The 121,896-nt window shown below is 36.1% G+C and overlaps 2 protein-coding genes across 2 annotated transcripts; one reads left to right on the top strand and one right to left on the bottom strand.

Moving 5' to 3' along the window:
• Positions 1 to 6,077: 6,077 nt before the first annotated feature.
• LOC137407823 (uncharacterized) lies at positions 6,078 to 107,643 on the bottom strand. Its single transcript, XM_068094203.1, has 18 exons — positions 107,578 to 107,643; positions 107,074 to 107,199; positions 61,328 to 61,478; positions 53,580 to 53,786; positions 51,712 to 51,806; positions 41,992 to 42,086; positions 39,732 to 39,982; positions 35,044 to 35,157; positions 25,579 to 25,822; positions 22,912 to 23,025; positions 20,989 to 21,194; positions 19,425 to 19,753; positions 17,821 to 17,958; positions 15,398 to 15,608; positions 14,832 to 15,082; positions 12,579 to 13,042; positions 7,670 to 7,843; positions 6,078 to 6,808 (listed from the first exon to the last, which is right to left on the bottom strand). The coding sequence occupies exons 1-18, from the start codon at positions 107,641 to 107,643 to the stop codon at positions 6,565 to 6,567; spliced, it is 3,480 nt and encodes a 1,159-aa protein (XP_067950304.1). The 3' UTR covers positions 6,078 to 6,564.
• Positions 107,644 to 115,451: 7,808 nt separating this feature from the next.
• On the top strand, positions 115,452 to 121,151 carry LOC137407822 (uncharacterized). The gene has a single exon (XM_068094202.1). It carries the CDS (start codon positions 115,452 to 115,454, stop codon positions 121,149 to 121,151), a length of 5,700 nt encoding a protein of 1,899 aa, XP_067950303.1.
• The last annotated feature ends 745 nt before the right edge of the window (positions 121,152 to 121,896 follow it).

Below are 121,896 nucleotides of genomic sequence, written 5' to 3'. Positions count from 1 at the left end.
ATGACTCTAATTTACCAAAGAAAATTCAAAAAAAATATTATAGCTAGGTAAAACGGCAGATAAGCTATGAAACGATGATTGGAGATAGCAAAGAATTATCATTTTATTAATTAGTATATGTATTTATGACTATAAAAATATTACATTTACTAAAGTATAGAAGACGCTAAGTTAATTTACCTCCATTCTGTCTTCTTCTGCAGCAAAACGCTGCTGACGCCTGTCAGCTTTGGCCATAGGCTGTCTACTCTAATCTTTTACTAAAAGTTGCTCAGATAATTCTGAGTAGTGGTCGCTCGAACTTGAAGCCATTTTAAAACTATGTTTAACTTAGTAATTGTTGAAACGCGTTGAATTAGTAACGATGAGAATGAATTCTCTAACGATGAGAATCTTCGAGATCACAGACAACGCGTTTTACGAGTGATAACATTTATTACGGCCTATATAAAAATTTCGCTCGCATGATTGGCTAACGAATCGACCTCATATTTATTGCTCGTGGTTTCGTTTCAGATACCTTGCTTGTGACGTCACGAAATAGGCACCCGCTGGAACGTGAGCTTTTTAAAAGAGGGCCTCATTCAAACGCATATATCTCTGGACAGGGTTGGTCTACAAAGACAAAAATGGCATCAAATTGTAGCTGATGTTTTAGCCTTTTATGGGTCCTAATTTCATTTTTGACGCAACTACATCTTTAACAACAAGGCAAAACAAATACAATATATAGGCCAAAATAGCTTGGAAGCTGCTAAGTAAAGATTACGCAGTACCACACTGCCAGCCGTGACACTCCAAACCTCCCCTTGTGTCACTCCTACTCTACCTGCACGTTTTCCCAGAAAACACCGTCGTGCCAGACTACACCAGTAAGTTTACTCACGAGTCACCAAGAATCAGACAGACTTTTATGATCCTCAAAGCGTAACACAACTCACGAAGAGCGCAAGAGTCACGAGCTGAGCGAACGGAGCTCTGATTTACAATGCCAACATGGCCGATTCTGCTCGTCCGGTGGTGTATGCCTACGAACTAGTGCTGGGCACGAGTACTTTTTGGTCAACGGGTTTAGACCCGCCCCCTTCTGTTCGGGTTTTTCGAGTATCGGGTAGGTAGTAGTGCTAAGCTCGGATATTTCTTTGCCTACAGGTTTTTCGAGTATCGGGTTTGTTGATATGGATTTTATGTTTAAATTTTCTAAACAGATATATTTTCAAATTTACAAAGCAATTATATTTCTTTTCAATTTATTTATCATTTTCCACAGTTTTTATCGACTGACATTCGTACTCACAGCGTTAACAGGCGGATTGTTAAACAGTCAAGATAGTCTGGGCCACAGGGAATTTTCGTTTCAACAGGTGGCAGAAGATAGGGTCTATGGTAGCTTAAAACTTAAGCATGTTCTATGGACCTCTCTGACCTTTTGTAGATGGTGCTCCAAATCTCATAAAAAACTTTTCATTATCGGCTTTTTCCGTTAGTAAGGCTTGTTGGCTTAGTAAAACTTGGTTATAATTAATTATGTAATCCATAATAGCTAGCTGTGGTAATAAATTTAAACAGAGTTATTAAATTTTCACTGCTACGATCGCGAAACTGATGGCAGTTTCTAACAAGGCGATAGCGGAAACGGACTAAGGACCTATGTGTTATCGTCGAAAGCAAACACGCGCTGTATTAAAAAAGGCATAGATTTGTTTACGAAGCCGATTTGGCTAATTGCGCAAATAAAATTTGATGTAAGTATTGCTACTCACCTTTTAATGACAAGTAATCACTGCTTGACTACAATATCTCCGGTAGGTACAGTAAATAAAGTATGAGATGCTTTATTCTATCTATTAAATTAAAGACTCGTTATACCCCATTGTCGTGCCTCCTTAGCAAAAATGACCCAGAAATGCCCTGTGGGCCCAGACTAAAAGCGCAAGGTGCAATAGACCGAGTTTTTGTTCACACTACCCCACGAATCCGTGTACCAAAACCCGAACTCGAAAGTCAAAACCCGAACCCGAAGGACCGGAATAACCGAAATCTCTATTACCCGATACTCGAGAAAAAATAAACCTGCGAGTTCAACGAGTATTACTACCCGTACCACGAACCCTTCCGAGCGACCATCGGGCACCGCGTGACTACTAACTCACAAGAACCACCGTTGTAAACCGACTTTGACCATCACGCGTTTTTCAAAGTTTGTCGAAATATTACGTAAAACGTATCTAGTAAGCCATTAGGAGCGATTTCACGACGATTTGGCATGATTTTAGCCGTCACGCGTTGTCACGCAAGTTTGGGTAAATTTTTTGACCCAACCAAAAACCATCAAAATATCATCTAAGAGTGTTTTAGAAAGATTTGATGTCATTTTGAAGTATTTTAACTCATCACGCGTTTTACTAAAACGGCAACCCGTTTAGTAAAACGTGTGCGAAACGGTCGCCGTTTTACTATATCGGTAGCCGCATAGTATAACGCGTGACGATTTACAAGCTAATACAGGTCGAAATTTTTGTCAGGCATGCGTGAATATGACTCCTGACGATGTAGAATACATTTGTAAATATTTTAAAGTTGTTTTAAACCGACTTTGACCATCACGCGTTTTTCAAAGTTTGTCGAAATATTACGTAAAACGCATCCAGTAAGCCATTAGGAGCGATTTCACGATGATTTGGCATGATTTTAGCCGTCACGCGTTGTCACGCAATTTTGGGTAAATTTTTTGACCCAACCAAAAACCATCAAAATATCATCTAAGAGTGTTTTAGAAAGATTTGATGTCATTTTGAAGTATTTTAACTCATCACGCGTTTTACTAAAACGGCAACCCGTTTAATAAAACGTGTGCGAAACGGTCGCCGTTTTACTATATCGGTAGCCGCATCGTATAGCGCGTAACGATTTACAAGCTAATACAGGTCGAAATTTTTGTCAGGCATGCGTGAATATGACTCCTGACGATGTAGAATACATTTGTAAATGTTTTAAAGTTGTTTTAAACCGACTTTGACCATCACGCGTTTTTCAAAGTTTGTCGAAATATTACGTAAAACGCATCCAGTAAGCCATTAGGAGCGATTTCACGACGATTTGGCATGATTTTAGCCGTCACGCGTTGTCACGCAATTTTGGGTAAATTTTTTGACCCAACCAAAAACCATCAAAATATCATCTAAGAGTGTTTTAGAAAGATTTGATGTCATTTTGAAGTATTTTAACTCATCACGCGTTTTACTAAAACGGCAACCCGTTTAATAAAACGTGTGCGAAACGGTCGCCGTTTTACTATATCGGTAGCCGCATCGTATAGCGCGTGACGATTTACAAGCTAATACAGGTCGAAATTTTTGTCAGGCATGCGTGAATATGACTCCTGACGATGTAGAATACATTTGTAAATATTTTAAAGTTGTTTTAAACCGACTTTGACCATCACGCGTTTTTCAAAGTTTGTCGAAATATTACGTAAAACGCATCCAGTAAGCCATTAGGAGCGATTTCACGACGATTTGGCATGATTTTAGCCGTCACGCGTTGTCACGCAATTTTTGGTCAAATTTTTGACCCAACCAAAAACCATCAAAATATCATCTAGGAGTGTTTTAGAAAGATTTGATGTCATTTTGAAGTATTTTAACTCATCACGCGTTTTACTAAAACGGCAACCCGTTTAGTAAAACGTGTGCGAAACGGTCGCCGTTTTACTATATCGGTAGCCGCATAGTATAACGCGTGACGATTTACAAGCTAATACAGGTCGAAGTTTTTGTCAGGCATGCGTGAATATGACTCCTGACGATGTAGACTACATTTGTAAGTTTTTTAAAGTCGTTTTAAACCGACTTTGACCATCACGCGTTTTTCAAAGTTTGTCGAAATATTACGTAAAACGCATCCAGTAAGCCACAGGGAGCGATTTCACGACGATTTGGCATGATTTTAGCCGTCACGCGTTGTCACGCAATTTTTGGTCAAATTTTTGACCCAACCAAAAACCATCAAAATATCATCTAGGAGTGTTTTAGAAAGATTTGATGTCATTTTGAAGTGTTTTAAATCATCATGCGTTTTACTAAAACGGCAACCCGTTTAGTAAAACGTGTGCGAAACGGTTGCCGTTTTTACTATAACGTAGCCGTCATCGTACTAAACGGTCGCCGTTTTTTACTAAAACGGTAGTAAAACGCGTGACGGTTGAATATTTTCAGGCTAATACAGGTCGAATTTTTTTCTAAGCACGGTAAATATGTCTCCTGACTATGTAGAATCAATTTTTAAGTGTTTCTAAACAATTTTAATACATTTTGATCAAATTTTTTTCTCAAAAAATTTTTTGGTCAGTCGAGATATTACGTAGAATGCATCCGGTTAGCCATTGGGAACGATTTTATGACGATTTTGGACGATTTTAGCCATCACGCGTTGTCACGAAAATTTTTTGACCCTACTGAAAACCATCAAAATATCATCTATGAGTGTTCTAGAATGCTTCTACGTTATTTATAAGTGTTTTTGACCATCACGCCTCGTCACGCGTCACGCGTTTTACTAAACCCGTAGCTAACTCGATCAAAACCAGAAATTTAATAAACCTTACTCGTAGACTCCAAATTTTAAGCCACAGTCATGTAGTCTTATGGAGGTTTGTCACCTTGTCAATTAACAAGGTAGGAACCCAGGGCTACGGTTATTAAACCGTTCAATGAAGCGTGACTCTGTAACAGACGGCTCGAAATTAGTTGAACTGTAGGTCGAAGAGAAGAAAACTCATTGAAGATGAAAAGAAGACATGAACTGCAGCAAAAGATTAGTTGTACATTTCTAATTTACAGTTTCTCATCTTCCGTATTGAAAGGTTACAAACTCAGGTTTTGCTAGTAAACCGTTCAGCAAAGCATGCATCTATCTAGCGGGTGGCTCAAATTTGTTTGACTTGTTGGTACAAAAGAAAATAACTCTAAGTAACAGGAAATGCAAAAAAACTTGGTTGTCAAGTTTTAGTTCGAGTTTGCCTCATGCAGTATGTCATCCGCCTGCTAATGTTTGAGAACTGAGTCTTTATGTTGCTAAAAAATTCGTTCATGATTGACAGTATAAAATATGCAGCTTAAATTTTTGCTTCTGCTCACCAAAAAAGGCGCTCTATGCCTCTATGGAGTCCAAAATGCAATTACAACATATGAACTTATGAGCTTATCTTCCATTTGATGGGTGCATCTAAATACCTGTATATCTAAATACCATAAAGATGCATCATTTTTTTCGTTTTTTCAACTGTTGTAAATTTAGATTAATACAAAACATTCTATTATAAGTATATACATTCTAATATATATATGGTAGTCTCTAATTATGTGTAAATACAAGATCTTCCACATATTTTCTAGAAGCTAAACTCATTCCACACTTACCACCAACTAAAACCTTTACTAAATATTGCACCATACAAGAAAAAGTGTTTTCACAATGGGCAATGGCAAGACAAGGAGAATAACAAGAAATAATAACGCCATAACAAAATCAGGAGCAAACAACTCTTTGTTGCTAAGGAAAATAGGCATAACCACCTTATCGTACATGTATATTATATAGAGGTGAATATAAAATATGCAGCTTAAAGCTTTGCTTCTGCTCACCAAAAAAGACACTCTATGCCTCTATGGAGTCCAAAATGCAATGACAACTTACAAACAATGCATCTTCAATTTTGATGGGTGCACTCGAGTATGTATTATTTTACAATCCGAATCAGATATTAAAAATAGTTGTATTTCTATCAACTAATGAGTGGTAGATACATCCTGAAACTTATTAGTCCTCGTTACACATACTAGCTCTCAAAACAATCTACACATGAGTGTATATACATCGCATTAATGTGCATTTAAATCAATTGTTGGCTTTTTAATCGATAGATAAAGTATCCATTGCCACATACATTAAATTTCTCTGTCAGTGACTGATACATCTTCAGTTTGGTAGAACAAGAGCATAAGTAACAATATGCCTTAGAGTTAAAAGCTCTCCGGTCATTAAATCTTGCTTGCATGTATATTTATTTCAGCTGTTTATATGCGCCAATTATTTTCATGCTCCTAACAACTCCATGACGCATTTCAAAAAACCATATTCAGAACTATTTGATCACAGTGGAAAATACAATAGCCTTGCTAAAAATTCTTATTAAAACATCAAAAAATATAAGATTTTGGTTTGAGCATCGAGATTCAAATAGACATTAATCGTCATGGTTGCCCAGAGCTTGAAAAACTTAAAAAAGCTTTCTTGATACTTGTTATCATACCTGGCTTGAGTTAGTCATTATCAAAACAGGTGAAAACTTATTAATTAGGATTGCAATAGAAAGAAAAAGCTTCACAACTCCCTCTTTCTTAAACCAGGAATCAAATACACCGAAATGGTTCAGATATGGAGTTTCACGGCTTGTCAATATTTCAGAACTTGAAACTTGAATTGAGTGTTGCATTTTCTCAATTTCTTTGACTGTAGCCTTCAAATCCTATAGTTTTTGTTTATTGTTGCACTAGAATAACCTTAGCTTGCTCTATCTCGTGGGTACTTCCTGTTCAACACGGTGAAGCTGTTGTCAGGTTTGCGAAATCTGCCATGTGCACCGGCTGCGTGGACCATGCAAAGTCGCACGGGGGAGTTGAGCAGGTTCTCTCCATTTGAGATCGCTGAGTGACCACGGAGGCTTATCTCCTCTTGGTTCACCTCGGCTAGCAGTTGAGGATGATGGGCGACTATGTATGTGGGGCGTGAAGTGGCCACGTCTGACCTGAAACAGAAGCATCGGTAATACAACGTTAGACTTGGAACTCTAAAACTTTGTGCATCAAATAAAATAGTCAACTTGCTGAACAAGGTGACTGTACTGGAAACATGGTCACAAAGATCCCAGACATCAAAGCAATAGATTAGAGACACTATCAATTAGACTATCAGTAACATTGTTCTAATAATAAAAAATCCTACTATGTTATTTGTGTGTCTGTTGCTTCGTTTAAACATCATGTGTTTCAACATTTTTCGGCCGATATCATTCAAACTTTACAAGCATATGTTTCGTGACTTCTGCCAGGTGGCTAAAAATGCTCGGTTTCTAAACTTTATCAGGTTCTTGAAGACCAGCCACTTAGACACCCTCCTGTAGACTATCTGATTGAGAATCAAAGAAATTTTGAGAATCGGCGAGTTTCCTACTAGTTTACTATAAAACTCCTTTTGGTTTTAGGCAAAACCAGCTGTAGTGAATGGTACAAAGTTTTACAACTAGATCACTCAATTTAATCTAAATGCTGTCAATTACCCTCAGTCAAATACCATAGAAATGCATCTTTTTTTTTCAACTGTTGTAAATTTAGATTAATGCAAAACATTCTATTATAAGTATATACATTCTAATATATATATGGTAGTCTCTAATTATGTGTAAATACAAAATCTTCCACATGTTTTCTAGAAGCTAAACTCATTCCACACTTACCACCATCTAACGTTTTTCCTAAATATTGCACAAAAAAGGAAAAAGTTCTATTCACAATGGGCAATGGCAAGACAAGGAGAATAAACAGAAATGTCGCTATAACAAAATCAGGAGCAGACAACTCTTTGTTGCTAAGGAAGATGGCATAACCACCTTATTGTATATAGAGGTGGAAGCAATGGAGTTTTTGGTCTGTAATCTTTTAGTTCGCGAAGGATCTGCTCGGGAGTTTTCCACCCCCCGTGGATTGGATGCGACGCGGCTGGTGATTGAGAATTGGAAACCGTGACTTGATTGGCTGGTGGTGTTGGTGTTTGAGTTGTTCTTCTACAAGAACATAATTGATGGATCTGCAATTGGAATACAACATCATTCTTAATTAAACCTAATAGAGCCGTTATTAAAACTTTTTGTAAACGCAAATCAGTGAAACAAAAGAAGCATTTTCAATAAGAATGTCTAACTGCAAATCAAACATCCAAGAAGGTTATTATATTAAAGTTGCCACAATTGCTTACTGCTGTTCCTTTAGCAGGATAAAAAAATGGTGTCTTCAAAATCTTTAAAACAGCAAATCGTTTTTATCAAAACAAATCTGGACAAAAACAAATGATATCATAATAACAAAGAGAATGGTGAAAGCAGAACTGAGATGAAGGCGAGATCAAAGATTATAATTTAAATAGAAAGGAATCTTACTAAACACTGCATGAATGTATTTATCAACTTAAACCAGCTCAAACATAAAAAAACTTTATACTAATATTTAGCAGAAATGAAGTATGAAGCATAAACTTATAAAACTGTAATGAAAGGTGGCAATAATACAAAGAATTGTCTCCTCATGATAAACGGAAGATTCAAGAAAGAGATTCTTGAAACAAAGCTAGGATATAGATTGACACTGAGTCTAAAATAATCACATATCCTAGCTTAGTTAAACTCGACAAAGTGTGGTCTGAGTGCAAGATATTAGTCCTAGTTTCAACCTTGATTCGAAATCATGTACTAGCAGCTAGTACATGATTACGAATCACTTTCGCTTAAGTTTCGTATCCAATCAGTTAGTTTAATTTGGTTTAAGCAAGTTTATTTTATTGACAACCATGTTTCATCTTGGTTTTAAAACTTTTTTTATTAAAGATATGCACTAGTGCTTAGGCTTGTGTATTTCTAAAAACCAAATATTGTGTAATACATGTAGATATACTCCAAAAAGACATCCATAAAATGATGAATTTTGGCACTGGGCTAACTTTTGAAAAAATGGCTTATAGTGAAATATTTTTAGGTGATTGCACATAGCCAGCCAGAGAGAATCGACAAGTAGTTACGTGTTTTTTTTTGTACATTAGTAAGTGAAAAATATGAAATTAATTTAAGAATTACAATCATATATAATCTTTCTCTTTAATTCGAAGTGCATTGTGAGATGGGCTGCGTTGTTTAGTTACATTATTACATAATATAATGTAATATAAAGTGAATTTGAATTATTGACTGAAATTTTGCTCAAATAGTAGTGACTTTGAGTACACAGAAAAAACAGTTGCTATGCAGAAATCAGTGACTGACAACTCCTTTGTTGCTAACCTTATTTTTGACCAGGTTGCAACAATCTTTTTATAACCGCAATTGAAGACATAATGTTGTTGCACTCAGACTACATGCAATGTGAGAGAGAAACTGACAACCACTAGATATACCACCTTGGTCATGAGACGCATTCTGGAAAAAAGAGACACACTCATTACTAGACGATAGAGACGAATATTTCTAGTAGGTACATGACAGAATCACTGACAAGCAGGTTGTTACAAAAGTCATCGCAAGACATGTTACAGATGAAATGATAACATCTATAATAGCTAACAGGCAACGCGTATAGTTTGTGGCTGTTCTTTGTGTCGAGATATACACATATTGCACATATAAAAATACACATAATTTATCTGAACACTATTTATATACTCTCTACTGTATGTGTTGGTATAAAACTGTACCTAGAGTAGCACTAAATACAACCAAATTCTTTCTTAGTAGTAAATACTAACTGATAAGATGCTACATATTCAAGCAGATATACACCTTAGTTTGTAGAAGAACATTCTAGCAATAACCTAGTCTCTGTAATGACTCATAGCTTATTATTTGTGTCAATATTTAGAAGGGCTCTATCAAAGGCTGTTCCAATTAAATTAGCGTTCAGTATTTATGACAAATGAAAATGTTTTCTTTGTCAAACAACCATTTGGTATCTTGCCCCTAACTGCAAACACAGTTAAAAAGACAGTATCATATCACGAAATGAATGCATCTTAACTGCATATATGAGAGGAATCAAGCTATGTTAACAGCATGATTTCGCTCTGCAAACATCCTGATCATACCCTATACACAATTCTATTTTAAACTCATAGTTTAAAATAGAATTGCGTTTCCTAAATGTCAGCACAAACTTTTTTTTATAATAAAATTTGCTACATAACTTATCAAATCTGATTTTCAAAAATTTTTTTTAAAGTAAAAACAGCAGATTATTTTAGACTAACTAGTAATTAAATATTTTGTAAGTAAACACATTTTAGAACTGTTAAATCTTTGAACACGGTTGGTCACACTCTTACAGCAAACATTAAACAGTAGAGTAGAATATTAAGGGAACACAGACTATCTTCTGTAGGATTCTAGAAAAAAAAGACAATCTTGACAAATCAACCACTACAAAGCATATCTACATTCTACACAAAAAACAAACTAAAACATAGATATTTTACAGGATAAATCCAGTTCAAGGTTTAATGAAATTTGATTTCTTTGTTAATATCTATGGAAGATGTCCTTGACACTTCCTGAAGAAACCAAATTTCTTGGAACACATGCTACAAATTGATCTCGGCTAGCTATTAGACCAAATGCACATACACGCACACTGCTGTACTGCTAATGTTAGTCTCTACACATACACACACGCACACATCTCTTACTTTTAGCTGAGATCAATCGCAGCAGCCGTAGAGAAGCTGACCTACATAACAAGCAAACAGTTGGTGAATACACACCGTTGTTAGCAGGAATTTTAGACAGCCTTTAGTTGATAGAATAGGATATTAGTCACTTCACACGTTACGCTTTTAAATTCCACTTCACACTTGCTAAGAAGAAAGAAAGCGCATCCGAGTAATTTCTTCAACTGTCAAGAAAAGACAACTTCAAAATGCAAACTTTTTTATTGGTTGAATCTACGCTTAAACATTCTTGTACTGTTTGTTGAATTCCATATTTATTTGTAAATGTTTGACCAGTGTACGTATAGGCAAAACCTTGCCAAAAAAGTTATCGAGTGGCCCACACAGGACATTAGTGATAATTGTTTTATAAACATTTAGCATTCAGGGACAGACTTGCACCACACTAGGAACAAATAGGTGACCCAATCAACAACTGACTTTCCTATATAATATAAAAAATAATAATTCTCAAAAAAGAACTGTTTAAAATTACCAATCTACAATTGATTTTATTGTCTTTTTTATCATTTATTCTAAGCTAGTAACCTAATGTAAGAGTATACAGCCGGACATGCTATCTGTCATTATAATTATGTAACTATGCGTAGCCGTGTCAGATGTATGATGTTGTATGTAACCTTATTAACTAAGAATATTTTGAGAAACAGAAGATAAACTCCATTGCTCATTCAAATACAAAAATAATCCAAAAAAGTTTGCAACTTTCTGATCAAACATCTTTGTTACTAATAACATAATTTAAAAAAAATACACAACTTTTGCAAAATATCCGAGATTCTTTCTTGCTAACCTGTTACACAGACAAACCTTCTGCTTTCCGATTAAAAATCTTACAGTTCTTAATAAACTATTGCACTATTTATTTTTTGAAAGTTTCTATAACTTTTACATCAGGATAGTCTAGAAAGTGATTAGGTTTGACATTTAAATATTACTACACAAACTACAAGCTTGGATTTTAATAAAACTACTTCCAATTACTACCAGCCACCACTATTATTAACAAAGTTAGGCAGAACGAATATCTTTATGAAAATCAACTAAACTTAGCTCTACATCTAGCAGTCAGATCTATTGTTAGAAATACTTTTCTCTCTAGCAAATGATATCTCTATTTACATACATGTGCAGCTAAAGAATAGTTTTAACTACGTAAAACAATGACGGCTTTTATACAAATAACTCTATTATTTTCTAGACCATATCTATGTGACACACGAACAGGTCTACAACAGGGAGCATCTCACCGATCAGCCATTTCTCTTCTCTTCCATCGTGGCATCACGAACATTGTTCTTATAAAACAGTTATGAATAAACCTGTACATGCAACTATGCAAAATTTTAAGCAAAATTGAGGCATTAGTATTTATATGAGTTGTCTAATTGTTGTAACAAGAGAGTATAATTCCATAGACAATAGTGCAACGTTCTGTTAGAAGCTATCTGCATTCTTTACACTGCATTTTAATTTACAAATTTTTTTTTTATACTATTTTTGTTATATTGCACCCAAATCAGAAATAAATTAAATATGTGATAATAATAATAAGCATTAAATTATAAAGGCAATTGATGTGATTTAAAAAAAGATTGCATAATTTTTAAAATTCATCTCATATAACTTTGAGGATAAAACTTGGTGAGAAAATATATAGAGAAAACTACCTTTATTTTGAAAACTACATTCAACATTACCATCATTTTTATTGCAGACCATTATGATAGCAAAGCACCTGCCTTAACCTGTCTCAAGCCTTATCTTGCAAAATTTTAAATGTTTACAAAATAACCGATTTTAGCTGATTGCACTGCTTTGTTGTAAGACTTTTTTTATTACCGTTCCCGTTTTGGTTGCTGCTTATAACAAGTACAGTACATATATATTCAACATATTCCACTGAAGATATAGAATGGCATCTAGTTTAAAATACTATTTCTACTCACGTCAGGTATAAGTAGCCAGATACAAGCAGACATTAATTGCTATAGCAAGGTAACTATTGATGAAGTCTTTGAAAGTTCACTCACCTTGCACGAGCTGATATTTGCTGCGGTCCTACTGGAGCAGTATTTAGAATGGGCTTGTGATACGTGCTACTGCTGTCTGTCACATGATCATCTGCTTGGTCTTGCACAGGTTTAGGACTATCACTGTCTGTCTCTATATCGCTGGTTAAATTAGCATTAGCGGAATTGTTAGTAGAGGTTGCGGGAGCATTAGTGCTGTTGGAGTTGTCTTCTTCTGAACAGAGAACTCCGATATACTTTGAATCTACTCTGCTTATGCGTGGCTTTCTTCTGGAGTTGGCAGCTATGCTGCCAAGATTTGCTATGTTGTTTTTTATATAATTAGTACCTGTAATAGGGGCACTGCTTTGTTTGGCACCATTAGAGTTTGCTGTTGAGTTGTTTACGAGACGGGCCTGCGACGCCTCCAACTCGGTCTTGGTTGATTTGATAGGAGTTCTGTTTATATAGCCCCAGCTTTGGTCCTGAAAAATTTTTGGCAATCTTTATACTCAGAGCTTAAAATTAATTCTTAATATGATTTGAATACGCTAAAAGCAGTAAAATATGTGTAAAGAAACAATAACACAAAACAGATACCTTTGATGTGTAGTAACAATGAAACCTGAAACACAAAAAACATCTACTTGTGATCAAGCTGGAAAATAAAACTGTATGCAAGAAATGTATTTTTGAGCTGCCAGCAGATGTGCTGTTTCTACAGAGACCCGTATGACATCAACTCAGGTTTGCTAAAAAGCTCAATCAGCGTTTAAACTAGAGTAGCGTGAGGAATGGAGCAGTTAATCAACGGAGAAGGAAAATAAAAGCAAAGTATTTTTCAAAATTATTCCACATTCTCTTAATATAAGTAGAGCAGTTTTTCAATAATATAGAACCAACCCTTTTATTTACGTTTTAAAGAACATGTTTTTATCTTTATGATCATTCAGAAATGCTTGCCCCGACCTTTAACCTTTAAAAGTTAGCAAGCCACATCTATACGGAGCTACTTATCAGCAAGCACTTCAAAATGGACTGTAGGAGATAAAAGGTGAAGAGTTGCTGTTGATAGCATTATCTTCTCTTATATAATCTTAGGAACAACAAAATGCATCTCTGACTAGTCGTATTTAAGTCAGCCAGTTCACCTTCAAGTCTTATACTAAGATCAGATTATCATATGAACTTTTAAAGATGTGATGATATCAAATCCAAGTAGATTTTATCAGAAAGTATAAATATTTTTCAATCATTTAAGATATTGATTGTGGTTTTAGGTCATCTGACTGCCAGGATATTTAAAGATTAAAATTGACAAAACTTGATTGCAGTTAAAATGCTCAGAAGAAAAAGACATGCCTCGTCTTACCCAAAACGATGCTGATAGTTGCGCTTCTCGTTGTCCCTCTTGTTATTGATATTGGCTATTGCGTTCAAGTTTGCAGTGTTACGCGTCTCTATTGACATATATTTAATTGTGTATTTGCTTTTGATTGTTGGAATAAAACTTCAAATATAGCCTCAGATATATTTCTATGGATGTCTCAAGTCGGTTAAAATGTCATAAGTCAGTTAAAATTTTTCCTGTTATTTTCTCCAAATGGTGTGTAAACATGAATACTCAATACTGAAGATGGGCTAAAGGAGAGATGAGTATTTATCATTTATAAACAGAAAGTGCAACTATTGTAATTATTTTGGGGTCTTTTCTTCTGATCATTTTAACTACAATCAAATTTGGACGACTTTAATCTTTAAATATCCTGGCAGTCAGATGACCTAAAACCACAATCAATATCTTAAATGATTGAAAAATATTTATACTTTCTGATAAAATCTGCTATAATTTGATGTGATCCCATCATTGAAAAGCGGCTTTTGATCTGACTGTCATTGATAAACATTCCTGTAGTTGGTATGCCAAAGTATTTGTTTCATTTATTACCCAACAAGAGCTGTAACATCAAGGAAAGTGAATACCTCTCAGCAGGTAATGCGTACTCATGCCTTATACCACTGCTACATGTCAAAACTGAACTGTTTGTAAGTGTTTAACATACATCCAGAAGTATGACCTCTACTATGGTTAAACTGTTTTATTTAAATGAGAAATTATTTTAAAGACCAAACGCTACAAAACAGTTTATGGGTTGACATGGTTACTTGCTTTACCACAAATTGTAAACAAAACAAACCGCTAACAACTTCTCCAAATCCATGATCTTTAGATCTAGATGATGATGATCTCCATGATCTAGATGGTTGACTTACCTTAGCTGGAGATAAACTACGTCTTGCTGCTTGACTACGGTTGGGAGATTGGCTAGCCTTAGCGGATGGCACTTGAGAAGTCGAGCTTGGGCTAGTTGAGGAGGAAGAAGAGAATGTAGACTGAGGGTCAGAAGTCTGTTGATTGCTAGGTTTGGGACTACCATTGTAGATAATTTGAAAGGTTCTTTGGTTTTGAAGAGGCAGCAATGGCTGATTTCTTTTACTTTTTTCAAAGCATTCCAAAGCCAAATCTGTCAAATTAGTTACACTGTATATCAGTGAATTACAGTGTATATGAGCGTATATGAGCATATTTGAGTGTATACTACAGGTTTACAACACACACATACAGTACAGGTATACAACACACATACACTACAGGTATATAACACACACATACAGTACAGGTATATAACACACATACAGTACAGGTATAAAACACACATACACTACAGGTATATAACACACATACAGTACAGGTATACAACACACATACACTACAGGTATATAACACACATACAGTACAGGTATATAACACACATACACTACAGGTATATAACACTCACCTACTGTACAGCTGACTATCGGAGGTAGGATCTGTTTGAGAACTTCACAGTTTGTATGTAAGGCTGGGTTCACATTGATCTCTATTAGCCAAACTTTCATATTATCATCAACCATGAAGTCAAGGCCATAGATGTCGAAAAGACCAAGACGGCTTTGTAGCTTGTGTTTTACACTGTTGAAACAGTACTTCATAATACCTTTCATCTGTTTCTATTGAGAGTAGAAAACGGATGATATAGTTTTACTGAACTGAAGCTATGTTACTTTGAAGTGATCGCTATTTCTACCTCAATGGTTCTATCTCCCTCTACTATGAAGGTTGCTGCTCCCTGCAACCTAATGTGTATGAACTTGGGCTACCATGTCTTTTTATTTCTTGTGTTGACAAAGGCTCTGGTTTTTAACATGTTCTTTGAAAGGTTCACTTTAACTCGGCCATCAATATGCTAACTATTTTAACACAAAGCACAATCTATAATAGCCTATCTGTAACGCTTCTCTATGTGGTTCTCTCTTTTAGATGCAAGAAAGCTGCTAACCTACCTACAATTTGTCTGTCGTAGATTTCTAAATGAATATGCATTGGGAAGCCAAAAAATATCTCTACTAATTGATATCTATTACTTGCAATTAACCTGCGATGATATTATAGCCTGTGCCTTACTTTGCAATTTGTTGGAGCTTTCAATGTTTTATTTCATTCTAAATTTGAAAACTTATGTTATTTTATATCTATGTTTAACAATGTTGCATAAAAGCTCATCGCACTCATTGATATGTTTGCTACAGTTTGCAGCCAAAACTGGTTTTTTATGTGCAATAAAAGAGGAGTTATGAGAGTCGATCCATTGTAAGCCGAGTTAAAATAAATGCAAGGATGCTATCGAATAATATGCTATAAATCTGAAAATTTTTAAGTTATATAATAATAATCCATCAAACGCTGCAAATACACATATATTCAAAAACAAGTGACATAAACCAACCATACTTATAATACATGCGGAAACAAAAGTTAACATTTTTGAAACAAAAATATTTGCATCGTTTTATCGGTCAGTTGCATTCTGATTGTTGCTTTCGATTGAACCAGTTTCGACATCTTCTGGCTGTTTTATACCTACTACAATGGCTTCTGATTTCAAATCTTCTTCTGCACTGCTGAACTAGTCGATATTAGGGCACAAGCATTTTTTTGAGCAGAGCAAAACATTTATACGTTTGCATTTCGTACAAATAATGATGAACTTTTAGCTCCATGGGCACTAAACACAACTTTTAGCCTAACACTAGTCGCTCATTTATCATCGTAAATGTAAACCGTTTTTCACAAACATCGAAGTATCCATCCACGTTAAACAAGGACTTCTATTAGCCTGATACAGTTACTGATTATTTTTATGCTTTCAAAGTTTTAACGAAAAAGCCGAAAAGCCTCTGAGTTGGAAAACGGACATCCAGGCGAACAGCAACCATGAAAGAGTTGATCATTAATGATGTAACCGAGTCATTATTAGTACAATTTTGTGGACACTTTTCTACTTATCTCTTGCTAGTATGGGTTCATAAAGATCAAAAAATGTCAAAGTGGTGGCCAACTGGAGGTTGCGTTCAATTAAAGGGTGGTGCTGTATTTTTCAACCTTTCTTCTATAGTGGCGCTCAGATAGAGGTGGCATTCAACTAAAGGTGGCATTTAATTAGAGGTTTTATGGTAATTTAAAAGCGTGTCACCTTTACAAAGGTTAGTAGTTACGGATCACATGTATATTTCATGCACCAGTTTCACTATACAAAGCAAGTCGTGAAACAAGACAAATTGGTAGGCAGAGGTTGGACTTCATTTCAAAGTTTGAATATCTAGCAGCCTCCAAATAATGTATACAGTAAGGACAGTAACATTATTTTTGGTTTGACTATTTCAAGTGTAAATGTTTGAAAGTGGAAATTTTTTTGATGGTTTTGAAGCCATAGCCATGAATCTAGGAATTGTTACATATTTTATGGTTCAAAGAGACTGAGGCTTGCTAAAAAGGCGCTTTCTACTGTTTGGGAAAGTCTTTTGGTATTCAAAACGATCTCGATGAGCCAAAGTATTTATACATGCTCAAGTCACCTTGTTATATTCCACACGAAAGCATTCACAATTTTTTGTACTCGGCATTGGTAGATAACAGAAGGAATCTATTTATTTGTTAAGCCACCAACCAAAATAAAATATAAATTTGATTCAGCTGCAGGCAGACAAAAAGTTCTAACATTGCCGGCTGCCGTAATGATAATTTTATGCTATTTTTAATACTCTAACAATAGTTTCGTCAAAAAGTATTTCCATGTACATAATTAATCTGTTACATTATATGAAATTTGTATAGGTTTTCACCAAGATTAAACCAAATGTTTCTTTGTCAAGCACAGCTTACCTCGAGGTGGTTGAGGACCCAGTCAGCTTCTATTCCTTTTTCTTCCTGTAGAGTGTTCATATATTCATTGAACTTTTCCATGGACCAGACTGTGTCCTCCTTCATCTCCTTGTACTGCTCGCAGTGTTTCTGCACGTACTGCATAGATATAAATATCAAGCATAGAGATGATTGACTGCATAAAATATATTATACAAAGGAGTTGCAGCCACTTATATAAATAACAGAAAATCATACATTGTTTAGGTATTATTTGCTGGATTTTGATTTTAAATCAATGGTTAACATTATTTTACTGTTTTGAAACTTTTTAATAATTGAATTTATTAATTTTAATTGTTATTACACTAGCTGAATGCCCGGCATTGCGCGGCTAATTTGAGTAAACTAGTATTGCTAAACTTACTAATAAGAGCCGTGAGAGCAAGCATAAAATGACAATGGGCCACAACACAGTGCGGTACGCATATTTTTACCCACATAGCGACGTATATCGCCCAATGAACCCAGCGATCTTGCGTAGCTCAATGGTTTAGCATATTGTCTGGGAGATTGGAGGTTCCGGGATCAAATCTTCTGCGATACGAATTCTTCAGTCCAAGATTTTAATAGCTATAGCCTGGACAGGCAGACATTCGAACAGATAATAAACTTTGAGACATATAGATGTTTGTTTGTCTTTTCAAAGCCACGGTTGGACTTTAATAAAAAAATAGTGCATCACGTGAGATTTAAACTCACACACTCGGCTTAACAGCAAGGCACTCTACCATTTGCATTACTTTACCACCTCATTGCATTTCAGAATAATTGTGTACATAACTATTACACACGGTGATCTCTCACAGCGCACTAGACTGCCAGTGTATTAGTTTGCTATAATGAATAATGGTAGTTTTAAAAGAATGACCCAAAATACTGTAAAGATTAAAAACAGTTATGAGCGCTAGAAGAGTGGGACACCATGCAGCACAGCTTCACAGGTTATTCATGTAAAGTTTGCTGATGAATTATTTAATATCAGCAATACTAGAGAATCTCTTACTTTCTCATCCATAGTGTAAGTATAGAGTTTGTCTTACTCAGCAAGGGAATACATGAAAACTTTCCTATTTACAGCGGAGTGATAGATTTTAACACTGAAGAATAATCTAGCACATAGAGGCAGGTCCCCTGATCCTAGACTATGTTAATAACATTCCATCAACAGTGAAAGTACTTAGGATAGCACAACTCCTTTTGAACTAAATATCATATTGAAGCTCAAAGCTTGGAGAACTCATAGGAAAAACAAATCAAATAGAGTTAATATCTTTTCCCACTCTTTTAAAAATGTTTTGGAGAGAACTGGAGAAACATAATGATAGCAGTAAACGAGTCTGATAGACTGCATATATTTGTTATGAATAGAAAACAAATAGGTTTAGTGTAAAGCTGTTGTTGCGGAGGAGAAGCTTTATAGTTTTGTCCATTTTTAATCTTTCATTAGTAAGAATTTCAATCAGTGTGACATTAGAAACTGATGCTGCACTAAATACTATCATAGATTTTAGCCTGGCTATGCTGATATTCCCCATCACACTTCATTCATAATGAATTCTCACCTGGTTGGTGAGATGAGCGGACAACTCCAGACTATCAAGATTATACTCTTCGCAGGTGACCCTCACATAGCCCTTGTGATAGAGTACGATGTACGGCATGGTGCTGGGAATAACCATGTATGCCCGAATATCAAACTTCTTCTTTTCAAGGAGCAGAGGCTTCGCTATGTAGCGTTGGACAATGAGGGGCATAAGAGGTTTCGTTCTTCTCGTCTGCTTCCTCTCTTCGCGATCTTTCAGCATCTTATCGACTTGCTCTTGCGAGCGCACAAGGAAAATGCCTTTACCTTGGTTCAATCCAGTTGGTTTGCATATCCAGATCTCGCCATCTGCAATCAACAAAATATCATCTTTCAAATACCAACCGGAGAAAGTAAAAACTATCTTCGTGAACAGGCTACATGCTCCCCGTTTAGCTCCACTTCATTGAAACGTAACCTGTAGTGGAAAATCTCTGCATCAATCCAATAGCGTGTTTGTTTGTTTGCTGTGTCTTGCGCTTTTAATGATTAATTCACACAAAATTTCAGTAAATTTGATCAGAAAGTATCAGTATTCTTCTATCATTTGCTCTTGTTTTTGATGTTTGAGGTGATCTGACTGCCAAGATGTTTTAAGAGTAGTACTGACCAAACTTAACCGCGGTTAAAACGCTCAAATCAAGCAAAAGCAGAACTTGATCAAGCTATCAAGTTTTGTCGATTTTAATCTTGAAGCATCCTGGCAAACATAAAAACAATCGCAATTGGTAGAAAAAAACAAATACTTTCTGATAGAATCTACTAGAATTTTGTGTAAGTTCATGTTTAAGCCATGGTTACAGTTTCAGATAAAATATCATTTACTATAAGCTAGATTCGAACTTGCCACATTAGGTTTGATAGACCGACAATTCCACTAGCGCCATACGAGCGTATTATAAGGACTGAGAGCCACAGTGCAGCTAGTTCCTAGATCGGTGTCCAAGACACGCGCTCAATGTGATAGGAACTTAGGTTCTAAGGACGAGAAGGGGACGTAATAGCAATGCCCTAACAAAAGTTTTTTAAACCTCCTAACTTCATTGTATTTCAATATCTATGGAAACACTGAAATAATTTTATAATAGGTTGAAAGCTTTAATGTCAATTATTTTCAAATTAAAACTTTCAAGATAGCGACATGTTTAGAACATGTTTAAAGTATTCTCAATTACTTGGAAATCTTGTCCCTACATTATAAAGTCTTACTTTTTTTAAAGTTACCGAAACTATGTTTTTATTTTGAACTCTCAAGCTACTGTCTTAGGTTGTAACAGTCAGCTGTCTGTTTTTATTGCATGATAGACTCGCACTCTACCAGCTACGCCACTCGACCAACATCGGCTTTCCTGAATAATTGTATACATAGTTAATACACCTGATGAAATCTCCCGGCACACTAGACTGCCAGGGCACTAGTACAAATAATAAAAATAATGTTAATAATAAGTAATAACAACTTTAATAACTCTTTATTATTCAGAAATCTCCAGAGCAATCCTTGACATTGCAAACAGAATGACAGATCGAAGAGCGCCAATTACCTTTGTATATCTCTAGAAAGGTTTCTCTATCCTTTAGATTGTCTATTCTGTAGGTTTCTGGAACAAAATCTGTCATCTTAATCCTCACCCTGTCTCCCTTGAGAGCGGCCAGCACCCTGCTGTATTCACTCAGGCTATTGAATAGCCCAAGCTTATTTGTCAATAGGCTGCAATTGGGAATTCTATTTACCAGCTGCTCGCCGTCCCTGTAATTTCATAAATGAAAATTAAGAACCTAGGCTAAAGTAGGTGGTTTTAACAACTCCTAAACTTCAATTTTGGAACTATCAAAAAGCTGAAAAACTGTATTATGGTGTGAGAACAGAACATTACATTACTATGAGAAAAAAAGCACACCATTGCAATGACGAGAGAGCACTACATTGCTGTTAGAAGATAGCACTGCATTGCTATGAGAAGAGTACACTGGATTGCTATAAAAAGAGAGCACTACAATGCTGTTAGAAGAGAGCACTACATTGCTATGAGAAGAGAGCACTAGATTACTATGAGCAGAGAGCACTACATTGCTATGAGATGAGTGTACTACATTGCTATGAGATGAGTGCACTACTTTGCTATGAGATGAGTGCACTACATTGCTATGAGAAGAGAGCACTACATTGCTATGAGAAGAGAACACTATACTGCTATGAGATGAGTGCACTACATTGCTATGAGATGAGTACACTACATTGCTACGAGATGAGTGCACTACATTGCTATGAGAAGAGAGCACTAGATTACTACGAGAAAAGAGCACTACATTGCTATGAGATGAGTGCACTACATTACTATGAGAAGAGTACACTACATTGCTATGAGAAGAGAACACTATACTGCTATGAGATGAGTGCACTACATTGCTATGAGATGAGTACACTACATTGCTACGAGATGAGTGCACTACATTGCTATGAGAAGAGAGCACTAGATTACTATGAGAAGAGAGCACTACATTGCTATGAGAAGAGAGCACTACATTACTATGAGAAGAGTACACTAGATTGCTATGAGAAGAGAGCACTACAATGCTATGATAAGAGAGCACTACACTGCTATGAGATGAGTGCACTACATTGCTGTGAGATGAGTGCACTACATTGCTATGAGATGAGTGCACTACATTACTATGAGATGAGTACACTACATTGCTATGAGATGAGTGCACTACATTGCTATGAGAAGAGAACACGATATTGCTAGGAGAAGAGAGCACTACATTGGTATGAGAAGAGAGCACTACATTACTATGAGAAGAGAGCACTACATTACTATGAGAAGAGAGCACTACATTGCTATGAGAAGAGAGCACTACATTACTATGAGAAGAGAGCACTACACTGCTATGAGATGAGTGTACTACATTGCTATGAGATGAGTGCACTACATTGCTATGAGATGAGTACACTACATTGCTATGAGATGAGTGCACTACATTGCTATGAGAAGAGAGCACTACATTGCCATGAGAAGAGAACACTATATTGCTATGAAATGAGTGCACTACATTGCTATGAGAAAAGAGCACTACATTGCTATGAGATGAGTGCACTACATTGCTATGAGCTGAGTGCACTACATTGCTATGTGATGAGTGCACTACATTGCTATGAGAAGAAAGCATTACATTACTATAAGAAAAGAGCATTAAATTGCTATGAGAGGAGAGCATTAAATTGCTATGAGAAGAGTGCATTACATTGCTTTGAGAGGAGAGCATTAAATTGCTATGAGAAGAGTGCATTACATTGCTTTGATAGAGGAGCACTTACAGCTGAGTGTTGCTGATAATAACAGATAATATTGGATAAGTAATTGCTCTAAGATGTGAATCTGTTCTGAATGTCCTGCTACCTTCTGTATAACATGGTAAGTCATACAGGTGTTAGACTGTAATTACATCTATGTGAGGATTCTTACTTGAAAGCACCAAAGTTGACTTGATTATTTACTTCCAACCATTTTAACTTCCAGTTATAATTGTGTTTGTCCGCAATCTTCTTCCAACCGAGAGAGCTGAGGTGAGCATCCACTCTGGAATATACATTAGAAATCATTACTGAAGCAAAGAGTATGATGTAGCATTGCTAAAAAACTCCTGAAAAACACTTCTAAAAAAATTCAGCAAGTATTGAAAAATCTAGATCAGAAAATAAGCAAACGCTTTATTAAAAAGTGAATTAATATTTTGCTGAGAGTTTACACTATATAATGAAATATTATGTATACTAGATATATATCGCATGATTACATTTTTATTTTTGTATCAAAAGATAAATTGCAATGAGCTTCAGTTTGAAAACTGCTGATATAAAATGCTGAAGGTAATATGGTATCTTTATAGTTTAGCTTGAAAATTATTTAAAAAAACTATATACAGAAATACTTTATTTACAGTAAAAAGGTCACTCATTGTACTTGACGCCGGTGTTTTGACACAACTATACACATGTATAGTGGCCAAATAAAAGGCTACATGTAACTGTACAGTCCTACAAGCTTGCATTATCAAATCACTGTGCATAGACTTATGAAATCCCCTTCTTATGATATTTCAGATACTAATATGGATGGAAACTAACTCAAGGCTGTATAACATTCACTGCGTTTTCATGCTTTGACAGGGTTAGGAGTTGTCCACTGTTGACGATTCAAAGTTGCACTATATAGACCTTCCAAGATTTGCGAAGTGTCGATGTACTCTCACAGCGAGTGCCTTAGCACAAATTCAGCGAAGCAAAATGGTGTCGAAAGTATTCAAATTTTACCGTTTCTATGATTCGAGTGGAAACAACTCCGAAACCATTTGAAGCATGGAAACTCATTAATAATCTCAAGCTTGAATAGAGTGTTATCTAGAGAATTTTGAAAACTCTGTAAAAACAAAGAAGATGTGAAAGGATCTCACTTTTTCACTTTTTTTCTACTTTTAAGATTGATTGCATATCAGGTGAAACATCATTACTGCACAGGCTACTGAATGTCGCCGTTGATGCATGAAAACAGTGGAGTACAAATTATAGGCTAGCAGCAGAATGAATGTTAAATATTTATTCCTTCAATAAGAAATGCAGAACCAGAACCCTAGCAACAAGACCAAGTCAAGAGATCACAAAAATGGCGCTCAACACATTTTTTCTCAGTTTCAGAATTAGTGTGCCCAACAATGCCAACCCTACAAGCATTATTGCTAGAATTAGTAAGCCCAACAATACCAACCCTACAAGTATTATCGCAAGAATTAGTATGCCCAACAATACCAACCCTACAAGTATTATCGCTAGAATTAGTGTGCCCAACAATACCAACCCTACAAGTATTATCACTAGAATTAGTGTGCCCAACAGTACCAACCCTACAAGTATTATCACTAGAATTAGTATGCCCAACAATACCAACCCTACAAGTATTATCACTAGAATTAGTATGCCCAACAGTACCAACCCTACAAGTATTATCCCTAGAATTAGTATGCCCAACAATACCAACCCTACAAGTATTATCGCTAGAATTAGTGTGCCCAACAATACCAACCCTACAAGTATTATCGCTGTCAAATGCAACTCTATTGAGTTTGAAATCACTAGTTATAACTAAAGAGTTTGCTAATTATTAAACAACGTAGGACAAGAAATGTAGGCAATTTTTTATAGTTTGCCTACATTTCTAAGAGCTTTACAGCTAATGTGCTCAAATTTATCTATATTTGATAACGCGAGGAGACTGTATTCCATTTACTAATACTCACAATGGTTGTTGAACCCAACACTATCATTTTTTAACATTGTTAAAAAACATCTGTAACTTCAAGCAATGATTAACCAAATGTATAGATTAGCAGATAATGCACTATAAATAAATAAAAATATTACTATTTGGTCAGATCCAACTTTTGTTATCATATTGTGCTGAACTCATGGAGTGGCTGGAAACATAGGTGAAAAGGTCGTAACTTCAAATTTTGCTGCCCAAACTGTTTGATACCCGTCAAACTTGATATAAACTAAGAAGGTACAAAAAGATGAACTCACACAAAATTTTAGTATATTTTATTTGAAAGTATTGCTATTTTTCTATCATTTGCGATTTTTTTTATGTCTGAGGCATTTTAACCGTGATCAAGATTTTGTAAATTTTAATATTGAAACATGTTAACAGTCAGATCACCTCAAACAGAAAACAAATGCAAATGACAACAAAATATTGATACTTTCTGATAAAATTTACTAAAATTCGGTGTTAGTTCATCTCAAGTGCCAGCTTGTAATTACTCTATCTCTAAAATGCTTTTTTTAGCGTTTTAGATTTTTGCCAGTTCATGGACAAGAAAATACAGTAAAAACAGCGTGTTTAAAGTGTATATTGTAAGCATAACAAAGTAGACCAAATATATGGATACTCTAGATACTGTATACTAAGGAGTTAGAGGTAGAATGTAAAGAGGAGTAGACCATACATATGGATACTCTAGATACTGTATACTAAGGAGTTAGAGGTAGAATGTAAAGAGGAGTAGACCATACATATGGATACTCTAGATACTGTATACCAAGGAGTTAGAGGTAGAATGTAAAGAGGTTTACTTACATATGGCCACCATTAGCACCGCATATTTGATAAGTAGCCATGCCAGATGGTTGACTTAAATCTTTTAGCCGTGCATTTCTCTCTGCCCTCGCCCTTCTTCTAGCCTTATATTTAGAGCTAGGCCTTTGAGTCTGGTCTAGAGACTCTGTAATATATACTTTGTAGAAGGAGTCAGTGAAAGCCAACTCAGATGTGGCAAAACTCACATCGATATGAATAATGTCACTGAACTGGTGGCCTGCATCTGCTCATGAAATGTTTATGAAGGTTTACTATGGAACATGTTTGATAGAAATCCACTCACGGCACAAGCAAGTTAGGCAACTTATTTGTTTGACCCAATTAGTGTCTGTAGAAGTCTTATTATCAGGTAAAATGATAAACTTAAACATTTGGTTCCTAATTGTAAGCAAATGTCAAAGATATAGACACATAGGACCACCCATAATAGTGAGTACAGAAAGCACCTGAATGGGTAGTCAAACACAGGCGTTAGAACACTCTTGCTATAAAAAAGCGATCACTAAATGTCCAAGAGACAGTGTTCTTCAGCTATTGTGTTTTGGGTTTTGAATCTATGGTAATGACTTCTGTTTCTATAGAAATTGTGGCATTTCAAGATTAAGAATTGGGCAACCTGTGCAATCAGATAATACACTGTCAAACCTCTACGTGTGATGTTAAGTGATGTGGAGAGCCGCTTTGTATCTCAAAACCTTCATATGTTGAGTCAAATATTCCTATTAGAATATATTATAGTTGGTTTAATTTGTTTCATAGCTCCTGAGGCTATTACAACTCCTTAATGATTTCTTCATATCCATTGCAATTACACATGGGGTATAAATAAAACATGAGGTATTATAGAATTATACATAAAAATAAATGCAAACAAAATTTAAATATAAAAAAATAAACTAATAAAGTAAGAATTATTTTTATGTGCGCAACAATAACTATTCATTTTTATTGTCACTGTAGAATAACAGTTTAGACTCAGTGACGCTTAGGTTTGGAGATAGAAGTGACGGGATCCTTTGTTCTGCCTTAGACTAAGAGAAATTTAAGCTAAATTAGTTTGCATATTATTTATTACTTATGTTTTTTAACATTATGTTTTTTTAACACTGACTTTTAAATTTTTACTAGCCTTTTTACTTTTACCCTGTTACTTTGAGAAACCCGTGAGCATTTTAAATTACTTACAGTGTAAATTTAGATGTCAGCTAAAGTCAATGCTAGTGTATTTGGATGTTGAGGTGAGTGTAAGTAAAGGTTTAATAGTATGCATGTATTTACCATGTTCATGTGAGTGGTGGTCTCTAAAACAAGCATGCGTGTCACACCGCATTTGTACTAACTAACTTATTGAATATTTACTAAAGCCTGGGATCTATAAATATATGGCCCTAGTTTAGAAGGATCAGATTTTACTTATAACAAAGCCTTCAAAGGATTAAATGTTTATGCGCATTAGTACCCTGGCAGTTTGGTGTTCCGTGAGAGATTGTCAGGTGCACTAACTATATGTACAATTATTTTGGAATGCCAGTGTGGTGGATTGGCGCAGCTATTGGAGGGTCAGTGCACCATGCAAAATGTCGTGAGTTTGAACCTCACATGGAGCAAATCTTTTTTCTATTTTTCAAGTGTTTCTATAAACAGACAGATGGAAACAGCTCTTATTATAGTAAAGATTATTTTTGATTATTGTTATACTATTTTTAATTACTTTTAAAATAAACAAAGTTAAAAACAATATACAGTTTCTATAGCTATTTCAGAGTTTAGATATTTTAAAGAACTCTGGCTCTGGGAGGCATAATAAATGTAACCAAACACTCATCACCAAAATTCTAGTTATCTGATTAGTAGTTAGTGTCAGCAAGAAAGAATTATTCAGCAAAAACTTATATCTCTAACAAATGACACATAAATGCGTGCTTTCTGCAAGCCTTTAATTATTGTAACGATAACTATGTTACTTCTCTGACCTTGACATTCACCGACAGGTATATGCGTCTGCAAGAATAGGTAGTCTTACTGAATGCAACTTTTTACCAAATCCGTAAAATAATAGAAATAAAGCAATACAAGAAGAGCGCACGCACATAATAAAAAATAACTTCATACATCAACAAAATATAAAAGATACTAAAGGAGTACGTCTCTGCCAATGGTTAATTACAAACAGTACAATTGCTTTTAGAAAATTCGTGAAAAGTTTTTAAATTCCTATTTGATAATTTTGGTAACATTTTCATCAAAAACTTACAAGCATGTCACTTCATTGTCATTATAATTTCTAAAAACCAGATTAAGAGTTGTCTTCTCTTTTGCTATACAAATAAAGTAAGAAACAAGTAGACAGTTTTTTGTATTGTGTTCACAGAATGTCTGCTGCTTAAACTGTAAAAATTATTTAGTTCAAATGAGCAATGAGCAGGTGGTGATCTCTCCTATTATAGGCAAACTAGATGAATGCCCGGCTTTGTCCGGGTAACAAATGTTGAGATTTACATATATACAGTAGATGTAGTTCTCAAATATTATTCTTGTGATAGATTCGAAAGCTGTCTTTATGTGGGCATCTTGAAGATCATTTTAAAATTAATGGGAAGAGTTATGTCTAAATGAGAAATGTACCTACATCTATTATTGTCACACTACCTCCCACAACCAAAAGTAAACCAATAAACTGCACTAACTTGAAACCATGTTCATTCTATAAAAGTGAGTTACAATTGAACAGTTTAGCAATTCATCTAAAGCGAATGTTATATCGGTGTTCTCGGTTCATTGGAAAAGCATTTTTTTAGGTTTGACAGCACGGAAAACCTGGTTAAAGAAGATATCACTCGTAGCAACTCTAACTTGGTTATTGCAGTTGTCTCTACATGTCTCACCATGCAAGTTGGTGCAACAGCTAAATGTGCTCAAGCGCACTCGAGGGAATTGCTTTTTAAGTAATTTTTATCAGGCAGTCTCCTTAGCAAATAATTGAGTAGTAGTACTCCCTACTAGCTGTTCATGCATTTATTGTTATTCTACTGATAACCTGCAACTACTAGCAGACGATATCCCGCATAATCTGATAAAACAAATAATGATCCAAACCTTTCTGTCATACTACAGGAATAGTGTATTATAAGATTCAAGCAGCCAATGAACACATTCCTTGTTAACGATGTTACTATGGCGTTTTAGTAGAGGTTTGGACACACACGCTCAAACTGTACGACGGTGTGTGATCTACAGTATGACTTTATGAATGTACTCAATGCTAGTATACCAGCCGCATCACACATACATGTAATAGAGGACAGATGAACTATAACGAAGCGGCAGATATTATGTTTAATGCAAAAAGAACATCACCAGACAAAGATAACGTGAAATTTCACAAACACTAGTTCATCTGAAGCCGCAATCAAAAGGCACACACACAGAGCAAAAGTAAAAGGTCCTAGGGGAACTCCTTACTTATTTCTTAACGGCAGTGCTGCAACATTTTAGTAGAGGATCGAAACCACACAATCTGTGCAATCGCCGTGATCTATGACTTCATGGATGCAGTGAATCCAATCATGCAAACACATTCTGAACAATGTAATCGAGGCCAAATGAACAATATAAGGAAGAAGACTTTCAAGTTGAAGGGAAAACATCAGTCTAAGATAAAGTGAAAATTTCACAAACACTAGTTACCCTGTGACTCCTAGCAAAATGCAAACACACAGAGCAAAAGTAAAAGGTCTTCAGGTGACCCCTTATTAATCCTTTCCGATTTTGCTATCTACCTAGTACATATAGGGCTAGTAGATTAAGTTGCCTGTCAGATCAGAGACACAACACAATACAATACACCTCTATTACTTACCATCTGTCGGCCCGAGATATAGCTACACTTGCTGGCTCGTGCTTAATGTTAGCGCAGTGCTGCTAGGCAACTATTGACTATCATTGCGGGTAAGCAGTCAATGATGCCAATGGACTTTTTCATAGTGCACCGCTACAACGCTTGCCTTATGAAAGCGCTCCTTTTATTGTTCACTTATATAAAGTTGTTCTATTGTTTGGAGCGATACCGCATGAAAGGAGCAGTGGTTTATTTCAATGGATGACCGAGGGAAATTACATGCCATGTAGTTTCATTAATGTTCTAAAAAGAAACATAAATATTTATTCCCTAATCAGCTGCGTAAGGCGAAGTTGAGAAACTTACCGAGTGATGTATACATGGATGACTAGCGTGTACACAATGCAGCTGAGTTGAATATATCAAATGAAAACACTAAATATAGCACAGCCGCATCTGAAGGCCACCAGTTAAGAATTAGATGCTGAGAAACAAACTCCTTTTACTCCGGCCTTTCAAACAAATGCATTATAGTATTTGCTGTAAGTGGAAAACAGTTTTCATAACCAGGCTGATCTGTTGTCATGCTATCCAATAAGAATCAGCATCGGAAGTTGTTCCTGTATGTGATTGGCTGTTTGGAAAGCATCCTGGAGATATCTATTTTCTAATCAGATTTTCAACACTACAAGGACGTTGTTTTGTTTAAAGAGGAATATTACTAGTGTGATGACAGTATAGCTGGTCAAATAATCTGCTGACGAATCAAGGAATGATCCGGATAGCAAAAGTTACAGACAATGCAACTTATTTCATCCTTGTACCTTCATAAACAAATTTTTGTTAGATAGCCTGTAATCCTTGCAGAATCTTTGCATCGTCTTTAGAGCAGGTGCTCTAAATTGTGTTACAAAAAGATAACAGATATGATATTATGGATACAAAATAAACCTTATACATTTGTCTTAAAATACAAAAACTGTGTTTTCCTTTTAGAGTGGTATAATGAATAGTAAATTACTAAAGGTTGTTGTGTTGTTAACCATTGCATATTCCTGTAGTTTACATAAAATCGCTATATACTGAAATTGCACAAATCTACTTAGAATCCATCTTGTGACCTAGTTTGAGGGTCTATAATTTTAAGTGTAATAAAACAGACTATGGCATAGTTTGTGGCCAAATGGGCCCTATGCCATGAGATTTGACTGAGAAACAGTTGTCAATACACTGGGATCATCTGATTGGATCAAATTTTTAGCAGGTGTCAATGCAATTCATATGTACGGATACAAGCTCATACCTGCATGGCCTTGTGTAGATATTGGTATGCTGACACAACCTCCTAGTATTTCAGTTTAGAGAGATCTCATATGTCCAAAGGAAAATATTACCACAAGGTTACGATGTCGTAAGAAGTTTTCCTATTGCCCCCCACCTAACATTTTCAGGCAAAACTTCAATTGTTACGATTTTTAGAGATTAATGCCAAATTCCAAAGGATATTTGTGTAAGCAACTACTAGTAGGCATCAAAAAGACAAACTGTACATAAGATAAAGAGCTGAAATAGAGGTAAAATAACACGAGCAACTATTTCTAGGCTTGATAACCAACAACCAGAGATAAATATACAATTCAGTTGTAATTTCATTCCTTACAGACTGCCACATCTACAAACAATTTAATGGATAGTCTCTAAATAAATTTTGATGCCTTGAAAAATGTACCTCACTTGCTTTTATTCTATATTTTATTATTTTACATATGATCTAACACTGTATTATCTTGTACCATGTTATATACTGTACTGTAGTATATAATACTACGCTTTATTATGTTGTATAGTGTATGATATTACATCATGTTATATTGTATAATATAATATTGTATTAGCATTATTGTATTATTTATAATTGCTTTACATGCATCTTATACCAAATTCATTATATATTTGTTTTTATTTAGTATCTAAAGCATTGTAAAGACTACATGTAAGCGAAACAATACTTATGCACAAAAATACAATGAGACAAGGTGTTGACATTGCATCATTCCGCAAAAATCAATCCATATATTTCTCAAAGTTTATTATCGTTGTATATATCCAGCTATAGCTATTGAAATTTGAAATCTTGGAATAAAGAATCTGTACTGTTGAAAATTTGATCTCGACCCCTCCCATTCACCGGTTCGACACCATACCACTTCGGCCACAAGATTGATAGATTCACCTGATGATATATGTCACTATATGGGAGCAAATACACTAAGGCTTTGCTTACTACGCAAGGGGATGGCATGACGTCACGGAAAGGGGTAGCTCTTATTAATAAGCTTACTCAAATGGATCCATTGGCATTGCGCCAGGCTAATAGCAAGTGGCAGGCAACTCTCATTACCTCTCATTGTTTATAAGCTGATTTTTAATACTCGGTCATTGCCGGGTTGCACAGCTAGTAACTAATGAAAATCAAACTTGTCGAGAAGCAATGCTAGCTGAACTAAGCCTTAAACAGGCACAAAGAGAAAAAAGCAATGACTTGTCTCCCCTGTTACCAATCAGAAAGCTGCCGGCCTGTTGAGTATCGAGCTGACCTGGTGATACAAAATCTGATATGGTGATTTGTAAAGTTTAAACCTGTATCTGGCAGATATGAGCATGTAAATAACACCCCTCTATGCTGTACCACCCCTGGATGCAAACTTTCGCTATTGTGTTAATCCAGTCACCGATGTAGAAGAATACTCCCTACAAACATTCAGACCAGAGCAACCCAACAGCCTCGTTTCAACTTGAAGGCGCCAATCAAATCAAATATATGCTGCTAAACGAACATGCATAGCCATGATTAATTAATCAAGTCAATAACTGTTATTTATGGGTATATATATAAACATTATATATTTACAAATTTTATATATAATACAGCAAACATGGAGCACATACCTGACCGCAGAGCTGCCATAACATACAATATGTAGCCACATAATATCTGTAGTCATTTTTTCTGGTGTGATTTACCCAAACTTGCTCAGCATGATACTGTACACGTCTCAGAGACTCAACGAGTTTCCTAATCTGACAGCCTATCTCTGTTGTATGTACACGTCTCAGAGACTCAACGAGTGTACAAATCTGACAGCCTATCTCTGATGTATGTACACGTCTCAGAGACTCAACGAGTTTCCTAATCTGACAGCCTATCTCTGATGTATGTACACGTCTCAGAGACTCAACGAGTGTACAAATCTGACAGCCTATCTCTGATGTATGTACACGTCTCAGAGACTCAACGAGTTTCCTAATCTGACAGCCTATCTCTGATGTATGTACACGTCTCAGAGACTCAACGAGTGTACAAATCTGACAGCCTATCTCTGATGTATGTACACGTCTCAGAGACTCAACGAGTGTACAAATCTGACAGCATATCTCTGATGTATGTACACGTCTCAGAGACTCAACGAGTGTACAAATCTGACAGCATATCTCTGTTGTATGTACACGTCTCAGAGACTCAACGAGTTTCCAAATCTGGCAGCATATCTCTGATGTATGTACACGTCTCAGAGACTCAACGAGTTTCCAAATCTGACAGCCTATCTCTGATGTATGTACACGTCTCAGAGACTCAACGAGTGTACAAATCTGACAGCCTATCTCTGATGTATGTACACGTCTCAGAGACTCAACGAGTGTACAAATCTGACAGCATATCTCTGATGTATGTACACGTCTCAGAGACTCAACAAGCGTACAAATCTGACAGCCTATCTCTGATGTATGTACACGTCTCAGAGACTCAACAAGTGTACAAATCTGACAGCCTATCTCTGATGTATGTACACGCCTCAGAGACTCAACAAGTGTACAAATCTGACAGCCTATCTCTGATGTATGTACACGCCTCAGAGACTCAACAAGTGTACAAATCTGACAGCCTATCTCTGTTGCATGTACACGTCTCAGAGACTCAATTAATGTACACATCTGACAGCATATCTATTATGTATGTACACGTCTCAGAGACTCAACGAGTGTACAAATCTGGCAGCATATCTCTGATGTATGTACACATCTCAGAGACTCAACAAGTGTACAAATCTGACAGCCTATCTCTGATGTATGTACACGCCTCAGAGACTCAACAAGTGTACAAATCTGACAGCCTATCTCTGTTGTATGTACACGTCTCAGAGACTCAATTAATGTACACATCTGACAGCATATCTATTATGTATGTACACATCCCAGAGACTCAACGAGTGTACAAATCTGACAGCATATCTCTGATTTATTTCTCTACTTGCAACACTTATCTAGGTAAACACCTGTTGCTTGGAAAGTTCTGATTGTTAAAAAGTGTGAGTGAACTGTATTACCTCCTGCATAAGATACCAGCTTGTATGCATTTATTTGTGACTGGAAGAAGACAACTCCACAATGGCATGTATAATGCGCGTTGTTATAAATTGCGTGTGAAGTAGCAACAGAGCTTTAAAATAAAGCCAATAAGCTATCCGATCGAAAAGTAGGACGATCGAAAAGTAGGACGGAACAAGTAGGCGGAAAACCCCTACAGCTTGTTTCATTTAAAAAAGATTTGCATACAAGCTTACAAACTGCCTGCTCACAACCACAGTGGTTATTGCAACTAAACTCCACAAGTTTAGTTCTGATAGAAAATTGAACACTGAAAAACTCAAAAGCTCCAGTTCTACTTAAAAAGTGGTTTTACTATGACTTCCAGATGAACTATATAGTCGTTCAGTTGAGCTTAAATGAAAAAGCAAACACCTTCTTTTCCTCAGAAAAAATACTGGGTGGAATGATGAGGTGTCCCAAACAAAGGAAGGGTACAAAATTCTAATATTATTATAGTATTCTTTCAACTCATCTCATAAGCTTTGGTTATAAAGTTTTGTGCCAAGCTACAAAATGAATTGCTCTAAGATTAATATAATCTTACTTTGACTATGAATTTTATGTAATCTATATTGTGATAAGAGCCGTGTTCATTTATGTCTGAAGCAACAGTTGGTTGTTGGAAAAAAGACTGCACCGCATGGGATTTGAACTCACAACATTTGGTTTCCACATCTGGCACACTACCACCTGTACTAATCATCACCTACCAGGATTGTAGAATAATTGTGCACATACTTATTTCCAGTGCTTTATTGACACACCTGATGATCTCTCATAGCACACTAGACTGCCAGTTGTGATGGTGTTACAAACAGGAATAGATTTGGCCAATACAGGTATTTCCCAATTATTACATCACTGAATCTACATGTATATACGACTTGCAGCTTGTAAATGGTGAGCTGCAGACAGAAAATAGCTTTCACACGTTGCAGCTACAGTTCGTCGAGCTCAGCTCAGACCAATAATTAGATCCATTAACATAAAAGTATACTAAAAATAAGTCGTGAAGTGAATAATAAAAAATCAATCAAAAAATGTTTTCTATCACAATGCAGTTTCGTAACCAGTCTAAAGGCACAGCTCAGAGTACATCTGTCAAAAGGTCAACATATATTACTGTTTATATCAATAGATGTGTCAATGAAGGAAAGCATAATATAAACTCAGGCTCTAAGACTTGCCTTCCAGTCTTTTACCCTTGGTACAACTTCCTGTCTCTCCTGCGTCTGCATGTCCAGAGTTTTGACTGCAACTGGGAATTTTTTCAGCAATATTATTCTTGACCTCTACAACAAATTATGAATATTAACTTTCAAAATACTCTAGAAATGCAATCATTAGCTGATACCAAAACGATGTGACCTTGAGAGATGCCGCACTAGATTTAGAACAAGGACAATAAATAAGGTTATTGCTGAAGGACCTGATTTCCAAATGATCAACTTGTACAAGATGAAAGTTTTTAGAGCTGTAGTTTCATAACTTTGTACCTATTAAAAATATCTAAATTTAATTTAAGAAACAATCTTTACTACAACAAGAGCCTGTCTGTCTGTCCGAAACCATGCTTAGAGCGTTATAAAAATAATGCATCCCACCCCTAATTGAATTCAAATATTTGGTTTGGTGGACCAGTGCACTAACTGCTGTAACTTGTGGAACAATTGTGCCCATAGTTATTACCCCTGATGATCTCTCACAGCATCAAGGAATGTACTAGTATAATATAACGTATAAGCAGTATTGATATTATCTTTAATACTAGATTTAGGTGCGGGCACTACTTTAACGAGATTGGTAACTTGTAGGGCTGTCAACATTGTCAGGAAATCATATTCTCTCCTCATTAGAATATGAGGAACACTTCAACTTGAACGCAATAGTCAATGTCATAACGAGAGCGCCAAGCAGGAAGTGCGACTACTGACGTCATTTCTGGGTAACTGTAACTTGTAACTGCGAGTATTGTCAATTTTGAGGTGATCTGATTGCCAGGATGTTTCTCAATTAAATTCGATAAAACCTGTTTGCCATTAAAACGCTCAGAAGAATGACATACATGTGAAATGACATCACTAGTCGTTATTGTTGCTATAGTTGATATCACTAGTTGTTATTGTTGCTATAGTTGATATCACTAGTTGTTATTGTTGCTATAGTTGATACCACTAGTTGTTATTGTTGCTATAGTTGATATCACTAGTTGTTATTGTTGCTATAGTTGATACCACTAGCTGTTATTGTTGCTATAGTTGATATCACTAGTCGTTATTGTTGCTATAGTTGATATCACTAGTCGTTATTGTTGCTATAGTTGATATCACTAGTTGTTATTGTTGCTATAGTTGATATCACTAGTCGTTATTGTTGCTATAGTTGATATCACTAGTTGTTATTGTTGCTATAGTTGATATCACTAGTCGTTATTGTTGCTATAGTTGATATCGGCAATTGAAGCGTTAGGTGAAGTTGAAGCGTTAGGCGTTTCTATTCTGTCCGGTCTCTTCGCTATTATAGACATCATAATCGCGCTTCGATTGATCTTAGCGTTTTAATCGCGATCAGGTTTTATCGATTTCAAACATCCTGACAGTCAGATCACCTCAAACAAAAACAATCGCAAATGATAAAAACTGCCGATACTTTTTGATAACGTCTACAAATATTCTGTGTAAGTTCATCATTAAGCAGGGCAATTACAACAAGATGTACTTCAGACCTCCATGCAGAGAAAGCTCTTTAATAAGAATATCAAACAGCTTTAGGTATCGTTGACTTTACTATAGATGTGACATTTTTATTTACTGGCAGCAGCTCATAGGTTAAATTGCTGCCTATCGTTTCAAGCTCTAGCAGTTACAATCATCTCTGATACTGAAGGAGAGAAATGTGTATGTATTACGGTGTCTACAGATGTAATACTTGGCAAGAGCTAGTATAGTCAATGCCATTGTTTTAGTTACCAGTTTAGCTTAGCGAGGCAGCATATCGTCAGCAGTAGCAGATCATCAGGGACTACATTGTTTGCTCAATCAGGAAGCAAATATGTACACGTGAATGTGAGCTGTAACCACCTCAGAAGGTGGGGAGATTACAAATGCTGAGATGGTGAAATGTAGAGGCAGAGAAATATGAAGAGAAATGAAGAGCTCCCATTAGACTTACAATTTTTTTTTGCTTTTGTCTAGGAAAGAACAGTATAGAGCGTTGAACCCATTGGTTTATGGCAATGTGATAGACGATAGAAGGCATCGTACTTGTGTTGAAGAGCTGGATGGACAATATAACAACGTAAATATTTGCACAAACACTGCCGGCTGTTATCACTAACTGTTTGAGTTCCATGATAGAGAATTAAATGAGTGACATCTCAGTTGGTGATAGTAATTTGGAAACAATAATACTTGCAAATCTGAAATGGATTCCAAGGTCTTTATCAAGCCAAGCCAACTGGCATCGATCAATCTATTTGGCACACTATACATCGTTGAGCTGCACCATAGCGTGAAGCAATGGATATGTTTACGCTATTATAGTGTAATGAGCTATAGTGTTTACACTATCATAATGCATTGGCTATACAATGTAATTTATGTTTGTAGCCACAGTTCGTGGGATCATAGTAGTGCTCTATTTGTAGGAAAACAGGTCATGTTGACCTAAACAGTTTGTACTCCAATGTGTCTACAGCTGCCAGTGATGATAGAGCAGCTCTTCATAGTTTCCTGAGCTTGTGAAAGACAGTAGAAAAACAAATACTGCGGGTCATTTTTAAGCGGTGAAAATAAGAAGATGTGTAAAACTGATAAAATGGAGTCGTTATTTTTAGAAATGTCTGAGTGAATTATGAAGACCTTGAAATGATCATTATTACTAATACTTTAATGAAGGGGTTTAAACCTTTTCTAATATTCCCATAGTAGAAGTACTAAGAAAACTAAATCTCTCGCTAGCACAGTCATAGATCTGTCTGTATATGATTGAAGAGCAGCTGTTGATGGGGCGCAGGCTTATTATCATTAGGTTATTGGTTCAAGCAACCCTTGTCGAGGAGGTGGTGTGAGGAAAAGCATCCAACCAGTGTTTTCGTGGTATTCCAGCTCAAAGTCTGTAGACATTCTCAAAAAAAATTGGCTGTTTCCCAGGAGTACCAGACTATAAGCAGCACGTGAGTATACGGTCATCAAATAGGACCAGACTGTATAGGTGAGAAAATACGACAGATGGTTAACTTGGCCACAACCTCGTTCTCTCTTGCAGTCAGTCGAGGCAACTAAGATGGTCTATGGTTATGACTTGCATATGATGACATTTGATATTTAATCTATAGAGCTGTACTCAAATGTTGAAGAGATTTCTGGCTTTTCTGGATTTCTGGCAACAGGAAGGAAGTGCTATCCAGTGGGTAAGAACAGGTCAAGAAAATGCTAGCAGTTCAATTCTGTTGCAGTGGCTGGCTGATAGATGGGTTTGTTTATCCTCCCCTCTAGATGCTGCCACTGTGCATCACTCGTAAAATGCAGTGTACACAGGTGTTGTTTCTGGTTCTGTACGGGTGCCCAGTTCACCCTCCCATTTGTATGGGAGTTGACAGTTTAGTCACCGTCGACCCAACCCATGCACAGGTGATACCAGATATATGTATTATCAGTTGGAAGTTCATACAGCCTGACCACAAACTAAGCTCTCTGTATGTGCTCTCGTGTGTAGATGTACAAAAAATATTTTTGATTAGAGATATGCACTGAGCAATTACTGAAACCTGTGTTACCAGAAACTATACAAGCCATTTCCAATGATACGCAATCAACATAACAATTACTTTATTGCGTAGAAGAATATTCAGAACCAAATAACTGCATTTTTAGCACTTGCCAAAAACATGTCTATTATGGCAGAGGGTCAGCTTTGTAGCCTACAATCAACAAGCGATGATGAAGATCTCTGGCCAAGCCTTCTACGATGCATTGCAAAGGTGCATGCAAGCTCTCTGTCTACAAGACCTCTACAGCTTGATGTTTGCATACCATGATGCACTCTCAATAATCACCGAGTTATCATGAATCATATACCGATACGACAAGTACACAATTAGAATCTACACATTATACTTGCATAGCACATATGCATACCCCATATACACTATATCCCATACACATACTCTATATGCATACCCTACACGTATATCCCATACACATACCCTATATGCATACCCCATATATATCCCATACACATACCCTATATGCATATTCATACACACACCCCACATGTATTGAGAACTCAGAAGCACACCACTAAGTTACTAACTATAGACTCTCACTCCCAAGAGCTGAGTGAAAGGCTATACTTGTAATTGAGAAAGATTCACTCCTAAGAGCTGAGTGAAAGGCTATACTTGTAATTAAGAAAGAAGGTTAGTAGAAATGGGTGATATGATACAAATAGTTAGTCTCCACCTGAAGGAATGCCATCATTTTTATAATCACTGTGTTTCCAAACTTCAATTGGTTTCGGAGTTGCTTCCACTGCGAATCATAGAAGCGGTAAAATCGACATGCATTTGACGCCATTTTGTTTTGCTAAATTTGTGCGAAGTCATTCGCTGTAAAGAAGTGAGACTACTTTCGCAAGTTTTGTTTAGAGATATGCATCATGCATCTTGGAAAGACCTATATACGTAGTGCAACTCCAAACTGTTGAAACAGTAGGAAGCGAATTATTCAGCAGCGGGCAACTCTGAACCCATGGCAACAAAATGAATGTGAGACTTCGCCATAAAACAATCAGACAGAACTAAGTTATTATTATCGCAAACTTCAGGTAATGAAAGTGTATTTTACACAGGCTTAGCCTTAGTTACCTGCATCCTCTGGAAGAAAATAAACAAAAGAATCTTCACTCTTTCCAGGAACTTTGAGAGGAGAGGTTGAGGAGTCGCAGATACATGTAGATTCACACGAGCACACAACTTCCTCAGTTTCCGAATCACTTGCGTTCTCATCTTTGATGCTGCCCGAGGAGTCGTGGTCGCTGAGGTCAGCTGAGTAGAATATCGATTTTTCTCCGGGTCGAAACTTGCTGGGCAATCGCCATTTGTGCTCAGAGCAGTGACTATGATACAAATAATCAATAAATCGTGAGAAAGAGGAGAATCAGTAAGAATGGCTATGAAGCGATTTTTGTTAAAAAATGATATAAGTTATAATTTGATTATTTAGTTGAAAAAAAACATGCTGGAACACTGGGCACTGAGAAGAACGTGTTACGTGTAAAACAGAAAGTATTGATGTCAGTCAAAATAAAACTAGAGAACAAGGCATGAAAAAGTGTTGAAAACGATCAATATTAGTAAATAGGATTAAAGCTGACATTTAGTATGCCCTCTAATAATTTTAAAGGTTGTTGTTTGCTATTGGATGAATGTGTCAATATGTATTTCAGATAGTTATTTTTGCAGTGGTTATTTCCACAGTGGATTGGATATGACTGCTATCAAGTCAAAGGTATACAGTAATTTTACCGAAGTACTGAAAAGTAATCGTTTCTTTTTTGCCGATTTTACCGGACTCTGACATTTTGGACACTTATAATAAGTACTTTGGTGCTCCAACTGATGTCCAAAGCAGTGAAAGTAAAGAAAATGACGATAATATTTTTCTAACGATTCTTATAAGATTATTACAATATTTAATTGTAAGAATAATTATTCGATTTTGTAAGATTTAGTTATAAGAATAATCATTCGAATTTACAAGATCAAAGTATATAGTGACCGATGATGTGCAATATGTTACTGTTATTATTTTTTTAAAGATTTTGTTGATGATACTGCGGCTGTGCCCAATATCGCGGTACTGCCAAGCCGTTTTTAATATCTGCAAAATTAAGTAATAGGCCTACATTTTCTTATAGATATACATATATTTCTATGACAACCAGCTAAAATTCGTTTAGATTTTTAAATTCAGCATAAGTTTTTAGATATAAATACAGAAATCTAGATAAATATCACAACTTCTTGGTATTGGTTGCTATGACCAATGATGTACAGCCCCCCAGCCTGTGTATATTACCCAGCAGCTTGCCATTTTACTTCTAATATTGCATTTCTCCTATTGCAGGGAAAGATATAAACATATAATCTTTTCCTTTCATTATTGATGTTTGTTGTACATAATAACACCCAGTACAGTACAGCTACCATTGCAGCTCTCCTATTGCACTGCAGTGCCATTGGACTGCTAATATTGCATTTCTCAACCATCAGTACCCTTTCTTTTTCCATTATCACTTTGGTCGTGGGCTGTATGACAGGGGAATTTCTAGTAATTTAAAGGTTGTTGTTTGCTATTGGATGAATGTGTTAATATGTATTTCAGATAGTTAATTTTGCAGTGGTTATTTCCACAGAGGATTGGATATGACGGCTATCAAGTTAAAGGTGTACTGTAATTTTAACATCTTAACGTTTTAACAATACGATCATAAGCTTAAGCCGAAATGAGTGAACTCTATGAGTGAACTCCATGAGTGAACTCCATGAGTGAACTTTATGAGTGATTGCTATGAGCGGCTTTTATGAACAAACTCTTTGGGTGAACTCCATGTGCGAACTCTATGGGTGAGCTCTTTAGGCAAACTTTATGGCCGAATGCTATGAACGAACTATAAATTATGGGCACACTCTATGGGCAAACTCAAAAGGCGAACTGTATGACTGACCTATAAGGCAGTCATTGTTAATATTACTACTGCTTTACATTGTAATTATCACAAATTCTGGTGTCTAAAAGAAGACAACTTCTATTTTTGAGTTGAGATTCAAGGAAATCTCTAAAAAATGAGGATGTTTTTTTTACAAATCAAAACTAAAGGCCGGGACACTAAAGCCTCTATTTAATAGCAGCCGGCAGCCTTAAAAAAAGTTGAGTCATACCAGTTTTGGTTACATTATTTCAACTGTCGATATGTAAAAGATCTATAAATGTGTTAAAGGTGGCATTATATCTGTTAATGCTTGTACTATAGAAATATGAGAAAATATCTAGACTTTTGTATAAGAACTATGATGGTGACCGTTGAGAAAAAAACTTTCCCATTTCTACATTGAAGAAACCAACCTTTCACAAACACCAATCAACCATGTGTCTATAGACTTGAATATATATGTCGGAGTGTGATAACTCTTGGCTTCAAACATATAGCTGTCATGTACCTACAATGTGGAAATATAAAAACTGCTATGAGGTGGTAATAAAGGCCAATTTACAGTTTCTATATAATTATAGCTTAATATACTGGATTGAAGTGGCGACAATACACATATATATAATACTTATATATATATATGCTTAGATATATAATGCTTATATATATATAATACTTTCTGTAAAACCTTTGATTGAATGCCATGGCACTCTATTTTTTAAACCTTCCTCTATAGTGGCGGTCAAATAGAGGTGACATTCAAATAGAGGCTAGCGCTGTATTTTTGAAATGGCTCATCAAAATTTTTAGAAGATAAATTTAATCCTTTTACGGGTGAAGCGAATGTCGCTTATATTTTACCCTCTTCTTCCGTGGAGCAATATTAAACCTTTTGGATGCAATAAATCTGCTAGCTTATCTCCAACTTGGCAAAGATATCTTAATAAATAATTATGAAATGAGAAACCAAGAAATAGCTCTACCAGTTGATGTATAGTACTTGCAATTAATCTGTGGTAATATTATAGCCTGCGTCTTACTTTGCAATTTGTCAGAGCTTTCAACTTTTATTTCATTTTAAATTTGAAAATATTTTTTTATTTTATATCTATATTTACCAATGTTGTATAAAAGCTCATTGCACTTATTGACATGTTTGCTACAGTTTGCAGCCAAAACTAGCTTTTTATGTGCAATAGAAAAGGAGTTACGAGCGTCGATCAATTGTAAGATCAGATTAATGCAATGATGCTATCAAATAATATGCTACAAACCTGCCAATTTATAAGTTATATAATGAAAATCTATCAAATGCTATAAAGGTATATTCATACTTATATATTCATACCATACTTATATTACATGCAGAAACAAAAATTAATGTTTTTAAAACAAAAATATTAGCATCGTTTGCTCGGATAGCTGCGTTCTGATTGTTGCTTTTGATGGAACGAACATCTTCTGGTTGTCCAATACCTTCCAAAATGTTTTCTGACCTCAACTCTTCTGCACTACATAACTAGTCGATATTAGCATTCAACAATTTTTTTGGCAGAGCAAAACTTTTACGCGCTGCATTTAGCACAAAGGCAACACGTAAAAGTTTTGCTCGCTAATTGCAACCTTTGTACTATCGCAAATGTAAACCGCTTTATAAACATGGACTTCGAAGTATCAAGACCACGTTAAACAAAGAACTACTATTAGCTTGAAACAGTTATTAATTACTTCTATTGTGTTGCTTTCAAAGTTCCAACAAAAAACAAGCAAAAAGCTTTGGAGTTGGATAGTCAGAGAATTGATTGTTATTGATGTAAACGATTCATTATTAATACGATTTTGTGAACACTTTTTTACTGATCTCTTGATATTATAGGTTCATAAAGATCAAGATTGTCAAAGTGGCGTTCAAATGAAGGTGGCGTTCAAATAAAGGGTGGTGCTCTATTTTTCAACCGTTCTCTCATAGTGGCGGTCAATGGAGGTGGCGGTCAATTGGAGGTTGCGTTCAATTAGTGGTTTTACAGTATATATATATAAATATATATATATGTATATATATATGTATATATATATATCTTATATCTATTTATATATTTCTCAAAGTAAGTCTGTGTGTATGTCGTATGTCTGTCTGCATTCCAGCTATAGCTATTATTAGAATAACTGCAGCTGGACAACAATGTTGATGCAATGTCATGAAGTACCGTCATTAGAAGCCTAGCAGCTTACTGCAATTTTCCATTGGCAATGTGCCAGGCTAACAGCTTGAAAGTTACAGTTGTTTGACAAAGTTTTAAAACCTTTACAGTTGTTTTCAATTTTCTCTTAATTTATTTAAACTACACAAAACACTTCTCTCATGATATGTAGTTTGTAAGTTAGAATAGTAAATGTTGTTATATGTTAAATACAAATCAATTTTCTGTCCAGACTTTTTTATTACCCGGGCAACGCCGGGTAGTACAGCTAGTATGAGTATGTATTGTCAACGCTTCAATCTATATATGTATATTAATCTGTATGTCTGTATATAATCTTCAACCAGCATGTACATATATATATATTTATATATATCTACTAGCCGAATTCTCGAAGTTGCATGGGTATTAAAGAACATCTTATAAACAGTGGCAGGTATTGTAGTTGCTTGCAATCTGCCATTAGCCTGGCACACTGTCAGTGACTAAGTTTAGTAAGCTAGTATTTGTTTTGCTAAACTTACTAATAAGAGCCGTGAGAGCAAGCTTTAGTGACATTGCGTAACGCAGAGTGCTCTGCGTATTTTAACCGACATAACGACTCATAACACCTAATGAATCTATTGCATCTCGCGCAGCTTAATTAGGCCTAGTTAGGTTATCGACTAATGAACGGGAGGTTCTGAGATCAAACCCAGCACAAAGCTAATTTTTCATTCTTAGATTTTAATAGTTATAGCTGAATAGACTGAATGATGGCAGGCTTTGAGATTTATATACATAGATATATAAATGTATAAAGAAAACTGCTGGTTCCCTCTACACTCAAAAAGAATAAATACACTGAGTGTATCAATATATATATTTGCCCTATATATATATACAAGTAAATACATGAAATCAAAGTGTGTGCATACAAATAACAACATACAGAGAGACTGCTGCTATCTCTGCCTTTTCCTTCTCATCAAGCTCCTTATATAGCCAGCTTGTGCGGTAGGCTTCGCTTTCTTCCGCAGTTTTCGGCTTGCTGGTCTTTTATTTGCCAGCTTGGTGTGCCAAGCTGGCTCACCTACGACTGAGTTTTTTGCTGAGAGGATGAGACTTGGTTTGACCGTGGCGTTGGTCGTAAGATCAGTTTGGCAGCCGGCCCTGATCTCGGCGCTCTACCGTTACACTCTTCCCACAGTGAAGGCCCTGGGGGCTGTCCACTCAGTGCTGGGAGGTGAGAGTAGCTGAGACCAGAGCTGGTGCTGTTGCGCCCCAAACTCGAGACGCTGGACTTCTGACTCGGTGAAGGCTAGATCAGTTCATTTCAGTTGCCGGGTCCGTACCAGGCCAGCAGTACTGAGGGCCAGAGCCTGCCAGTTGTGACTGTTTTCTATTAACTGGTAGGCTTTTTTCTGCCACGGGTAGAAAGGCTTGTCAGCTGTAGGTGCTCTGAGGAGGCAACTCAACTTTTGGTGTAGAACTTGACCCATGTCGAAAACTCTTACACTCTGTTCTTCCGTCTGGCTGAAGCTGCCCCAGCCAGTCCTGTGTCATTTTCCTCTTGGGGGCAGGCTCAGGCGATCTAGGCTGGCTCAGTCGTACAGAGACAACTTGCAACATTCAAACTCTGCCAACCTCAGGCAGCGCTTGAATTTCGGCAACGCTCTTCTCTTTGGGTGGCCTCCTTTGGGTACGCCCTCGCCCACAATGGTTAAATTGTCTCTCGGCTTTTTAGGAATAGTGGTCAGTAACAGTCAGAGTAGTGGTAAACGACTTCATAGGGTGGTTGTTCGGCTATCCTCTAGCTCAAGAAATGTTTGCCATTTAGTCATGTCTACTAGGTACACCACACTTCTACATTCGGCGTTCACACATGCTCTTCAATGTGACATGACCTGGTCATGGAAAACATGCTGCCACTGGCAAGGACACACGTAGATGACAAAGTGTTGGACAACATGCTGCTGGTTCCTTCCTAGTGGTGATGTTGCACAGGCCACAAGTGCTGGGCTCCTGTAATGTTTCAGTCACCTGCTCTCACATGTCGCCACTGATACAGCACTCTGTAGGAATAATTTCCTTCCTCTGCTCGGCAAGTAGCTTCTTTAACCATATGTGTAGCTTCTGAGTTGGTGTTTTGGCAGAAGCTGGTGACACAACAGGCTCAGTCTCTGATAAACAAAAGATCTGAGTTGGCTTGGCCAACTCAGCTCTCTACTTCCTTTACCCAGTTGAGATGTTTGTGGAACTTGATGGGTGTCTTGGTTGTCTCACTCGACTGGCTGCTCGTCATCTCTATGAAGGAGATGATCTGAGCAGGTCTCGGTTGATCAGTCACAGACAGAGTGTCAACCAGGTAAGACTTGACATGAGCGCTTCTGTGTGAAACAGATTCACCGACGGAGACAGCCTTGCCAAAACACTTTTCTTCGGGGTTACTGGGGGTCTCACCACCTCATCCGAGCTAGCCGAGCCTTTGCTCTCACACATAAATGTGGACTCCTCATCTGAGCTTAATAAGCCTGCTAAATGCTGCCCCTCTCTTGTCTCCCTAAACTTTATCAGGCTAAGCATGTCCACACAAGAATTAACAGTTGCAAAACAGTTACTGCTTTGCCTGATTGAGCCATATTGACAAAATCGTTGGAAAGTGTGTCGGTAGTTGTGGCTGTAATAGGAAGAACACTGTGTCTCTGAAAGAGGACTTGTGGCTCTAGGTGCTCTTTGCTCTGAGCTCAAGGACTGGGGCGGCGAGAGACTCACGGGCCAGCTGATTCTTCCAGAACATTGCATTCCTGTTCTTCCAGCTGCCTTTAGAGTTTTTTTAGTCGGGCTCCGAGTTCTTGGCTAAACTCCAGTTTGGTGGTCACCTCAGCACTTCATTTTACCAATTCTAACTTGGCATTTAGCTCGGTTTGAGTCTCTTGGCTATTGGTCTTGGCCACTTTTATGTTTGAGCCTCTCCAAGGTTCCATAGTAGCTGATGCTTGTCCTAGCTCTCCAAGCAAACATTCAAAGACTTAGCCGGCTTTCGCTCTGCACAGAAGACTGGCCTTGGTACTCTATCAGACAAGTTTGATTAGGCTAAGCCTTATTGATCTGGTATGGCTCCACAAACTTGGCCTAAAGCTTCAGGGCGTCTTCCCTCTTTCTTCTTTTGTTCAGGAGTCACAACCAAGTCTCCTGGTGCATACAATAGAGGTTCTTCTTGGTTTTCCTGCCAGATGACTATCTGCTTCTCTTGGAAGGTTGTGTCCACTTCCTCCAGCTGCTTTAATATCTCTGTCACATACTTGTGAGAGGGCTTGGCCTCTGCAGGCAGTCCGCAGGCAGGCAAGTGCAGTGTGCCTTAGTACACTCTCCTCAGCTGAAGTAGCAACCTGTCCCACTGCTTTTAACCTCAGGTCAGTAGCATCGCTTGCAGGGAGTTGCCGAGCAGCCTGTTATTGCACTTGACTACTTCGTTAGCTTGCGGCTGATAGGGCATTGTGTGAGTCTTTTCCACCTGCCAGAGTTGACACACTTGGTCAACAGCTGACTTATGAACTGTGCTCCCTGATCACTGTGAATCTGCTCCGGTAAATCTATGTAATGGAACACCGGTTGATCCAGCACACTTGCCACCACTGAAGGCGTAGCCTTTGGGAGAGCCAGGGCATCTTGCCATCTCTTGAAGTGGTCTGTGAGCACCAAAATCCACTTGTTTTCTTTTAGTGTTTCCGGCCTCGGTCCCACTAGGTCCACAGCCACCTTTTGTTAGGGGTACCTAACATAGAGCTATGCCTACCATTGGCTGTCTTAATGCCACTGTCCTCACTGCCTGGCAGACCTTACAGCACTTGATCAGTCTCCTCATCATGGCTGTCATCCCGGGCCAATACCAGATCAGTCGTAGCAGGCTGATCATCTTACTCACAACAAAGAAAGCAAGAGTGTGAGTCTGTCAAATAGTTGCTTTCTTGATAACTAGTGGACAGATCGTATACCATTGAGCCTGGCCATAAAAAGATGTTTGGGCCTCTAATGCCCTATTTGGTCTTAGCCTGAGAAACAGCCAGATTTTGTGTAGCTGCCAGAGTTTCTGTCTTCCCACTCCATCTGATCTCGCATTAGTTTTGCTGCTTGAGCGATGACATGGTACATGATGGTCATTGGTTCTTGACCAGCAGCTTGAGCCAGGTTCTTGACCAGCAACTGTCGGGGTCCCGCGAGTTTTTACCCAAGCCTTGCCCCAAAACTTCAAAGTGACCTTGGTTGGCCAGAAGCTGGCTCCCCAGCTAACGTGGCAGCAAATGAGCTCATAGGCTTGTGCACAATCTTGGCAACTCTTGGCATGGCTAATGAGCTTCCCTAAAGTCCCTCTGACGAGATCGAGCTCTCCATAGCAAACTCTGTGTGAGTCAGTCCGCCATCTCTCAACTTCATGAGCTTGCATGGCTAGTAGTCCTCTCAGGTCTGTCGACTGAGCCAACAGCATTCTCATGGCAGTGTTTGGCTGTTTTAGCAAGTACTGAAACTTGGCTAGGATCTCTCGCCACCTGGCCACCTGCTTTGTAGACTCCTTCCGCCGGGATAGCCATTGCCGGGCAATGGCTGGGCCAAAAATGCTTCATGGCCTTTATCACAGCAAGCAGCTCTCTCTGGGTTACAAAGTAGTTCCTCTCAGCAGGCGCCAGGGTCTTGCTGAAGAACACGATCACCTTTTCGGTCCCTTCCTGTACTTGTGAAAGCACAGCACCCACTACACAGCCGCTGACATCCATGTTCAGAATATACGTTTGGCTCCGATCAGGGTAGCCCAGTACAGGGACCAAGGAGAGATGCTCTGTCAGCTCCTCGAAGGCCGTCTACTCTTCTTTGCTCAAGTCCACTATTCACTTTTGCCAGTCCGTCAGTGTAAAAGCCTTACTGTGGTAGCAAAGTTGGGTATGTACCATCGCCAACTCCCTGAGCCCTTTAAAGGTCAACCATTCTCAAATCGCCCGCGTCTTCTCTGGGTCAGTAAACACATTCTCCGCACTGACCACATTGCCTAGGTACTGTATTTGTGATTGGGACAGCTCGCTTTTAGAGGGATTCAGCCCAGCTTTTTTCAGATGCTGAAACATTTCCTCTAACCACTGAAGATGGGTGTAGATGGGTGTCAAATCAGAGGCAATGATGATGCTGATGTCATCTAAGTATAACGACAACCTTTTTCAACACAAGCCATGCAGCACACGCTTCATCAGTCTCGGGAAGGTGGCTGACGCAGACGCAAGACCAAAGGGCAAAACCTTACCACCGGGTAGCCAACGCCGACTTCTACTGTGCATCGGTGTTCAAGGGTACTTTCCAGTGGCCACTGACCAGGTCCAGTGTGTTAAAGTACTTGCTGCCAAACAATGCATTGAGGCTGTCATTGATCAAGAGACAGCTTGGTTTTGCTTGGGGACAGCATTCAACCCCCGGCAGTTGACACAGAACTGCCCCTTGCCATTCCTGGACCAACACCGCCGAAAAGCTTCAGGTGCATTTAGTGGTTTGATGAGTCTCTTGCTCAGCAGCTCCTAAACTTGATGCTCGGTCCCCTCCTTCAGTGAGATGGAAAGCTCCACCTCAGAGGTTTGTCCTACATCTCCATTGCCGGTACTGAGTGTGCCCTGATAAGTGTCAGCAACCGTGCTAGCCGCTCAGCCTGCCCAGGCTTTGTGCTGTTCTACCGTGCTGCTGCAAACAGGCCCTCTAGGTGGGCTAGCGCCCCTACATTTGGCGTATTTACACTCGGAGGTGTGGCACTCGAGTCGGAGAGGGGTGGTTCATCATTCACCTGGTGGTCCTCCAGTGCTTCTGTCTGCACTCCTAGTGCATATGGTGTTCATCCTGCTTTTGAGAGTGCTCACCGACCGTCAGAGGGCAGCATTGCCGTGAGAAATTACGATGTGTCACCATTCTAAGCATAATTATTCCAAACCAAAAGTGGCTGCATGACTTAGTGGTAGTCTGCTTGGCTTCACATCCATGCATCCTAACATATGGGTTCAATTACCTTGAGGTGCATCTTTTTAACGCACAACAGAAGACGGGACATGGTTCTTATTATAGTAAGGATTAAAATATTAGCTTAAGTTACTCAAATTCATCAGGTAAAGAAACTTAGTCGATGGCTGCTACATTACCTGTCACTGTTTATAAGCTATTTTAAATCTTGAGCAAATGTGCATCATTAGAAGTAACAAATGTTTTTTAATAAATAATCTGTTTTAGCTGCCTCGAACTTTCAAATATTTGAATAATGCATTGGTCAGACATGCACAGGAATAAAATACTACCTTCATTTAACAGTTAGAATGGTAAATGGTTTTATTTTGATTAAAAATTAATTTTCTCGGCAAAAGCTTTTTTATCACAGGTGCAACACGGGCATTCAGCCAGATTTATATAATATATATACTGTATATATATACTGTATATACATACTGTAAATATATACTGTATATATAGCTATAGCTGCCATCCCTTTGCAAACTACTGGATTTCAACCTGCTATCAACTTCTAGCCAGATTTTAAAGCTTATAGGTAAAACTTACCAAAGTATTTCATAATAAAACTTGAAACTTGCGAGTAGAATTTATACGAACTGAATTTGTAAATAAACTACATAGGAAAGTCTATATAGTCAGATAATTTGAGCAACAAGCAAACATGGGCTATACGTAATATTTTGCAATAAAGGTCATGAGAATGATTTAATAGTACAAATATTCTCATGTCTTCTGATACATACAGAGGTTGAATTATGAATAGCATTCACATATTAAACCATAACTGTCACGAACAACTTTTATTGTATTTACTAGGTGAATCAGACACGCTGATTCCGATTTTGTACTCAAAATAAAGATTAGTCCACTAACTTTCAGAGTAATGAAGGCTTTTTTACAGCGTTTTAATATCGGTCTTGAAAACAACACCATCGGCATAACAAGCTCCGCCCATAAATACGAGACGTAACCTAGCTTTTCAGTAACAGAAGTTACGTAGGGATGTTTAAACCGATTTAGAATAATAGATATGGGTGTTTTAAAATCCATTAATATCTAAATTTAGCCTTAAAAATAATATGAGTCTTTTCTGAAAGGTAGATAAGCTATTTAGCATTGCATATTTAAAAAAGCACTATAACAACGCTAGCTTGTGATAAAACCGCGCTTTTTGAGCTCATTTTCCTCGGCGTCCAGCCCATTTAAACATCATGTAACACGCTACGAGCAATTTTAAATAGTTTATATACCTTTCATAAAAATCTGAAATTATTTTACAGGCTGGATTTAGATAATAATGGGTTTTAAGACACCCATCTCTATTATTCTAAATCGGACCAAACATTCCTAACTTCCGTTCCTAAAAAAGCTAGGTTTCGTCACATATTTATGGGCGGAGCTTGTAATGCCGATTGTGTTGTTTTCGAAACGGATATTGAAACGCTTTAAAAAAGCCTAAATGACTTTGAAGGTTAGTGGACTAATCTTTATTTTGAGTACAAAATCGGAATTAGCGTGTCTGATTTACCTAGGAACAACGATAAAAGTTGTTCGTGACAGTTATGGTTTAAGACTGTACATAGTGTACAGATATTGAGATTGTACGTGGTGTACATAGGTTGAGATATTGTATACAGTGTATGAAGGTTGAGACTGTATGTAATGTACAAATTTTGAGATTGTTCATGGTGTACAGAGGTTGAGACTGTATGTGGAACACAGAGAGTGAAACTGTGCATGATGTACAGACGTTAAGACTATACATGGTACACAGAGTTTAAGATCGTATATAATGTACAGAAGCAGAGTTTGTAAATGGAATGTAAAGGTTCAGCTCATGAACATTGCACAGAGACTGATTGTAATGCTGTCAGGTTAGAGTAAGGAGGTATATAGCTTGTGGAAAGGGTATATTACCTGAACTTTACCCCGCTGCCATCGGGCACCTATTGTCTTATCTCCCTCGCCGAGCCACACCTCCACATGCACCATGTTATGTTTCTGTCTCTTTGCTGTAAATTAACAAGCTAATATAGATGATGAAAAGCAAAATCCGTAAAGTTAAGCCTACATTTCACACACAGCATTTCAGCAGCAAGCTTTGCTCTAGTCACTCTACCTCCTACAGCGGTATTGTAGCCTTCATTCCTAGACTACCTCCTACAGCGGTATTGTAGCCTTCATTCCTAGACTACCTCCTACAGTGATATTGTAGCCTTCATTCCTAGACTACCTCCTACAGCGGTATTGTAGCCTTCATTCCTAGACTACCTCCTACAGCGGTATTATAGCCTTCATTCCTAGACTACCTCCTACAGCGGTATTGTAGCCTTCATTCCTAGACTACCTCCTACAGCGGTATTGTAGCCTTCATTCCTAGACTCTCAATATTCAGATGGAAAGCTTAGAGCTCAGTGTTATATTGAAACATCAGGATCTAATTCAACCACTTTGGAGTACTTATAGATATTTTTCCTTATATTGAGTCTAACCTACACGTATAATACAACTGTAAATATTGAGGCTTCTGACAATAGACAATAGCTGTCACAAGCTCTTTATATGCTGAGTAAGTCAGATTAAAGGCTGAAGAATTGCTAATTCATTATAGAACATGATTATCATAAAATACCTTTTTTTCTCCTTTATAAGTTTGACCTTTCTCTTTAAAAAACAATTTTATCACACTTGTAATTAGTTTTGTTATAAAGCGTTTTTAGCGAAGTCCATGCTGAAAAACCCACATTTGTGTCTAAAACTAAAGCCTGGTCTTCTTCTAAAAGAGAATTACAGTGTTAGAGTTACCAGATGTTTACGTCAGTACAAAGGTCAACTAACTAAATCATTATCGGACGATTTTTCCTTTAAAAAATCGGAGACTTCATATATGCTCTACAAATCTGTGATTGATAATAGCATTAGTATCTTATCCTACCACATTAGCAAATAAATTGTAAGTTCTTATGACACAGATATAAATATCTAACGCGTTTTTATTCTGCCAAATTGTTATTATTATTATTCATACCTGAGCTAAGTAGATGATATATACAGTTAATCATTCTTTTGTTTTAATTGAAATTCCCAAATAATACATTTTAATTTTTATTTACAGTAATGAAAATAATTACTACCATTTACAGGCTTAGAATTTAAACCTACACTTACATTAACTTGCAGAATGAAAATTCCATGAATTCAAATGCATTTCCTTTTTCACAAATCTGAACATACAAATGCATATATATTAATTAATGTAATGATATTTTTTGGATTGGGTTAATTTCTAGTAAGATTTGGTGGAAAGGTATATTGATCATCAAATGTATTTAAAATTGGGGTTTGTCTCCCACACACAGCAAGCAGCAAGCTTTACAGTACAGCAACTCAGCATCTCTACAAATTAGTTACATCATCACTCAATATGGAGAGCAAAAAGAAACATTTTGAGCCATAGTTTGTACGAATAATGAGAAGCCAGACTATGAACTTGGGCTATTGAGTAAAAAAATTAAATTTTTATGTGAGCGGCAAAATATGGAAGGATGGAAGTTCTCCGTGAAGTTCTCAGTGACTCAAGGCAATAGAAAAAAAGCCTTTTTCTTGACTCATAACAGTTGGAGAGTGCAGGCTAGTGTCAAAAACAAAGAACAGTTGGTGCAAAAAACCGATCTAAACTACGCAGGTGATATGGTGTGATCATAAAATTCTTGCCATTGTGGCTAACCTGATATCCTGTAAAATGATAAAATACGTACATACGCAGAGTGTTCAAAATGACTAACATTTGGTATTGTAGTATGTTGCCGCTATGAAAACCAAGTCTCCTGGCTGCATCTTTTCCTTGGATTGGACAGTAATAGGAAGGGTATCATACTGATAGGCCTGGTTCCATGGACCAAACTCGAAGCCAAACTCTCCTTGAAGGTCTCTCATTACTTGTCTGATCAAACCACAGCAATCCAAAAACATAGGACTATGGTACTCAGACTCTAAAAGAAAATAGTGACAGCTAGCAAGAGTTATCATGGTAGTAAAGCTGTTACAGAGATTATTGCTATATAAGTTATAACACCTACTTGCTTCAAAAGAAAACAGTTGCCTTCTCTTTATAAAGGAGAAGACAATTACAAAAACTTTGAAAAAAGTTTTCGTTGTAATAATTAACTTTATCAAAGTAAATGTTGCCATGAAAGAAGTAGGCAAAGTTGAAAATTACGGTTGTCTCAGAATTAACGTGCTAAAAATAACATCTACAAAAATATGCAGTCTGATGATGAGCTTTATGATGATATATATACGGTATGTATGTATGTATGTATGTATGTATGTATGTATGTATGTATGTATGTATGTATGTATGTATGTATGTATGTATGTATGTATGTATGTATGAATGTTTATTGACATTGTAAACCATTAACAAAGTGATGTTTTTCATTGCATGCTAAATCAAAAAATGAAAAGACAGTATGAAGAATTAATTAAGTATGTTGAACAAGTGTTTTAAAAGTCGATAATCTATTAGTATTTCGGAAGAGTCAGGATTGTAGGTTGTAGTAACAGAAATTTCATAAACTGAAACATGCAATGGTAGATGTAGTATGACATGGAACGGAAAGCAATGTTTGTCATATATGAATGTGGAATTATAAAAACAGATATAGGCATAGTTTATACAGGAATTCGAAACCTGTAACACAAATGCAGAAATGAGCAAGTTTTGGATAAGGCAAAACGTTCAGAGATTTTGCGACGTGATTGGTTGAAGTGTGGTGGGCTGGAATATATTAGATATTTGAATGATTATTTGGTAATTGCTGAGCAATAACTTACAGTTTTTATTTATCTAGCCAGTAGTGGAAGGCAATATTTATAAAAAAAATAAAACAATATTTGTTTTACATATTATGATATGAAACATAATTCATATCATTGCACCGACCGAGTAAATACTAGAGTGTACTTTAGGCATCACTGAACATTTTAACAATGCTGCCAAGAGAGTCAGTTTAGTGTTTGTCTGCTTGTTGGAAATACAGCTCAACGGGCCTTACATAAGGCTAGCTATCCCGCATTAACGAATATGAACTTTGCACCACAAACAGAAACTGCCAGACTGTCAGGCAGTTCTTTTTATTCTCAGTGAGCCAAATCATCCTCTCCAGGTCATTATAGTATTGGCTTCGATCTGGCCTGCTGACTTACAGACATCTTCCAACATGCCAAGATATATAATCAGAGAATTTTACTATTTTCACGTTTTTTATTCCATTAGACTTTGGTTAGGGCAAAATTGCCATATTCATTTCTTTTTTCTATCTTGGACTCAATTCGAAATACATCACAGATGTCTACATCCAATCTCCTTACCGCATGAACTCACACAAAGTCATATAAAACCGACACAAATGTTCAAATAAACCTACATGTAGCTATATAGTGAAAACAGAGCGACCAGAACAACTTTTTATTTCCAAATAAACTGAAAATAAAGAATTCAATATTTTGTACTTGGTTATTGTTTACAGTCATTTAATATAATATAAACAGATTAGTTATGACCTAGGCTGAGTTTCACAATGTTGAATATTATAATGGCAAGATAACATGGGATGTAATTAGCATAAGTAAAATAGCCTTACATTCTTTAGTAGCATACTCCTAAAAGTCTTTGAGTTGGTCAAAGGAGCGCCTAAACTTTGATCAGCCGTAACAGCTCATCACCAAATAATTGTAGACTAACATGTTTGCTGGTTGATTAAATAGGTATTCAATAAGTACATTACTCAAGATTAGAAAAATGATGTCAGCTTCATGATTGTTTTCCGCGAACGGGTAGACTTTGCCTTGTAGTATTACGTTAGTAGTAAACATATTGTATACTGTGAGATATTACTACAAAAGGCAATAAAATTATCTTTGATTTAGCGTTCAAAATGACTCATCATTCATTATCTGTACAAGGAAAAGCCGACCTGGCCACCATTGCACCTATGATGAAAGCTTATAAGGCTTGAGAGGTACTTGATCAACAGTGTTTGATCTAGTGATATTACCATAATTCTAGAGTACTCTATTGCATATTCATCACCGTGTCAAATGAGTAGCACCTTTTGATTTTCACATTTTTGGTTCTATGCAATTGAACATTTCATTAATCTCTTCTCTCCTTCCACTTAATTTTCTCTGTTGTTCAGTGTTTCTATCAGCCTTCTGCTTTTACTAAATCAAGGTTATTTATTCGACTTCCACATATAACCATTGTTATACTAGTTGCTTTGAATATATAGTCTGACTCATAGATGTATGTCTGTATAACTTTTTATTGGCATTAGTAATCATCGACAAAATTATGTCTATCATTACATGCCTAAAGACAGAAAAATGGAAGTCAGAAACCAAGAATTATTGAGTGAGTTGAACAGAAGAGTTTTAAAATTTGATAATCTAATAGTGTTGTGGAAGAGTCAGGGTAGTGAATTGAATGTCGTAGTAACAGAAAGTTCATAAACTGTAACATATGACGGTGGATGTAGTATGTTGGTGTCACGGAATAGAAATACCATGTTTCCATGATGCGCAGTGCTTTGGATTTGCGCTATCTCCGAATCATGGAAACGGCGTCTTCGCACTGAAATCACTGCGCACTGATCAGTGCGAAGCCAGTGCAAATTCGCAGCAAGGAAACAACGACTGCGCAGTGGCTGCGCATAGCTCTCATGCCGTGGAGACGGATTCTTCGAGGGCCATAAACTAGTACAAAGGGTGTCCTGCTAATCTTGTTTTTTTACTATTCTTCCGATCTTCTTTCACCTAAATTTAATTATGGTCTGCATTCACAAGGATGATGAGGTGATTACTTTCCTGGACTTTGTTATCGATGCCAACACTTTTCGAAAAATAGGTGGCAAGTCCTAAATTAACGTTTAAATAATATATTACTTAAAAATACTTATTAAAATATATTACTATGTAAAAAGTGTGTTAAGGTTTGTAAAACCTTGTGAATGTGTATTGTAAATAAAAGTATAATGACGACAGAATCATAAAAAGACCGTTTATGACGTTTGGTATCCGTGATCGATTCTATTTCTCCATCAGGCGATTTGATTTATACAATTTCTCTTCTCTGGCTAATTTGTGGTATTTGCTGAAAACCACTGCGCAGCATGGAAACGTACAATCCCCTCGACTTCGGAGGGGGCTGCTTCGCAGTAATGCGCACCATGGAAACATAGTGAAAATGATGTTTGTCATACACGTATGTGTGGAAGGATAAATATAAATATTCTGGGCATAGTTTGCACAGGATTTTGAAAACTATAATACAAATGCAGAAAAGAACAAGTTTGGAATAAGGCAATATGTTCAAAGATGTTGCTAGGTAATGGGTAGAAGTATGGTGAGCTGGAATATGTGATCTGTAGTACACAAGTCTTACTTGAGATTACTGTAAGAGAAATATTAGAATAGATTTCTCTGTTACTAGCATTCAGAGTAATATAGCTTTTTAGCAATTGCATCGATAAGTTCATCGGTTTGATTGAGATCGGCCATATGAGTGATTTTAAAAGTGACTCGTTGCATTTTTATTTTAAAGAGTAATTAAATATTAGTTATTAGCTAGATATTCTAGCCAATAAGTCTACTATCTACTTTTAAGTTAAAACTGTGAGTAGACTCTAAACTACACTCTTGTCAACATCTCCTGAGTCCTTCATATGTAGCACTCATACCAACATCCCGGAGTCCTTTATATGTAGCACTCATACTAACATCCCGGAGTTCTCCGTATGTAGCACTCATGCCAACATCCCGGAGTCCTCCGTATGTAACTTACAATCATGCACCCCTACGTCGAGGGAATCCGCAAGCACTCTGAGATTACATGTGAACATAAATTTATACAACGAAGCACATTCGGTCAATAACCCCTTCTGAGTAAATGTCTCCAGCAGTACATCAACAACATAATTACAGTGAAGTTTTAATAAACATAATAATAACACGAGATCCTTTAACTTGGCCAACACAACTTGTTTATAGAACTCTGACACTCTTAATGCGACCTCAATTGATATGGTGTGTTGACACAGAGTAGCACTAAATAGTGGATCCGGATTCAGGACATTCTAAGAGAAGAAGTAGAAAATAGAGCCTGAAGAGATAGCTGATCTTATCCAAGTAGATCTAGATGAAATGGCTATAATGAAATGGTCATTTATTTTCAAGTAACTCACTTCCCCAAACGCTATGGTTCAGTGTGCAACAACTTGTCAACTATGAATTTTTAACACAGACATTACTTAGATACCGGTAAGAAGATATGATTGATTCCATAGCGATAGGGTAAAGTTTATGATGTCACATCTTTTATCAAATTGTCTGAGTAAGGCTAATGTCATTGAACTAAAAACAGTTTCATTATTCACAAACATCTGTTGACAAACTGGTCGCCCATGTGATAGCTATGCATGAATGTGTCAAAAAAATAGTCTGGTACTGGACGCGATGGAAACTAGAATTCTGGCTTCTACCAAAGCAAACAGAAAACTTAGTGATACAAAACGAACTAGAATACTGACCTTATTACCAAAGCAAACAGAAAACATAGTGATACAAAACGAACTAGAATACTGACCTTATTACCAAAGCAAACAGAAAACTTAGTGATACAAAACGAACTAGAATACTGACCTTATTACCAAAGAAACAGAAAACATAGTGATACAAAACGAACTAGAATACTGACCTTATTACCAAAGAAACAGAAAACTTAGTGATACAAAACGAACTAGAATACTGACCTTATTACCAAAGAAACAGAAAACTTAGTGATACAAAACGAACTAGAATACTGACCTTATTACCAAAGCAAACAGAAAACATAGTGATACAAAACGAACTAGAATACTGACCTTATTACCAAAGCAAACAGAAAACTTAGTGATACAAAACGAACTAGAATACTGACCTTATTATCAAAGAAACAGAAAACTTAGTGATACAAAACGAACTAGAATACTGACCTTATTACCAAAGCAAACAGAAAACTTAGTGATACAAAACGAACTAGAATACTGACCTTATTACCAAAAAAGACAGAAAACTTAGTGATACAAAACTACATATTTGAAATCAGAATGGTTCGCAAATGTCGGCGTAGTCGTTAAAAAGTTCGTCGCCAGTTCACCAACCAGCAGGGTCAGTTATCAAAATTTATTTGACATTTTATTGTGTCAAATCTTCTCCCATATTCATCTCTCATATCATCTACTTTGTCGACAGACCAAAAGTCTGTCGACAAACTGGTCAGGTAGAGATAGCAATACATAGATAGGTCGAGAAAACGGTCTGGTACTGTACATGATGGAAACTAGAATACTGATCTCGTTTCCAAAAAGACAGAAAATAGAGTGATACAAAATGAACTAAAACACTGACCTTATTACCAAAGGAAACAGAAAACATAGTGATACAAAACGAACTAGAATACTGACCTCATTACCAAAGAAAACAGAAAACATAGTGATACAAAACGAACTAGAATACTGACCTTATTACCAAAGCAAACAGAAAACATAGTGATACAAAACGAACTAGAATACTGACCTTATTACCAAAGAAACAGAAAACATAGTGATACAAAATGAACTAGAATACTGACCTCATTATCAAAGAAGACAGAAAACATAGTGATACAAAACGAACTAGAGCGCTGACCTCATTATTAAAGAAGACAGAAAACATAGTGATAGAAAACGAACTAGAATACTGACCTTATTACCAAAAAAGACAGAAGACATAGTGACATGGAAAACATACAACTTGAAACCACTGACCTAAATTACCACAAATAACAGAACCATGAAAACGAATTGCCATTTGCATGCCAGTGCAACGTGTTGATGTGCGATTTGACAAGGGTTTTATAGAGCGAATGAGTTTTTTTAAGTAAGAATGCTGAAACAGCCTTTCTCGTTTTTCTGTTTTTAGTAAATGTGAAACAAACAGTCACATCTTTGTTTACAAATATACTTTGCTCTAAAACTTTTTTCTATGTTGAAATCATCATATCATAGCCGAGATTTGTTTGCTTGGTTTTACAGCCCAAACACCTATTACATCGCCCTAATAAATACTGCAGATAACATGCTATTAAAGTGAACTCGTACTATAAAAAAGCTTTGTGAAAAAACTAAATAAAAAAGCTAAATTATAAGTAAAAATTTAATTAACAAAGTAATAATAGATAAAAATGTTGGGTAAGTCTGCAGAAGGCTTTGAGGCAGCGGTTTGTCATAAAATGTGTAGTTTAACTTATCAACTTATTTACTTACTTAATTCAGACTAGGTAAAATTTAAACTAACTTACCTTGTTTGTGTTATTTTTAGATATTTCCCATTTTATTTATAACTTCCAATGATCCCCTCACTTTCCCTCAAAAAGCTGTCATGCTTTAAGTGGCTTTTAATGTTGCATTTTGAAAATTAATTTGAATCTAGAGTGACCTAAATTAATTTGATTTTGAGGTGACCTGACTGCCAGGATGTTTCAAGATTAAAATCGATAAAACTTGAATGCAGTTAAAATACTCAGATAAAACAAAATGACGTCTATAGTTGCAAAGAGACCAACAGAATAGAGACGCATAACGCTGCTATTTAAACGCAACAGCCAATACCAACTATTGCACCAATAACAGCCAGTGACATCATTTCGCACATATTTTCTTCTGAGCATTTTAACTGCAATGAAGTTTTGTCAATTTTAATCTTGAAACATCCTGACAGTTATAAAACCTCAAACATCGAAAAATATCGCTAATAATAGATAAATACTGGTCTTTTCTGATAAAATCTACTATTTTTGTATATGATCATAGTTGGAGCGTGAAAAAGTGAAGCGGAATATAGCTGTTCAAACAAGCTCCACCTAGCTTTAAGCTTAAAACGACGGCAAAACGGAAATCTTTTTTATATTCTTAGAAAACTGTGGTGAAATAAAAATGGCCTTCTGCGGTCAAACATTATCTGCAACAAAATCTTATACCACACGGCAACCAACAAAAGCTTTAAGTAATTAATCATACCACTCTGGTAGGCGTTGTTAACCTCATTTCATTACTTGGCAAAATCATTGCTAGACGCATTCTTAAAGTCCATAAACTATTTTGTTCATCTTTTTTAAGCTCAACTGGTTGACAACTGAACTAAAAAAACTGATTCAGCAACTGCCCTTACGTTTATCAAACAAATAAGTGCATAATGTATAGCTTTACAAATTTAAAAAATCAACTAATCAGGCAAAAAGAACAACACAGCAAATAGAATACTTACATGAGAAAAATACTTAAAACCTCAGCCAGGTTACCTGCCACAGTGTAAGTTACCTGCCACAGTGTAAGTTACCTGCCACAGTGTAAGTTACCTGCCACAGTGTAAGTTACTTACCACAGTGTAAGTTACCTGCCACAATGTAAGTTACCTGCCACAGTGTAAGTTATCTGCCACAATGTAAGTTACTTACCATTTTCATTCCAGTACCTTTTGGCATAGGGAACTCCAAAGTACTTTTTGCATTGATCGACAAACTTTTCTCGCAATTCTTGAATGCGAACAGAGTTTTTTTTTCCTTTTATTTCTGCATTTTTCAGTTTTTGTTGGTGACGGATAGACTCCTATAAACAGAGTTTGATTGATCGGATGAAGTTAGTTTTTAAATTGCATCGTCTCTATAAAATAATCGAGGAAACAAACAAATTTGTGCAGACTGAATGTACGTGCTGAACATGAGCAGACAAAAAAGTAAGTATAGAATGGAAGACATTGGTGACAAAGGAAGTGATGCAGGTACAATAGCTGGACACTAGCACTGTATGCTATATCAATACTATGTCATTGCGTGTCTGTCTGTTACTCTGGGTAAAGGCTACGCGTTTCCTTGTTCTTGGCTGATTTCATTCAGACTACGCGGGGAGCTCCCATGCCTTCCGGCAAGTGGCTAAAGATATTTGGTTTCAAAACTTCGACTAGTCTCTGAGATCCAGATAGTCTGCCTCTTGAACACTCACCGGCAGACTATCTGGTTTAAAATGATAGTAACCATAGGCAGCGGCATACTGCTAATTTTTTATCAACACTGATGTCAAAAGTTAAATAGTAGTAAGCATTGATCGATGTTATTTAGAAACACTTGTATATAATGGTTCGAAGTTTTTTTATTTCTCATTTGCAACACTATAGGCAACCTGAGCTCTGGTCCCAAAAGGTGACATGTTTCTGATCTAATAAATACCTAAGTTCACACAACAGCATCTGAAATGAGACAGCAACCACCACAGCCCTCTGAATCCAGCTAAAAGCTGTTTATTAAGCAATATATGCTTTAAGAAATGGCGCATTCTTTCTCAATATATAAAACACTCCTATGCACATAGCCTTTTATTGTTTTACTACTCAAGGACAACTGCGACTTTTGTCAGACAAAACGCACCGCATTTAAGCTTCTGTCACACCTGAAAAATCTTCTTTGTTGCAACACAGTTTGAGTGACCTACATTATTAGTGACCTCCATTGCAATAACCAACGGTCTCATGAGCCCATGTTCTGACTGAAATAATCCCTTGTGTTTATAAGGGTATTAGACTCTCTGATGTACAGTTAGAAAATAACAATACAGTTATTTATCCAAGCTCCCTGGACAGTATTCATATAATGATGTTTTAAGTTTTTGGAACCAAGCAAGGCTAATATGATAAAGCTATGTATATCAACATTAAAATGCATGACAACCACACTCATAATGAAAATGCATGCCAGCTATATTCGTACAATGAACATGCATGCTAGCTATATTTAAAAAATGAAAATGCATGCTAACTACACTCATAGTGAAAACGCATGCCGGCTATGCTTATATAATGAAAGTGTCCATTATTGATGCTTCAATTGATCAACTTAAAAAAATTAGCATTTGATGTTCCTATCACTGACTGCAACGAAATATAATTTTGAGCGTGGCCATTCTTTCTAGGATGATGGAATAATTAAATTATGCTTAAAAAGATTTTGCAATATATTTGTGTAGGCAGAGCTTGCGGTGATGACCTGAGGGTGACATGTGTTTAACCCCCTCAATAGCGTTATTTTCAAAGGATAATAGCTAAGGAAGAACTTGTGTTGTCTGAGTAATGGGTGTCTGCAGAAACTCAATGTTAATATTGTGAGCCAAAGTGCATTTTTTGATAACATGCGGTTCGCTTGCGGTTTTGTTATTTAATTAAACTGCGTGTTTTTCATGAAAGGCAACTACGGATATATTTCTGCTCTAAAGGTTCATTTCTAGTTTCATCTGTTAAGTACTAACCGTTTTGTAACTAATATGGAGAACAGGCAGAACAGCTACCTTTGATTTAATTCCATCTTATTCATAAGGATATAATTATGTGTTTATATTAGTTCTAGGAGTTGAAATACTGCCTAAAGAGCATTCAGCAGTAGAAACGGTATTCCGTAGTGCAGCACTCTCACTATAATCATGAATAGGTGTGTAGTGAACTGAAGCTAAGCTGTTCTTCTGCATTACTAATTCTGAGTTAGTACAATTGACAGATACAGCGTGATTCACCATCGGAGTGACCCGCCATCCAACTTGTCTAATTGCCATTATTATTTTAAATATCTATTTGATCGCCATTTTGCGTATCAAGTCTATTACTTAGAAATCCATTCGACTTGTACAGCAACCAGTCTAATCCTCATTTCTGATTCCTTTGTACACACATATCTCTGTTAGAAACCTCACAGCAGAGAATTTTATTTAGTTTAGCAAAGAGAAGACAACTCCATAAACAATCATACTAATAGTGGAAAGCTTTTACAAGAATCTCTATCATGCTGTTAAACTCACTTATGATATTTCAACTAATTTGAGTGTATCGAAGTCATTAAACAGATATGACTCATTTCCCACAACATATTTTAGCAGGAAAACGTTAAAAGGAAAACACTATTCTCCTTTCAGTATGAAAGACCACTTTTAACAGAAATTCCAAGTTTTATGAGTTTTAATTTTAACACATTTAACTCTTGATCATTAATATGACTATGAGAGAAAAATCAAAAATTCCAAAACTCGACTTCAGACAGCATGACTTGACACCACAACGTTGTATTTATGCTAGTGTCTACAAAGCAGCCATTTCTATGTTTTACACATCAAAGATATGAAAGAAAAGCTCTTTTCAATTGTGGAATTTCAGCTGAAGAGTAGTGTAAAGATGAAAAAAGCTTTGTCAACAATACTAAGGATGTACTAAGGAGGTTTTACACACACTATCCATATGTTTACTAAACAGATACTAAGGTAAAACTTTAACAGTCCCTGTTGTATTAATTCAACCTGATGGTTAGTCACATAGATGCCTATTGGTGCTTAATGAATATTTCACCTGTTGACATACTTCATCGACTTTAATTTAGTTTAGTTTAGGAGTTTAGTTGGTGAAAGTAGGACTACTGAAGCCATTCATTGTTTGCAATAGATTAGCTCTTTCGCTATAGGAAGCCTTTATAATAACTCACCTTACAATCTATACAAAAACATTAAACGTCACAGAGTTAACAGATCCACGCACAATTTGCTACAGCAATTTAGTAAATTAGATTATCGTTTTGCTAAAAAAATGAACCGGTTAGTTTTATTTTACTTTTTAAATTTTCGGTTTAGGATGGATGAAAAGAAAAATTTTAAACAGCGAACTAAAAATATTTTTGCTAGTGAAAATTTTCAATATCGGGCCTCAGATGTTTCTGATAGCTATATTTGATATAAAAAAATTTGAGTCTATGTTTTGGTCAAATAGCACAAACAATAGCATTTTTTTTGCGGTCGGTTTTACTAAACTAAAACAATATTGAACATGGCTTTTGTTTATTAAATGCATTTATTCTTGAGCAGAATTTGCTGCTAATTCAAAAAAACTTCAACTAAAAGCTCTCTGACAGAAACTTTAGCAACTTTAATAATAAAAATACTGAGTGTACGTCTATTATGTCTATGTATGAGTCTATTATGTCTATGTATGAGTCTACTATGTCTATGTATGAGTCTATTCAACATCATGTAACAAGCTAAGAGCAATTTTAAATAGTTTATCTACCTTTCATAAAAAACTGAAATTATTTTTCAGTTTAAGAGCTGCAATGTTTCCAAATGTATCCTCGTTGCCTCGGAGATATCATTTACGGTTTGCAGTACACGAAATCAACGAATAATCACCAAAAGGACTACTACGACATTTGGCGATACAACGTCAGCCGACCATAAAGCAGAGATTAACGATTGCATCCCTCTCCTTCTTCAAAAGCTCTGAAATTGCTTCAGGATCAGCAACAATTAGAGTTGCTGTACTGGGACCTATTTGATTAACTACTATCTGAGGAGTACATAATGTAACGCCTATTTTAGATATGACCTTACCTTGAGTGACCTATGATTAGAATGTGAATTTTTTACAGTAATAATTTTAAACAATGGCTCATTACTAAAGTTTACAAAACAAGTAGTAGTATAGCTTGAACTTTTTGTCCAGAATATTGCCATTGATTTCCTGTAAACTTTGCAAAGTTGGCGTGTCAAAGAACTACCTAAAGTGCAAAACCATTTTTCGCTGATGTCATGCTGACCTACTGGCACCAATCTGGGCTGATTGCCATGTTATGAAACCGTCCCTAAAGCCCGTGAGTTGATCAAATAAATTCTGAACGCAGTGGTAGGTTCAGTTTTGCAGCGACACCTAAAACAGGCATTTTTGGTGAACAATCGAAGTCTAACTCTTTTACCAGGTGCCTCCTAAGGCATAAAATAAAACATCAAACCACAAAAAGCTATCATGAGTGCATGGGCAAAAAGTGGAGGTCATGAAAAGGACACGTGTGGGTTCCTCACGTTGACACTTGTATTTTTAACTCTTTCACTAAATTCGTTATTCTGACCAAATTAATTCAAACGTATTTTGGAAAAATCGATACACCGCTAGGACTTGAGCAATATCTTAAGAATAAATTCAGATATTGTTTCACTGTAAAATGCATCTTATTTAGAACAAAATCTTTTACAAGATAAGTATAAAATTGTTTAGTGAATCGGACTCTCGCAAAATTTCCAACGTTATCTTTGCGTTGAACAAACGCGGTGAATTTTTTTATTGCCATGACGATAACGATCTGATTTTCCCGTTTTGAAAAATAATTAGAAATGGAACTGCTGAGCCAAAAGATTTTTGATTAGTTGCACGTGATTGGCAACAAGGGTGTTTCGTTGGAGCCAAAATTTGATTGGTCTAGCTAATAATGTGTAGGCGTTGTAATAAAAAGAAAAGGGAAACCCTATTGATAAGCCGATACGTCGGCTTACGGTAGCGAGAGAGTTAAAAGGCCTATTACTTTGTTTCTACAGAGTTGTGGCGGCAAATTATAATGCAATCTGATATAATTTAATCTAGTAAACATTCAGTAACATGTCAATAATAGCGCATATTTTATGTAATTAACTTATTTATTACTATCATTTATTTATATTTAGTGGTTTATTGTTTTTGCGCATAAGTTAGAACGATATCAATGACTAGTTTTGACAGAGTATAAATTTAAGGCTAACTGAGAGCATTTTGAATTTACATCTATTTATGATAACATAATTATGTTTTATTTTTTGGCACTGAGTTTGATGTTAGAAAAAGAAAAAACCAGTCTTGAAGACCAGAGCACTCGCGGTGCAAGCTCCAAGTTCATTTTTTTCAGTAAAACGCAAAATTACGAATTACGATGTCAACACCGATGATTGGGCCATGTATCAATCCAATCAATTCTGGAATATTCTCTCCATTTTGTCACCATTCATGCTGTTATGATAGGTCATAAAATGGCAACTTAAAAAATTGGCTGTAAAAGTTACTATTCACGGAATTCATATGTTTAAAACCTATCAATGAATGCTCTGCTTTCTTAAATAAGGAATTTTAATGGAGAATTTTCAGATAGTCTAGTCCAAAAAACAAGTGATTTAATAAATTATATAGCATCGCAGCTGTTTCTGGATGATAGTTTGCTAAGATCACGAATCGTTCTGTCAATTTTCGTGACTTAGAAATGCTGATAAAGCATGGTCATGATCAAAATTACAAAAAAGATGTTATTGAAACCTTATTATTACCTGCTGCCGTTAACTCAATAAAAGTTTGTGTCTTCAGTAAACCATAAAAGAATTGACAGATTATAAAACTAGCTACAGTAAAATGTAACCATTACAAACAATATCAGCAACACAAAATGAACAGAAACAGAATGAATAATCTACAAAGACTGTAATCAGTTTACTAAATTGATATACAAATCTAATTAAACAACTGTCAGCTATAAGCCAATGTAACTGACTGGACTCTATGACGAAGGTGGCTTTAGATACATGAGTTCTTTGACTAAGGTTCAATGTATTTCATGTTTTCAGTGTAGAAATATGTCTAATTTACAATCTTGATTTGTTGGCTCAATCTAGACACTCATATATTTTTGCACATTTTGCATATATATGTTGTAGGCTATATTTTAAACATTAATTTAATTACATCAATTATCTTGTTTACATGAAGCAAATATTTACAATAATTACTAGCATATTTTAGTGATAATAAAGTAGTTGTCTTCCTTTTCAAATAGCTTCTTCCGGAGACGGCCATTTTTCTCAATAAAGTTTTTATGCTGATTGGAAAATGTTAAGTTACATTGTATCAAGTAGGATTACAGGTAGAAGTGAGTAAGAGAGCTCTGTTGGTGATCACAATTTCAATTGTTATTTTAGGCTAAATAGCCAAATGTTGTAAATCACTACAAGGAGTGCACATGGCCTTTCCGAGACAGACGATTTCCGAAACAGCGGTTAAATAGAGAATGCTGCAACTTAGTGCAAATTTCCTAATAGGTGACTTTCTGTGATTTTCTGTGAAGTAATCAACACAAAATTTACAGTTATGCACTCTTTGGCTTCTAGGAATATCAGTTACAACATGTTTGTCATTGCGCAGTGACGTTACAGAAATAGAGCTATTTTTGTTGAAATTTTCAATTTTTGCCAATGCTGATAAAGGAAACAGCAAAAACATATGAAGAGATATTGCATTTTATTCAAGTGAGTGTCACTTTTGTTATAGCATTATTTCTATAAAAATCTTTAGGCACAAATTTCTGTGTTTTCATCATTTGCTTGAAAATTATTAGGATTTTAGACAAGCTGTGTGAATTGACTAATCGTAAACTTGTCTGGATAGTCTAAAACAACTTTTGAGGCATGAGCAAAACCTAATATTTACAAATTGGTTACGTGGAAAAACTACAACAGATAACCAACTGGTTTTACCAGTTAAAAAATGAGAACGCACTAACACTGAGGGATAGGAAGTTGTATCACGAAAATGATGCAATTTATACAAGATAATACAATAATACAAGACACTCTGAGGCAAATTTAGAAGCTTGGATAGTCTTTGTTTGTTGATGTTTGACTGTATGGATGAAAAAGTGCAACTGGTAGAGATTACTCTGTGTCACTCTCATAACATTGCAAAACAATTTGAATGCCAGCAAAACTTGGAAAATTTTGATTTTTTAATGAAGCAAAACTAAATATATTGTAATATGAGAGACTATATTACAATATAATATGATATTATATAATATAATATACTATAATATATTATAATACAATCCAGTATGATTTAATATAATATAATACCTTGATACTAGAGAAATGAGAAAATAGTTTCAAGTGAAACTAGCGGCTGGCAGCCATTTAGGCTGAAAAGGCAAAGCCATTTAGGAGACAAAGATGCTGGTCGGCGAGTTATTGAGGTGTTTATGTCTTATACCATACCTGTAAGCTTGTGTAACTACTAATCTAGTTTCAAATGTTCAAGACATGCTTACTAAATGTTTTGGAATGAGCAGTTGTTTATTTGCTCAAAAACATTCAGTTTCTCTTTTTCACACTCAGAAAAACTTGAGTACACTTTTATGAATAATTATTTTTATATTGTATAATGTATCATATCATATATATTAATATACAATATATATTATAAAACATATTGTATATAATATTATACAATATATATAGTGAAACACGGATAACTCAAACTTCACGGGACCGAGCAAAAGTGTTCGAGTTATTAGAGCGTTCAAGTTATCAGGACAGTCATAAGTGCACGTATTTATCAGTAGATACATGTACATATACAAACTATATATCAATCAAAAGCATAGATTGCTTGTTGCAAGTTAAAGGGTCTCTCGTGTGAAGTTTTAAATATTTTTAATCAGAAAGTATAGATATTTTTCTATCACTTGAGATTTGTTTGTTGCTTTAGGTGATGTGACTGCCAGGACGTTATCAGATTAAAATTGGCAAAACTTGATCGCGGTTAAAACGCTCAGAAAAAATACATACGTATTTTTCTACCGAGCGTTTTAACCAAGATCAATTTTGCAGTAAGTCAGTTATTACAAAACTGCTTTACTATTAAAAACCCATTATCAATTTTGCCGATATTACTTTAAAGTTATCCAAATTTTACCTCGCTTTTCTTGCTTTCGGAGGGCTTATTGCTAAGCGGATGTTTGGTAAAATTTGATTTTTGCTAACCTTTAGAAAAGTCGTTAATGAAAATATTTGCCGATGTTGGTAATAACGAGGCCTAAGAACTACTAAAAGTCGATATTTATCTCTATGGCTTGGAATAAAGTGATATTCTAAAGCGATAGTAACAACCGCCTCGGTAGCCGTTTGGAAAAAGCTGTTCGAGTTAACGGAGTTTTGGTCGAGTTATCTAAAGCCATTTATCATTGCGTGGGAACGGACCAAGCAAATCCATTCGAGTTAACCATGTGTTCGATACATCCGAGGACGATTTATCCGAGTTTCACTGTATTATAAAATATAAACTTATATAGTATTATACAATATATATTATAAAGCATATTGTATATAATAGTATATAATACTTATTATAAAATTTATTATAAAATATAATGTTGTATGATCTTTACTATAATGAGAACAGTGTGTTTCCATTCTTCTGTCTGAAGCCATGCTAAAAGTATTAGGAAAAAAGATTGCCTCCAATGAGAATCACACCTGGAGCGTCAGATTCAACACAAGCATTCTACCACTACACCACACGGGTGCTTAACTGGTTCAGGACATAATTCTCCACGTACTGATTACTCATGATGATCTCTCACAGTGCACGGAACTGACAAGCTCACTAGTAGATATAATAACAAATATCTGTAATCATTTACCTATGGTTGGCTTAGAATCTATAGACAAATTCTCATCTTTGTCATAATAGAAATAGAATGGGAAAACCTTTACTAGCATTTCCAAAGCATAATTCGTGTCATGTTTCCAATGCATTTGACAGCACCTCTAACACCCTCAGTGACCATCTTTTTCACGAAGGAGCTTATGTAGCAGAACACGAAGTTGTTTTTCGTCTTAGATGTCAAAAATATGGTTAATGTGGTAAATGTCTTTCCTGTCCTGGTTTGCTGGTGAGATGACTTCATAAAGAGTCATAAATAGCTGATCCCACCTGGTTCTGTGAGAAATAACAACCACTAGCATCTTGCTAAGCTAACAACAGCGTGTTAAACTCCTTCATGCAAAACATCATCAATCTGAATTTATGACATTCTGAAGCAACCCCTTTAATAGTGTCCATTACAAAACTAAACGTAAACTTGACACTAATCAGAATATACTTGAGGTCAATATTTTTGTTACACAAGTTCATTCAACTGAAATCATTATAATTATACTTTTTGAGTGACTTAAAAAATGATTGCTATTTAGCTGTAGTAGTAATTCTTAGATTTAACTAATGTTTATATATGTATTATGCATATCGTATACCTGAAGTAAATTACATATGTATTACTTTACATACCATAAACCTAAAGTAAATGATGCATGTATTATACATATCATATAATAGCCTATACATATATATTCATATATACTAGATGAATGCCTGGTGTTGCCCAGGTAATAAAGGTCTTTCCATATAAAATTTATTTTTATTTAATATATAACAACAGTTCCCATTGTAAATTTTAAACTTCATATCATGAGAAAAGTGTTTTGTACAGGTTAAATAAATTAAGAGAAAAAATAAAACAACTGCAAGGTTTGCAAACTTTTTCAAACAACTGTAACTTTTAAATTTCATATCAAGAGGAAAATGTTTTGTGCAGGTCAAATAAATTAAGAAACAAAATAAAACAACTATAAAAACATTTAAATGGGATTTTAATGATTTAGCTATTTAGCAATAGCTAAATTAAGTCTATTTTGCTACGATTGCAATAAAATATGATTGGGTAATGACACAATCCATACAAACTGAAAAAATATATTTATTACGATATATTATGGCATATATAAACTATGATATTTTTCTGAATGATATATATTATATGATACATCTATGTAAGAAGTATCACTTAATACATATTATATATAATGCATACATCATTTACTTCAGGTATATGACATGTATAATAATAAATGCATAATTTACATCAGCTGTATGATATGTAGCATTTAAACATGATTATTAATACAGTATTGTATATAATATATATCATAATGTATTATTCCTTATCAAAAGTTTCCTACACAAAAGTTGAACTGATTCTGAGTAAAAACAGTCAACTAGTAGTAGCCTACTATAAGTAACATATGGGCTCATTTGACTGCGTGATGCATAAGTATAACTGAAGTATATTACCAGCTTACTTAGCACACCAACAATTCACTGCTAATCTATAAATGGGTGTCCGTCTGTCCGGTTATACCGATTAAAGTCTAGCAATGAAAGGTCAGCTTTGCAAAAGATTTGATCTTGGAACCTCCCCTTCTGAAGGTGTCTAGCATATCCAATTACCTATAGCATGTGGCTGTGGTTGTTGCAGGAAGAAGGAGTTATGTCAAAGTTATGTCATCTGCCTTCTAATAGCTGAGTGTAGTTAAAAGGAAAGGTCTTTACCTTCGACCATTTTAGACGTATACATACCTGCCATCAGCACTATGTCACGTCATACCATATCATGTCTTGTCATGGCATATCATATAATATCACGTCACATCACGTCACATCATATTATATTAAGTCATATCATACTGTATTGTATTATAGTTTATTATATTGAAGTAAAACGGCAAACGTAAGTAAAGGTGATTGCTGTGGAGACCGCAGCAACAAACACTCGACTAAATTATTATGTACGCAGTGCACCAAAAAATTTACAACTTAAAAACGCACAAACGCAAGCCCAAGTAACTGTAACAATACACACCGCACACTAATTACTGATGTTCATAGACTTACTAGCATTATCAATGTTTATGTTGTTTTTACCTACATGAATATTTTTGGACTGACGCAGACGGGAGTTGTAGGAAGTTTGTTTTATTCATGATAACCTATGATTTTAATATTAACATTATTTGTTGCTGTTCAATATCGAGTTAATCATCTGTTATCAATGATTATTACCTTTTTATGCTATTTATGAGTAGCAGCTCATACAGCCGTTGAAATAATAATATAATTCTTATGTTGGTTTACTAATCACTGACTACATTTGATTTATATTGATTGACACTGCTGTTGCAATACAAGTTTAAAGATCAATTCCATCAGAAAAAAACGCTCATGAAAAATGTAATACTTTAAGTAGTGATCAGCAATTAATATATTAATTAGAAGCTTCAGAAACAATATCATAAAACTAAAAAATAAAATAACCAAAATAAAACTGACCATTTTTTAAAATCTGCACTCCATATTTTTGACCTTGTCACAACTTTAACATAGCTACTGCATTTTACTTAATGGCATTCAGTTTTTAAAAAAAATTTTAAATGATTTTTTAAATTTTTTATACGATTTTTTTGTTAAATTTTAAAGTGATGATTTTTAAAACTTTCAGAATTTCAAGCTCATCGAGTCTGCTCACTATGATCGGCTCATCGTTGAAATGCCAGCTCATAAATGGCTTGACATCTTGTTGCATCCGTCCTACATTAGTAAGGGTGCTTTCGGATACACCCTACATTAGTAAGGGTGCTTTCGGATACACCCTACATTAGTAAGGGTGCTTTCGCATACACCCTACATTAGTAAGGGTGCTTTCGGGTACACCCTACATTAGTAAGGTTTTTTTTATACACCCTACATTAGTAAGGGTGCTTTTGGATACACCCTACATTAGTAAGGGTACTTTCGGATACACCCTACATTAGTAAGGGTGCTTTCGGATACACCCTACATTAGTAAGGGTGCTTTCGGATACACTCTACATTAGTAAGGGTGCTTTCGGATACACCCTACATTAGTAAGGGTGCTTTTGGATACACCCTACTTTAGTAAGGGTGCTTTTGGATACACCCTAGGCCTACATTAGTAAGGGTGCTTTCGGATACCGTGCTTCCAACTATTCTGTGGCGAAATATTCATCATTAAATGGGTACATCATAAGCTTTGATTTAGGCCAACACGTATCTATAAACTTGGAGTTATTCTCTATATGCTGCTTTCAGTGACCGACATGGGAATTACTCTACTGATGAATATTGTTATAAGACGAGTCGTTGATTAGCATAGCCTAAAACATTATAATATTTTGAAATATTTCACACCACGGCTTTTAATGCACCATCGCCAAACATGCCTTTACTTATCTACAAATCCTACCTGACTTGGTTACCTCATATCCTAATGTAGCCTATCCTAATCGAGGCTAAAACTAGTGTAATTCTCTTACAGCTGTGGGAAGTACCCAATAAAAATCCAACTGCCTTAATTCACAATGTATCAATTGTGCAGATGATGCAAATTTGGAGTGGTGTGCATGTTGAGTGACCATGCGATAATTTGTTCAATGGCCATTCGCATGCTGCGGATTAACTGCTGCGGAGGCAGCTTTGTTAGAAACAATAAGGAACTCTATGCTAGAGGTTATAGCGGCACTCTCCTGTCATGTCTAATTAAAATCGGCATGAATGAAGTGTGGAAAATGTTTAAAATGGAACAGCTTGCAGGGCCTTTTTATTGCGGATTATCCACAAGTGCCATTTTCCATCTTTTTCAAGAATGAAAAATTCGATAAAATTTTGTGAGTGACAAAACTCGCTTGACTTGCGGGTTCGGATGTCTCCATCTTGTGGATGATGCTAACTTATCGATCAACCTGGTCATGGAAACACAGTGATTATCAAATGCCTATCATTCGAGTATAACCAGCTTGTCAGCCAGAGAACAATGAACCGATGGCATCTTGCTGCTTTAGCCTAAATCAGTAGATCACAAAGACTGCTACTGTTAAGGTCCGGCCACACGTAACGAATTATTCGTTCAACCTGACCGAATTCACGAATTTCACAGAATTCACAGATTATTCGGCCGAATATCACAGAATCGTCGGAGCTGTGCATACACACCGAATTCGTCAACAAAACGCTTTTAATTGGCTTACCAATTTTTTTAGCGAGCCCGATTCTAGTAGCTTTGACAAGTGGTATAGTCCAAGACATGTACGACGACACACAATAAAAGTATCGCCGCGATATGACTTTATACATACGATGCAACTGCCTATATGCGCTAGAGATAGCGACTGTTTCTGCGACGGAGCTTTTGCTGCATAAAAATAAATTATTATTGAAAAATAAACAGCTTATAACTTCTAAAGCATCTAAAAGAAAATACTGGATTTACGATGAGAAGTTTCTGCCATGGTTAACCAACGAGAGAACCGACAATAGCGCATATAGGCAGTTGCATCGTATGTATAAAGTCATATCGCGGCGATACTTTTATTGTGTGTCGTCGTACATGTCTTGGACTATACCACTTGTCAAAGCAACTAGAATCGCGCTCGCTAAAAAAATTGGTAACCCAATTAAAAGCGTTTCGTTGACGAATTCGGTGTGCATGCACAGCTCCGACGATTCTGTGATATTCGGCCGAATAATCTGTGAATTCTGTGAAATTCGTGAATTCGGTCAGATTGAACGAATAATTCGTTACGTGTGGCCGGACCTAACCTGTCTTGACAAACTGTTGTTTTTGCGGAGTTGTTTCCCGTCGAGCGGCCAAGCAACAACAGCTTGTCACAAGACGTACTGCACCTGATGCATCAGCTCCACTTATAGGGAGTTGTTCTCTTTTGTCTATGCGGCTTGGCTGCGATGTTATGTCAGTCGCTCCATTGGTAATCATAACGGATTTCACGCAAAAATTTATGTAGAAGAAAATAAGATTACAACATTTAACCAAAGACCAGTCTCTGTGGTAAACTTTAGTAGAGCTTAAGAATAAATTAAATTGAAAATAAAATCAATAAGAACAAATAAAACTGACTGATACAAAAATAGAAATAAGACTGACTGAGCGCACAAATAACAACATGTTTAGTCGCTGTTGTTGCCTAAGTTCTCAAATTCTACTAAAGTTTACTGCAGAGATGGGTCGCTAGTTACACGTTCTTATCTTAATTTTGCTACATAGATTTTTGCGCGAAATCCGTTGATTACCAATGGAGCGACCAACATAACATCGCAACCAAGCCGCATAGACGGAAGAGAACAACTCCCTAAAAGTGCAGCTGATGCATCAGCTGCAGTACGTCTTGTGACAAGCTGTTGTTGCTCACCCGCTCGACGGGGGACAACTCCATAAAAACAACAGCTTGTCAAGACAGGCTAGGCCGGACCTTTAGGCTCAGGATAAGATTTGTGGGTCCAGATCATAACATAATAAGTTGAAAAACAGATAACCATGCTACTCGTGCAAAGGCTAAATCTCCAACTACATGTAGTTAAAGGATAAGCACTACAAGTGCCATGTCACATGATAGATCAATGGACTAGTTACGAACCCATTGTTCAGGTGTCATTCGCTTGTGTTCACATTTGTGTAAATAAGAACACCTCTTACGGGGTTCTATTTCTTAGGTGTTCTTATTTTTACACAAATGAGAACACTATTTGAACGCTACATCTATTTGACTGCCACTGTAGGAGAAGGGTCAAAACATAGAGAGCCACCCTTAAATTGAACGTCACCTCTATTGAACCACCACTTTGACATTCTTTGATCTTTACAAACCCATAATAGCAAGTGATCAATAAAAAAGTGTCCACAAAATCGTACCAATAATCACTCGATTACATCAATGACAATTAATTATTTCATTTTTTCTGCTTGTATCGAAGTAAACTTTCCAACTTCAAAAACTTTTCTTTGAAAATTTGAAAGCAATAGGCCTACCATAAAATAATTAATAAATTTATCAGACTAATATTAGTTCTTTGTTTAACGTGGTCTTAATACTTCGATGTATGTGAAAAATGGTTTACATATTTGATAGTATATGAATGACTAGTTTTAGGCTAAAAGTTGTGCTCAACGCCAATGCAGCTCAAGGTTTATCTTTTTTGTGTGAAATGCAATGAGAGTTTTGTTTTGCTCTGCTAAAAAAATTGTTTGGACGCTAATATTGACTAGCTCAGCAATGCAGAAGAAGAGTTGAGGTCAAAAGACATTGTGGAGGGTATTGAACAGGTAGAAGAAAATGTTTGTTCCATTGAAAACAACAATCAAAAGGCAACTGACCGAGTAAACAATGCACATACTTTTATTTCAAGAATGTTAATTTTTGTTTCTGCATGTTTTAAAAGTATGGTTTGTTTACGTCACTTGTTCATAAATACATATTTGTAGCATTGGATAAATTTGTATTATATAACTTATAAATTTGCAGATTTATAGCATATTATTTGGTAGTATCCTTACACTTATCTTAGCTCCAATGGATCGATGCTCATAACTCGACTTCAATTGCACATAAAAAGCAGTTGTGGCTGCAAACTATAGCAAACATACTGATGAGTGCAACTAGCTGTCATGCAACATTGTTAACTATGATTTTGAAATATAAACATGCTTTCAAATTTAGGATAAAATAAACCATTGAAAGCTCCAAAAAAATTCAAAGCAGGGCACAGGCTATAATATCATCGCAGGTTAATTGAAAGCGATAGATATCAACTAGTAAAGATATTTCTCTGTTTCCCAATGCATATCTATTTAGAGATCTGCAAGAAGTTGGAGGTCAGTTAGCAAATTTATTGCATCCAAAAGGGTCATCCCAAAGGAGAGTGCAAAATATAAGCAACATTCGCTTTACCCATGAAAGGGTTAAATTTATCTTCCCAAAATTTTGATGCGCTATTTAAAAAGTACAACACCAACCTCTATTTGACCTCCAACCTCTATTTGAACACCAACCTCTATTTGAACGCCACTTCTATTTGACCGCCATCATAGGGAAAAAGTTGAAAAATAGAGCGCCATGACATTCAAATAGAGGCTTTACGGTAGGATGAGAGAGTCTAGGCATTGATAACGGTGTTGTATCTAAAAGTGACGCAGTCATGTTCACTTGATTGCGTAATTTTCTATCACAAATCATTCCATTAAACCATGTTTACACTATTACATTATGCTTAATCTGTCAAATTTAGTTAAAAACGCAATTGGAAAAATTTTCCCCGGTAACGATCAGAAAGGTACAAACAACAGGTAACAATCAGGCAATTGATATCATTTAAGACTATTTTATGATAACTATTTATTTGTTTTTTTATTTCATTTTTTCATGATTTGCTTTTGTGGCCGATTAAACAAAGGTCAAATCAAACCAAATCAAATAACTTCTACCACAGTAACAAAGAAAAACTTCAACACCGAAATGAGTGTACTTTTATTGCATTCCAAACATTAATTAGTTTTCCATTTGAACACACTCTCGCATAATTACTTTTTCAGCATTGAGATTTGTTTAGAAGGTGTCACAAAAACATTTACTTTCTTTTATCTAAACTATTATACTCTCATTGTCGATATAGATTAGGTATAAAACTTATTATATTGTATTAGTATTACTCACAGCATGGTTTACAGTTGGTTGTAATGTACACACACAGCAAAAGCAATTGAACAAAAGCAATCTTGCCCTTCCCAAAACTATTAAAACATTATTGAAAATCAAATTACTACAAACTCCTTAACCTGTTAGCAAAAAACCAATCACAAAATTAAAGGATTGTTTTTAACTTGAGCAGAGCCTCGCTAAGATGACAGAGTTATGGGTTATACAAGTTTTCGCTAAGATGACAGAGTTATGGGTTATACAAGTTTTCGCTAAGATGACAGAGTTATGGGTTATACAAGTTTTTGTGGATTTTATCAGAGAGTATTGATATTTTTCTATCACTTGTGATTGTTTTTGATGTTTGACGTGATTGGATTGCCAGGATGTTTCTAGATTAAAACCGGTAAAAACTTGATCGTATTTAAAACGCTCAGAGGAAAAATACATGCAAAATGACATCACTAGTTGCTATCATTGCTATACCCTAGGACACTTATGTATTCGCCTCATCTAACTTTCGCGCTTTCGCGGAGTCATCCTCTCGCGAAAATTTCATGAGCGAAAACTAAACTATTATAACGAACGAGCGAAAACATGGAATTAAATAGCTTTGTTCATTGATAGTCCAAGAAACAAATGGCAGCAAACGATCAAATTGCATTATCGATCTCGGCCACACAATTGTACCTGCGGTTCACAGTTACAAACTAGTCCCAAATTGAAAAATTTTTCTTACCGGTGAACCGAACCTGAGGAATCTAATTATGTTTGTTCCACTACATTTATTTTCACATCACTATATTTTCGTACTCATCAGAGCTGTGAAATTAAGTTGCAGCGAAATTTTACTCTGTATGCTACTCACGAAACTAAATACTAGCGAAATATAAGTGTCCTAGGGTAGTTGATATCGGCTATCGTAATCAAATTAAAGAGTTACGCGTCTCTATTCTGTCATTCTTTTTGCAATTATAGACGCCATAATCCGCTTAGGCATAAATCTGAGAGCTTTAACTACGATCAAGTTTTATCGGCTTTAATCTTGAAATATCCTTGCAACCGGATCACCTCAAACATCAAATTACCAATACTCTCTGATAACGTCTACAAAACCTTTGTGTAAGTTTATATTTCAATGCAAATGCTACTGGATATTGCTTGAGCTCACTGGTCAATGGTCAATGGGCTTCTTACGCAATAAAACTAAAAGTAGCAAAAGAACTAGTAATTTCATTATTCTAACATCAATAGAGAAGTTGAGACATCGAATGTTAAGTTAGCAGATGTTGAGTCAGCATATATCGAGTTAGCAGATGTCAAGTCAGCAGATGTTGAGTCAGCAGATGTTGAGTCAGCAGATATCAAGTCAGCAGGTGTTAAGTCAGCAGGTGTTAAGTCAACAGATGTTAAGTCAACAGATGTTGAGTCAGCATATATCAAGTTAGCAGATGTCAAGTCAGAAGATGTCAAGTCAGCAGGTGTTAAGTCAGCAGGTGTTAAGTCAACAGATGTTGAGTCAGCAGATATCAAGTCAGCAGATGTTAAGTCGGCAGATGTTAAGTCGGCAGATGTAAAGACAGCAGATGTTAATAAACAAAATAGAAACTTTTACATTCAACACTGTTTACTCTCTAACTGTTGAAGCTAGATATTAGGTAAAATAAGTTAAATATTAAAGTTGAAATTAATTAAACTTGCAGCTCGGGCTTTTTATAATATGTGATAAGACAGTCCTAGATAATGCATGGAGACATTGTGTTATACACTAAGGATATGTAAAAGTGGAGACCATGTTTAACACCTAAAAGCGAAAACACACTAGGCGATATTAGCGCGATATCGCGCTGCGTGGCGCTAATCTGCGCTAAAACTAGCTCAGCAAGTTCATGCAGAGTGATATCGCTAGACATTCTCTATCATAACTGTATTGCTAGTGAGATGCATGCTAACTGAGATGCATTTCGATTGGTTGGTTTTTCCCCAGAATGCAATTTTATGGCGGGTAATTATTTCTTATCGATGTTCACCAACGTACAGCAGCAGGTTTTTGTTATTTTGTACGATTAAAACATCATCAGAACGAACACTGAATTGTTCATAAATTTAATAAAAGCACTCCCAGGCCTGTACAAATTACAAAAAATCTTAATTGAAAACCAACATTTAGAGTCGATCGTTGCGTAGGTTGAGCATCTTTAGAATGGTAAATACTTAATATATTAAATGTAAAAAACTACAATAAAGTAAACTATATATAAAAATCATAAAATGTTACAGTTAAAAATACAAGAATTGCGTTTTTCTCATGCTTCTTGTAGTGTATAATTCGTGAAAGTGAGATAGGTTTAATAACAAAAGCGAATGTTGTTTACGTCGTTGCCTAGATGGCGCCATATTGACTGGCCTAAATTTTTTAACAACTCCGAGGAAACTAATGGTACAGAATTTTATTGGCAGTTTAAGAGGGCGCCCACTATACCGTTTGCTGGTGAATCGCTCAAGTGTGTTTAGGCACACGCCAGCGATATCTCCATCCTCCTCATGACGCACACGATAAAATCGCCTAGTATTTTTGGACCTTACAGGTATGTAAAAGTGGAGACTTCGTGTTATACACTAAGGGTACGCAGAAGATTTGGTTGCACAATGGTGCGTTGACAAATACAATGATTGCCATAAAAGTGTTGGTCAATGTATCCTCAACCCACAATGGCTCATTGCAATGCTAGAAATTTCTATACGCAAATATTAATCATCCCAGAATTGGAGAGTAAAAATATAAAAACCAAAAGGCACGCGCAAGCGAAAACCGCCTTAGACTGAAAAAATTTGTTGAATACGTTTAATGCGATGGCATTTTTCTACCAGTGAGAGTTAGCTGTAAACCTGAAGTGGTACGATACGAAACAAACAGTTCATCCATAATATAATAATCAATCCAGTTTTTAAACATACCTTAATATAACTATTTTTTGATGTACTGACTTACCTCACTTCAAGGTTTTCAAGGTGGTTTGTTGAGCAATACAGTGGTTTGCCATTCGCAATTGTTGAACGATGTATGGCTGAAGTATAAGTTACAATGAATGGTATAACGGTTTTAGTGTCGACGATAAGTTGCATTACACCGGTTAACTTGCGAACGAATAGTGATAATAGCGACATTAACCATTAATAGCGACATTTCAATATTTCTCGTGTGATTCCATACTTGTTCCTCTGATCGATGAGAGTGCTTCATTAAACTAGAGCGATGTAAACAGTCCTTTTTGTCAATTGATTTAAAAATTATGTTTATCAATAAATGAGCCCCCAACTCACTCCCTTATTAACGCAAATTGATGAACTGAATCATCAACATACCATTGCATCATTAAAATTTAGCAAAAAATTGCCACTAGGAAACTAAACAATGAGGCTGAGAAACATGTCATTTCATTTTGCTCATAATTCTTCAATTACTTATTCTAGACATTCTAAACTAACAGTGCACGATACTAACTGTTACCACAACAATTTATACCCAGTTATTTGCAAGCTATGTGACCAAGGAATCAGGAGGGTAGCTTTATTTTGCAAAAAAGATTTTATTTATCGTTGCTCATCAACTGCGTGTTTGCCCACTCAGTACATTTAACCATTGGATAATGAGAATTTGAGAATCATTTTTGAGGGATTTCTAGAACAAACGGCTAATTTCTTTTGTGAAATAAAATAACATTTTGTAAATAATTTGTTTTTTATGATACCCTAATGCATTTGGCAGTCCCTAACCGAGTCTACCTAGTAATAGTTAATAGTAAATAGGCAGCTCCTAACCGAGTCTACCTAGTAATAATCAATAGTAAATAAGCAGTCCCTAACTGAGTCTACCTAGTAATAGTCAATAGTAAATAAGCAGTCCCTAACTGAGTCTACCTAGTAATAGTCAATAGTAAATAAGCAGTCCCTAACTGAGTCTACCTAGTAATAGTCAATAGTAAATAAGCAGTCCCTAACCGAGTCTACCTAGTAATAGTCAATAGTAAATAAGCAGTCCCTAACCGAGTCTACCTAGTAATAGTCAATAGTAAATAAGCAGTCCTAACCGAGTCTACCTAGTAATAGTCAATAGTAAATAAGCAGTCTCTAACCGAGTCTACCTAGTAATAGTTAATAGTAAATAAGCAGTTCCTAACCGAGTCTACCTAGTAATAGTCAATAGTAAATAAGCAGTCCTAACCGAGTCTACCTAGTAATAGTCAATAGTAAATAAGCAGTCCCTAACCGAGTCTACCTAGTAATGGTCAATAGTAAATAAGCAGCCTCTAATCGAGTCTACCTAGTAATAGTCAATAGTAAATAAGCAGTCCTAACCGAGTCTACCTAGTAATAGTCAATAGTAAATAAGCAGTCTCTAACCGAGTCTACCTAGTAATAGTCAATAGTAAATAAGCAGTCTCTAATCGAGTCTACCTAGTAATAGTCAATAGTAAATAAGCAGTCCTAACCGAGTCTACCTAGTAATAGTCAATAGTAAATAAGCAGTTCCTAACTGAGTCTACCTAGTAATAGTCAATAGTAAATAAGAGTTCAACAGTTGCACAATCTCAGCGTTATGAACAAAAGTGTAGCCAAACGTTGGTTTTGGAAAATCTACCCTACAACTTAATCATTCATCGTATGAAGTCAGATGTGAGCTAAGATTTGTCTTCACATGCAAAGTAATTTTTAAATTACACCATCTGATGTGGCTCAACTCTCGAAGCTCGTGAAATAATTTTTTTACCAAGACGTAATTAAATATTTGGTGAAACCTAATATTTGACAATGACGCATATAGGTTATTATAACTTTTGAACAAAAGAATCTATGAAAAAGATTTCGATGTCAAATTATTTAGCATAAAATGTTATGTCAGCTCATGCCATAAAGCATGGCTACAAACGTTTTGAGGAATGAGCTTGGACACCTTTTTGACCCGTTCATCTATTAGGTTGACTAACAACTTGAGCATGTTCCCACTCAAATGAGTTTTCACCATTACTTTAGCTATTGTCATTGTTAAAACTAAAATATTGACTGTCACTAGCGCTCCTACTCAATAGATAACAAACAGATACTCAATTGATCTACAATTTGTGAAGCCACGGCAGTTGTGATGCGTCAAACAAGGCTGGTCATTGAGACAGAGATATTTTTATAAAGAAACCTAATGTTTTCGCAAAGCAAAAATTAGCTTAGTGCGGCTGTTAACATATTTTCTATTGGCTCAACATATAGGCAGATGATCATTTTTCCTCGTTTAAGTACAGACACAATTGGCTAATTAATGAAGTACTCAGTAATCAGAAACATTTTGTATGAAGTCTACGTAAGCTGCACCATATGGCCAGAATATTGACCAGAAACAGCTGCGATGCTGCATAATGATTTTAAAATCATTTATTTTTTGAACAATACGTAGATCATCTATCATATGGCCATTTAAAATACTTATTCAAAAAAGCAGTGCATGAGTTACTAGGCTTTAAACGAATGACTTCTACGAATAGCAAATTTTTATGAACAATTTTTTTAATTTCATATTTGTAGTAAATAAAAATTTCTTGTCAAGTGCACCACCCAAAATGTACACACAAGCCAAGTGGTGCAATTCTGAAATGACAACTCGAAACTTAATGCTGGACCGGTAAATACAGCAAAGACTTATTCGGTATTTGCGGAATCTGCCTCGAATTTGCACTGATCACCTGCCATGATGAGTAACCAAATAAAAAATATGTATTAAAATAGCAGCCATCAGAAGCGGTTTTGTCTTGCGTTCTTACATATTCTAAACGCAGATCTCATAGGCAGTGTATATCATGTCTGTTTTGTTGAAAAAGTGACTTACTCACTTATTCACGTTACAGTTTGTAGCTTGCATTGCGATTGCTTTTGTTTCCAGTCTAGTTTTTTGTACTTTTAATAATAAAATCATTGCTATTGGGATAAGTAAATGTAATTCTAAAAATTTGTTAGCTAATTTCAAATTAAATATAAAGTAGTGTTGTAAGAACATTACTTCACTATGGTACACTTTTGACACACAAAGTAAGTAATGAAGTAAATTAATTTCGTATGTCAAAGTTTGACTGAAAATTTTTGCTTTCAGTCTAACAACCAAAACATCAGTTTAGCTTAACATTTTCCATCATGAAAAGTAGTGTACCAAGCAACGCGTAAAGCGACTCACTCAAGACATGTATGATAAATCTTTCCAAATCATGTTAAAAAATCATTTCAATAGTGTGGTAACCACTACAATGCACAAAGCTGCAACTTGACCGCGATAGCTGATATCAACAACAAGAGAGACAGGCAGCCGCACATCTAGGGCGTTATTTCGGCGCATATTTTTCTTCCGAATATTTTAGCCGTGATCAAATTTGAAACATCTTGTTAGTCAGATCACCTCAAAAACAACTGCAAATGATTAAAAAAACTGATATTTCGGATAAAATCTGCTAAAATTTTGTTTAAGTTAATTTTTCAAGGGGTTCTTCAGTCTAATGTGTTCAGAAACAGAAAACTATGTTATCTTACGCTTTTTGTTGTACACTGCTCCAAGCTGGTATCTCTTTGTATTGAAGAATGATAAACAACATTAGAATGCTTTCAAAAATTATGCTTTAGAGTTATGCTAACTCGTGTGGACAATAACGACCACCATCTAATTGCCCTTAATACTGAAGAGCTAAATGTGTTTTTAAGTATTTGCTGTCTGAAATATTTAAATCGTATCTTTAATCTGCCTGTCCATCCATTACATTCTTACTTTCCCAGAAACCACTACACATTATACCAGACAGCCGCACCTTGCTAATTTACATCATAGAACAGCGTTATGCAAAAGAGCTTTTTCTTTAATACACATAATTTACTTTATTATTTTTTGTTTTTGCTTTTTGTCTCACATCGCCCGGCGATTATAAAGTTCATATCTATCTTATTGACCTATTTAAAAAGAAGCGGATTTCCGATCAGCATCAGCACTGGCTATGCCCTGGCATGACCTCACATGACCTCACCTTGCTTTGGCATTATCCTGGAACGATTCTATAATGATCTAATGAGAATTCATCAAAGATTGATTAACTATTCATGCTGGGATAGGCCAAACTCCGGCTTCCAATCGTGAAGAATGTAAAATCTTTAAACCTAATTTCCTAAAAGTCGAGAGCACTCCAAAATAATTTGGATATTCAGCCTGATGCGCTAAAAATATCTTAACATTATTAAACGGAAACTGTCAAATATAAGTTTAACATAAAGACGGTACATTACTGGGTATGAGAAACAAAAAAGCAAAAAAAGTATTGATCAAAACATACCGATGAAATGTGGGAAAAATTATTTCCAAATACTACACAAAACAGCTTGTATTTATAATCTCCAATCTCCCATCCTATGTAGATTCGTAAGAACCATAACTTAGGTTTTTATTTTTTTAAATTCAGTCTCAAATTTAAACTTAATACACTTAATTTCTGTGAAACTTGAACGCTTCATGTGAAATTAGTCATTAAAACCCAAGTAAGATAAACAGAAAACACAATACTTTTTTATTTATTTATGCCAATGAAAGCAAACAGCAAGCTTACAACTTAACGAAAAGGGGAATTTCAGTCTAGCAGTAGCTGAACACAGCAAAAACTCATAGTTTGATGTTTTTTCATCGTAATTCATTTTAATACATCAGTATGTTTAATACATGGGTGTGCAAATACAGTTGGAATAAGTTGCTTATTTACTTAAAATACAATTAAAGAACCTGCCATGTTTTGAATCACATTATAAACTAGTTGTAAAAAAGTTAGCTGACAAAATAATTCCTTCCCATCTAGTCAATCTAATTGAAATTATAGAATTTAAATTTTACACAAACTTTATATACATTTATACTTTACATATTGCAAATTTAGAATGTTTTTATAGTATCTTCTACACCAATGTTAATAAATCCCACTTTGTCATTGTGTCTGATTGTCTGTCTGTTAGTACGCCTAAACAATATGTGTTTCCACAGCCTTTGACCAATTTCATCCACAAGCATATGCTGTGGGCCTTCCACCAAGTGACCAAAACATTTGGCTTCAAGACTTCATTTGGTTCCTGAAAACCATCACTTAAACACCCACCTGCAGACTATCTGATTGAATATGAAAGAAACCACGGACATCGCTGAGCTTACTGCTAGTCTATGACAACAGTTTATCGATGAATTATGGTGTGTGATCCTTAATCTTTATGCACTCACGATTGAGGCTGTTCTCTTTTTAGTCGACAAACATTAAAACTATCCTATTAAATGAAATGAGGATGGTTTATATGTAATATAACTGACCTGAACAAGATTAGGTACACCATAAGCATTACAACAATATGAAAAGTGCATATTTGCAAAAAGCCGTACTTAACAGAATAGCAGGTAAAATCAGTTTTTCTACCTGTCATGGGAAAGTTGCCATCTTATTTGATGGCACCATATTGTCCGGACAAACCGCACCCACTTTCCTTATTTACTAAAAAAACTTCCCAGCTATTACGACAAAATGTCACTAACAATTGCAAACTCATTAATAAATAGAAACTTCACCATTTGCTCTATTATTGCCAAACTTGCTACCCTAAACTAACAGGAATTATAGCTGACGCTAAAAACAGAGTTTGCCAGTCTGATTCATAACATCACGTAGACAAAAAATCCTTATAGTGTTTTATGGTCCTTACTATAAAATACTAACTAAAACTGTTTAAAATCTTTAAAGCTCAGAAATATTGCATAAAATTGCTACTTTCAGAGCGTAAAAATAGAAAACTCAATCTTACATAGTGTCTGAATAATCACATACCGTAAAATCTCTATTTGAATGTGATGGTGCTCTATTTTGCAACCCTTTCCCTATAGTGCGTTTTGACTAATTGCAAGTCTACATAATATTTCTGAATATATTATTCCAATGAATGATCTTTCCAAATCATTGCATTTTCTTACTCTGCTTATAATAAATGTTTATTTTACTTCAATTCAAGGTTTCAAGATTTTTCATGGTTTGTGTCCTTGTTTTTTACATGACAGTTACAGGCTCTCAACTCATTTCAACTTACGAGATATGAACAAATTGTATACAATCACTAACAAGTTTTTGAAAATATCATTGCCAGCTGCTTTAACAATTTTCCACCTAATATCCGTTCTCTTAGCAGAGAAAAGCATTTTAAACACTATTTGTCAAACTATTTATTCAATTTTAATGGTTAACTGTTGGTCTTGTTTGTTTCTTTCTTTTGTTTTACTACCATTGTATGGTCTAATTTTTGAACCAGCGGCCCACTTTTCACTGCCTTGTCCTGGTTCAGCTACAGGCAGTGCAGATCTTGTTTGACCGGGCAACGTTGTTCAAGCCGGCATGGCTTTGTTATTGCACACATCATAGAGGTTGTAGACAATATACAAACAAGGGTCTTGTCTAAGCAACCTGCCAGAAGGGTGCAGTTGTTGGGGTTTGAACCTAGGACCAAATGATGACTGTCTCAATACCTTACCAACTGCACCATCTGTCCGTTATATATTTATATATATACTGCCATATTTGACTGCCACTATATATATATATATATACAGTCAAACATGGATAACTCGGCCACGGATAGCTCGAAAACATGGTTAATTCGAACGGTTTCTTTGGTCCGTTCCCACGTAATGATAAATTGCTATAGATAACTCGAACTCAACACTGTTAATTCGAACTGTTTTTTTGCCCAATGGCTACCGAAACGGTTGTTATCGCTTTAGAAAATCACTTTATTCAAAGCCATAGAGGTAAACCTCATCTTTTCGTAATTCATAAGCGTTGTTATTACCACCATCGGCAAAATAATTTTGTCAACGACTTTTCTAAAGGTTTGGTGAAATTTGATTTATACTGCTATACGATGAATAGCATGGGCTTGCCGGGTCACGCGCGCAAGGATTTTCGCCACGCACATACAAAACAAAAACAGCATGTTGTTTTGTATGTGCGTGGCGAAAATCCTTGAGTGCGTGACCCGGCTAGCCCGTGACGAATAGTTTTCCGACGTTGATTCCGTGTTGAATCAACGTCGGAGTGTTGAATGTTTAAAACGTCTTAAAATTGTTTTTATTAAACGTATACGTTGTCATAGCTAAAAAACTATTCATCGTTTGACCTAAACACAGAATACGTGTGTACATTCAATAACTATCCATTCAAAAAGCGTGAGTGATATACAATGTACCGTTAAACCTCGTAAAACTTTTAATTGAACCGCCTCGGAGTGTTGCTCTTAACGAATCCCAGGTAAAGTAAGGGATTTTTCTTTGGTAACTTTTTCTTGAAGTTGCATAAACTTCAAGAAAACTCGGCAAAATTGATCGTGGGTAAAACGCTCAAAAGAAAAAGATGTCTTTTCTTTTGAGCATTTCAACAACGATCAAGTTTTGCCAATGTCAATCTAAAAAAACGTCCTGGCAATAACATCACCTCAAACAACAAACCAATCTCAAGTGATAGAAAAATCTCTATACTTTTTGATAAAAACGTTTTAAACTTTACATTAGAAGCATTTAATTCGAAACAAGCCATTTGTGCTTTTGATTTATATTATAGTTTGCATATGTACATGTATCTACTAATAAATAAGTAAATACATGGACTTGTGACAGTGCTCTGATAACTTGAATGCTCTGATAATTCGAACACTTTTGCTCGGTCCATTGAAGTTCGAGTTATCCATGTTTGACTGTATATAGATATATATATATATAGATATATATGTAGATATATTTTATATATATATATTTTATATATATACACATATATATATTATAACTCTTGTTGCAGAAAGCTGTCAGTTTTTAATTTTACTTTTGATTTTGTTCGTGTAATCTGAATAACATTTTAGTCACTTTTATATATCGCTATAATGACAGTGTGTCGTATGCGATCTTATAAAGTGAAAAATGGAAAAGGTCCGATAAAAATGTGATATAGTCTTACCATTGACCTTTTAGAGCTATGGTAGCCGATGCTGGCCAACTATTTTTAATTATATTGAAGGTGCTTTATGCCTCGTTATATTCCAGGAGTTGCTTCAAGTCTCTTACCAGCCTTTTTCCGAAACCCATAATCAACTAATTTCTTTGCCAAAATTAATCCTAATTTTTAAGTTCATGAACTACATTAATTTCTCAAAGCAGATTAATTATTTGAGAGCGCTTGCTCGACTTAATGGTTATGAAACCATACTCAAAACATAGTGTCAAACTAGGACACGAAATTAGTCCATTTACCCAGATGTAGGCGTGTAGTTCAATCAGAAGGTGTTGGCATTCAGTGAGCGGTACTTAAATTAATCGCAAAGGAATAATTCATTAGGCTGATTTAGGTGATCTTCGCTATGACAAGAACTGTGTTCGTCCATCCGCCTGTCTGAGGCCACAGTTGAAGGTTAGGAATAAAAATTTCATTGTACGGTATTTGAACTCACAACTTCTAGCGTGGCTGGCCAACACTCAAGACTCACACCAGTCAACTACCAACTATTGTTATAGAACTAGTTGTGCTGCCCGGCATTGCTCGGGTAATAGAAAAGCCTTTTTGGACAGAAAATTGATTTGTATTTAACATATAACAACATTTGCCATTCAAACTTTCAAACTACATACTATGAGAAAAAGTGTTTTGTCTTATAAACAATGAGAAGTAGTGAGAGTTGCTTGCTATTAGCCTGGCACATTTCCAATGGAAAATTCCAGTAAGCTAGTTAATAATCTTGGTAGGCATGACTGTCACAGCGTTATTGTCCAGCTACGCTATTCTAATAATAGCTATAGCTGGAAGGACAGACATACTTTCACATTTATTCATATAGATAATTGTTCATATACATGGCATGTACTTATTTGCTGAGCTTTGTTGGCACACCTAACTATCATTTATGCCAGGACTGCCAGGGTTATATGGGACTGCCAGGGTTATATGGGACTGCCAGGGTTATATGGGACTGCCAGGGTTATATGGGACTGCCAGGGTTATATGGGACTGCCAGGGTTATATGGGACTGCCAGGGTTATATGGGACTGCCAGGGTTATATGGGACTGCCAGGGTTATATGGGACTGCCAGGGTTATAACATACAGCTAATACCAGACTTTCACTGTTGCTACACTAAATCACGGTGAAACAAATTGGAGCAAGTGACTAATGGTGTTGCGTGAGAAAAAAAACATTCCAGAAACTCTCCTAAAATGAGCTGACAAGCTGATGGCACCAGAATGAGCCTACCAATAGTGGGCTGCTTCATGTGAGAAAAGATAAGCAGTAGGCCTATGCACTGTTTTTAGATCATTTTTTAAACGACGTTGTGCCATTTTCATTTACAAACACAAAGAATCAGTGTTTGGTAGCGGTAATAAATGTAAAACTAACAGCATTACAGCTATAGAATGCACGATATATTGACCTGCAAGACCAAGCATTTATAACAGGTCTATGTCATTCACATGGCTGCTTGATATTTGTAAGTGGTCTGCGCCTTGTGAGACGGCTACTTGGCACCACCCAAACATTCAGCTCAACATCAGTATATATCATAAAGTTCTCATCCTAAAAGAATATGACTTTATTTACCATAAATTGTCTTATAAGAAACAGAACTAGCCTGTCTTGACAAACTGTTGTTTTTGCGGAGTTGTCTCCCCGTCGAGCGGGTGAGCAACACAACAGCTTGTCACAAGACGTACTGCACCTGATGCATCAGCTGCACTTATTGGGAGTTGTTCTCTTCCATCATAACTCTTCCATCTTGTCATCATAACGAAATGGCGCAAAAATTTACGTAGAAAAAAATAAGATTACGTTTAACCAGCAACCAGTTTCGGCGGTAAACGTTAGTAGAACTTGAGAACTTAGGCAACAACAGCGACTAAACATGTCGTTATTTGTGTGCTCAATCATTTTTATTTCTATTTTTGTATCAGTCAGTTTTATTTGTTCTTATGGATTTTCTTTTCAATTTATTTTATTGTTAAGTTCTACTAAAGTTTACAACAGAGACTGGTCTTTGGTTAAATGTTGTTATCTTATTTTTTTCTACATAAATTTTTGCGCGAAATCCATTATGATTACCAATGGAGCGACCGCCATAACATCGCAGCCAAGCCGCATAGACGGAAGAGAACGACTCCCTTTCAGTGCAGCTGATGCATCAGGTGCAGTACGTCTTGTGACAAGCTGTTGTGTTGCGCGCTTGCTCGACGGGGGACAACTCCGCAAAAACAACAGTTTTCAAGACAGGCTAAAACAGAACAGGACCTAGAAAGGCAATCATGGGTCAATACCATGCTAAATTATATTTTTGAGAGTGAAGACACCGTCCACAAAAGATATCGTACCTTGGCAACAGATTGTCAACTCGCAACTCTATCTAGTTATTCTAGTAGTTCCTGTGAAGGTACAAAACCAATTGTTTGCATGAAGACCATGATGAAATAGCACCATAATAGTGCTATACAGATTTTATTACAGAGTTTTTGACTTGCCCTAGGACACTTGTGTATTTGCCTCATCGAACTTTCACGTTCTTGCGGAGTAATTCTCTGGCGAAAATTTCATTTGCGAAACTAAACTATCATAATGAACGAGCGAAAATGCGATATTAAATAGCTTTGTTCATTGATAGTCCAAGAAACCAATGGCAGCAAGCGATCAATTTGCATTATCGACCTCACCCACACCATTCTACCTGTGGTCCAAAATTACAAACTAGTCCCAAATTGAAATTTTTTTTAATCGGTGAACCGAACCTGAGGAATCTAATTATGTTTGTTCCACCACATTTATTTTCACATCACTATATTTTTGCAGTCATCAGAGCTGCGAAATTTAGTTGCAGTGAAATTTTACTCTGTATGCTACTCACAAAACTAAATACTAGCAAAATATAAGTGTCCTAGGGTGTTGACTTGATGCCATTGACTTGATTTTTGAAATGCACCAAAGCCTCCTATATTCAACATTGGCGTGTATGTGAATTGTTACGATTCCTAAAAGTTGAGATTCAGAGAACAGAAAACCATTTCCATGAAACAATTATTCCTGACTTCAAGCAACGCTATATCTAGTCTAGGCCACCCAAAATGCTATATTCAAGGAAGTAGAGTATACTGGCAAATTAATCTATATATATATATTTCTCAAAGTAGGTCTGTCATTCTGGCTATAGATACAGCTATAGCGCACGCAGATTATTTTACTAATGCGGCCACGCATTACGGGCCGCATTACGCATTACGAAGGCCCTGTTAAAAAATTTTCTTTCGGAAGGTTCAATTACTTAATCTGGGGTAAAGGCCAAATCTTCTCACGCGGACAATTATATCGTCTATGTCGGAAAGCCTTGACATTATCTCTCCGTTCGGTCAGACAAAGACAGTACCATATCTCATTTTAACATTTGTACCGGTATCGAGAAGTACCAGCATCGTCGTATTCAAAATTTTGATGGATAGCTTCTGGTGGAACAGTAACCTTTTTTATACACACACACTTCTATGCAAGAATTGTTATTATTAATTCAACATATTCAGGATTTTTATTTTGTTTTCTCACTTCGTATTAATTGTATCATTACAGAATCATCTTCTATTGTAATCATAGCAAAACCAACTTAATTTAGCTATTACTTGCTAATTATTTCACATTTATATCTAAACCTTTGTATAGTCGTTTTATTTTTTTTAATTTATTTGACCTGCACGAAACATTTTCCCCATGATTTGAAGTTTAAAAGTTGTTTGGCGAAGTTTGAAAACCTTTACAGTTGTTTTTATTTTTTCTCTTAATTTATTTCAATTACACAAAACACTTTTCTCATGATAGGTAGTTTGAAAGTTAGAATGGCATATGTTGTTATATGTTAAATACAAATCCTTTTTCTGACCAAAGACCTTTTTATTACCCGGGCAACAGGTAGCACAGTTAGTTGTAAATAAAAATGGGTAGAGAGCTCATTATGTTATTTACACATCTCATATATTTACATTCATGAAAGTACACATCGGTGAATAGGCTTGCTAAAGTGAGAGTTCATTTTTTGTCAACGTTACTTTCACAATTGCTGTAGGAAAACATGATAGCCGCTCTTTTGTAACCGAAGCAGAGATCCTTGGCTCTGTTCCACTCTCACATTGTTCCACTCTACAGAAACCTCTTACACTTTGATTGCAACTGTTAATTTTATGCAAGCGAGATGAATTACATAGAGTTAGTTGTATTACATAAGACAGCTATGTTATTGTACTACTTCTTTTGCCTTTAAAAATGTGAAACATTTGATTATGGTTTGAATACAGTCATCGATAAAACTGCCTTATAAACTAAAGAGCAACTTATCATACCACTTTTAAGCACATGAAACATCTACACTTTTGCACTCTTTTACAGCTAAATCACACATATAAACCTTACAAACAAGATGAAATTTTGCTAGAAGGATAAAACCTTTCTCTTTATGACAACCATAAAAACACATTGAAATGAAATTGCACAAAGATTTCAGCAGATTTTATCTAAAAAAATCAGTATTCTTTATCATTTGCAATTGTTGATGTTTGAAGAGATCTGACTGTCAAAATGTTTCAAGATTAAAATCGACAAAATCAGATCACGGGTAAAATGCTCAGAAAAAAAGACATGCTCAGAACTTCTTTAAAAATGATTAATGTTTGTAAGTGGTAAGTACGGTATATGATCTCATTGGTATCGAGTACTTATATGTTTACCGAGCTTTTAGAGAGAAAAATCCAACAATTTCTAACCAATCTATAACCTATTTTTTAATTATTTGAAAAATAGGTTAGATTGGTTGGAAATTGTTTTTTCGAAAATAGTGAGTTCCGAAAATTTTTCTCATCAAAGTTTGTCTCTCTCCCTATTTTTCAATTATTTGAAAGATAGGTAGAGAGACAAACAGGAAACGTGACTACTGAGATCATTTTTGAAAACGTATTTTTCTTCTAAGCGTTTTAATCTTGATCAAGTTTTGTCAATTTTGAGCTTGAAACACCTTGCCAGCCATATCAACTCAAACATCAAAAGCGATGATAAATAATAGCAAAATACCGATACCTTCTGATAAAATTTACTAATTTTTCACTCATGTTCTTCTTTAAGCATAATTTCTATGGCAGTTTTTGGACAAAATAAAATTATAATTTGTCCTAAATACACATGCACATAACAAATATTAGACTAAGTTTAACCTTGATTATAATATTGGTGCAAAACATTGTCCGATGTTTTTTATTTTTAAAAATAGCGAGTTCCGGAACTGTTTCTCATCCACTCGGATGCCAATGTAAGCAATTCATCTGCCATTTGCGGAGCAGCTGCATGGTGCCAAAAGGAATGAAAACACTCCAAAATAATCATTGGATGCAATCAACGAAAACATACTATTTCTATAAACACTATTTTTGTGTGCTTGAATTTTTTCTGCCAAGTCTAATGAAAAGTTCAAGGATGCACGAATGAGGCAAATGCTGATTGAAACAACTATTTCAAGCTTATTTTCTGCAACTTCAAAAAATGAACTTTTAATTATTTTATTATTGTTAGTGTCAATTTTTCTATAATTTTGGCAACGCATGTTGTAATTACGCAGTAACAAGCTATGACCCTAAAAAGTTCTCTAATTAAGCAGTTATTTATGTTAAAACTTCATCATCTCAGGAATAAATTATACTTTGCAAGTCAGTAGGTGACCGCTATCACTAAACTAACCACCTTGTTGTTAATGCATTACTTTAGTTACAGCCTGATACAGTGAGAAAAGAATAATTGCCAATACAATTTTATCATTGCTCTGACGAGTTGAAGCAAAATTACAGCAACGCGAGTAATAAATATGTTCTCAACACTATCCTATGAGCTTGCCTTGCATACACATAACACTGTAATGCTGATCACCACATTTTGTTGGTAGCAATATATATATATATATATATATATATATATATATATATATATATATATATATATATATATATATATATATATATATATATATATATATATATATATATATATATATATATATATATATATATATATATATATATATATATATATATATATATATATATATATATATATATATATATATATATATATATATATATATATATATATATATATATATATTGCTACCAACAAAATGTGGTGATCAGCATTACAGTGTTATGTGTATGCAAGCCAAGCTCCTAGGATAGTGTTGAGAACATATTTATTACTCGTGTTATATTTATATGCTCCCTCACTTCGGTTTGGTTGAGCACTCTGTGAGAGGTGCGGCACTACTAGCCTTTGTGCAAAGCTCATCACTTTTGTGATTTGAGCACTCTGGTGTCAGCACATTGACTTTCTTAAAGTCTGGGAGGCAACTTAGTTGTTTGGTGGCAGGAAGTCAACTCTCATTAATAATGGGATTTGTGTCCCTTGCCTAAGCTCTGAGCTGCACTGATGAGGCTTCAATAGCCGAAACAGTACTGTCTGTAGCATGAATATATATATATATATATATATAATATATATATATATATAATATATATATATATATCATATAGTCTCAGCCTATCAAGGGTTTTGTTGTTATTGAGAATGGCTCAAGGCACCCTATGACTCGTACGCATCTTAATTGTTTTTCGTAACAAATTTCTATAGTTTTTATGTGAGTCATTTGATATAGCCTAGACAATTCAGAAGAGCAATAAAAAATACAAGCAAAAAAATTACTACTTTAAACATCGATGGTGTCAAAAATATATAAATTAACCAAACCAAAGTATGTAGGACACTTTTCTGCAGTAGCAAAAAAGTATTCCCAGTTATTTAAGTTAAGCTTCTACTAATAACACACCAGTTTTACAAAAAAGCCTCGCATTACATGAGCAAAGTTCTCAGAGCAGTAGGATAAAGGAATTGTGAAGAAAAATCGTATGCAGGTCTAACAGCCAAACTTTTCACTCCTTGTTCAATCGGTACAAAACAACCCTTCTACAAATTAAACAACCCGTCTACAAATTAAACGACACTTTTACAAATTAAATAACTCTTTACAAATTAAATCATTCAAACAACTGGCTAACTAGACCATTTCACTTACATGAAAAACAAAGTACTATTCACTTCCTTCTATGCGATCTTCGGTAGACAAATTTGCTAGGACGGTGAACTTGATAGACATATCAGTTAGATTGCCAAGATTTATCCAGGATATACACAAACCTTCTTGTACTAGAAGAAACTTTAGTTCAGCATTTATATTTTGGATAGATGCCGTGTGTGATTATTTTATATGGTATCCAGATTTAGATATGCCCTACCTTCATAAAATGGCATTTTCTAAAAGGTAGATTCTCCAGACCTTCGCATTGCAGCTACAATTAAAACAACCCAGTAGCCCAGTTGATTTTTTAACTTGTTTTATGTTTTATTTTCATGTAGAACTTTTAAAATTGTTACTTTTTCATTTTTCTAACTTTTTGGTTTGCATTTAGCAATTAGGTTAACATTTTGAAAGAACGATATATCTAAAGCATAAAATGTTATATTTGTCTGCTAGTACTTGACAATCCATAAGAATGACCTTCCATAGTTGTTCCATGACATCTCACACCTAGCGCTAACCAATCCATAAGAATGACCTTCCATAGTTGTTCCATGACATCTCACACCTAGCGCTAACCAATCCATAAGATTGGCCTTCCATAGTTGTTCCATGACATTTCACACCTAGCGCTAACCAATCCATAAGAATGACCTACCATAGTTGTTCCATGACATCTCACACCTAGCGCTAACCAATCCATAAGATTGGCCTTCCATAGTTGTTCCATAACATCTCACACCTAGCGCTAACCAATCCATAAGAATGACCTTCCATAGTTGTTCCATGACATCTCACACCTAGCGCTAACCAATCCATAAGATTGGCCTTCCATAGTTGTTCCATAACATCTCACACCTAGCGCTAACCAATCCATAAGATTGGCCTTCCATAGTTGTTCCATGACATCTCACACCTAGCGCTAACCAATCCATAAGATTGGCCTTCCATAGTTGTTCCATGACATTTCACACCTAGCGCTAACCAATCCATAAGAATGACCTACCATAGTTGTTCCATGACATCTCACACCTAGCGCTAACCAATCCATAAGATTGGCCTTCCATAGTTGTTCCATAACATCTCACACCTAGCGCTAACCAATCCATAAGATTGGCCTTCCATAGTTGTTCCATGACATCTCACACCTAGCACTAACCAATCCATAAGATTGGCCTTCCATAGTTGTTCCATGACATCTCACACCTAGCGCTAACCAATCCATAAGATTGGCCTTCCATAGTTGTTCCATGACATCTCACACCTAGCGCTAACTAATGTAGCGACCATACAAGAGCCGACTCAAGGTCACAGTCATCACAGTTTCAAAACTATGAAAACTTTTGCTTTTTTGTTTAGTTTTTGTATTTTTTAGTTGATATACTCATATAATAATCGCTTGTTTTTGAGCTAGATTATCTAAAAATTGCCTGTTCAAACCCTTATTCATAAAAGAGAAAAAAAGGCTAACATAAGGATAAGGATAGCATATTAACAAGCTACATAAATGCATGTAACAATCAGTAGTGCACACGTTAGACTCATTTTCCTCAAAATGCAATCTGCGTTATATATGATGTTTTGCTCTCTCTTACTTTTAAAAGCATCAGATTTTGAGCTGGAAATAACATAAATACTCAATTTTAATCAGTGAAAACTTTTTATCTGATAGGTGCAATATAATAGAAAGTAATGTCCTTGTTAATTTGATTCGAACAGGTTATATATTCGTAAATTATTGTTTTCAGTGAGTTGTAGTATAGTTGCTAATTTTTGGCCAAATGTAAAGTGATTTTTTCAAATAAATGAATTCATGATAGACACTGTGCCGTTGTAGATGTGTTCTTTTTTTGCAATGCAATATGTTGAAGACTGAGAAAAGCTTTTGCTCCAGATAATACTTTCTTGTATTAACAGCAACTTTGTAGGCAAAGTTTTTTCTTTTTGGAATTGTGCTTCCTTTTTTGGCCTTGGTTAGAGCTTACAAAATTTTTTGCACTGCTGATGAACCTGTAACATTTATTACTGAATTACCTACAAAATAACTGAATATTACACATAACATTGCAAAATATGCATTAAACTTGTAAGCAGAGACTATGAGCAAAGCTTGACAAGAATGATTGAACAATTGTAGCGATGAATGTCTGGCTGATGGATCATTTCAGTTAGTTGTTTTCTCTAATTTGACTTAAAATTTTTTTATAGCATTTGACACTACTTTGGATCATCGATTGCACTGAAAATAGAGATTCAATATAATACAGCAAAAGATATCTTGGATGAACATACAAGGCATTTTTCTAAATAAGGAAACCATTTGTTTCTACAAAGAGAAGATATTATTTTGGTATCAAGTTTTTAAACCCAACCATTGTGTGTTATACTAATAAGCTCTGCAAATACGGTATTCATATAGGTAGAGTTAGACTTGTACTATAGTAAGGTAAGGAAATTAAAAGCAAGAAAACTTGGAGATTACTAGGTATAGGGTTACTCCAAAATTTTTTAGCTTTTTCAAATATTTTTTTGCAAACTCTTCAATCGGGGACAGATTTTGAACTAAAGCACAAAATAATTAGTGTTAGCTCATTTGACCTTCAAAAGTTTTATGTTAAACCTATTAGTAGAAATATACTTACCGAAGCTTATACATGACCGTTTTAGTAAGTTTTTATCAAGACTTTTGTTGCAGGTGGCTGACATTTGCAGGCAAGCTTTACCTGACAGTATTAGATTGAGGGCAAATCTTATACCACCATGTAAAGTGACGTGCAAATTCGTAGTCTACTAGTGAAGTAAAAGAAAGCGATGATACAGCCTTCATCTATGAACAGCAATCTCAAGAAACCTGTCTCGAATGAACGACTAAGACAAACACAGGACATCCCAACTACGAGATACTTCTAACGCCAGACATAACAAAGGAAAATGTCCTAGCTAGACTGATGATTTTTTGGAGCTTGAAGACAAGTTTCAGTTTTTCACTAACCATTGACATCCCTTTTGATATAGTGAGGTGCCTAGATGACGCAATCAAGCTCTATGAATTACGATCCAGGCACAGACTTGGGAGAGTAGCTAAGAACACGAGTAGTAACTAGGCTTATCTATGTTATCAACACTGTCTGGTCATTCTTATCTCATTGCTCTTAGTTGTGAAGTTCAACCACTGTAATATATTAGTCTAATCGACCTCTACTATGCTCATAAAGAGCAGACACAAACACACGGTACATATGTAGGTGGCTCAAGACATTAGTGGTGGCACACATAATTGCCATAGCTTAATCTTTACTATAATAAGATCCAATTCTATCCGTCTGAAGCCATGCCAATAAACATTAAAAAAATATTGCACTGCTTAGGAATCAAATTCATATATTCAGATTCTCGGCTCAGCGTTCTACCATCTGCATCACCATCTGTGCTACTCAATCACCTTTCCACATATAAGAATAATTGTGCACATAGTTATTACACGCGATTTCTCACAGCGCACACGACTGCCAGCGTAATAGTATTTAGGATAATATGAACCTGTCCAAAGCCATGGTTAGATGTTGGAAAAAACATTGCGGCATACGGGATTCAAACCTTTGACATCCAGCTTAGCTACCCAGAACATTACCATCTGTATCGATCAGCCATCTATTAGTGTTGCAAAATAATTACCCATTGTTTTATTACACCTACTGATCATACCTGCCAACTCTCACGCATTGGGCGTGACACTCACGCAATCACCCCAAAGAAAAAATGAAAATGCGTGAGAAATGCGTGAGAAATGCGCGAGAATTTTGCCCCAATTTTATATATACTATCATTGATACATCAACTGCCCCAAAACCAAATCTCACGCATTGCCCCACTCTTGGGTTGGCAGGTCTGCTACTGATCTTTTACAGTACACTGGACTTCCAGGGTGTTTGTACCATACAGCAAACATGTGTTTAGTTCTACCAATTTAAGCGATTGAGAAATGCTGATGCAACTATTAATAAGCAGTGAAAGAGCATGAAATATCTCGTAAGTTTAATTTTTACCAGGCATTAACGAGTCAAACCTGCATCTGATAGACGCAAGGAATCTCAAATATAGATTTACTCAAATATTTATGACATACGTTTTTCATACTTTATCGTATCTGCCAGAGGCACAACTACCACCACAAATGACCATCTAAGCTTTATTACATTACAATAATTCCGATGAACAAAAATGATAACCAAAATAGATTCCAAGCGAATGACACTCCTAGAAATAAAAATAGAGAATTTTTTGTCATTCAATAAAATAAAAGGTCTGTCACTTCCAATCGTGCTCAGACCAACTGATTTTACCTTTACGAACCCAAAGTAATAATATCATAGGCTATAGTAATAATATAAGAAATGATCGGCAACCGTATCATAAGGCAGCGGCTAATAATATTGGAGCTTTTTTGCTGTGAATAAGTCATGTTGAGATTTGTCCAATACACCAGGTATTCTCATTAGCAGACTGTGTATTACAACATTAATAGACTCTTTTTACAGTAAATAATGAAAGCTACTAAATACCATTTCCAAAAAAGCTCCAAAGGACAATTTAGGTTAACTTACCAAACACTAGCAAAGGCGATCAAACAATATAAACTGACATCAAATGCAAACACTATTTCTGCTTCTTTAGATCAGCAACAAAAAGCTAAGACGTACAAGAAGGTACATGCAGTGCGTACCTGGCTACTGCAAAGCTTGGTGTGACGCCACTATCACTAATGATCTCAGAAGTTTGTGGCATGAACACGTGAGAGAGTTGGTAAATGAGCTTTGAATACCAACCACTGATGTCATACTCTGAATCTCCCTAAACACCTTACAACGAATTTCAAGCCCCATTAAATCCTAGAATTTTCCCATTTTTTGCCCTAGGATTGTATGACCTTTGAAAAAGCAATTAGGTGAAGAATTAGGCCAAGGACTCGACATTGAAACTTCATACTTTCCGACAGCAAAAGATGGAGACAATCAAATAGGAGACAATCTCATCGGTTCTTCAATCAAGTCAACATATAAATAGTATCATTCACATTTTAAAAAAATTGAATAGTTCTTGCTGTAAGGTGACAGTTGCCAACAAATATAATAATGAAAATACTAGAATAACTGTCAAGTAGAAATGGTAAAATTTTTAGAAAACCGCCGTTATTGTTAGAATAGTTTGCACACAAGAATCACACGAGACAGCCAATGTATATGCAGTGTTACCAATAAAGTGTAAAGTATTTGTTTTTATTTACTATGACACGCGGTACAAAGAGTCATCACATAAACAAGTGTGACTATGTCTCGATACTTTCTTGCGTTTGTATTCAACTTTTTTATTGCTCCAGTTAATAGAATTTGTAAAACTCCAAGCTGCTACCATGTTAGTTATAGTTTGGCTGCAGGGTCCAAGTGATGCGCATTTAGCTCCACTGATAAACATTAAAACTGCTAAGTGTAAGAATTCCTTTGCAATTTTAAAGGAAATATATTACATTTTATGTTAAAAAATTCAAACTATCTTAAGCATATTGGCACATTTTACTAAATCATCACTCATAAAATAAACGACATACAAGTACGGTAGGTAAAAACTCTCTTGGACTAGTGCAAGTATTTTTGTTACTTGTAAAAATTCCAAAACTATTTTCTAATGCACCCAATGACTAAAAAGAAGAATGACTATAAATTTGTGTTTATTCTATTATTAGATTAGAGCTAAGAGTGCTTTTATGAATCAATAGATTGCAATATATTGGCTAACGAAAAACAATTCCAACCAAAAAATAACGGAAACAATGCTAAACACAACTATTTTCTTTAAAAGAAATAGCATTCTTAGAGCTGATAGATGATAAATAACATCCCTTTGCTTCCAGCTCTTTCCCGTAGCCAGTACCATCTTACGAGTGATTGATTAAACAGTTTCATTATGTAAGATAGATAATGTTACACATGGTAGGATAGCTTACCATTACAATAGCATCAAAAAAAACAATAATCTTTTGAGGCAAATTTTTAGCATATATATATATATGTATATATATATATATATATATATATATATATATATATATATATATATATATATATATATATATATATATATATATATATATATATATATATATATATATATAGTATATGTGGTTTACACTGTAAAGTAAAGTGCTCAATAATTGAGTCAATTAGAGCTGTGTATGAAGTTTATTAAAAACTACAGGTTAAAATCATTACTACTATTAGTTTCATGCAATCGTATTGCAATCTTCAGGTAGAAGATTACACATATATATATATATATATATATATATATATATATATATATATATATATATGTGTAATTTAGACAGGGTTTTTCTTACCACCAGCCATTATTGAACACAAATGAATTATACGCAAGTTAAGTATACACTTTTATGGGATATAGTGTAATAATGTAGGGATATATTCTGCAATTAAAAAATTCAGATATGGCGCTGAATGTCCTGGTTTTTGCCAACCCGACTGACTGAATTAACTACTGCCTTTTCATGTAACAACATCACTATAGCTATATTATAGTCTACTGTTAACACATCTTCTTCAAAAAAGCTAATAGTGTTGCAGCTAAAATGCTCTAGTATGTATACACCTAACATCTATAAATAAAGTGTCGACTTTATACATTTCAGCAATTTGTTCTTTTTAACTGCATAACTTAATCATTGCATTAATGCAATAGCCAATTTATATAACGAACATACTCTCACCCCACTGCAATGTTAACTAGTATATTGTAGTTTAACTGTAACAATAAAACTATCTAGCTACATAAAAGTGGCATTTACCAAAAGCCCTGCATGCTTTTAGATCATCAACTGAACAAAGGTAGACTGTGCGAGAGCAGATTTATCGAGTTTAAATAGGATTTCTAATTAAGGATAACAGTAAAATCTTAAAACTTGAATAGAAAGCTTCTTACTATATAATAAGAGTCATCTGTCTGATGCCACTCTCAACGGTTAGGAAATAATAATGCATCACCCAGGAATCAAACTCCGATATTAAAATTTAGAGCAAGCGAACTAATAACTGTGCAACTCGACCACTTTGCTACAGATTGGAATCATTGTGCACAGAATTATTACACACGATGACCTCTCACAACACAATGGGACAACCAGCGTACAAGCAACAATAGAATAGAAACAGGTTCCCAGCTTATCCAGTTTATATTGTAGCCTGTTGAACAGGTGCCCGATGAACTGCTATGGTTAAAAACATGTTGATGTACTGCTATAGGTTTTCTTTTGTTAAAGTTTTTATATGGGTAGTGCAAGAACTATCGATGGTCACCTAGCTCTATATGCTGTTACGACATCGTTACGCGCTGACTAGTGTTACTTAGAACAATGCCCGATGAGAATGACTTGCGTGTCACACTTGACAACAACTACAAGCAGACTGTTCCAAGAACTAGCAATTTCCTTTGACACCACTAAGACCACAGATCTTCAGCGTCAAGATAAAAAATGCTATAACTGTCATCTAATGTCAATGATAAATGCCAGAACAAATTTGTTGAATTGAAACGAATTTTGCACGTTGGTAAACATGATGGTGCTTATTTCCACAAGTAAAAAGACTAACAACACCTTGGGAATGAAGCTCATCCTTCGCGATTGTTTTTGACAGAGCTGCAGCAATATCAAGACCGAAATTATACATACTGACGAAACACGAAAGAAATTCGACGGAGCAACATTGACTATAAGCAAGAAAATGCTGCAACAATCGACTTGCTCGTTCACGTCTTCTTAAAAAAATTCTACTTTTGTTATTTTTCCTGGTACTATTTTCCTAAGGTTGTTACCAAAATGCTTATGAATATATGTCAATATTATATTGGTAATGCAGTAAGTTTACAGTGGGTCATAGAAGATATATAATTTATCACTTTTTATAGATAATGACATAAAAGTTTCAGTGACTAAAAATTGATAATTTTAAATAAGCTTACTGGAATAATTGAGCAAGTGCATAAATTTAAAATAATATTAAACCAACGATAACAAAGAACCCTTGATCCATGAGAAACCTGAACTTGATAACTATTTGATGAATATTAATGAGAACTAACCAAAGGTCCCTAGGCAGTATGATCCAACGGAAAAACTAAAACGGCATTATAACTGATTTTGCCTTCAATTGAGTTGCTACCACGAGCTCATGTATGAGATGATAAGGCTATGCTACCTTATGAACAACATTACACGAAATTGGATCCCTGTAGCAAACCTAACTAGAGTCAGCATAATTTAATTACGATTGCTTTAGGTGAAACGACAATGAGGGACCTGAATTCTAAGAAATTGAATAGATTTTGACTCGCCCAAATGTTGAAGCTCTGATAAAATATCTCAATATAGGTGAACTTGCAGAAAATTTTAGTCGATTTTATCAAAATGTATACGGTAAGTATTTATTTATTATTTGTATACATTTTTGTTGTGTGGTGGTCTGACTGCCAGGATCTTTCATGATTAAAATCGACACAACTTCGATGCGATTAAAATGCTCGATACTTTCTAATAAAATCTACTAAAATTTTGTGCTAGTTCATCTCTAATGCCTCTGTATTGTTTTAATACGTTATACCCTATTTATAGCTTCTAGTCATTGTTTGTAACAAGAAATTTAGCCACAATTCAGTGAGTAAAGTCAACCTCAAACAGCTGTCCATCTCATATCATTGCAAACCAGTCAACAAGCTGTAAACAACCGAAAGGTCAAAGAACACCGAGGGTTCCTTTGAGATGATAGAATTGTCCTCTCATGCTTCATGTTTTAGATTGACCTACTTTATTGTAGAACTTATAGTAAGAAGCTACTATGAATCTATTGAAAACAGTGAGTTGTAAGCAATCTTTAGAAAGTTAAATTTTTTGGCAAATACTTTAGAAAGAAGGTTTGAACTGTCAATCTTTACTACAAAATTAAAGTTCATTTGACAAACTAGTTTATTGAATAAAAACTAAACCTGCAGGTCCAAAGAGACCAAGTTGATGAGTGGATTTCTAGCAAGGTCAAACAAGAAAAACGACATTAAAGATAAGATGAGTATATTTCCTGGTCAGTTTTATGGAGTTTGGTACAACTTCAAGTTAAAGAGGCAATCAGTGAGCTGTGTTAAACTACAATTTCATCTCAAGTCACGAATATTTCGTAAGTAAACAAATATTTTTAATCTATTGGTAAGAATGTTGCTTCTAAATAACTTGTTTTTTTTTAACTTGTACAAGGAGTAGAGCATCACCAGACAACAATAAGAAAAAAACACTCTGTTGCAAATCATTGGCAGCTAAAAAATTGGCATAACCTAAAAGTTACCTTGAATTAATTAAGGTACCCAATCATATTGGTTATGCAATGCACCATAGCACTTTACTAGCACCTTACTCCTCTATTGCGTAAGTCAATATATGGTTGCATATCTTAGCCTATTTGAAATTAGTTCAACTAGCGTCTCTAGACTGAGCGGGTCAAGTTAGTTAATTACAGCGCCATCTGAGAGTTTCCAAGAAAGCTTTGTGCTATGCTAGTGTAATACAAAGAGAGGCCTCCGGTTGATGTAAACGATTGCTATAAATAAAAGAGGCCAAAAACAAACTCAAACAGTGAATGACCTGTGATTGACCTCGATAAACTCTGAAAGGAGACCATGAGTCGGCGGCGTGCAATAATTAACCACATATTCCCAATAAATCCAAGAGCCTTTTATAAGATTAACTTCAGCGATGCATGAAGAGAGAATGATTCACCTGAAACACCCACACAAAAAGCTTGCCGCCAAAATGTTGTGCTAGCCAGAAAACCTGTAATAAGGTTTTAAAATAGTAGCCACATTTCCGCTTACTAAGCGCTAATCGGAGTGAAGAGATGTGGCACCGTGTATTCCACTTTCTATTTGATCGCCATTTTTAGTGTTAACCTAATAAACAGCAGTACGGAAAAATCGACTACAAACAAAAAATATTACGTAAATCTGTTACCCGAGACATAAATTGACCTAGATTAATTTGAACAGCTGTTAATAGGTCTTCAAGAACATGAGCTATCAAATCATGCAAAGTATCACTAGCAGAATCTATAGCAAACCTTTTACCAATAACATTTAAGCAATAATGTTTTAAAACTACAGCTGGGTTGATTGATGAATTCCAATAGATGTAAAATAATACATGAAATCCGATGACTAATCAAAATATACTAAAGCTGATGTGACTTGATCAAGCAATTATTTTTTCCTCGAGATGTAACATTTTTACCTTATCAGAGATCTTCGACTAAGCGGAGTACAAGGAATAGCAGTCGCCAAGACAGTAGTAGCTGAAGATGCTAATGATACTAGCCAGATTTATGACCTACTTATTAACATTATAGTCCTAGAAAGTCACAGTTCATGCTGAAGGCCTTCGACAGTAGCGAACGGTTAACAACCAGTGAATTCATAGAGCTATAGACAGGAATATCTCCAGCAACTAAGCAAGTAACTAAATTGCAGTGTTCCGTAAGCCTGACTAGATTAACCTCGTGAATAATGAATGCAATCAGAGCCAAACAAATGAGAGGTTTATAGGTTTATCATGCAAATAATGTGAGGTCAGATACTGGTGCTGCTTCAATACTTGAGAGAAGATATCTATACTGATAAGTAACTCAAGTGTGCAGAATATCCTATAGCGAGTAAGCTCGCGAAAAGGCAGTCCTGCAGACGATGTGCCATAGCTTGTTTTCCATTGACACAGAATTCAACAGTAAATGTATGCGCATTAATTATAAAAAGAGTGAAATGCAGATACAATATACACTATCAAGAACTTTTCAATCGCACCAAATGTTTACAAACTTGTCAAAAATCAATATTCAACATGGCAACTCAACGCTGCCGAGATATTAAAAGGTTCAATGAGGATGTTAACCTGAGAATACCACCAGGACACACGTGTACTTCTTTTCAGAATTCTCAGCTGCGCAAGATATGCTGCTCAGGACCTCAATGAGCAGTACAAAGACTATTAGATTAAAGCAAGGTATAAGCAATCCAATTACAACCAGCTGTAAATAGATTGCGAACAAGTAATTCAGCTGGATAAGCTCTCACAAAAGAAGAGACCGACTGTAACAGTGCAATATCAACTACAGTGTAAGAGAACATCTGCAAGCTATGTGTTTCATTTAGAGCAAGTGATATGAGCTGCTATGTGTCTATGCATACCAATGCCGTTCAAAAGTCCGTAATACAACTTTCGAGAGTGTCGGATAGGAATCTTCTTGTCTCATGAAATCTTGACTCATGAAAACCTAATTGAGCCTGTTTACTACCCGTTGAACCCAAATGAACGAGATAACTTGCCAGAACACTCAGTAGATAAACTCAACCTTGAGCGAGTTTGGCGCAAGCACGACACGGCCGGCTGTCAGTTATAAATCCACCTGACAGCACCACTGGGAGTCCGCCTCTTCGTAAGTGCCGGGCGCTTTTATCTGCCAACGCAACATCCTCCGACGGAATTTCATGGAGGAGGAAGCACTGAAAGAAGGCAGCCCAAGAGCGAATGAACGATCTGCTAAGTTAGGCTCAATTAATTCAAGCCTGTAGCAATCTGATTGGCTAATGCGGATGAAGGAGATTGGCAAAGTATTGCGTCATTAGAATCAGGTTAACAAGTAGAAATGAGCGGGATCTATTTCCATAGCTGGTAGAAGCATTTTAAGGGCGCCTCCTTCAGATAGCAAATCTGTACTAAATTGCGCAACTCCAAGATGATAGAACACCCACCCTTTTCGTAGCCTTGGAATTAGCACAACAAATAAAGCCAGCAAGCGCGGGAAGGTGACGAAATAGGAGTAGGAGTAAGGACATGTAAAAAGGCGCGATTAAGTAAGCTGCGGAGAAACATGGTAGCGCTGTTTTCCATATGTGGGAAAGTTTGGTTAAATAAATTCATGAGTTGATCATACAGTTGTTAAACAATGCTGCGTATCTTAGTATTTTCGTCATAATTGATTAATCAGATCAGCTTCTATTGTCTATATTGTCCACAAAGGTCATTGAGAGTTTACTGGATTCACTCACCACTCTTGGGTGTCTACACAGCGTCAGATTAGCTGAATGTTTGCTTCTATGACAACACTGCATGAAACAAGTCCCAACACTTGCTAGCCACTCAGTCGAGCGTAAGCAAAAAAGCTCAGCACCTTTCATGTCTTCGAGCATACGCTCATAGAAAAGAAAAGCAGCATTCTATCAGGATTATGTAAAGTATTAAGGTTTTTAGATGTTATCTTTAAAACAGATAACGATGTCGTAGTCAAACACAAAAATTCAGCTTTCAAGCTAAAGCTACCTGCAATCTAAGTATTACTGCTGAATATTCATCTGAGCTGATATTTTCAGTTTCTACACACTGCCACAAGGCTTAGAATGCATTTATGACAGCAAGCACCTGCAATTTATGACAGCAAGCACCTGCAAGATGGTGGTAGCTAATAAATTATTGTAAGCCCCACATAATTACACAGTTGTACAAAAACTGCCCATTTGCGTCTAAAGAAGACTGATCTAACAGGTTTGTAGGTGGACACCCAAGAGAAATTGCCAGTTGTGACTGCCAAATACAAAACTGAAAAAGGTTTAAAAGATTGTTATGGGAAGCAATAGGGTACACCAGTATTGAGCCCTGACGCAGTTTATATAAATACTTGCATAGCGCAGAGGTGAATCAGCACGAGTCCTCCTTCATTCTATTGCCCACGCACTTACCTTACAACCGTGTTTTACCTCTAACGCGGAGGATGCGGATTAGACATGTGACAGTTTATAAAGATGAATGGCAGAGTTCACCTTGTCACATTGCGAGTCTATTGAGAAAATGCAAAAATCCTTGAATCTCTATCATCTTTTTGCTTGTCGATATTGTCCTTGCTTTAAATCATAATTGCCACGTATAACTTTTAAGGTTTTTTTCTAGGTAAATCAGACACACTGATTCCAATTTTGTACTCAATATAAAGATTGGTCCACTAAATTTCAAAGTCATGAAGGCTTTTTCAAAGCGTTTCAATATCCCTCTCGAAAACAACACAATCGGCAGAACAAGCTCCACCCATGAATATGTGACGTAGCCTAGCTTTTTAGGAACGGAAATTGGGGATGTTTAATCCGATTTAGAATGATAAAGATGGGCGTCTTGAAACCCATTATTATCTAAATTCAGCATGTAAAATAATCTCAGTCTTTTATGAAAGGTAAATAAATTATTTAAAATTGCTCGGAGCTTGCTACAGAATGTTTAATAGGCTTAACGTCGAAAAAAATGAGTTCGAAAAAGCGCGATTTTATCAGAAGCTAGCGTTGCTATCGTGCTTTTTTGAGCTTATTTTTAAATATGCAATGCTAAATAGCTTAGGCCTATCTACCATTCAGAAGACTGATATTATTTTGAAAGCTGAATTTAGATGATAATGGGTTTTAAGACACCCATCTTTATCATTCTAAATCGAACTAAACAACCTTAACTTCCGTTCCTGAAAAGCTAGCTTACGTCATATATTTATGGGCGGAGCTTTTTGTGCCGATCGTGTTGTTTTCGAGACTTAAATTAAAACGCTGTAAAAAAGCCTTCATTAGTCTAAAAGTTGGTAGACCAATTTTTATTTTGAGTACAAAATCGGAATCAGCGTGTCTGATTTACCTAGTAAAAATGATAAAAGTTGTATGTGGCAGTTATGGTTTAATCGTTCAATTCAAGTTCAAGTTAAAATGAGTTTCTAGATCACCCTTTGGTAGTAGTGAAAACTATCAATGATGTAATCACGAGTAACATTTTTGTATAAAACCGCTAGAATAATCGTTACGGTTTGTGAGGACAGCTACCGGCTGACCGTGGTATTTCGAAAATGTGTTTAGATGCTCATAATTAAAACAGTATTTGATAAAATGTCAAGTTTAATAAAAGACTGCTCCGTTGACTGTACAATAGAATAAAAAGTTTTTAACTCGTTGCAATTGTCTTCAGCTTAGTAGCAAATCAAGCTCCAACAGTGACAGCGAATGGAGGCCAATTAACAAACAATGAAGCTGTTCAGATGGTTGAGAAGAAATGGCTATTTATATTGTATGTAGGCCACATCCTGGTATGAGACGCCAAGCAAGCAAGCGACCAGCTGAAAAGAAAACTCAATTACTGCTTTATTCTTGTGAAGCTACGACAACCCGTTAAAAGAAAATAGATAAAGAAGCAGTTTACGAATTCTCACATGCAACTCTTGGGTACAAAAAGTTAGTTGATAATCTGAATATCCAACTAGAAAATGAAAAAGGTTGCTCAGTGTATTGTACAATTATCATGACATGATTACTAATGCTTTTCTTGGCCCATATCTGAAAATTAGGTGCGTCTTGCTGGAACGCTTGCTAAAAATTAAATATAGAAATTAAGACTTGATATTTCATGTGTTTTGACCATTAATTTCTGACCATTTCATTAATTAATGACCATCAGTTTCTACAATACTTTCATACTAATAAAAACAATTAAAAAGGAATGCAAAGTGCTGAAAGCATACTAAAAACAGATGATTATAAAAATATATATACTATGACTAGAAATTCCACTGTCATACAGCCCCCCTCGATCAAAGAGATATTGGAAAAAATGAAAAGGTACTGATGGTTGAGAAATGCAATATTAGCAGTCAAATGGCACTGCAGTGCAATAGGATAACTGCAATGTTAGCTGTAATGTACTGGGTGTGGGTGTTATTATATACAACAAATAGCAATAATGAAAGGAAAAGATTATATGTTTATATCTCTCCCCCTGCAATAGGAGAAATGCAATATTGGCCAATAGTAAAAGTGAAATGCACTGATATTGTTAGAATAACCAATATTATTAATATAGTAATAATATAAAACCAATACACAATTTTGTTTACATTTAAAAACGTCATAGTTAGCAATATCAAGAAGTTGTGATATTTATATAGATTTTTATAAAATCTGTACTACGTAGTCATTGTTCTGTAGTCATCCAAACTTATAATTAGATATTGTAACAATCTCATAAGAATCGTTAGAAAAAATATCATCGTCATTTCCTTTACTTACACTGCGTTGGACATCAGTTAGAATACCAAAGTACTCAAGTGTCTAAAATGTCAGTTACTTTGAAATCGGCAAAAATGAAACGATTTCAGTACTCCTACATTAATTACATAAACCTTCGGCAATTCGACAATGCTATAGACTGGTGAAATGTGCACGTTATTTTTTTGCAAAATGCGCACAACTTAATCGTTCTATTCTCTGTCGTTCGGCGTTTCATTTTCCGGTCTCAACTTTCATTAAACCAAGCTTTTCAAGCGTTTTGTGACGATTTTCGGCCAAATTAATCTGTCTATTTGTGTATAATCCGATCAGATGGGTAAGTTTTAAGAGACTGTCGACAATTTACAAAGACTTGGTAACATATTTAAATAGGCTTATATGTGTTTTGTATCGTTATTATACTTTAACAACGCTACAAAACAATGGTTAAATTTGTTGATGAAATTTCGAGATAAGGGTTCGTTTCGTTGTTGATGAATAATTTTCGTAAGTTGTGTACACATGCATTTATCATAAAAACTCTCAAAATTCGCTTCCGCTCGTTTGGTTGTGGGAATACTTGATGTGCTAATATTAATTGTTGAATAGTATAAGTTCTGGAAATATCTCTTAAAAAAGAAAACCAACTCGATGAGAGCTAAAAGAGTCATTTTCACGTAAAAGTTAATTCACAGTGCATCTTGTGTCACTCGAACGGAAAATATAGAATAACGTAAATCAAATGTTTTGTATTATGATACCTGATAGTTATCATTATAACTTGCCTTGTTTGAATACAACTGTAAGTTAACAATTAATTATTATAGTAAGTTATTATAGTTATCATTATAACTTGCCTTGTTTGAATACAACTGTAAGTTAAAAACCAATTATTATAGTAAGGTATTTTAGTTATCATTATAACTTGCCTTATTTGAATACAAGTTAAAAAATGTAAGCTAAAAATTGATTCGGCTGCTTTTCGAGTGAAAATAGAAGCAGACATAAAACCTTTGACATTAAATCTTTCAGAAAATCTACTTCATTTTAAAAATTACTTACAGATGATCCAGAACATTCTGCAAGCAGAAATGGTCAAAGGTCTAACATGTGATAATACGACTAAACGAGAAATGATGAGTAACCATAACCTGTATTGGCCAAAGAACTACAGCGAATCGTTCAGATGGATTGATATGAAAATCAGTTGGTCTGACAAGCTATTTGCCATCTATATCATACATTTTAGTACGATATGAGTTGATACTGTTAACTCACAAATCTAGCAAGTGTTTGAATAAGCTTTAATAGTTGTTTGTTTGCGTTTCTTTAGAGTATTCTTTTAGAAAAATTGTTTTATTCATAGAACTAAGTCAGCTTACAATGTTAACTGCAAACCTCGCTGTGGAGATTGTTTGGGCATTTTGTCCTCTAAGTGTTTCAATATCTTCCACTGTATTCTTCTACCACTAGCACAAAGACAAGACACAATCATAATACTATGGTCTATGCCAAGAGTTTGCAGCTGAGATAGCTGAGTCTATGGATCTAGTTCAGCTGATTCTATGGAACTAGTTCAGTTGATTCTCTGGAACTAGTTCAGCTGAGTCTATGGCTCTAGTTCCGCTGATTCTATGGAACTAGTTCAGTTGATTCTATGGAACTAGTTCTGCTGATTTTATGGCTCTAGTTCAGCTGAGTCTATGGCTCTAGTTCAGCTGAGTCTATGGCTCTAGTTCAGCTGAGTCTATGGCTCTAGTTCAGCTGAGTCTATGGCTATAGTTCAGCTGAGTCTATGGCTATAGATCATATAGCTGATCTATGGATATAGTTCGCACTGTGTACCATATGCATTAAGCGATACATCATTTCATGTGTTTTGACTTAATCCATCACGCAGGCTGCTCCATCCAATTCATCTGCAAACATTTGTCTGTGATATTCAGCTGGTCTCAGTAAACATATTCATGTTAGCAACATGCTTCTTAACGTAATACAAAAAGAAATTTAAGGTAAGATATATTATGCAAGTATTGTAAAACTGTGAGGTGGAACAAATTACGAAGAACGCATCTGCCAGTAGACATCTCTATCACCATTACTACTTATCTATTCGCATTGATTCTCTACAAGCCCAGCTAGACAGTTTCAGTGAAGATAGAGAAACCAAGCCAATAATAGATTATATACAGTATGGACGCTTGGCGCCAACATCTATGACAAAAGGGGCTTTGGCATGAGTGACATCATAGGGCTAACGCTCAAGCCGGTCTCTCGCAGAGTTATCTATGGAGACTGGAAATGGCACATTGGCTGCTGGGCGCAGCAGCACTTGTCTGACTCTTGTCAAACCCTCGCAATAAGAAGCAGACGCACAAGAACAACTGATCTGCAGTCTGTCCCGCCCATAGACCTATTAACTATACTAGACTGGGCAATCCAATGCATCACGGCTCAGCATTGTGTCCCAGTTAAATAGCCACATTCTTCACGACGTAACGTCAACGCTTTGTTCACTCGCAGCTGGTCAGGCAAGCGAGTCATCATTGTTTACATTGAAAGAATGGCTGAGACAGCTTTGTTGCTACATGTAATTCGACATAACTACTAAAGTACACAAGATATTGGTTTAAAATTTTAGATGCAAAGCTTATACACTATGCTTTTCCTACCCTGCAAATTTGTAAACATAAAGTGGAATATTTCAGTTGTAAAGTGCCAGTAAAAATGTATATATCTATTCAAAAATATTGCAAAATTATCAATGTTGCCCTATGCTATGGGCTAACATGTCAGATAGCTAGGTGCACAAACTGATTTCAAATGCATACCCACTGGTAAATGGTGTGAAGAGCCTAGTAAGCATTGCCTCACATTCCTATAACTGCTTTGGTCATTAGTTTTTGCGCACTCTGGTCACCCTCAGTGGTGATTCATGGACAGCCAGCCTGTCCTCTGCACCGGTTGCCTTGGGTGGTCTAATGATGATGACCAATGATAGCGCTGCTTTTGGGTCACCAAATTTTGTTTGTTGCCGCTCTTTTTCTTTGTCTTGTTTTTAGTTTAGTTTTAGAGTCTAAGCAGATAAGACTTACCTGACATATTTACAGCTATTTTTCACAAATAGCGAATAGACTAAAGAATGTGACGCTAGTATGCTAGTAATGTGATTACGGAGGCACAAGGTTAGGGAAATAGATGTTATACATAATATGTCATTTTTCTTGCTATTCTGTACTATTTGTCAGTTTTCTTGCATGTTATATGTTTCTACATAATGCTTTATACATTTTATGCTTTTTACTTTGTGTAGTAATATTCCACTAATTAGAATGCTTTTATCCATTGTATAGGTTTCACGATCTACATATCTAAAATAGACCAGTGAGCTATAACTCCAAACTTATCACGCTAGTATCTAGCAAAACTCTACAGTGAAACCTTATCCGGTGTTTGGAGAAAGAATTTATCTGCAAACAATACCGATGCTCTACAGTTGAGCAATAATACAGTTCTACAGTCCACAGTTCTACAGTCCACAGTTCTACAGTCCACAGCTCTACAGTCCACAGCTCTACAGTTGAGCAATAATACAGTGCTACAGTTCACAGTTCTACAGTTACACAATTCTACAGTTTACAGTCCACAGTTCTACAGTCCACAGTTACACAGTTCTACAGTTCACAGTTCTACAGTTCACAGTTCTACAGTCCACAGTTCTACAGTTTACAGTTCTACAGTCCACAGTTCTACAGTTACACAGTTCTACAGTCCACAGTTACAAAGTTCTACAATTCACAGTTACACAGTTTTACAGTTCGGACAGTTTCGAGGCTCTACAGTATACCGAGCACTGCAACTACATAGGTCCAATTCAGCTAAGTGCATTTACATGTGCCTATCAGCCGCAACAATTTTTTTAGTAGATTGTTAAACGTTTGTACCACAATATTGGTGAACAATCTGACATCCAAATAGCTTTAGCTTGAGGCTGGCCTTATGTATTCAACTGGTTCATTAGAAGTAATTGCTTGAAACATACGTAACCATTTACACACTACACCTTTCATTTTTCATTTGATACTTTTTATCTCTTGAAACATTTGGTTTACCTTGAAGATTTTTTATCATTTTTTGTAAAACAGACATCAGTTGGTGACCCTTGGGCTGCTTTGTACATCATCATCCGCTATAAGGACTGCGTGCGGGGGCAGTAATGTCGAGTGATACTGAGGGTGGTAGTTCGCGGGCGCCATCTCCTGATGGCTCGCTGTCGGATAAGTTAGATGATGATCTAGGTTCTGCACACACTCATTTAGTTACTGCGCAAGCGAATAGTACTAACGATGTTGGTAATCCTGAAAACAGTCCTTTTGAACCTAGAAGGTCAGAGAGATCTCGTAACCTTTCTCTCATAGGTAAAGAAAGTAGAGCTTTAGAGTTGAAAACATTTTTAGTCAAGTCCATAAGTACTCAGTTGGTCGAGTATACTAAGTTGATATCAGATATTGAATCTTTTGATTTACACCAGTTAGAAGAATGTAGTTCTACCTTCCAACAAGGTTTTGATCATATCTGTACAGCGTACAAGGAAATGTGTGTTTTATGTGCTAATAAACCAGATAAGAGTGTAGAAAGTATGTTTAGCGATCTATCGAATGAGTTTGAGACTATCAAGGAGTCTATGACAGAAAGAGTGGCAGCCCTACAGATTCAGGACGAAGAAGAAGAAAGAGAGCTCAAAGAAGCTGAATCTGTACTGCAGAAAGCGAAGGAGCAGTTTGCAAAAGAGATGCAAATCTATGAAGAACTCAAAAGACAAAGGCAAAGTCGAAGAAATCCCACACCGAAAGAAGCAACTCCTGTCACACCACAAGACGTAATTGTTATTACTGAGAATGACACACCTCGGCCATTACCCCCACTTGCCAGTACAGAAAAAGTAGAGCGCTCTGCAACGCCCGCCTCAGATGGATTAGATGCAGTGCGTCAGCTTGCAGAAAGTCTTGTTTCAACAATGAATAAAGCCACTGCAAAAAGAACATCAGTAGAACCTTCTCTTTTTACAGGAGATTTGCTAGATTTTACTGACTGGCAAGTAGATCTAGATGCTTATTTAGAGGCTGAAAACATCAATGGGAAGGAACGTCTCAGACACCTAAAAAGGTTCGTTGGAGGAGAAGCCAAGAAGTGCATCAATGGACACTTTGTGACCAATACTAACGAAGCATATCTAGATGCAAGAGCTATGCTTAAAGAGAGATATGGCAACAAGCAAAGTATTGTTCGCACTTTTCGCAACAAGCTTGCTGCTTGGCCGAGAATACATCCCAAAGATGGGAAAGCACTCCGAGAATTTGGAGATTTTCTATCACACATTAGGAGTGGAATGCAATCAACACCAGGGCTCGCTATACTAAATGATTGTCAAGAAAATGAAAAGCTGAGTGATAAGTTGCCAGACTGGCTTAAAAACCGATGGGCCAGAGTAGTAGCCAAAGCAGTCAAGGAAGACTCCTATCCAAGCTTTAGTGAGTTTACGAGCTTTATACAAGACGAAGCCGACGTCATGCTACTACCAATATCGCTGCAAGCATCAAACCCCCAAAGCAAAACTGTTAAACAGCAAGTTCGAACCAGAACTTTCAAGGCGAGCACCATAGAAATCAAAGTTCTGTGTCTGTTTTGTAAAAAAGATTCTCATGCTACTACACAGTGCTTTAAGTTAGAAGCTCTGCCCTATGCAGATAAAACCAAATTTGTGTTCGATAATCGTTTGTGCTTCAGCTGCCTGCGAGCTGATGGTCATCGATCAAAGGACTGCCCAAACAAGGCCACGTGTAAAAGGTGTAGTAAGTCTCACCCAACAGCAATGCATACATTTGAGAATATAGGATGGACTAGGAAGGACCATCCTGAAGAAAGGATTGCTAAACCACGTGACAACAGCACCAAAATGGATACTAAAATAAGTGCAGAGGCAAGTCAAGCTGAAGCCCGCAAGGAAGTGAGGTGCAATACGGTTAGAACCACCAATGATGGCGTGGCTTGCATGGCAATCCCTGTTTACGTCAGCGCAGAAAATGGCAAAGAAAAACTTGTGTACGCTCTCCTTGATACACAGTCAGACGCATGTTTCATATCAAAAGAAACAGCTGAATTTATTGAACCAAGAGGTAGACCAGAGCAAATCACTATGAGCACGCTCAATGGATGCTCTACGCAAACAACAAGTAAATATGTTAATATCAAACTGAGAGGATTCTCAACCAATGAAGTTACATCCATAAATGCTTATGAGCAAGATGCTATCACATGCAACAGAGAACAGATACCAACTGCAGCAAAGGCAGATGCAACGGGCCATCTGCAGGATATCGCCGAAAAGTTACCTCCGTTACTTGACATACCGGTAGGTCTCTTGATTGGTACTGATTGTCCACAAGCCCTGACTCCGCTTGACTCAGTACCTGGAACAGCAGGAAAAATGTTTGCTATGCGAACAATGTTTGGATGGACTCTGTGTGGAGGCAAACCTCAGAATGGAACCAGATCTATACACAAGACAGATACTAAGGACAAAGAGATTCTGAACATACTTGACCAAGAATTCAAAGACACTGAATCTGGTAAGGTATCACAGAATGATCTACAGTTTGTGAAAATATTGGAAAATGGAACTACTCAGACCCCTGATGGAAATTATGTTCTGCCACTCCCGTTCAAATACATGCCAACTCTCCCAAATAACAAAGTACAAGCACAAAAACGCTTAGATCAGCTAATAAGAAAGCTCAAAGCAGACGAGTCTTACAAAGCAGAGTATTTCAAGTTTATGCAAACCTTAATCACAACAGGACATGCAGAAGAAGTGACAAACACATCCCCGACAGATAAGTGCTGGTATATACCTCACTTCGGAATACGGCACCCAAAGAAAAAGAAGCTACGAGTAGTCTTCGATGCGAGCGCCAAGTATAACGGCATCGCTCTGAATGATGCGCTCCTTCAAGGCCCCGACCACATTAATAGTTTAGTGGGTATACTATGTCGATTTCGGCTAGAAAAGATTGCTATCTGCTGTGACATTCAGCAGATGTTTCATAACTTCTATGTCCAGCCAGAACACAGAGACTACTTAAGGTTTTTGTGGGTAAACGAAGACTTGTCTACTTGCAAGGAATACCGAATGACTGTTCATCTTTTCGGTGCTACCTCATCACCTGGAGTAGCCACGTTTGGTCTAAGAAAGCTCGCCAATGACCATCGCAGCATATCTGACAAAGCAGCAAATTTTCTCATCCATGATTTTTATGTGGATGATGGGGTGACAAGTATTGCCAATCAACGTGAAGCTATTCAATTGATTGACAGCGCAAGGAAGATATGTTCAAAAGGCAACATCAGGCTTCACAAGTTTGCTAGCAATGATCGACACGTTCTTGCCACAGTTCCGGAGACCGAAAGGTGTGAGACAATTCAAAAGCTTGATTTGCTGCAAGACCACCTACCAAATGAACGAACTTTAGGCCTAGAGTGGTGTATTGACACCGATCGTTTCCAGTTCATCAACAACATTAAAGAAAAGCCAACAACTAAGCGTGGTTTGTTGTCAACCGTAGCCCAAGTGTACGACCCTCTTGGGCTCCTTGCTCCTTTTATTTTGAAGGGCAAACAGCTATTACAAGCATGCACATCGTCAAAAGAACCATGGGACCAACCAATCAGTTGTGACTTGCTTGATGATTGGAATGCTTGGGTATTCGAACTGCAAAAGTTAGAAACAGTAAAAGTACCGAGATGTATCAAGCCACCATGTATGGTAAGCCCACGATATGAACTTCATCACTTCAGTGATGCAAGCCTTAAAGGATATGCAGCTTGCACATACTTAAGATTAATAAATCCAAATGGAACCATGAGCTGCGCATTGCTAATTGGAAAGTCAAGAGTCAGCCCATTGAAACCAATCACAGTTCCTAGACTTGAACTCCAAGCAGCAGTTATGGCCACACGCCTGGGCACTATGGTAAAAAAGGAGCTGAAAGTCCATGTAGACAGTGAACACTATTGGACAGACTCCAAGATAGTTCTGGGCTACATTGCCAATGATACCAAACAATTCCGCATGTACGTCGCCAATAGAGTTCAAGAAATCAAAGATGCGAGCTCTCAAGAACAGTGGAATTATGTGGCCACTACGGATAATCCTGCAGATATTGCCTCTAGGGGTGCGAATATAGACCAACTGTTGCAGTCAACATGGTTTGGTGGACCTTTATTTCTGAGACAAGCCAACCTTGAAAGCTACATAGACAAACACAAGATCAAAGGTGATCATATAGAGAATGATCCAGAACTTAAGACCGTCAAAGCTATGGCCACATCAACTATACCCAAAATCCAGATGTCTTCTAGATTTGAAAAGTTTAGCCAGTGGAAGGATCTGACTCGAAGCATTGCGGCGCTTAGCATGCTACCTAAAAGAGCTGATAATAAAGACAAAAAAGTAACTCTTGCAGACTTATCTAAAGCCGAAACAAGAGTAATCAAGGTTCTTCAAACTGAACATTATGCTGATGAAATTTCTCAAATAAAATGCCAAAGAAGAGTGGGAAAGAAAAGTTCCATCTTCAAACTCAACCCACTGTTAGATGGATCTGGAATACTTCGTGTTGGTGGAAGACTTGATAGGGCTACTACATTAGAAGAAGTCGAAAGGCGCCCAGCAATTATTCCGAAAGACACGCACATAGCCAAATTGTTGGTACAACACTTTCATGAAAAAATACATCATCTTGGTAGACAAAGTACCTTAGCAGCAGTCAGATCTGGAGGCTTCTGGATACTCAACGCTTCCAATGTAGTCAAAAATCTCATCAGCTCTTGTGTTATATGTTCCAGACTCAGAAAGCAACCTGAACAGCAACAGATGGGCCAGTTACCTCCGGAACGAATAGAGCAAACTCCACCATTTACTCATGTAGGCATGGATGTATTTGGTCATTTTATGGTGAAGGACAGGAGATCAGAGCTCAAACGGTGGGGACTGTTGTTCACGTGCTTATACTCCCGAGCCATTCATATCGAACTGTTAGAAGAATTGACCACGGATGCATTTATCAACGCATTGAGATGTTTTGTGGCCATCAGAGGACCTGTTTTGACGCTATTTAGTGATCAAGGCACTAACTTCATGGGTGCACAGAATGAGTTTCAAAGGCAAATCGATGTGACTACAGATGAAGATGTAAGAAACTACCTCATCGCAAATAAAATAGAATTTCGAATGAGCAGTCCAGATGCGAGTCACCAAGGAGGTGTATGGGAGCGAATGATCAGGTCTGTACGAGCTGTGTTAAATGGCATGGCTGCTAAGTATAAGGGAAGGCTTGGAACTCAAACCCTGAGAACTGCTTTTTACGAAGCGGCAAGTATATTAAACCATAGACCTCTCACAACAACCAACATCAGCAGCGCTGATGAAGATATAATCACTCCCAACCATTTGTTGACCATGAAAAGCACCCAGCTTGCAGCTCCACCACCAGGAAAGTTTCAGAATGACGAGCTCTATAGGCGGACACAATGGAAAATAGCTCAGCAATTTGCTCAGGAGTTTTGGGTCGCCTGGAAAGCCGACTACATGCGGCATCTAACCCTGAGACAAAAGTGGTTAAGTAGTAAAGAAAGTGTCAAGGTGGGAGATGTTGTGCTTCTAAAAGAAGACAATCAGCCTAGGAACACCTGGAGATGGGGAGTTATTGAAGACGCCATAAAAGGTGAGGACGGTCTTGTACGCAATGTGATCCTGCGGCTTGCCAACAGGCACTTGGACAGAATGGGCAGACCACTGGCACCTGCGACAATGCTAAAACGACCTATTCAGAAGATAGTCGTGATCGCCAAAGCGTAAATGTGGCTTTGGACGTTATAGTAGATTTAGTGTAGCTTAATCAAATAGCATGATTATTATATGTAGAGTATTTTAGCAATCATATATTCAATAAATCAAAACTTTAAAGAGCATTGGGACCATATTATTTTAGTAAATTTGATAAATTTAGATGGGAGTGTGAAGAGCCTAGTAAGCATTGCCTCACATTCCTATAACTGCTTTGGTCATTAGTTTTTGCGCACTCTGGTCACCCTCAGTGGTGATTCATGGACAGCCAGCCTGTCCTCTGCACCGGTTGCCTTGGGTGGTCTAATGATGATGACCAATGATAGCGCTGCTTTTGGGTCACCAAATTTTGTTTGTTGCCGCTCTTTTTCTTTGTCTTGTTTTTAGTTTAGTTTTAGAGTCTAAGCAGATAAGACTTACCTGACATATTTACAGCTATTTTTCACAAATAGCGAATAGACTAAAGAATGTGACGCTAGTATGCTAGTAATGTGATTACGGAGGCACAAGGTTAGTGAAATAGATGTTATACATAATATGTCATTTTTCTTGCTATTCTGTACTATTTGTCAGTTTTCTTGCATGTTATATGTTTCTACATAATGCTTTATACATTTTATGCTTTTTACTTTGTGTAGTAATATTCCACTAATTAGAATGCTTTTATCCATTGTATAGGTTTCACGATCTACATATCTAAAATAGACCAGTGAGCTATAACTCCAAACTTATCACGCTAGTATCTAGCAAAACTCTA

Source organism: Watersipora subatra, chromosome 11 (assembly GCF_963576615.1).
Source record: "Watersipora subatra chromosome 11, tzWatSuba1.1, whole genome shotgun sequence".
NCBI classification, from domain to species: domain Eukaryota; kingdom Metazoa; phylum Bryozoa; class Gymnolaemata; order Cheilostomatida; family Watersiporidae; genus Watersipora; species Watersipora subatra.
Note: the sequence above shows the minus strand (reverse complement) of the source record. Positions and strands in the feature narration are given on the sequence as shown.

Coding starts and splice junctions, on each gene's coding strand:
- LOC137407823 (XM_068094203.1), bottom strand. CDS start 107,643: ATGTTGCGTTGGCAGATAAAAGCGCCCGGCACTTACGAAGAGGCGGAC. Junction 51,807..53,579: donor AACATACTACAATACCAAAT/GTTAGTCATTTT, acceptor GTTAATTTACAG/CAAAGAGACAGAAACATAAC. Junction 7,844..12,578: donor CAAATATCAGCTCGTGCAAG/GTGAGTGAACTT, acceptor ATGTTCTTGTAG/AAGAACAACTCAAACACCAA.
- LOC137407822 (XM_068094202.1), top strand. CDS start 115,452: ATGTCGAGTGATACTGAGGGTGGTAGTTCGCGGGCGCCATCTCCTGAT.